Raw genomic sequence first — 101,176 nt, forward strand, 5'->3', positions numbered from 1 at the left:
TGACGGCTTCCTGACACAGGGGGCGAGATCCGGTGCCCCCCTGCTTGTTGACATAGTACATGGCAACCTGATTGTCTGTCTGAATTTGGATAATTTGGTGGGACAGCCGATCTCTGAAAGCCTTCAGAGCGTTCCAGATCGCTCGCAACTCCAGAAGATTGATCTGTAGATCGCTTTCTTGGAGGGACCACCTTCCTTGGGTGTGAAGCCCATCGACATGAGCTCCCCATCCCAGGAGAGACGCATCCGTGGTCAGCACTTTTTGAGGCTGAGGAATTTGGAAGGGACGTCCCAGAGTCAAATTGGAGCAAATCGTCCACCAATACAGGGATTCGAGAAAACTCGTGGACAGGTGGATCACGTCCTCTAGACCCCCGGCGGCCTGATACCACTGGGAGGCTAGGGTCCATTGAGCAGATCTCATGTGAAGGCGGGCCATGGGAGTCACATGAACTGTGGAAGCCATGTGGCCCAGCAATCTCAACATCTGCCGAGCTGTGATCTGCTGGGACGCTCGCACCCGCGAGACGAGGGACAACAAGTTGTTGGCCCTCGCCTCTGGGAGATAGGCGCGAGCCGTCCGAGAATCCAGCAGGGCTCCGATGAATTCGAGTTTCTGCACTGGGAGAAGATGGGACTTTGGGTAATTTATCACAAACCCCAGTAGCTCCAGGAGGCGAATAGTCATCTGCATGGACTGCAGGGCTCCTGCCTCGGATGTGTTCTTCACCAGCCAATCGTCGAGATATGGGAACACGTGCACCCCAGCCTGCGAAGCGCCGCTGCTACCACAGCTAGGCACTTTGTGAACACCCTGGGCGCAGAGGCGAGCCCAAAGGGTAGCACACAGTACTGGAAGTGGCGTGCGCCCAGCTGAAATCGCAGATACTGTCTGTGAGCTGGCAGTATCGGGATGTGTGTGTAGGCATCCTTCAAGTCCAGAGAGCATAGCCAATCGTTTTGTTGAATCATGGGGAGAAGGGTGCCCAGGGAAAGCATCCTGAACTTTTCTTTTACGAGATATTTGTTCAGGGCCCTTAGGTCTAGGATGGGACGCATCCCCCCTGTTTTCTTTTCCACAAGGAAGTACCTGGAATAGAACCCCAGCCCTTCTTGCCCGGATGGCACGGGCTCGACCGCATTGGCGCTGAGAAGGGCGGAGAGTTCCTCTGCAAGTACCTGCTTGTGCTGGAAGCTGTAGGACTGAGCTCCCGGTGGACAATTTGGAGGTTGAGAGGTCAAATTGAGGGTGTATCCTTGCCGGACTATTTGGAGAACCCACTGATCGGAGGTTATAAGAGGCCACCTTTGGTGAAAAGCTTTCAACCTCCCTCCGACAGGCAGGTCGCCCGGCACTGACACTTGGATGTCGGCTATGCTCTGCTGGAGCCAGTCAAAAGCTCGCCCCTTGCTTTTGCTGGGGAGCCGCGGGGCCTTGCTGATTCGCACGCTGCTGACGAGAGCGAGCGCGCTGGGGCTTAGCCTGGGCCGCAGGCTGTCGGGAAGGAGGATTGTACCTACGCTTGCCAGAAGTATAGGGAACAGTCTTCCTTCCCCCGAAAAATCGTCTACCTGTAGAGGTAGAAGCTGAAGGCTGCCGGCGGGCGAACTTGTCGAATGCGGTGTCCCGCTGGTGGAGAGACTCTACCACCTGCTCGACTTTTTCGCCAAAAATGTTATCCGCACGGCAAGGCAAGTCCGTAATCCGCTGCTGGACTCTATTCTCCAGGTCGGCGGCACGCAGCCATGAGAGCCTGCGCATCACCACACCTTGAGCAGCAGCCCTGGACGCAACATCAAAAGTGTCATAAACTCCTCTGGCCAGGAATTTTCTGCACGCCTTCAGCTGCCTGACCACCTCCTGAAAAGGCTTGGCTTGCTCAGGGGGAAGAGCATCAACCAAGCCCGCCAACTGCCGCACATTATTCCGCATGTGTATGCTCGTGTAGAGCTGGTAAGACTGGATCTTGGACACGAGCATAGAGGAATGGTAGGCCTTCCTCCCAAAGGAGTCTAAGGTTCTAGCGTCCTTGCCCGGGGGCGCCGAAGCATGTTCCCTAGAACTCTTAGCCTTCTTTAGGGCCAAATCCACAACTCCAGAGTCATGAGGCAACTGAGTGCGCATCAGCTCTGGGTCCCCATGGATCCGGTACTGGGACTCGATCTTCCTGGGAATGTGGGGGTTAGTTAATGGTTTGGTCCAGTTCGCAAGCAATGTCTTCTTCAGGACATGGTGCAAGGGAACAGTGGACGCTTCCTTAGGTGGAGAAGGATAGTCCAGGAGCTCAAACATTTCAGCCCTGGGCTCGTCCTCCACAACCACCGGGAAGGGGATGGCCGTAGACATCTCCCGGACAAAGGAGGCAAAAGACAGACTCTCGGGAGGAGAAAGCTGTCTCTCAGGAGAGGGAGTGGGATCAGACGGAAGACCCCCAGACTCCTCGTCAGAGAAATATCTGGGATCTTCCTCTTCCTCCCACGAGGCCTCACCCTCGGTGTCAGACACAAGTTCACGGACCTGTGTCTGCAACCTCGCCCTGCTCGACTCCGTGGAACCCCGTCCACGATGGGGGCGTCGAGAGGTAGACTCCCTCGCCCGCATCGGCGAAGCTCCCTCCGCCGACGTAGTCGGGGAGCCTTCCTGGGAGGTGGCCGCGGTCGGTACCGCACGCGGTACCGACGTCGGGGACCTCAACCTGGGCGATGGGCCAGCCGGCGCCACGCTCGACGGTACCGGTGGCGCAAGCACCGCCGGTACCGGAGGGGTAGGGCGCAACAGCTCTCCCAGAATCTCTGGGAGAACGGCCCGGAGGCTCTCGTTTAGAGCGGCTGCAGAGAAAGGCTGAGAGGTCGATGCAGGCGTCGACGTCAGTACCTGTTCCGGGCGTGGAGGCTGTTCCGGGCTGTCCAGAGCGGAGCGCATCGACACCTCCTGAACAGAGGGTGAGCGGTCCTCTCGGTGCCGATGCCTGCTGGGTGCCGAATCCCTCGGCGACCCAGAGCTCTCGGTGCCGACACGGGGAGGAGACCGGTGTCGATGCTTCTTCGATTTCTTCCGAAGCATGTCACCGGAGCTCCCCGGCACCGACGAGGAGGACGTCGAATCCACCCGTCGCTTCCTCGGGGCCGAGACTGAAGAAGGTCGATCTCGGGGGGGCTGTACCGCAGGAGCCCTCAGGGTAGGCGGAGACCCACCCGAGGGCTCACCGCCACCAGCAGGGGAATGGACAGCCCTCACCTGCACTCCACCCGATGCACCACCGTCCGACGACATCAGCAGACGAGGTCCTGGTACCACCGACGTCGATGCAGCTATCCGATGTCTCGGCGCCGATGCAGAGGCCCGATGCCTCGATGCACTCGATGCAGGGGCGGCCGAGGAAGATGGTCTGGACGCTGACGACGTCGATGCACTCGAAGATCCCGGTGCCGATGCCGACGAAGAGCCCGAGAACAACACGTTCCACTGGGCTAGTCTCGCTACCTGAGTCCGCCTTTGAAGCAGGGAACACAGACTGCAGTTCTGAGGGCGGTGCTCGGCCCCCAGACACTGAAGACACGACGAGTGTCGATCAGTGAGCGAGATAACCCGGGCGCACTGGGTGCACTTCTTGAAGCCGCTGGAAGGCTTCGATGTCATGGGCGGAAAAATCACGCCGGCGAAATCAAAAGCCGAAATGGCGAAATTTGAAGCACCAAATTTAGAGGGAGAAAAAATCTCGACCGAGGCCGAAAAAAGGCCTACCCCGACGACGAAAGAAAACTTACCGGGGCAAAAAAGCTGGAAGTACGGGGAGGATTTACACGAAACCCGGCGGGGGGTTTCCGGAGCACTTCCCGACTAGGACAAAGCTTTCCCGAAGGAAAAAAAACACGTTCAAACAAATTGGACGCGCGAGGTCGACTTTCCGGGGCTCGACACGGCGAAAACACGACCGTACCGAGTGCGGACAAAAGAAGACTGGCCGGCTCGAGCCGGTTTCGGGCGGGAAGACGGCCGCGCATGCGCGGTGCGCGCGGGCGCGCGAGGGCTAGCAAAGGACTTTGCTAGTGAAGTTTCCGATTGGAGGGGCTGCCGTGGACGTCACCCATCAGTGAGAACAAGCAGCCTGCTTGTCCTCGGAGAAAAGTTTTTATATAACAGCACTATTAGGCAGTCAAAGACCAACCCTATCAAAGGAAACTAATTTTTTTTTTGGCAAAATGTTTGCTAACATGAAAATTACATTTAAATAGGTAAAAAAAAAAAAGTAAGAAATGTCTCTCTCAGATAGTAAGATCAATGTTATGACAAAGATAAACACCCCAGCCCTGCACTGTCATTCTATACAAAGCACATGTATAAAACACACACACACATATACACACACAATCTTTCTCTGTATAAACAAACATCTTTCAACAAAACTCACTTACCTGGCTACTAATTTTAGAAAATGTGTGGACGTTAACAGTTTTAAAACTACACACGAAACTCTGTTAGCCATATTTTAAAATACAGGGCCTATTTAGATGCTCCATGTTACTGAAAAGGAAGCCCTAGTTAAGGACGGGCTACAGTGAGGTAGTGTGAAAATCGTTGCTAAAACAGATGCAGCTGTCCTGTTTAGTGAATTTTGTAGGTTGGCTTATAAGAAAACCAATGAACTTGTAAAATGAGAGTTTATTCAGGAAGATATCTGCTCCTAGCTGCGTATCAGGGATTATTGCCAGCCAATAAGTTTACTATAAGTTGCATATTCTCATCTTCATAACTGAAATCAGAGAAGGCTTTTCATCTTCTGAATCCAGGAAATAGTTTTGATCACAACTGCCTTCAGCTCAATTCAAAATTTCATATAGGAATTTTTCCTGTATATTAGAGCCCTGTCTGGGTCTGCAGTTACCCAGAAACTAAAGGAATGTAGAAATCAAAGCAAAAAGAAAGCTGTTCAGATTCTGTTAACTGCAACCTGAATCTAATGAAATAAAGAACTGATATATATAAAACATTTATATTTAATTGTTTACATTTTCAAAGTATATAATGACATCACAAATACTTCTTGATCAAAATATCATTAGCTTTACTTACAATATGATTCTACTACAACTATATAGTTCTGTTTCCTCAAAAAAGGAAGTTTTGCCCATTTCCATATCTTATAGTTCTTCTTTGTCGTCCTCCTCCTCCTCATCACTGATCACATATTTCTTGTGCTTTTTATTTGCTCTGTCCTCTTCTTCTAGTTTTCTCTTCCCTGAAAACTCGACCTCCTGAAATAAAGTTTACATAACAAAATAAAGGAAAATTCACTACTTGGACGAAGAAATACTTATAAACAATGATTCCTTAAGAGTCCTGACAAAAGCCACAATGAGGAATAGGAAGAATGTGGCTTCTTTCTGTGGACACAGCAGAGCTGCCAAATTCCCCAGTTCCAAGAGGAGACTTTAGAGCAGTCCTAGATTTCCAACAACCCTATCCCTGATATTTTTTGGGATCTGCAGCACCTATTTCAATGGATAGAATGAGGGACTACAAATACCGCACCGCTTTGAGATGAAAACTCAAAACCAGGACTGGCTAAAACATCACCATCTTAGAACTGGGAGACTTGGAAGCACTGTTAGAATGCAAACTGAGGTGTGGCTGCTGAGCTTTAAGACATCAGATGATGTGTCATGAATGGCCTAATTCTACATATATCACAAAAGAAGTACTTATATATAGTAGGGCAGTTGAGAAGGGGTTAGTCTGCTGAAGGGGTGATGCTTTGCAGGACACTATGACAGTTGCAGGGATAGTTTTTGGAGGTGGGGAGAGTTAGTGGGATCATGAGGCAGTTGCATGAGAACATTGGGTGTCGGACAGTGAGCAGGGAAGTGGAACATTTGTGGGGACTAGTTTTGGGGAGTGGTGGGCAGTGTGCAGGATGATGAGACAGTTGTAGGGGGTATAGTTTTTGAGTTAAAACAGCTTGTGGTATAGAGAGGAAGGGTAGGGGTAGTTTTTGAAAATATTTGTGAAGTGGTAAAGCAGTTGTTGCAGGGTAACTTCAGTGTGTGGTGCAGCTTGCAGGGGGTGGTTTATTTTTTGTGCATGAGGCAGTTTGTAGACTGGTGGGGCAGTTATGGGGGTATTTTTGGGTGTGAGGCATTCTGTGGGATGTTGCAGCAGTAATGGGGTAGATTTTGGGGAAGGGGAAGGAGCAATTTGAGGGTGATGCAACATTCCTGATGGTAGCTCTGGAGAAGGGGACAGTTTTCATGGTATGTGATACTTTATATGTATTTTCCAGATAGTGGTAAAGTTGGAAGGATCAGTTGTGGGGTTTTGGCCAAGTTTCAGCAGACAGTTTTTGGGGTGGGGTGGGGTGGTGCAGTCACAAAGGGGCATTTTATAGGGTGGGGAATTTTGTAGGGTGCTGGGACAGTTGGAAGCGGTAATTCTTGGGGTGTGGGGCAAGTTTCCAAGGGACTGGGGCAGTTCTGGGGAGGTGATTTATAGGGATGGGGCAGTTGCAATAGTAGGTTTTTGGAGGGGCAGTGCAGTGGCTGAGGTGGTGGGGCATTTGAACAGGGTAGTTTTGTGGATAGAGCAGTTTGCAGATTTGTAGGGAGTTGCAGAGAGTAGTTTTGGGGGATGAGACAGTTTGCAGGTTGGTGTGCCAGTTGGAGGGGAGGTATGGGGATAGGGCAGTCTGCAGAATGGTGGTGAAGCTTAAGAGAAGGTAGTTTGTGGGGGTGGACCAAGGTACACGTGGTGTGACAGTTGTGGAGAATAAGGCAGTCATGAGGTGGGTGGATAGCCTGGGAGGGTTTTGAAGCATATATAATTTCACCTTTTAAACTACTTTGTCCTGTTCTCTAACTGCTGCATTTCACTCTATCAAAGTGTCTATGGTAAAGAAAGTAGAATAAAAGTCTTTTTCAGTCTTTGCCACAGCAAGGAATACAAGTTCTAGGAATATGAAAACAAACCAGAAGTAAAAACTGTATGAAAAACAGGGAAAGGACTTCTTGTACTGCTCACAGAAATCACTTCAAGAATGAATTTTCATAGTCAAATACAGGAAGAAAAGCAAGTAAATTATGTCCACGGAAAAAATAACTAGGTAATGATAATGCTTTGTGATAAATGATAACAATATGAATGAGGAAATGCAAGGCTAGTTCCTTGTTGCCACTCATATATAGCTAAAATTCCAAAAGAAATGAAAGAGACCAGGTAGAAAGAAGTTCCTGTAAGTATGGCTTTCATATCTTATCTGGGTACACATTACACTATTCTAAGAACAGTGGTTCTCAATCTTTTTTCAGTCAGGACACACTTGATGAATGACGCGTGCATCTGTGACACACTGCATTCCTGATCATGGTCCTTTGGTCCAATACAGTATATCAGTTCTCATGTATTAAATATAAACATGCTCTGCATCCACAAAACCCAATCTCCCCCTCCCCCAACAGCAGGCGCAAATCATACACATTTTCTCCATGGAAGTTACCATTAAAAAAAAAATCTGATTCTCACTTCTCAGTAATAGCAAAAAATTCTCTCCACTACCAGGCACATTGTGAAAAAACAAAAAAGCATAAAACCTGAAAAAAAAATCCTACCTCAACATGCATGTAGCAAATCTACCATAGCACCAGAAGCCTTCAAAATAGGGACACAGTTCCTTTAATCATACGCCTTTGGAGAACAATCTTCAAAAATGACCTGACATGGGCCGTGTTTCGGCGCACAGCATCTGTGTCAGGGGTCACAAAGATTGCAGGAGCAATATTCGGCGATAGCTTCCATTACTCCTGTTGAGCAAATTCTATGTGCAGCCGACCTGCCCACAGCACTCAAACGGTCCTTCTAACCTTAATATCTAAATTCAAACTTGAAATAGCAAATGGATACAACATCATCCTCTTACAATTTGACTTATCCAGCGCTTTTGATATGGTTGACCATTCAATCCTTACCAAACTCTTGGACAAACTTGGGATCGGTGGAAACATTATCAACTGGATTAATAACTTCATTATTACCAGATCCTATCAAGTCAAAGGAGCTACAAATCTATCATCCCCATGTTCATCAGAATGTGGAGTACCACAGGGATCTCCACTCTCCCCGATACTTTTCAACCTTGTGCTGATCCCCTTGGCCAGAATACTAACCAAACATGGTCTAAATCCTTTCATTTATGCCGATGACATCACCATATATATCCCCTTTAAATTCAATCTATCTGAAATCCACGACAAAATCAATACTGCCATTACCACTCTAACCTCCTGGGCTAATGCTTTTAAAATGAAATTAAATAAAGAAAAATCGCAGTGCCTGGTTCTCTCTTCCCAATACTCCCCTTATCTCCCAACTACTCTCAACACCCCCGATGTCAAACTCCCCACATCTGACAACTTAAAGATACTGGGAGTAACGATAGACAGCCATTTATCTTTTGATAACCACGCTAAGCTCACCACGAAGAAAATGTTTAATATGATGTGGATATTGAAATGAGTGAAGCCTTATCTCCCACTCAACAGTTTCCGGAACCTGATATAGTCTACTGTTATTACCCACGCCGACTACTGCAACAGTGTCTTTTTTAGGATGCAAAACCCAAATACTGAAGAGACTCCAAACTGCCCAGAACACGGCTGCCAGACTTATTTTTGGCAAATCAAAATTCGAAAGTGCATCACCTCTTCGAGCAAAGCTTCACTGGCTCCCCATCAAAGAAAGAATAAATTTTAAGATCAACACAATGACCCACAAGATTATCCACGGCGAATCCCCTAGCTACATGAATGAATTGATCGACCTCCCTGCTAGAAACAGATCTATTTCTTCACAAACTTATCTTAACCTGCACCTTCCCAATTGTAGAGGAATTAAGTACAAGACCTACTACGCATCCAGTTTCTCCTTTTTGGGCAGCCAGCTTTGGAACGCTATACCCAGACCAATCCGATTAATAAACGACTTCTTGCCCTTTAGAAAAATGCTGAAAGCTCATCTCTTTAAGCAAGCCTACCCAAATGCCCCAACCTAATCTCACCAACTTCCACCCCCAATTCTGTTCTGACTTAAATACCAATCTCCCATCCTTCTCTTTCCATCTCTCCTTAATTTTATCCCTCCTTACCCTTTCTCCCAAATTACACTATCCTATCCACCCTCTTTTATCCTAGTCATATTTTATCTAGCTCAACTTATCATACACTACTAAGCCCAACTTTACGTTGTTTTACTACTGTTTTATTAAAATTCTATTAACTTTGTATTTCAAATTACTATGTAAGCCGCATTGAGCCTGCATTATGTGGGAAAGCGCGGGGTACAAATGTAATAATTAAAAAAAAAAAAAAAAAAGATGATGGGGGAGTGAGAGAGGACAGGGAACTGTGGCAGACCCACAAGGAGGGGGAAGAGAGAAGGGGAGAGACTGGACTGAGGGAGGAGGAGGAGGAGAAGAAAAGGTTTAACTTGTAGATCAGGTGAGGTCAGAGGCTGGGCATTTGGAGCCCTTAGTCGCTGGCACCCTGGGCACCTCACCTAGTCCAATGGTTAAACCGACCCTGACAAAACCTCTCCCTCTATTCCCTCAGCCTCCCTCATGTCCAAAACCTCACCCTTTTTCCCTCAGCCCTCACACATCCAACATTGCTCCCCTCTCCTTCCCTCAACTCCCCCACAAGTCCAACACTGCTCCCTCTCCTTCCTTAGGAGAGTTGAAGGAAGTCCAATATTGCTCTTTCCCTCAACCCCCACCCACAAGTACAATACTGTTCCCTCTTCACTCAACCCCCACCCCACCCCCAAAACACACACACACACACATCCAACACTGCTCCCTCTCCTTAACATAAGAGTAGCCATACCGGGTCAAACCAATGGTCCATCTAATCCAGGATTCTGTCACATGTACCTGGCAGAAACCCTTAGCAACATTCCATGCTACCAATCCCAGGGCAAGCAGTTGCTTCCCCATGTCTGTCTCAATAGCAGACTATGGACTTTTCCTCCAGGAATTTGTCCAAACCTATTTTAAACCCAGATACACTAACCGCTGTTACCATATCCTCAGACAAACAGTTCCAGAGCTTAACTATTCATTGAGTGAAAAAATATTTCCTCCTATTTGGATCAAGGGTTTCCTAACCACTAGAACTTATCAAGTGAAATCAAGCTCAAACATATCACCACCGTGGAAAGCAGAATGCGGAGTACCTCAAGGATCACCATTATCACCAATCCTTTTCAACCTAATCATGACCCCACTAGCCAAATCCTTATCCAACCAAGGCCTTAACCCTTTCATCTATGAGACGATGTCACAATATACATTCCTTACAAACGTGATCTGACAGAAATCACCAATGCAGTCAAGCTCAGCTTGAATATCATGGACTCATGGGCAAACACATTTCAACTAAAAAAACACAGAAAAAACACACAGTCTCAGCCTCTCATCCCAATACAATACGAACAAACCCACAAACATAAACACCCCAGATTATACCCTCCCTATCTCAGACAGCCTGAAAATTCTCGGTGTTACAATCGACCGTAACCTCACACTACAGAACCAAGTGAAATCTACAACAAAGAAAATGTTCCACTCCATGTGGAAACTCAAACGCATGAAACCATTCTTCCCAAGGGAAACATTTCGCAACTTGATACAATCAATGGTACTAAACCATTTAGACTACTGCAACGGAATTTATGCGGGATGCAAAGAACAAATTATAAAGAAACTTCAGACCGCTCAAAACACGGCAGCCAGACTTATATTTGGAAAAACGCGATTCAAAAGCGCCAAACCCCTCCGAGAAAAACTGCACTGGCTCCCAATTAAAGAATGTATTGCTTTCAAAATCTGCACCCTGGTTCATATCTACGGCGAAGCCCCGGGATACATGACAGATCTCATAGACCTAGCAACCAGAAACACAACAGGATCAACCTAAATCTCCACTACCCAAGCTGCAAAGGACTCAAATACAAATCAACCTATGCATCCAGCTTTCCCTACATAAGCACACAACTATGGAACGCATTACCAAAAGCCGTGAAAACAACTTATGATCACCTAAATTTCCGGAAATCATTAAAAACTAACCTGTTCAAAAAGACATTCCCTACCGACCCAACTTAAATGCCTGTACCCTGCAACACAACAAAACCAAAGCTCGTAATGGACATATAATAACTCTTCCTCTCTACAATTCCCTAATGTGTCTGTACACACAAACCTTATTCTACCACATTACTGTATTTGTTCATACAGGAATTGGCAAGCGCCTTTACGGTACTATGTAAGCCACATTGAGCCTGCAAATAGGTGGAAAAATGTGGGATACAAATGTAACAAATAAATAAATAAAATGTAACTTCCTCGAGTGCCATAGTACTTGTACTTTCGGAACAAGTAAAAAAAAAAATTTGATTTACTTCTACTCGTTCTACACCATTCAGGATTTTGTAGACCTTAATCATATCTTCCCTCATCTGTCTCTTTTCCAAGCTGAAGAGCCCTAGCCTCTTTAGCCTTTCTTCATGTGAGAGGAATTCCATCCCCTTTATCATTTTGGTTGCTCTTCTTTGAACCTTTTCAAATTCCATTATATCTTTTTTGAGATACGACGACCAGAACTGAACGCAATACTCAAGGTGCGGTCGCACCATGGAGTGATACAAAAGCATTCCTTTCCTAATAATTCCTATCATCCTGTTTGCTTTTTTGGCCGCCACTGCACAATGAACAGAAGATTTCAGCGTATTATCTACACCACCACCTAGATCTTTTTCTTGAGTGCTGACCCCCAAGGTGGAACCTAACATCAGGTAAATATGATTTGGATTATTCTTTCCAATGTGCACCACCTTGCATTTATCCACATTAAATTTCATCTACCATTTGGATGCCCAGTCTTCCAATTTCCTAAGGTCTTCCTGCAATATTTCAAAGTCCGTATGTGTTTTAACAACTTTGAATAATTTTGTATCATCTGCAAATTTAATCACCTCACTCGTTGTTCCAATTTCCATATCATTTATAAATACGTTAAACAGCACCGGTCCCAATACAGATCCCTGCGGCACTTTCACTCTCCTCCATTGAGAGAAATGGCCATTTAACCCTACCCTCTGTTTTCTGTCCAATAACCAATTCCTAATCCACACCAGAACCTTGCCTCCTATCCCATGACTCTAATTTTCTCAGGAGTCTCATGAGGAGCTTTATCAAAAGCTTTCTGAAAATCTAGATATACTTCTCAAGCCCAACACTGCTCCCTCTTCTTCCCTCAACCCCCCCCCCCTCCCCCCAAGTCCAACACTGCTCCCTCTTCTTCCCTCAACCCCCCCCCAAGTCCAACACTGATCCTTCTTCTTCCCTTACCCCCCCCCCCCAAATCAAACACTGCTCCCTCTCCTTCCTTTGCCCCCCCACCTCCCCCCCCAGTCTGACACTGCTTCCCTTTCCTCCCTCCAATTCCCCCAGTCCATCAAACCTGCTTTGTCTGTTGGCCTGTGCAGTGTTAACAGGCAACCTCAGCTGGCGCCAGATCCTTCCCTCTGCCATGTCCTACCCTTCTGACACAACTTCCTGTGTATGCAAGGGTGGGACACAGCAGAGGAAAGGGTCTGGTGCCGATCTAGGCAGCCTGTTAACACTGCACGGGCCAGCAGACAAAGCAGGTTTGACAGGTTGGGGGAGTCTGAGGAAGGGAGAAGAGGAAGAGGTGCTGGACTTGTGGGGGTGGGGTGGGGTTGAAGGAAGAAGAGGCGGGTCTGCACATGAGAAAGGGGAGAGAGAGATATGCTGCACACTTAAAAAAAAAAAAATCCCCGCTGTGTGTCCGCCTGTAACACATGGTTGAGAACTGCTGCTCTAGAAAAACCTGCATGAGGAATCTCAGGCAGATTCCTGCAGGATGAGACATTAGACAATGCTTCCTATTTGCCGATGCTCCTCACTTAAGTTAGCTATATATTCCATTGCAGCAACATGTCACAAAAGAATCCTCTAACAAAAATTTGTATACAGGAGCAGTTATTCATTAGAAAGTGTCTTATTTTAAGACTGCTTTCAGCTCACCTCTTCATCACTGTTGAGTTTCTTTGCTTTGAGCAACCGCTGTGTTCTGTCTTCATCAGAACCTTCATCGCTGTCCGAAGAATAGATTCTAGCCCGTTCATCTGTAAGAGAAGTGAGTATGGATAAGTGCACAGAAAGAAAGATATTTACAGCATAGTTTTGCCATTATATACTACCCTGTGAATGAGACATTAAAGCGAGGTCCTTTCTTCTGTGTGGGGCTGAAAAAAAACTCATGACGCTTTTTTAATAGGAGTTACAAAACTTCACAGAATGGGACAGAACACCAATAGAAAATCTACAACTCCAATTTAGCAGACAGACATAAGAACAGCCATACTGGGTCACCCATCCAGTCTAGTATCCTATTTTCAACAGTGGCCAATCCAGGTCACAAGTACCTGGCAGAATCCCAAGTAGACTAGGGGGGGCATGTCAAGATGGCGGATCAGGCTTGATGGTTCCCGGAGCGTGTCTGAATCCTTTCGCTTATTCCTCGACAGATTTTGCTGATTTTTTCGACTATGCCACATACAAAAAGAAAGGGCGTTGTAAAAAGCTTACTGCCGACAGCTTTAAGAACAACGCAATTGCAGACAACGCTGGACCGGTACGCCACGAGTACACCGTGCTTAACCAGCTTGAGCTTACCCGCAGTGGGGGAACGTGAAGGAGCATCAAACCCACAGGGAATGGAAACAACTTTGTCCTCGCCGGATGTGAATCCACCACCATGTCCTGCCGCAGCCTGGGAGTGTTTGGAAGTCCAGGAGCTTTCGGAATCCGTTGCTCCAGACTCTTTGTTCGGCGGTGACTCTCCCAGAATTGCGGGAAGTAACAACAAAGGGGAAAATGTTTCCCCCATGGCGACTACACTGGAATCTATTTGGGCTGCGATTCAAACTTTGACTTCTACAGTCACTCAGGCTGCTCAGGAGACGTCCTTAATCGTGAGTAAATTAGATTTATTAACAACAGCTTTCGACACGTTGAAACAAGAAACTGTGCTAAATAAAACGCAGGTTCAACAAGAAATAACTACTTTGACTACTAAAACGGACCTATTAATTAAGGATAAAATGATAACTCATCGGAAAATAGAGAACTTTGAGAACTACAATAGGCGTTTGAACCTCCGAATTCTCAATTTTCCTCGCTCATCAGAGGTGAACGCTATGGATTTATTTAAAAAATATCTGACTGAAAACCTGTCTCACCTACTCTAATACCTCCTATAAATAAAATATTTTACTTACCAACTTCTAAAAGGAGAGAAAATGGGAAAGCAGGTCTACAAGATTTATCAGCGTTTTTGGAAAGTTCTAATGATGGGATATTTGAAAAGCGAACCCTTCTTGTTTCATTAGTGTTCGAACAAGATTTAAATATGCTTAAAAAATTGTATTTCAAAAATCTTGCTAAACCATTTTATGGCGAAAAACTCTGGATGTTTCCAGATGTTGTGAAGGTTACTCAGGAGAGACGACGAGCCTTCTTGGCACTGAGGGACGAAGTTAAAGCTCTAGGTGGAAAATTTCTATTGGCATACCCTTGTAAATGCCAAATACGATATCTTGATAACAAATATGTTTTTCTTGAACCAGAACATTTGCGATCTTTTATAGATTTAAAAAAATTGAACAAATAGTTTTAGATCATGTAATTCACAGTATAATGGAAGCGATGTGTTCCAGGCCATATGCTTTAAAATTACTTTAAGATTAACTCCTCTTTTGTTTTCTTGCCCCCCTTTTTATAAGTTTGTGGTCTAAGAAAGAAAATTTATTGTTTTTCTTCTGAAGAAGATTCTTTAATTTTAATTTATTTTCTGTTTTTCCTTAACAATATGTAATGCTTGTGATTGATGTTAAAAATTTACAAATAAAGAATTAAAAAAAAAAAAAGAATCCCAAGTAGTAGCAAGATTTCATGCTACCAATCCCAGGGCAAGCAGTGGTTTCCCCATGTCTATCTCAATAGCTGACAATGGGCGTTTCCTCCAGGAATTGGCCAAACCTTTTTTTAAACCCAGATATGCTAACCGCTGTAAACACATCCTCTGCAACTCCAAAGCTTAACTATTTGTTGAGTGAAAAATACTTCCTCCTATTTGTTTTAAAAGTATTACCGTACAACTTCAATAAGTGCCCCCATTCTACACCACTCAGGAATTTGTAAAGCTCATCATATCCCCCCCATCAGCCATCTCTTTTCTAAGCTGAAGAGCCCTAATCTCTTCAGCCTTTCCTCATATGAAAGGAGTCCCATCCCTGTTATCATTTTGGTCACCCTTCTTTGAACCTTTTCTAATTCTGCTACATAGTTTTTGAGATACGGTGACCAGACTTGCGTGCAGTACTCAAAGAGGTCACACCATGGAGCGACACAGAGGCATTATAATATTCTTCATCTTATTTTTCATTCCTTTCCCAATAATTCCTAGCAACCTGTTTGCTTTTTTGGCTGCTGCTGCACACTAGGCTAAAGATTGCGGCATATTGTCTATGATGACACCTAGATCTTTTTCTTGGGTGCTGACTCCTAAGGTGGACCCTAGCATCAACTAACTAGGATTCAGATTATTCTTTCCAATGTACGTCACCTTACATTTTTCCACATTAAATTTCATCTGCCATTTGGAAGCCCAGAATTCCATTTCCTAAGGTCTTCCTGCAATTTTTCACACTCCACATGTTTTAACAACTTTGAATAGTTGTGTGTCCTCTGCAAATTTAATCATCTCACTCATCGTTCTGATTTACAGATCATTTATAAATACGTTAAATAGCAACGGTCCCAGTGCAGATCCCTGCGGCACTCCACTAGTCACCTTCCTCCACTGAGAAAAATGGCCATTTAATCCTATCCTCTGTTTTCTATCCGTTAACCAGTTCCTAATCCACAACAGAGCATTGTCTCCTATTCCATTGCTTTTTAATTTTCTCAGGAGTCTTTCATGAGGAACTTTGTCAAAACATTTCTGAAAATATAGATATACTACTTCAACTGGCTCCCCACATTCATAAAACACCTTTAAGTATGCACAGCAGAATTTGAATGCTTCCCCTTATTTGCTACACAAAAAAGAATATTCAAATTCTGCGGCCACCTCAGTAAAATCAACACAAACTCCTTCCACTACAAGGCACCCTGTAAAAGTAACACAAAACCCTGACACACATGTTCAACACATATGTAGCAACCTTGTCATGCCAAACCAACACTCACAATGAGAACGCAAACAGCTACAACCATGTCTATGAAAAGCATCAATGCAAACCCTACAACACCGATATATCTCCTATTGGTATATGCAGTTTTGAAACAACTACACACAGAAACCACAAGCTAGCAGAATACCTTACTTTGATCACATGCAAGACAAAGACAGACCCTCACCAAATACTGCATAAGTGATGAGAGACAGTAAAAAGCAAAACTGTGATCTTTAACAAGGGTTTGCCATATAAAGCAGGCTAAATCGCACACAAAAGTGGGTGACATAATACACCACCAATACAGAATGCCCCCAAGGTTCAGAAAAACATTTTCCCCAGAACTACTTGCTCAGGAGTTCCTTCAAGCTATTACAGCACTCAGAAGTCAGATTCAGAATTGGAAGCCAAGCCCCTTGATGTACCAGATGCTGGTGGAATGCTAGGAAGTGCTTCTCTTTGACCTAATGGTGGCTCAGCAGGATGCCAAGTGCCCCTATAGTCTGAATTTATTTAATATAACACTAAGAAGATAAAAATAGCCATACTGGGTCAGACCAATGGTCCACATAGCCTTGTATCCTGCTTCCAGAAGTGGCCAATCCTGAAAAGTACCTGGCAGAAACCCAATTAGCAGCAACATTCCATGCTACCAATCCTGGGGCAAACAGTGGCTCCCCTCATGTCTATCGCAACAACAGACTAACTTGTCCAAACCTTTTTTTAAACCCAGATACACTAACCACTGTTACTACATCATCCTACGAGTTCCACAGCTTATTCTTTGAGTGAAAAAATATTTCCTCCTATTTGTTTTAAAAATATTTCCATGTAATTTAATTGGGTGTCTCCTGGTCTTTGTACTTTTTGAAAGTGAAAAACATTCACTTTTACCTGTTCTAATTCAGGATTTTGTAGACCTCAATCATCTCTCCCCTCAGCCGACTTCTTCCAAGCTAAAGAGCCTTAACCTCTTTAGCCTTTCCTCATATGGGAGCAGTTCCATCCACTATCATTTTGGTCGCTCTTCTCTGAACCTTTTCTAATACAGATATATCTTTTTTGAGCTACAGCGACCAAAATATAGTATAGTGTTCCTCCTTCTTCAGCCACAGGAAAGGTGAAGGAATAGGGATCAATGCCCTAATTCAGCCTTGGTCACAACAAGAACTGCTCTATGTGCTCCCCTGCCATGGCTGCTGCTTGGTCAAGTGATCTGCCGGTGTCAATATGGTATTGCACCCTTGGTATGTGGATCTAATTGGACTGTAAAGGGGCTGCCTCTTCAGAACATTTATGCCACGGCCAGTGGCCCATGGAAAATCTGGATTCCTTCTGGCTTACAGCTTAGTCCTTGAAAGGAGCAAGCAAAGGCATAACAGCTATGCCCTTCTCGGTGGCAGCTATCCTTCTGAAGGCTTGACGGTCATAAAGGTAAGGGTAATTTATTTGATATACCGCCTTTCTGTGCCCCTAGTGGGCTCACAATCTAAGTTTTGTACCTAGGGCAATGGAAGGTTGATGACTTGCCAAGGGTCATAAGGACCTGCAGTGGAAACTGAACCTGGTTCCCCTGATTTTCAGCCCACTGCGCTAACCATTAGGTTCCCCAATCTGTCAACACCATCACCCACACCTGCTCAGTTTCTCAGGAAAACTGAGCGTGCACAGGTGTTGATGTGGAGAGCAGCATTTTCAGCAACACTGAGAAGAGGTCTTCACCTAGAGGGGTTTGGGATCCCAACTGACCCAGGTATGTTTTTTTAAGTTGAATAGGAAGGGGACGGATAGTGGGGGAGGGGGGTGTCCTGGTCCACAAAGACTTTCTCAACTGATTTGCTAGTCCATGAGCGCAAAAAGGTTGGGAAAAACACTGCTCTAGAGCAGCGCTTCTCAACACAGTGCTCAGGGCACACCATCGGGTTTTCAGGATATCCATCATCAAAATGCATGAGATAGATTAGCATGCACTGACTTCCTCCTCGATATGCAAATCTCTCTCATGCATATTCATGGTGGATATCCAGAAAACTTGATGGGACATGGTGTGCCCCAGGACTGGGTTGAGAAGTCTTACTCTAGAGTATTTCAATAGCAACAAAGCAAAGTATGACCCTTCATCAAGTTGAGGTTCTTCTCTGTAGGAATGGCATTTGCAGTCTCAGGGCTCCCCCTTGTGGCATTTACTTAAAATGCTAACTGTACTTTTAGGAAAAGGCAGCACACTTCTTTTGATACTACTCAATTTCACTAATGCTTGTACTGGCACAGTTTAGCTCTTTTCTAAGCAATCGGTCATAGTCAGTAGTTTTTAATTCCTTGGTCTATAATAAATAACCATTGTGTGTGGAGTACCTTAGCATTCTCTCTGCTTTTATTTAACTTGTTTTTGAGCCTACTAGCTTTACTGGTACAATCATTAGGTATCAGTGGCCATCTTTTCATTAACAATGTCCAGTCAAAAAGCATATACAGATCCACTTCATCCGGACCTCACCACCCTTAACAACTGTGTGGCTGCTGTGGCATCTTGGTTTCAGGGAAACTACTTAAAACTGAATTCTCTGAAATCCAAGGAAATGTGAGTAACAGGGCTCCTGATACTGCTCCAATTCTGTTGGGTCATGAACTTCCATTAGTTTCATTCCCCAACTTACGTTTGATTATTAAATATCTACAGTGGTCAAACCTAGCTTTGTAGCCCTACATCGCATTTGTGCCATTAGAGCCTTTCTACATAAGCTTGCGCTATTCACCCTTGTTCACTCTTGTGATAAGTTGATTTAATTACTGTAACTCACTTTATAATGGCCTCAACTCTCAGATGCCTCCAAATGGCCCAAAATATGGCCATTAATTAATCATGCAAATTTGATCATATTACCCTGTTACTGAAAGAGATCACTGATTATCAATCTGCCATATCAAATTTCAGCCGAAACCGAGTGGTGGATTTTGGCCATAGATTTGATTTCCTCTTTAGAAGGAATGGATCTAAGGAATCTTAGCGGAGATTGGGTGGCAACGTCGGTAATTGGGAAGCAAAACCGGTGCTGGGCAGACTTCTACGGTCTACTCCCTGATCATAACTGGATATGGATGGGCTGGAATGTAAATTTTAAGGGGCTTCGACGTTAGCTTCAGAAATTTTAGTACAAGAACAGTGCTGGGAAGACTTCTACGGTCTGTGCCCTGAGAATGGCAAGGACAAATCAAACTTGGGTATACATGTAAAGTATCACATTCCTTGTAAAATTAGTTTGTCTTGTTGGGCAGACTGGATAGACCGTTCAGGTCTTTATCTGCCTTCATTTACTATGTTGCTATGTTTCAGTTGGCCTCTAAGAGACTCTGAGCGGCATTTTCGAAAGAAACGTCCAAGTTGGGATTTGGACATCTTTGTAAAACGTCCAAATCCGGGGGCAGGGAATACCGTATTTTCAAAAAAAAAGATGGACGTCCATCTTTCGTTTCGAAAATACCAAGGATGTCCTTGGATTTGGACATCCTTAGACATGGACGTCTTTGACTTTAGGCAATTTTCGAAACCAAAGACGTCCATGTCAAAAGCGTCCAAATGCAAGCCATTTGGATGTGGGAGGAGCCAGCATTTGTAGCACACTGGTCCCCCTGACATGCCAGGATACCAACCGGGCACCCTAGGGGGCACTGCAGTGGACTTCATAAATTGCTCCCAGGTACATAGCTCCCTTACCGTGTGTGCTGAGCCCCCCAACCCCCCTCCCCAAAACCCACTACCCCCAACTGTACACCACTACCATAGCCCTTTCAGGTGAATGGGGGCACCTAGATGTGGGTACAATGGGTTTGTGGTGGGTTTTGGAGGGCTTGCTGTTTCCTCCACAAACATAACAGGTAGAGGGTGTATGGGCCTGGGTCCGCCTGTCTGAAGTGCACTGCACCCACTAAAACTGCTCTAGGGACCTGCAAGTGCTGTCATGAACCTGAGTATGACATCTGAGGCTGGCACAAAATGTTTTTTAAAGATCTTTTTGGGGGTGGGAGGGGGTTAGTGACCACTGGGAGAGTAACGGGAGGTCATTTCCGATTCCCTCTGGTGGTCATCTGGTCATTTCGGACACCTTTTTGTGCCTTATTCGTAAAAAAAACACGTCCAGGTGAAAACGTCCAAGTTTTACTTTAGGACATCCCTGCTTTTTTTTGATTTTTTTTTTCTATTATGGTTCAAAGACGTCCAAGTCTTAGGCACACCCAAGTCCCGCCTTCATCAGGCCCCCTTGAAATTTGGACGTCCTTGCGACGGACTGCAGTTGGGAGACATTCAAAATCGGGTTTCGATTATACCGATTTGGACATCTCTGTCCATGTTCCAATTTATGTCGAAAGATGGACATCCATCTCTTTTGAAAATGAGCCTATGTCTTAAATGCATTTTAATGTAACCATGGGGAAAAAACTTTTATACAAGCATTCTGGAAGTGTTTGAAGATAGAGGTGGGCCTCTATTATTCATTATCTTGAACATGTGACAGGCTGCAGAATTTCCAGAGCACCTTCATCTTATTAGATGGTACAGAATGCAGGTTGTCTGTGATTTTAATTAGATTCTAAACCAAACCTGATTGTTACGAACAGTTATAGCAAAGGTGCATGTTGCCAAAGTACAATTGGTAAACTCGGACTGTTCTGCTAGCAAACTTTCTGTCATCCATGTTATGGTAGTAATTAACAGTTGTTGGGGTTTTTTAGAACATTAAATTTTTATTGAAAGTTTATGAAAACATTACAAACTTCAAATGTTACACACCAACAAACAAATCGTGAACATGTTAGTATCTTCCAATTAAAGAAACTTATCCCAGCGAATCCTTCCCAACCCCACCCCCTTCTTCATTGCTGCTCTAAAGTCTGAGCACTCCGTGGTTTCTTCAGAGTACTCGTCTCCACCCAATTAAGTCTCCAAAATGTCTCCCCTAGTACCCAACTGACCCTTAACCCAACCCTCTTAAGTACCCCTCAATATCAGATCCAGATGCACCCATTCTTCTGCAGTGGAGTCATATCGCCCCAGTCTACGATCTGTTAATTTCTCCAGATCCCCCAAAAGTTTTATTTTCAAGAACCAGCTGGCTGGTGTTGGTCTCCTGTCTTGCTTCCAATGGGCCCTATGACACCTTTCGCTGCAGGAAAGCATAGTCTTTTGAGGCGGAGCTGTCATTTCGGGCCCCATCCAAGTAAACACCATTTAGGCTTGCAAAGAAACATAGTATCAAGGAATGAGGACAAACATGGCGTGACTCCCTACCAGAACCCCTGAAGCTGCCCACAAGCCCACCAGAAATGGAAAAAAGTACCTGTATCCGTGTCACACTTCCAACAAAGATCAGTGGACCCAAGGTACATAGCTCTTATCCTATCTGGTGTATAGTAACATCTGGTTAATACTTTAAATACATTTTCTTTAATCAGGACACGGAAGCTTTTTTTCACCTCCAAGCATACCGCCTTCCATTCATTCATACTCAGTTCACACCCCAGATCTTTTTCCCACAACCACATATAAGAATGCTTGGAGAAATCATTTCCCCGTATAAAACAGTATAAATGAGTAATTGTCCCCTTAAGCGTCCTCAATAAGGTCCATAAAATTTCTAAATGCTCAGTTTCATCTGGAACAACCCTCAGCCACCCCTGACTAAAGATGTAGTGCTTTACTTGTAAGTACAAGAATAGATATAGGGGGAGGGGTAACCCGTGATACTCCTGCAGTTCCTCAAAAGAGCCCATTTCCCCAACATCTAAGAAACCACGAAATTTAATATGACCACATTGGGCCCAGTCAACAAATACCGCTTGTCCCAGGCCTGCGGAAAAGCCTGGCTCCTGAGTGACATGCGCAAATGAGAAGGAAGCACGGGAGCCCCTCAAGTTAGTTTTAAAGAAGCTCCACAGGGAAAGTAGATTTGAGACAAATGGGTTGGATGACATCTGTTTGTAAGCCTGATTAGAATGAGAGGCCGAAAGGGCAGCTTCCAGGGAGTAATCCTTCACAAAATATTGTTCTAGGGGGTTCGTGGGCAACTTCCCCCCTGACTCCAACCAGATATAAGCTTTGAGCTGCCCAATAATACCACACTAAATTGGGCATTCCCCTTCCTCCCAGTTCCACCGGACCTGTAGGAGTATTTGCTGTGATCTCACCCACCCTGTGTGCACATGAGAGCACCCTTACAGACAAAATGGACGCTGCAACCTTTCACCTAGATGTCTGGCTACCCACTGTGCAGAAGGCAGCATTTCAGCTTGTAAGAGATTTACTGAAGCCTGCATCACCTCCAAGGTCACTCTGCATCGGGGGAGAATGCCTGTCCCAGGGAGAGAGCTTACGAGATAAGACGGACAAAGGAAGCTTCATACAGATGCTGGGAGTACATGGGGGAATTATTTCTGATTGGCTCCCAGAAAAGGGATTGATCTGAGAAGCGGGAAGAGAAGGGGACTAGTTCCTGAGAGAAGAGAGAAGAGGGAAGAACTAGGAAGAAGAACAGAAGAGGAGAACACTTGCATATCTGCAAGCACCTGATTTTACCTGAGAGACTTACTGATAATACCTGGCAAAGCTTTTCCCCAGGTTACAGCTGTCTACAGGATCTATACTGCGTCTGTATCATCTGTGGCTGATCAAGACAAGTGCATCACCTGAGCTTGTGGGACCTCGCTGAGACCTTCGGCTGAGGCATTGGAAGGAATCTGATCTGGAAACCGGGACGGTGAGATCATAGTTTACTTCCTTCAGGCTGGGTTAGGTAATTAGTCTGGGCTCGGACCCATCAGATGTGTGACGTCAGGATTTATGATCTCTAGTTGCTGTTAGCCTAGTATAAGATTTGTGTGGTAATCATTAGGATCTTGGTATTGTGTTATCTGTCATTACAGATTTAGCCAATAGGATAATCATAGTTATTCTCTATTTTTGGTATCATTGTGCATGCAATCAGGAATTGCTGATGCTATAAGCTGATAAGAGTTTTCTATATTTTTGTATATAACGCTGTATAAATAAACTAATATATTCCATTGGTCTGTCCGTTATTTTCCATGCAGCTAATGTTGGGCAGAGGCCACGCCCCCTAGACATAAGCGAGTACATAGGTAGGAAATTGGCCTCTTACAAAAACATATATATAATCCCCTACAAATTGGGGGCTCGTCCGGGATAGTTGGCAAAAAGGAATAGTAAGAGTTAAAACTGTTTCTGGCTTTTCAGAGAGCTGGCTTAACTCTGTTTCTTTTTGCACGAACTGCAGCTACCCTAGCTGACGGCAGACTTTTGTTTAGACAGCTGTGTTTTAGTGCTGTAATTGGTTGACAGATTTATTACTCTGAGCTCCAAAGAAACTCTGTAAGGAAGGAAAGCAGGGTGTGTTTAGTCTTTAAAATGGCGACCGGCATGGTTGGCACTTTGCCTGAAATTCTTCTGAGTGAACAGGAGAGGGGCGTGCTTAAAATACTACTGCCACTCTCTCAGAGCAAGTCTAAACCAACTCCTCCTACTGTAGAGTCTGTACGTGCTTTATTTGGTAGCAGGTCACCGAATAGCTCAGAAGCATATGCTACGGTTTTAAATACAATTATAAAAGAGAAACAGCATTTGTCACAATGGATGCTTTGTGAACTGGGCGTGTCTCTTTTGGCAGTCAAGGACTCTTTGATGAATGAGATAAGACAGATATCTGTACCGCTAACAGATCGCATAGCAGAGTTGCAGTTACATTTGTCCCAGACTAGAAAAACTGTCCAGGAGCGAGACAGTGAGTTAGCTGCATTACGAGTTGATTTAGACGCTGCCAAATCTGCTTTAGCAGGGACCAATGTAAGCCCCGCCCCACCTGACTCCTCTGAAGAGATTTGTACGGAGTGCCAGACACTGGATGATAAGTGTAAAACGTTGCAGTGTGACCTAACTGATTGTGAAGCACTCAATCACACATTAAAGCAAGAAATTGCCCAGTACCTCGAGTCTTTTGATGCGGTGCAAGAGAAATTTTCTCGGGTGACGGGTGCATTACACAACCAGATTGGGGAAACAGATAAGTTGCGGACATTAAATCGGGAGCTAAAACAGGTCTCAGAAGGTGTTCAGAGTGAGTTGCGTAGGGAGCTAGTGGCCACTCAAGAACAATCTATGTCTGTGTTTCAAGATTGGCACGCAGCCAAGCTAGAGTTGGCGGTGTTAAAAGAAAAGCAGGAGACAGTCTCACTACAATTAGAATGTACCGTGAAGGACAGAGATTCATTGTCTAAAGCATTAGATGAGTGCACTGTAAAGATTTCCACAATGCAGCAAGAGCTTACGCAAATGGCGCAGGAAGAAGTACCGTATACCTTAGAGTTCCCCGACAGTTTTGCTGTGGGTCACCCAAGCCCAGCTCCCGAAATGAACCGTTACGTGAGCCGGGAGGGACCCGAGTTAAACACACCCACTGGGGGCATGGCTCCGGCTCTTTCCCGCCCCTCTGTACAATTCAGCCCCATAGTGGCTGGTGAACGAAGCAGCAGACCCGAGACAGTGCCACACCCATTGGGGGCACGGGCCCAGGGACTGCCTGCTGAAATCATCAGCTCACTTGGTCAGGTGCCTAGCTCAGGGCCTCAGCCTTCGGCAGATCCACCCAGTTTTAGCAACGCACCTGCCCCGAGGTTCTCTACACCTGGTAGTGATCAGCGGCATGTCAAGCCGGAACCCCAGAAAGGAATGTCTATGGAGAGGCAGGCATATGTTATAAAGATGCTACGCACCGTAATAGCGCCTTTTAAAGAGTCTGCCTTGGTATCCATAGAAACCCATCTTAAGGCAGTGCATGAACTCCTGCAAACCATGCACGTCTCTTCTGAGAATGATATCAGAGCCCTCCTCAAATGGACCTTTAGTACCGAGTGCCATGAAGTTCTAGATTTGATCATGTCTGATAACCCTGATTTACGGTCAGTGGAGCAAGCCTTAGCGAAGCGCTACGGTCTCTTTGCCAACTCTCTTGAAGCTAAGCGTGCAGAATATACTATTAGTTGTAAGCCGGAGGAGAGTCCGCGGGAGTGGGCCCATCGCTTGAAGCGTGCATTTTACCAAGGGGGGGTCCCGCCTGATTCTAAAGATCTTGAATTTGGTGATTTCAGGGAACTTTTTATACAGGGTCTGCCTGATCCGATAAAGATTCCCTTGGCAGGAAAAAACGCAGAACCCTATTCCAGCCTTCTCAAGCAGGCTGAAGGAATTTTTGAAATCTGCCGCGCCAAGCCCATCGCAGAGACTCTGAAACCGGCGTCCAAGAGTCGCAACAGGGTGATACCACCCGCCGTTTGTGCGGTCACTTCCACGCTTTCTCTGGAAAACAAAGCGCCGAGACCAACTACGCCGCCGGGCTTTCAGGCCCTGCCGCGGGATGCAGCGCCCCCTATTGCACAGGAGGGACAGCAACACCCTAAAAAGAAGCGGTTTAATCAAAAGAAGTGGAATGCAGAGAAGATCCGCGCTATGCAAGCTCAGCTGGACCAATTGATGGCAAGATGTTCAATCGCGGAGTCTAGCAATGTACCTAAGACACCTCCATCTCATAAGAAGGTCAAATTCCAGAAGCAGAAGGACCAGTCTTCTAGACCGCCGACCCCTCCGGGGCTTAGTGTTAAATCTGTTGAGGTGGAACAGCCATCCTCTTCGGAGTAAGAACAAGCATGACTAGACGTGGCCACAAAACCTGTTACCGCAAGCGTCCCCACTGTCCACGTGGATGCGTTGTCGCCCATCAGTGAGGAGTCCCCCGTGAACCATGCTGCGTCTCAGCCCTCGAACCCGGAAGGGCCTCTTTCAAAAGACACATCCCAGGAAGTCAGGTATTTTCTAGGTAAGCTTATATCTAAAGGTTACAGATATACCGTGGAGTTGTTGATTCAACAAGTACTTTCCTGTGAAGGTCTCCTGGATACAGCCTCAGAGGTGACTTTGGTCACCCAGGGCCTGTTTCAGAAACTAGAGGCATCTCTAGGGGGGGGTCAGGATGTGCTACATGTCACACCGTGCGACTTGTCACTGGTGGCCTATGGCAATCAAAGTATTGGAACTGTGGGACAGGTTTGGCTATCTTTACAGCTTGGACAGATGACCGTCAGGCACCCAGCCATCATCACTACCAGTGAGGGTGAAGAATTTCTGATTGGAAATGACCTTTTGAAGAGATTTCGGCCTGTTTTGGATTATGACGAGGAAACGATCTGGTCTAAAGTCACTCGACCCCTTAAATATGTGCGAGGGAGATACTGGCGTACAGTCAGTGATGCCAACTCTGTGGAGCTACAGGACACTCCCCTGCGGACTGATCTCCGGTGTTCCGCGGATCCGCCCATGCGGGAGCCTCCTTTGACAGATGCACCAAAATGGGGTCAGAAGCATGAAGAGCTGGGGCAACAAGCGGACCAACTAGAGATTGTTTCACAGGACTCAGCCAAGACGGATGACTTAACAGATACTGTGTCTCCCGCATCACTTGAAATATCATCTCCTATCTCTGGTCCGGATTTTGCTCATCCTTGCAAGGTGACTGACATCACCCGGAAAGGTGATGAATTCACCATACCAGTTCAAGTGGCTAACACCCAATTGCTTCAAGCTACTTTACTGTTCACTAGTGATCTCTCCTACATCAGTGACTCTTTGTACAGCCAAATTCGTAAGTCTGTACAACTTCCCTTCAGCAGATGTTCCTCTACTTCGGTACAGGTACCGGGCCAAGGCTCCAAGCCGCTTGACGGAATATGTGGCCTTCCCTTGACTGTGGGAAAGAAGACATTCACTCACCACTTCTCTATTGTCCGGGGCTTGAGAGAACCCTTATGTTTGGGGTCAGATTGCCTTGCACGACTGGGAGTTTATGTGGACCTGGTGAATCTTGTCCTGTGGAGTAGAATGCAGAACAACCCAGTGGAACTTGAACCTACGGCTGTTTGCTTGAAGTCTGGACAGACCATTCCCCAGGTCTGTGAGGTAGTCTGTGACAAGGATGTAACCATTCCAGGAAGAGTTCGGGATTTTTCCCTCAAGCTTCGCCTCGCTCAAGGACAACGTCTGCTGGATGATGTAGTGTTCTTTAACCCACATGCCCACTTTCGAGACCTTGGATTGGCAATTGGTGTTCTGCCATGTTTGGAGGTCACCGGTACCACCTTATACCTGTTGGTCACCAATCCCCACATCACCTTCTTGGCCAATCTCGAAGGGCGGCCTTCCCATACAAAGATGGAAATTTCTGACTAGAGTCACATGAGTTCCATCCTCGGTACCGCTAAGGGAAGAGTTTGAAACAAGAACAAGAACCGTGGTAACAAGTTCATTTTAACTGCCGAGATCCAACCCCATCACAATAACCATTCATTCTTCCAAGTATTCAAGTCTCGGCGAAGCTGGTGGAGTAAGGGGGTATAATTCAATGCATATAATTTAGACAAATCCTTGGATATATGTATACCCAAATACCGAAAATGTATCCGTGTTCTGCGAAAGGCAAAGGACTGTAACAATCTCTCCTCCTCCGGGATAATGTCCATAAATTCAGATTTGTCATAATTAACTTTAAATCCCAACATTTTCCCAGAGCTATTTAGGTCCTGGATAAATATGAGCAGGGTCAACTGGAGTGCTCTCACATAGAACAGTATATCATTGGCAAACAAAGCTATCTTGTGCTCCATACTCCCTATCTGAACCCCTTTTATGTTAGGCAGAGATCAAACCCATTGTGCCAAGGGTTCAATAGACAATGCAAATAACAGAGGAGAAAGTGGGCATCCCTGTCTGGTCCCCCTTGTGATGGAGAATTGTGGAGAATACCCTCCATTAATCTTAATACGAGCTATAGGAGCTTCGTAGAGACACTGCAACCAACCTACAAACTTGGGGCCGAAACCCATGAATCACAACACGTCCCGTAAGTACGGCCACTTGACCCTGTCGAATGCCTTCTAAGTGTCCGTAGTCAGCAGGGCTAACGACTCCCCCTGCACCTGCGCCTCCCAAATTATATTAATAGTTCGCCTAATATTATCTGCCACCTGGCATCTGGGCACAAATCCAGATTGATTGGTATGGATAATCTGTGGGAGTACTCTACAATCCGCCATAATATTTGCCAAGATCTTTACATTAGCATTAAGTAAAGAGATTGGTCGATAGGAACCACATACTATGGGATCTTTCCCAGGTTTTAATATTACCGAGATCCCCAACCTCACACGTACTGGGCGGAAGGGAATGGCTTTCAAAACATGCATTACCCACCCTTCTCAAAAGAGGACCCAACTCAGTGACAAAACGCTTATAAAACTTTGCAGTGTATCCATCCACTCCCGGTGCCTTTCCCCCTTTGAGACCCTTAGCCACCCATATAATCTCTGCAAGAGCTATTGGGGTTTCTAGCCAATCCCAGTCAGCTACACTTAATCCCTTCAACCCATCTCTGGCCAAATATTCTTGAATCTTTGATTGCTGAACCCCCTCTTCTCTAGTATACAAATTGGCATAAAACTGTTCAAACTGTTCCGAATCTCCTTGTCTCAGTAGTAAAGGATGTCTCTAGGCCCCTTAATTTTAGCGATGGTATGCATAATCTGACTCTTTCTAAGATAACGAGTCAGCATTCTGCCCGCTTTGTTATTAAATTCATAAAACCTCTGTTGGACCAATCTTCTGTGAAATTCCATCTGATCCACCTGAAGCCGCCAAAATTCCGTTCTACAAGCTAGCAACTGTGATAAAATGACCAGGTCTCTCCCCTCTTGGTGCAGTGTCTCTAGGCGCACTAATTGCGTTTGAAGCTCTAATTCTTTAATACCTCACTCCCGCTTCCTTCTCACGCCCCACTTAATAAGATGGCCGCGTACCACTGCTTTGAGAGCATCCCAGAGAGTTCCATCTCAAACACTGCCTGTGTCATTCAGGTCCATATAATTTTTAATGACCCCTCGCACTTCCGCGCGTACCTCCGCATCTCCCAATACAGATTCATTTAATCTCCAAAAGGTATGTCGCCGCTCACCATTTAAGCCGAGAAACTGAGTCCAGACCGGGGCATGATCAGAAGCATGAATACTCTTAATATCAGTGTTCTGCATCTGACCCCACAAGGCACGAATACACCATATCATGTCTATTCTCATATAGGTCTGTTGTGCATGCGAGTAAAAGGAGTAGAAGTGTTGGCCCGCATGTTGAAATCTCCAGACAACCAGCAAATCAAAACACTTGACCAACTGCAATAATTTTTATGAACCATATCACTCCCCCCCTCCACCCTTAGAATGGTATGATGAAGGGCCTCCTGCAGAGAGTCAAACAAAGTCCCCCTGACCCACATTTGGAGCATACAAGTTAATAAAAGTTACTTGTTGTTCATAAAGGCATCCCTTAACTGCCAAGCATCTCCCCAAATCATCTATGAATACATTCTCTTTGATAAAAGATACACCTGTACATAAGTACTGCCATACTGGGACAGACTGAAGATCCATCAAGCTCAGCATCCTGTTTCTAACAGTGGCCAATCCAGGTCACAAGTACCTGGCAAGATCCCAAAAAAGCACAATACATTTTATGCTGCTTATCCTAGAAATAGGCAGTGAATTTTCCCCATGTCCACTTTAATAATGGTCTATGGACTTTTCCTTTAGGAAGCCATCCAAACCTTTTTTTAAACCCTGCTAAGCTAACTGCTTTTACTACATTCCCTGTCAACGAATTCCAGAGTTTAATTACACATTGAGTGAAGAAAAATTTCCTCCGATTCGTTTTAAATTTACTATTTTGTAGCTTCATCGCATGCCTCCTAGTCCTAGTATTTTTGGAAAGAATAAACAAGCGATTCACATCTACCCATTCCACTCCAGTAATTATTTTATAGACCTCTATCATATCTCCTCTCAGTCGTCTTTTCTCTAAGCTGAGCGCTAGCCACTTCAGTCTTTCCTATCCCCAGTCCCCCCGTTTTACCCCCCCCCCCCCCAAGGATCTGCATGTGTATAACACCTACTATATTTTCTATGGTGAAGCAACAGAACATCTTTTTTTTGTGTGCTTCCTGGAGCATGATAATATCCCATCGGAGATGCTTTAGCTCTCTAAAAATAATACTTCTCTTTCCTGGATCATTCAAACCATTAACATTCCATGAACCCACCCACAAACCAAACACACCTCCCTCCCATCCTCCTCATCCCAGTTCCCCTATTCAACTGACCATTACCCCCTCCGGCCAGGTAGCTCTCTGAGGAAGTGTGCCATCGCTGGAGTAGATCACACATGCTTGCATTATATACACTCACAGCCCCTAAACTAATGCAACTATATGTTTGCACTAATATCATCATTCATCTCTACCATTCCCTCAGTCCACTGTCACCCCATCCATACATTTAGTCAACTCAACACACCCACACAGTCTCCTGATATATCTCTCCCAAAATAACTGTGCATGTAGCCCACATGCCAGGCTTCCCTACGGAACCTCTCCGTAGCTACAAAGTGTAAAGCAAACCAAGACAGAGTTCAAATCAGGTTGCTGCACTCATCTCAGACTGTGTCACTAAAGCCTGGCGTCCCCTGCCCTAGCGGACTTTCTGCAAAGCGGATTACAGTGTAGCAGGGGACACCTGGACCGATACATCTGAACAACCCAGCTCCAACACAGCTCTCCTGGTCTCTACCATAGTTTGGACCCTGCGCATCTGAAAACCTACAGTAAATAGTAGTCCAAATGGGTGAAGTCACCGATATCTCAGTCCAGCCTGCTGCAAGTACTTAGTAACTTCGCGCAGATCCCTCTGATGCTGAAGTGTGGCCTTGGTTAAATCTTGAAACACTTTTACTTTACAGTTGTTCCAGGTAAGATCTCCCAGATTTCTAGCTTTTCTCCACACAGTCTCCTTCACAGAAAACATGCAATAATATCCCGAGGCAGGGACTCCCTCTGGGGCTCCAAACTTCTGTGGGCTCTATCCAATTTTATAGAAGCTGTCCCAGAGTCACCAGGGGTAGTCTCATCTGAAGCCAGGGGGAAGGCACAGATCTCTAACTACTTGGGCGCTATCTTTGAACTTGTCTTCCTCAGGTATTTCCTTAAAACATAAGCTACAGCGCCTTGATCTATTCTCAAGATCTTCGAATGCCAGCTGTAGATCAATCCTCGTCTTCCTTTCCATTTTAAGTTCCGCTCTCAGTGCCTGTAGATTTTTATTTATTTATGGCATTTGTATCCCACATTATCCCACCTCTTTGCAGGCTCAATGTGGCTTACAATTCGTCATGGATACTGGAAATAGCAATGAATATACATTTGGTTTGCAGAGGGTTTTGTGTTACATGGTGGTGAAATACATGAAGGTGTTAAAGCAGAAAGACATTATAAGACATTATGAGACAGTCTGGAAGTTTTAAAGATTATACAGTTACACATGTTAGAATATACAGAAGAGGACGAAGAGGGGGACAGAGAGCAGATCCAATGGAAACAGCGGGATATCAACAAACATACCCGCGAACACGGTCACAGATATAGCAAAGGTGAATGTTATTAATTTATCCTCTAGTCAATTGACAGATTCAGAGGTGGCTTTACTATCAAAAGGGCTATCGTTTGTTCCCTCACAGAAACATGATAAATTTCAAAGCAGAGTGGAATTAGAAAAATTCATTAGGAAATTGCAAATTAAACTGTTTTTTTCAGAACAGATAGGAAAAGAGGCTCCTGACCGCTCTAGAGTCAAACTAAAATCGACCTGGACTCCTCCTGGTCCACTGAATTTCAACTTTGAGTACTTTTAAACAAGTTGTGTTAAGAGATCTGAACGCTATGGAGGAGCGTCCGTTCACTTCCCATATTAATCTAACGATAGATGAAAGAAAAGCCCTTAAAACACTAGCCCAAAATCCGAATATAGTGATAAGGAGGGCAGATAAAGGGGGTGCAGTGGTCGTCCAGGACCGCATTGTTTATGACACGGAGGTGTTTAGACAATTAAACAATAGGACGGACTATATAGAACTACTTACCGACCCCACAGAAAGTTTAAAAAGAAAAATTCTAGAAGTGACAGGGGAAGCTTATGCTTCAAGTCTTATTACACAGAAGGAATTTCAATATTTGAATTTAAAAACTAATAAAATTCCCTCGTTATACACCTTACCAAAAATACATAAAACTTTAATAAATCCCCCGGGACGTCCGATAGTCTCGGGGAGGGGTTCTGTTCTAGAACCATTATCCACATATGTGGATACTTATTTAAGACCAATGGTTCAAGAGGGAAAGTCATACATAAGAGACTCCACACACTTTATGAATATTCTTGGAGAATGGTCTGGGCCCTTAACAAATGTATATTTGGTGACTCTTGATGTGGTCTCCCTTTATACTGTCATCCCACAGAAGGAAGCTTTAGCAGTGATTAACAGATTTTTGAGTCAATCCTCCGTGCATAACGAACAGTTAACATCTTTCGTCTTAGCATTAGCTTCCATTGCAATGGAATGTAATTATTTTTGCTATGGGAATAGGATTTTCCAACAGATATCCGGGGTAGCCATGGGGGCTACCATGGCTCCCTCGATAGCTAATTTATTTATGAGAGAATTTGAAGATCAATATGTATATGAATGTGCATTCAAAGATAAGATCAAAATTTGGATACGCTTTATTGATGACATTTTCCTATTGTGGTTGGGTAATCGGGAGACATTAGATCAGTTTCTGGCTTATTTAAACACTTGTCATGCCAATATTAAATTTACTATGAATGTAGATTATGATCAGATTACATTTCTAGATGTAAGGGTATACAAACAAATGGATCACTTTGAGACTTCAGTGTATAAAAAGAATACAGATAGAAATACACTGTTATACTACACTAGTTGTCATCCAAAACCTTTAAAGAATAATCTACCATTTGCTCAATTCTTAAGGTATCGGAGAATTTGCTCCAGTAAAAATGATTTTCGTCGTCAAGCGCGAAAATTACAAGAGAGCCTCCTCGAAAGAGGGTATCCCAAGAAAGTAGTTAAATCAGCCTATAGAAGAGCAAAATATATTGATAGACAGTTGCTATTGCAGCCAGCAGAAAGAGAAGAGGATCAGGATGGAACTGTATACACTTATGTTTTAAAACACACTTTGCAAGCGAATAATGTCTCCAACATTATTAGGAGACATTGGAACATCGTTCAAACCTTACCTCAATTTGCGAAATCTGCAGTGAGAATGGCTTATAGCAGAGGAAATAATTTAAAGGAGCTTTTATGCTCGTCAAGATCTAACTCTCAGAGTAATATGACTTTTAATGGACACAGAAAGTGTGGTGATTGTTTGATGTGTTCCATTATGGTTGAGACAAGAGAATTTGTCAATCCCACTACGGGACAAAGATATGCCCTATATACCAATACCACATGTAAATCCATGGGAGTCGTTTATTGTATTCAGTGCCCATGCAGCAAGATCTATGTTGGTCAGACCATTCGACAATTATATGTCCGTCTCATAGAACACAAAAGTGTTATTTCAACAAAGAAGACTACGTCCCCTTTGGCCATACATTGTAATGAATTTTCTCATAGCTTCAACATGCTCAGATGTCTAGTTTTACAACAAGTTGACTGGCGTTTACAGGGAGAAGAAGCCCGATTATGGCTGTTAAGAAAAGAACAGCCATGGATTTTTCGACTAAAATCAATGAATCCTGTGGGCTTGAATGGAAAGATTGAATGGATGCATTTTCTTTAATATATGAAAGAGATTTAGATTTTGATTTTCACTCACCAATGGGGGTATGTCCTTTTGCAGCCTGAAGAATTGTGATTGGACACTGATGACAGCGTGTGACGTCACAATTTGCATTTATAGGACTGCCATGTTCAAACACTCTTGCCCTTCATGCTACCGTCGGCATTTTTGAACGGATTGTAAGCAGAGTTAGAATTAAACAAACTGTTTTTGTAGAAAGTTTACAGGGATTTAAATCTTTTTCTCCTCCTTATGTACAGGATTTATGACCGAAGAATTGGGTGATTGCATGGCTGTGGTCCTGAAGCAGCGGAATGTGAAACGGGACCGTTGACCACAGTTAAATCACGGTCTGGGAGGAGAAAGCCTGCGGTCAGCCGAAGTTAAGTTAAAAAGTTTTACACAGTATACTCGGCAGAGCGGCTTTGTTATAGAGCATTTAGAAAAATAACTTTCAAAAAAATGTTTTAAAAAAAGAGGAGGTTTATAGAAACGCCCGTGATGATGAAGCTGTAGCCTTTACCCCATTTTTTATCTGTGGGAGGGGCTTGTTCTTGAAGCGATTTCCTCCTTTAATTGAAGAACTCTGACTTGCACTTTGATAACTGTGTTCTGTATTTATAAGTACAGAATATACAGTTACACATGTTGATCTTTGTGATATATCTTGTCGAAAAGATAGGTTTTCAATAGTTTGCGGAAATTGGTCAATTCATAGACCGTTTTCAGGTTACGTGGCAACGCGTTCCAGAGCTGCGTGCTCGTATAGGAAAAGGTAGATGCATGCATTGATTTGTATTTCAGACCCTTGCACTTGGGAGGATGAAGATTAAGGTATGTGCGAGAGGATTTTTTTGCGTTCCTGATAATCAACAAGGCCTTCCATCCTCTTTTCGGTTTGCACCAAGCGATTACCAATCTCCCTCACCTCGATTCGGAGCTCTGAGACAGCCGACTATATATATTTCCGAACCGCAGGCATTTCTACTTTTAACTCCGTAAACCAGTAAGACACATCGCGTTTGTTAAGATACCCTTCGCTCTCTATCAGCTCCGCATGGTTTGGATCCAAATCCGTGTTGACCTCCACCATCTTGTTGTGGAGTGTTGCAACTTTCTGCAGCGCGCCCGACCTACAAGCTCGCTTCTCTGCGGTATATTTGAATTTATCAAGCTTTTTCCGCGTGGCCATCGTGCACAAGGTGCCGGGTGGAAGTGGATAGGATAATCCACCTGCAACTTTGGGTGTATCTTGTTTCTTTTCCCACTCTGGCAGAGCTAAGAAATCAAGCTGCCACCTCTCAGCGCTGTGTCACTTCTTCCATAACTTAACAGTTTTGTTCTCCCATCTGGTGGATTGTTGACATGGTCACTCATTTTTCCGCATCCAGCTGTATACTCCCTTCTTTTCTGCTGTACTTCATCCTCTGCCTTTTTTTTTTGTTGTTGTTTTCACTCTTTCAATTGTATTATACTGTTTTGTTCCCAAAAGCACATTGCAACATTAGTTCTAAAATGCATAATATTGTCAACCATATAACTGCCACCTCCAGAAATATGTAATTAAAGACTGAAAATAATGTTAGGGGGTAAGGAGAACGGCAGTAGAATGCTTATCTGGAAGGCCAGACTGGTTGGGAAAAAATACATATAACAATCATGGGAAGCTGATATGTCGCTCTCTTTCTGGATTTGGCATAATACCTTTCAAGTGCTTATGATGTTGGAATTAAGAGGGACTAAACTTACTCTGTAAAGGAAAAAAAGACTTTTATCCCTACAGAGAAAATACATGCAAATGCTCTCTACTAGTACATAGAATTTGGTATTAAACACATTGTGAGGGTATAGTAAGTTTGATTTCCTGGGGAAGATGGAAGAGAGTAGGGAGAGGCTGTTTTATTAAACATGGTAGTTGGAAAGAAACTTAATTAGGAAGACATGAGGGACCATAAGAAACAAGGCCCTTATGTCCGACTTGTGATTGTAATACAAATAATAATGTGCTTTGAACCAGGGTGTATTGTTGTACATGTTGTATGGGCATTTGTTTTTCTCTTATCAATAAAAAAGATTTGCATTAAAAGTTAAAAAAAATATGAATCTTAAAAAAAATCTAACACTCTTTCCAGTCTTTAATTACACATTTCTGGATGTGGCAATTATATGGTTGACAATATTATGCACTTTAGAACTAATGTTGCAATGTGCTTTTGAGAACAAAATAGTATAACACAATTGAAAGAGTGAAAACAACAACAACAAAAAGGCAGAGGATGAAGTACAGTAGAAAAGAAGGGAGTATATAGCTAGATGTAGAAAGATGAGTGACTATTCTGCTCATTTTCAAAGCACTTAGCCTTCCAAAGTTCCACAGAAACCTATGGAACTTTGGAAGGCTAAGTGCTTTGAAAATATGCCTCTATGTCAAACAATCCAAAAGGTAGGAGGAAAAAAACTGTTAAGTTACTACTATAACTTGTATGACAAAATTCGATAACAGACAGAGTGAATGGTCCAAGTTCACCACTTCTACTTTGGCAACATGCACCTTTGCTATAACTGTTGGTAGAATCTAATTAAAATCCCAGACAACCTGCATTTTCCCTTTGAAAATTAGAAAATTATCTGCATAGCATCATTATCACCATATCAACTATATAGCTCATATAAAAAGCCCAGGCACTCTGTATCAACCATTGTTTTTGGAGGGGGGAGGGGGGAAGGGAGAGAATGTACTCAAGCAGGTTTTTTTCTTTCTCCAAACACATACACAAGAAACTATAATGCCCCCTTTCCCATGGCTAAAACGTATGCACGCTATGCTCTCATGTTTACCTGCATTTTTTGGGGGTGGGGGGGAGGAAGAGACATTTCAGTTAGATCATTTTACACCCTGCTAAATGCCTTTGAAAACAGCCATCCCTACTCAAAGCAGAGCCCATGCCACACTAAAATTTGCAGAACTTTAACTGGCTAAATAACACTAGATGTTAATATTAAACAGTACCTCTGGTGCCTCCTTTATATCTGTTCTTAATGGCTGCCAGACTGATGGCCTCCTCGCCTTCTTCCTCCTCGTCATATCTATCAGGTTCCAAGTAATTTGCACTCAGCCCACGCTGATGCTGCTTCTCCCTCATCCGACGTTGCTGAGACTCTCTGCGGATTGATGCTCTCAGCCTCTCTTCTTCTTTCTAAGACAGAAAAAACAGGTCAAGATGGGTATAAAAGAGAAGCTTCTAGGTCTCAAAAAAACAAGAGAAAAAAAATAAATGTTGCAATACCTTAATCATTTCTGTACGCTGGGATTCTGGGTCTCGACCAGCCATTGGCAGAATTCGAATCTTTTGAGTCTTTGAACACCTATCTGCAAGAGACAGCGTCATCTTCCTGTGTGTAGCACTGTCTGTAGAGTGAGGCCTGTCAAATACATATGAGTGATTATCTTTACAATGCAAGCCACCTTTCTGGAAATAGTTACAGCATGCAACAGAAAAGCCATTTGTTATTTATACTACAAAACCTGAACTGTATGGCGCTCATTTTTGAAGCAGAAGAGTATTTCAAAATGGCCAAAAGTCCTGCCAAAAATGTCCAAATCATGATTTTCAAAAGGCCCCGCGTTTTATTCAACTAGCAAGGAAAAATTTAGTTCTTATCTGTTAATTTCCTTCCCATTAGTCCTGATGGATCAATCCAGAGACTTGCAGGTTATGCCCATGTACCAGCTGGTGGAGACAGAGAGAATGCAAGAAAATAAGAGAAAACACACACTCTGAAGTATCAACACAGGCAACAACAAACAGCAGAGGTGGTCCAGTGAAGGAGAAGACAATCAAAGACTTGCCACATGTAATTTTATTATGCAATGGCTCGACTAAGTTTTGTCACAATGCCTTCATCAGAGAATGCCAGAGCTCTGTGCAGCAACCTCATTTCCAGCATTGTCGATACCAAAGCAGTGTAGACAGAATATCGAAATCTCCAGCCTCAAAAATGTTTGCTTCTTGCTCTCTCCTTTTTTTTTTTTTTACTTGCAATCAAACAAACTGTGCAGAACAAGGGGTAAGCCTCTCATAAGGCAGCTCCTTGTGACTCTGGGCAAGTCACTTAACCCTCCATTGCCCCAGGTACAAATAAGTACCTGTATACAATACGTAAGCCGCATTGAGCCTGCCATGAGTGGGAAAGCGCGGGGTACAAATGTAACAAAATTAATAAATAAATAACATCATTAAGTGTTGCCATACTGGGACAGACTGAAGGTCCATCAAGCCCAGTATCTTATTTCCAACCATGGCCAATTCAGGTCACAAGTACCAGGCAAGATCCCAGAACAGTAAAACAGATTTTATTTTCTGCTTATCCTAGAAATAAGCTGTAGATTTTCCAAAGCCCATTTTAATAATGCCACATTGAACTTGAATCTATTTCGGGCTAATGTGGGGTATAAATGTCATGAATAAATAAATAATGGTTTGTGAATTTTTCTTGTAGAAAGTTATCCAAACCTTTTTTAATCCCTGCTAACTTTTTTTTTTTTATTACCACATTCTCTGGCAACAAATTCCAGAGTTTAATTATTTATTTATAGTATTTATATCCCACAGTATTCCCACCCACAGGCAGGCTCAATGTGGCGTACAGCAGTTTCAAAAATGTACAATAATACAACAAGCATATAGGCAATGTCAGAAAGGGAAAGAGAAATAACTGAGGAGGGTAAGGGGAAAGAGTAAAGGCTGACAATGTGTCGCTTCGTTTGCCGGAGTTCAAAAGGATGGGATGCCAGGTGGGTTCGTAGTGTAAGCTCTACCAAAAAGGAAGGTCGTGAGACGCTTCTTGAAGGTCGGGTGATCAGGGGAGAGTTTCACCAATTGAGGCAGCCCATTCCACAGCTGAGTGCTGAGATAGGAGAAGGAGGATGCATAGGTGGTCTTGTACTTGAGGCCATAGACACCTGGGTAGTGGAGATTCAGGTACGAACGAGTTGACTTGTGGGAGTTCCTAGGCGGCAAGTTAATGAGGGTGTCCATATAAGCAGGGGCATCTCCATAGATGATTTTGTGCACCAATGTGCAAATTTTGAAAATAATTCTGTCTTGCACAGGAAGCCAGTGTAACTTCTCACACAGCGGTTTTGAGCTATCAAATCTCGATTTACCAAAGATGAGCCTAGCCTCAGTATTCTGGGCAGTTTGTTGCTTTTTTAGAAGCATGTCTGCACATCCTCCCTAGATGCCATTGCAATAGTCCAGACGGCTTATAACTAGAGACTGAACTAAGCTGCGGAATACTTCTCTAGGGAAATACGGCTGGATACGCTTAAGCTTCCAAAGAGAGAAGAACATTTGCTTAACTGTAGAGTTCACTTGCTGCTCTAGGGTCAAGGATCTATCAACTATGACGCCTAATATTTTTAGGGACTTCGAAATTGGCAGCACAAACTCAGGAGTGATTAATGCTGGGGACGCAAATTTATTATAGGGAGAGGAGAGAATCAGTTTGCTTTAAATGGACTTAGTAGCCTCATTGCATGCCCTCTAGTCCTAGTATTTTTAGAAAGAGTAAACAAACGATTAATGTCTACCCATTCCACTCCACTCAGGCCCAATGCACAAAGGCAGCAGTAAAATACGGGTGCCTTGGTAAAACTTACTAAGTCCCAAACAGCGACCAATGCACAACAGGGATTGCATGCAAATGAGATGCACGGATCCCCCTTTGTGCATCGGGCGCTGTTTGTGACTCAAAGCTGTCAAATGCTTTTGACAGCTTGCAGAAAACCACCTCCCAACCCTCCCCCTGCACCCCCCCCCTAGAAATAATTTCCTTGTGGTCCGGTTGACCGAGCACGCCTTCTGAACTCCCTAGGCAAAATCACCCTGGTGGTCCAATGAATCTGGTCCCCCCCCCCCCCCCCACTCCCCAGCAAAGATCTACCCTGGTGGTCTAGTGACTCCCCCCCCCCCCCCACCTTAAAAAGTTGGAGGAAGAAGCAACACCTCCTCCATCGGATCCCGCCGCTTCCGAAATGGCGGTGCCCAGCCCCTGCCCAGTGCATTCTGAGATGCACTGGGCGAGGCTAAGCATATAAGGAGTTTTTCTCCTTATATGGCACTTAGCCCGCCCAGTACATTCCAGAATGCACCAGGCAGGGGTTGGGTGCTGTCATTTTGGAAGCGGTGGAGCCTAAGGCAGGAGGAAGAAAGTGTTGCTCCTGTCCTCCTGCCTCCAATTTTTTAAGGTATGGGCAGGAAAAGAGAGGGTAGTCACTAGACCACTAGGGTGATTTTGTTGGGGGGTGGGAGCTGGGGGTCCACTGGACCACAATGGAATCGGGGGGGGGGGGGGGTGAAGTAGGTAAGCAGGCAGTCTTTGCAGCTGCCGTAAAATTTACTTGTTAAAGTTAGGTACTCTGTTGCTGTGCATCACCCGGAATGCTCATTAGAATACTAATGAACTCACTGTAATACATCTGCATGGGGTCCTCGGTGGCTGCTAACAGCACAAGTTAGAGCCATGGAAAACCTCTTTGTGCATTACTCGCTTAATAACATTTGCTTTAGACTGGCTACAACCAATCTAAAGCGAACATTCCCAGCAAGGTAAGCTTTGTGCTTTGGGCCCTCAGTACTTTATAGACCTCCTCCAAGCTGAAAATGCCTAGGGGCTAATTTTCAAAGCACTTACACTTACAAAGTTCCATAGGTTACTATGTAATTTTGTAAGTCTAAGAGCTTTGAAAATACGCCTCTATGTGACCTATTTTAAGCTTGTTACAAGATCCGGACCGGATCGTGTTACCCATATGTGAGAATTACAGGCCTACTTGTCCTTGGAGAATGATCATTTAACTCTACTCTGTTTTCTATCTTTTAACCAGTTCTTAATCCACAATAGGACAATTACCTCCTATCCCATGACTTTTCCAATTTCCCTCAGGAGTTTTTCGTGAAGTACTTTTTCAAATGCCTTTTGAAAATCCAGATACACAATAACAACCAGCTCACCTTTATTCATATGTCTATTCACCCCTTCAAAGAAATGTAGTAGCTCTGCTAGTTCATTTTTCAATTCTATTAGTACTCTAGGATAGATACCATCCAGTCCTGGCGATTTGCTACTCTTAAGGTTTACACAGATTTGTTTCAGTTTCTCCGACTCATCAGCATTGAATACCATTTCTGGCACTGGTATCTCTCCCACATCTTCCTCGGTGAAAACCGAAGCAAGTAATTCATTTAATCTCTCCGCTATGGCCTTGTCTTCCCTGAGTACCCCTTTTATACCTCAGTCATCTAGTGGTCCAACTGATTCTTTTAGGTATATTGATTCTAATATACCTAAAAAAAGGAAAAATTAGTTCTTACCTGCCAATTTGCTTTCCTTCAGTCCCTCCGGATCGGCCCAAGGATCTGACTGATGGGTTATGCACGCCTTCCAGCAAGTGGAGACTGAGAACTCTGACTCTAGTGAGCCAATAAGAGCCCTGGCCAGCTAGACCTAGATTCAGTATTAACTTAAAAAGCAGGAGAAGAAATAAAGAAAGAACCACATTCTGTGCAACCGGGAACTTGAGCAGCCACCAATCTAATAAGAATGTGCTTTTTGGTAAACTCTAACAACGTTACTGCACATTAGTTCGTTTATTGGGCAATTCACATTTGCTGTTTTGTTTTGTTTTTATGATAAAAAGATACTGTAAAAGCACAAAGCAGCTCCATCCCCAAATAAAACTCCAGCTCCACCACCACCAACAAACAAACAATTGCTCTTCAGCTCTATCAACAAGGAAACAGGTGGGATCTGGGCCGGTCTGGATGGACTAAAGCAAAGCAAATTAGAAGGTAAGAACTAATTTCTTCTTCCTTAGCATCCCTCCGGACCTGTCCAGAACCTTACTGATGGGAAATAACAAAGCAGTACTCTTAAGGGAGGGGACTCCAGCAGATCTGAAGTGAGAACCCTCGCACCAAAAATTGCTTCCTGACGACACTGAACCTCTAATCTGTAATGCTTAGAGAATGAATGCAAGGAAGACCAAGTCGCTGCCTTACAAATTTCCAAAGACAGCACCAAGAAGCACTCTGCCCGTGAAGTAGCTTACCCTCTAGTACAGTGGACTTTGACTCCATCTGGAACTCGCTTCCACGACAGAAGGTAAGCGGAAGCTATCATCTCTTTAAGTCACCTAGAGATGGTGGGCTTAGACGCCACTAACCCTTTATGGGAACTTCCAATGAGCAAGAACAGACGATCTGTATGTCGAAATTCCTCCGTAGTCTTCAGTTAGTGCTTAAGGACTCTCCTAATATCAAGATTCCACAATTTGCGCTGGTCTTCAGAGCCGAAGAACCTAAGACAGGCAAAATTACCAACTGAGACAAAAGAAAATGCGATAAGACCTTAGGAAGAAAGGAAGGAACAGGATGCAACACCAGTTGCTCTTTTGAAAACTCTCAAAATGGCGGCTTACAGGAAAACACCTGCAACTTCAACACTATCCTAGCCCAGGCAATGGCCACCAAAAATACTGTCTTGAGCGTCAAAAATCCTTAGGAGAACAAGATGCCAAAGGCTCAAATGGAGACCTACAACCTTTAGGAAATGCGAGATATCTGGATGAATAACCAAAGACTTGCCTTGCACGTGCCCCCCAAAGCAAGACAAGGTCACAATCTGTACTTTAAGAGAAGAGAGTGCCAAGCCTTTATCGAACCAGTGTTGTAAAAAACATCCAAGAGCTCTGCCATAGAAGCTCACAAGGGAGAAATGTCCCAATCATCATACCCAAGCCTCAAAAATCCGCCCAGTTCTAATTCAGAAACGTTGACCGACACAGTGACCGAAGCATCGTGGAAATTACCTTGGAGGAGTAACCTCTCTTTGTCAACCAGGTCTGGATGAAAAACGGGGCCCTGGACCAAAAGACCAGAAGTCCCCACAAACCAGAGCGGAGGGTTCACAAGAAGGCACATGAGATCTGTGTACCATGGCCTGTGGGGCCAGTCCAGAGCTATGAAGATCACTAGACCCCCCCCCCCCCCATGAGCCTCGATCCGTTGGATTAGACAACCCAGAAGTGGCTATGGAGGAAACACATAAAGAATGCCCGAAGGCCAAGGCTGTAGAACAGCATCTACTCCCTCCACTCCGAGATCTCTTCTGCAACTGAAGAAACGAAGAACCTTTGTGTTGAGATGTGTGGCCAATAGATCCATGATCAGGAGTCCTGGAACGCCCATAGACTGAGAGACAATTCTCCTGCATCCAGAAGGTGACGACTGAGAAAGTCTGCCTGAACGTTCTCCGTTCCTGCTACATGCCGAGAGGGTGGCTAGATGAAGCTCTGCCCATTCCATGAGCGTCACTGTTTCCTGCTGCAACTGGCGACTTCTTGTCCCCCCTTACCAATTGACATAATTTACTGCCGTTGCATTGTCTGATAGAATGCGCACAGACTCACCCTCCAGCAGTGAGCAAAACACTTCTACGGCCAACTGAATTGCCCTGGTTTCCAACAGGTTGACTGAGCAGGACACCTCCTGTGGAGACCAAAGTCCTTGTGCCAACTGCCCCAGGCTGTGAGCTCCCCAAGTCCTTGAGACTGGCATCCGTTGTCACTACCATCCAGTACAGTGGATCCAGAATCATCCCTTTGGTTAAACTGGTTGTTCGCAGCCACCAATGTAGTCTGCTGCGTGCCCGTGCCTGCGGAAGCAATCTCAACTGCAGAGAATCCATCTGCGGAGACCACCGGGACAAAAGGGATTATTGAAGAGACCTCAAAAGTGTGCCCCAGCCCAAGGCACTACTTCTATTGTCGCCACCACAGAGCCCAAAACCTGATGGTAATCCTGTGCACAAGGAATGGTTCTGAGCAGGAACGCCTGAATCTGAGACCATAACTTGAGAATCCTGTCCTGTCCTGAGGAAGAAATACTCAATCCTGGGCTGTATCAAAGGACACCCCCAAGTACTCAAGGGTCTGAGATGGCACCAGGCGACTCTTAAGGGAGTTGACCACCCAAACAAGGAACCGAAGGAACTGGACCACCCTACTACTACTACTACTACTATTTAGCATTTCTATAGCGCTACAAGGCATACGCAGCGCTGCACAAACATAGAAGAAAGACAGTCCCTGCTCAAAGAGCTTACACTCTAATAGACAAAAAATAAAGTAAGCAAATCAAATCAATTATTGTGTACAGGAAGGAGGAGGGTAGGTGGAGGCAGGTGGTTACAAGTGGTTACGAGTCAAAAGCAATGTTAAAGAGGTGGGCTTTCAGTCTAGATTTAAAGGTGGCCAAGGAAGGGGCAAGACGTAGGGGCTCAGGAAGTTTATTCCAGGCGTAGGGTGCAGCGAGATCTGTGACCTGCAAACTTTCCTCGGGTTAGCCAGCCATCCAAATAGGGATGAACTGTCCTTTCTGAGAGCCGCTGCCACTACCACCATGACTTTGATGAACATGCGAGGAGCTGTAGCTAATCCAAACGGAAGCGCTCAAAATTGAAAATGCTTGCCTAAAACCACAAAGCAAAGAAATCGCTGGTGCACAGGATGAATCGGAATGTGCAGATAGATCTCTGCCAAATCTAGTGTGGTCAAAAACTCTCCCGATCAGGTCTCTGTCAAATCTAGTGCAGTCAAAAACTCTTCCAATCTGACGGCCACTATCACCAAGCTAAGAGTTTCCATACGAAAACTGGTGATCTTGAGGGTCTGATTGACCGTCTTGAGATCCAAAATCAGGCAGAAGGACCCTTCCTTCTTAGGGACTACAAAGTAAATGGAATAACGGCCTTGCCTGATTTCCGAGGAGGGAACCGGACAAATAGCCTGTAGCTCGAGAAGCCTTGTTAAAGTGTCCTGAACTGCACCCGCCTTAAGGCAAGATCGGCAGGGAGAATCCAGAAAGGCATCTGGACTATGCCGAACAAATTCTAAGGTGTACCCATCACGAATAATCTCTAACACCAACTGATTGGAGGTAATGTGGGCCCACTTCCAATAGACGAGCTCACACAGGTATCAGAGGTTGGACCCAAACACCTTAATTGGGCAGGACAGGCTGATGACTAGAAAGAGGCCCCGGGTTCCCTGCCACCTCTCAGAGTCCCCTGAAAGGATTGCGTTCTCTGGAAAAACCTTGACCTCTGACTCTGAGTTCCTCTACCTATCCAAAACAGGAAGTCTCGGTCCTGACTCCGGTCGAAAAGCGAGTCATGGCCTGATGCTCGAGGCCGGTCCTCCAAAAAGCGAGGAACCTTAGTATCACCCAGACTGCGGACTAACTTGTCCATCTCGTCTCCAAACAAAAAGGAACCCCAGAAAGAGAATTTACTCAGCTTAAATTTAGAATCCGCATCTGCGGACCAGCCTCTTAGCCAATAATATCATCGCACAGCTACTCCTAAGGCCATGGACTTAGAAGACGCCCTCTGTAAATCGTACAAAGCATCCACTAAAAAGGTGGAACCCATCTCAATTCTAGCCACTTATCAAAGACAAATCATACGAAGCTCTATCCAAATACAAATCTACCTACGCAGTCAACCTCTCCTACATCAGCACACAACTGTGGAACGCTTTACCAAAAACCGTGAAAACCATGTATGATCACCTCCAATTCAGGAAAAGACTAAAAACTCACCTGTTTCAAAAGGCATATCCTCCCACCCCACCATAAAAACATGTACTTCGCGACACCACAACATTATAGTTCGTTATGATCACCAACAAATCCATCTGCTCCTGACTTCCATCATGAGGTCCCCACCACATGATCCTTATGTGGTTCCCACCACATAAGCCTCTTCCTACCACTTCTTAACCTTGTATTTGTAACTGTTTACTCCAGAATCTACTAACACCTCTCTGGCAACATGTAAGCCACATTGAGCCTGCGAATAGGTGGGAAAATGTGGGGTACAAATGTAACAAATAAATAAATATCCAAGACCCTTTCGGCCCACCTGAAGCAAGCCCTTGCCACCAATGAACCGCAGATGGCCACCTGAACCACTAAGGAACAGACATCAAAACTACTCTTTAAGACAGTCTCCATCTGGCAATCCTGAACATCCCGAATCGGGGCTGTACTTCCATCCACCGGGACAGTATTGAGCTTAGTCACAGCTGAGACTACCGCATCTACTACGGGAATTTTAAGAAGGGACTTGTCCGCATCCGGAACCGGATAAAGCCGCACCACAGACCGAGCCAGATGAAAAGGAGAATCTGGAACATCCCATTGGGTCTGAATGATGTCCCTAATATCCTGGTACGTAGGGAAAGTTTTACTTGGACGTCTAATGCCCTTCACAAAAAGATCCACCTTACGGCCCTCTATCGCCACGGGCTGCTCATCCTCAAAATGTAATATAGTTGCCACCAAAGAAATGAACTCCTCAAGTCATCCTTGTGAAAAATTCTAATACCCGAAGGATCTTCCCCTGGGAGTAGATTCCATACTCGGGTCTGTTGGAGACATGGGTCCTCCAAGAACTGCCCCTATCCTAATACATGTGCCTCCAGAGAGGGCATCTCTAGATCTGGATCAGAGGCTTGATCCTCCTCCAGATCCCAGGATCCCCAGGTCTCTTTGCAGGTGGAAGCCCCAACTGCCCGTCAGACGACTCTGGAAAGTTTTGGAGTTCGGAGACTGGGAGAGCCGGCGCTCGCTTCGACAGAATCCGCAACTTTTGAGGCAGACCGCAGTGTTGAGGGAGTTTCATTAAGCCCTCCCTCTTGCATAGCTCCTCCAAGACCAGGAATCAGTTACACGCCAACGGGGTCACAGCGTGTAGAAGCGTCCGAGGAGGGACAGGCTTCCCCTGTTGAGCGAGGAGGACCCGTTGCTGTGTCAACCCCGGGAAGACTACCATCAGAGGAGAGCCAGGTTTTTCAGCTTCCCTCTTCTTCTACCCAGGGCCCTGCTTCCAAAAGTAACGGAGACTTGGAGAGACCTGCTGTGGTAACATTGGAATTGTTATGGGATGTGATTCAGGGTTTGAATTCCACCCTTCTTCAGATATCTAATTCTTTCAAAGGAGAGACTGTGGAATTGAAACAATCATATCAAATCCTGCCCGACAAAACTGAAGATCAGGTGATTAGAACTGATTTATTGGAAGGGGAGGTTGTCCATTTACAGAGTTTTGCCTCAGCACCTATCAAGGACAGAGATGTGCAAGCTCGTAAGCTTGAGTATCTGGAAAATCAAGGAAGAAGGTGCAAAAGATCAACCTTGAGTTCACTACCAAGCCATCTCCTCTTTGGTAATTTCTAAAATAGACTACTGTAATTCCCTTTATGTTGGTCTACCCTTGCACTCCCTGAAGCATCTTCACATTATCCAATTGACAGCAGTTAAAATTATTCATCATGCACACCACTTCAACCATGTCACTTCTCTTCACTGCCTTGAACACTGGTTACCTGCCTCTTTCCGTATCTGCTTTAAGCTTCTTATGCTAGTTTTCAAAGGACGTCTCTCTCCTCTGCACCTGCCTACTTACATCAGATTCGGATTCCTTATTCCCCATCCCACCTCCTTTGCTCCGCATCTGATCACTACTTGTGTGTTCCTTCACCCACCGCTCCTCACCTTACAATCTCTTGAGACACTGCTTTCAGCTACCTGGGCCCAAAGCTTTGAAACTCTCTTCTCCCTCCCTTCATTTAAAGTCTTCCTTAAGACTCACCTTTTTGCCCTGGCTTTTGAATCCACCCCCCCCCCCCCCCCCTTAGGGCCTCCTCTCTTACTCTAGCTAGTATCTGTTTATCTGCATTGTACTAGAAAAGTTTTCTGTAAACCACTTAGTTGCCTGTTTGGATCTATTTTGTGGTATATCAAACCCAAATAAATTAAATATATATATATATTTTTAAATGCCTTATGCATCAGCAACACAAACTCTGGAGAAATGGAGAATCAAACTCCTCAGTTTCCACCCCCAACAAACCAGCCAGCCCCGTGTCCCAGGACATAGCAGCAGTACCAGACCCAGCACTCTGCCGAGTTCCTGATGGTGGGTTGGCAGTTAAAGAATGCGTCGGGACATCAAAAATTGCGACCGCAGCAGAGTGGGTTGAAGAAAGCATTGAGGAGCCCACCAAACCTTCCCCCGATGTCCCCACAGCAGCTCCCAGGATAACCTGCATCATGAAGTAAGGCAGCTGAGGGCTCCGAGCGGAGGCATGAGAACAAGAAAGCACAGAAGACACCCGAAGCTGCTCTTTGGCTCCCACACCAGAAGCAGCACTTGGCCGACTTGGCAGGGGCAACCATTAAAGAAATAAGAATATACTCACAGCACCACAGAAATGTTGGCAGAGCATAAGCAAAGTACCTTCACTGCTAAACCAGACAGCTGGCTCCTTGAAACAGCTGCCGCTGTTCAGTTGTCCTATGCTGTTGTCTTTTCCCCCAATAAATAAAAGGGTAGGAGCTGAACTAAAGGGAATCAAAGGGGGAGAAGGGATGTACCTGGTGCCTCCAGGTATACCCCTGAGCCCTAAGAAGGGACTGCTGAAACCCAAAGCTCCACTGGGTCTGTGTGTCAGATCAGGAGCCACAATCAATCTAGCGCTAGATTTAAAGAATAATGAAAATGAGGCTGATGCATATTACCCTACATGGCAGAGCTCTGGTGTTCTCTCTATTTCCAGCTATTGGTAGATGGGCATAACCCACAAGTCTCTGGATTTATCTGAGGAACACTATGGAAGGGGGTGTGTTGCAGACATGTTCAGGGCGAAACTAGAGAGAGCCCAAACTGTGGACACCCAACAGCGATAACTAAATGGGAAGAAACGTCCAAGTCAAAAAAGAAGGGCATCCTATGTTAGATCTGTTTCCATCATGATTGAGTGGCTTACCACTGAAGGGATTAAGGCATGACCCCTTCTTAATCTCTCAGTGGTTACTGCTCCACCTACCTCACCTCTGAAAGTGACACTAGAAAGGGAAACTAGGCTCCCTGACAACATCAGGTATTATGGGCATTCTGAACACAGCAGTAAGCAGGTCTGAAGGGTAGCCTAGTGGCAGTGGACTGTAAACTAGGAGTCCCAGGTTCAAATCCCATGTCAATTCTTTTTTTACCTTTAAATTGTGAGCCCTCCAGAAACAGAGACATACCTACCATACCTAAATATTAAAGACACCTCAAGCCTAAGAGCTTTTGAGGTGATGCATATTCAGGTACAGTATGTATTTCCCTGTTTCTGGAGGGCTCACCACTTAAAACTAACAGAATAGCAGAGAAATATGAACCTGGATGACCTGGATTGAAGTTTGCTGCACTGACCACTAGGTTGCTCTTTTGCTCTGCAGGGATACCTGTGTGGCCATTTTCATACAAATGCTGCCAGACATCCTTGTCTCTGGTTTTTTGGTGTTCATAATTTGGACATTTTATTTTAGAAAACGGCTGTTCATTTTGAACATACTCACATATTTTTTTAACAGGAAACCCCAACATTTTTCCTATTCGAAAATGGCTGTGAGATGGACCTTTTTTTTTGGACGTTAAGAGTGGGATATCCTTCTGACTTGGGACGTTCTTTTGAAAATGCCCCTCCACATGTACTAAGGGATAGATGACAATTAAATGGTGGGACCAAAGCATTCCTAAGATCTCAGACTGCAAAATCAAAATCTCACAACAAAGCAGAAATGAATCTCCAACACTGCCAAAGAAGTTTGCAAATGCTTCACCTCCAGCCTACTCTATACATTTAACACAATCAACTACCTGCAGTTTTATGACCATATTTTGATCCAACTTTCACTCTGAATCGCTCTGGTCAGCTGTCAGAATGCACTGCAATGGTGATGCAGTGTAAGCTGTGATAGGACACTGAAAAAAATACTAGTGTACAGGTTACTTTCTTCTGTAGGCATTCGGGTCGGAAGGATAACACCCTTCCTTTTGTTTTCTCTCTAAATGCTAGTACTTCTTGTTCATTGGCATCTCTCTGTTAACACCTAATTTGAACTGCAAGACTATTTTACATTAACATTTGTTATTGTGCCAACTGCAAGGTTTTGGAACTGATGGAATAAAAATGGTCCAAAAACAAATACCTACATATGTATCCCCATAGGGAGAGAGAAGAGAGCAAATCCATGACAGATACTTGCTGCCCACTAATGAAGAAATATTATTCCTCATTAATTAAATTCAAGAACGTAAAAAAAAAAAAAACAACCTAGAAAGGTCATACATGAACTATGAAACATTTAAACAAACTCTGAAATGTGCTTTCAGTTAATTTCAGTGGGATTCATCAGTGTTGTAAAACTACAGGGTAGAGAGAGAAAAATATGTTAAAGCGTGATAACTTGCTAAAATATAGGGCAACCAAAACTTTTTTTTCCAGTTTTGGCTGAATCCGAATCTGCAGTTGAATTTGCTGCATCAAAAAAGATACTGGCACAGTCCCTACTGAACAAAAACAGGTCCCATTCTGCCACCCCCCCCCCAAACAAAAACTACCCCCACCCCAACACTCACCAGGCCTACCTTACAAACCCTGGTGGACTAGTGGTCTCATTGGGACAGAAGCGATCCCCACTGACTTTGAAACCTGCACAGGCAGGAGTGATCTATCTCAAAATGGTTGCCAGGACCTCCTGCAGCAGCCTCGTGAGGCTGCCATGGGAAGTCATGGCAGCCATTTTGACTACGAAATCAGCATAGGCAGGAGCAACTGGGGCAGGGGGAGGGAGAAATTTTTGTTCCGGAGGGGCTGGAGCGCGGCAAGAGTGGAACCTGTTTTTATTCAGGGGAGGGGAGTTTCAGCACTGGCATTTTCGGCAGAAACTGAAACAAGGAAAAATTTTTAATTTGGGCCAGTTTTGGCACTGAAGTCAAAACTCAGTCAGCCTCTATTGCTAAGTTTGGCAAAAGATGATTTGCAGTACATTATGTGCACAGTTTCATGACACCACCTTCTCAAATTCATTCAGAATGCTGAAGTATTGTCCTTATGCCAACGCTGGCTCCCTATGCTTACCTGAAAGTTAGCTTGGTCTTGAACACAGCTTGGCCCTGTAGACCAGTTCCCTGTCTGATGAACAAATGGTTGTGGTCCCCTTGTAATGGTGCTTTGTACACATCAAAGACTTCATTGCCCAAATGTAATGACATGCTTCAAAGATAAACATTTATGTGTCATTAAATGCCCTGCTATCTTTGCAGAAAAATCAAAATATTAATACAAAACAAGTGTCAAATTATCAGCCTTCCAAGTAAAAACCAAGTTATTAATTCTTTTTGATTTTATCAAGGTAGAGATAAATGATCATATGTGAAAGAAAGTGAATTAACCATTCCTTGTTATTCAGTATTCCTGCCTTAATATTCATCGTCAGATCTTTATGACATTAAAGGACATTTATCACTGTTTAACATTTTGGAATGCACATCAGCCATTATCTACTGTAAGCCAGAAACATATGGGCATCTGTATTTTGTGTTACAATTACACAGGAAGTCACCATCTTTCCCCCTAGAAAACAAAACTGGGCATATACAATATTCAAGTACTATGGAGCTAAGCAATTTTCAGGAGTTCCGATTTCAAGCTGGTCTAAACCAAGGCTGGAATTTCCCAAGAAAAGAACATAAGGACTGCCAGATTGGGTGAGACCAGAGGTCCATCTAACCCACTATCTTCTTTCCAACAGTGTCAATCTAGGTCATAAGTACCTGGCAGGATCCCAAAAAGCTAGATTCATGCTGTTTACCCCAGGAATAAGAAGTGGCTTTCCTCAGATCTACCTGAGGAATAGAATTTTGTGGATTACATGAAAATACACTCCACCAGATAAGTTTCTTGGGGTATGCCCATCTATCCTATGGAGCTGTGAACTATGATACAATGTTATGAGATTAAGTACAAAGGACACTTCTAAGTTTAGTAACCTTTGTTTACAGAGTGTGGGATAGCTTTTTCAATAGTGATTTTTTTCTCTTCATTTTGCCTAAAGAAATTAAGAAAGAGGGTAGTTGAGGCTCACTTGTTTAAAGTCAACTTTAATGTAGTCGTGCCCTCTTTCTTAATTTCTTTAGGCAAAAATATTTTTGTTAGATTGCATACGTTATGTTACACCAGGACTTCTATTCCACCTTTACCTCTACAGTTCAGGATCGATCATATCCTAAGAGACCAGATCAAAATATCCAGGAATTATAATACAAACAAAATGAAACACAAATATAAAAGCAAATAAAAATAAACACAGGTCATAAGCCTGTCAGTCCTGTTAGAGTCTGAAGATACAAGGCCAACATCATAGAACAAGAAAGCTTTCAGCTATTTTCTGAATACTAGATAACGACAGCAATTTCTCAATGATAACAGGTAGAGAGTTCCAGAGTGTGGCCATCTGATAATGTAACAAAGAAGAAAAATGTTTGATTTTAATTTAGTTGTATCTGGAAAAAGCAAAAGAAATTGATTTTGGGTGTTGTTTTAAGGAGTTGGGACTGTTTAGGTGGTTATGAGGATAGTTACAGGGGGTAACTTTTTTTTTTTTTTTTTTTGAGTGGGACAGGTTGAAGATGGTGAGGCAGTTGTAGGGGTGTATTTTTGGTGGGGTCTCTTTTGGAGGGTGGGAACAGTAGAAAACAGGGGAGAGGCAGTTTGAAAGCAAGACTTTCCAAACTGCTATGTTTCAAATCGGGACCAATGTCTCCAAATGAGTTAGTTTTGCACATACCATGACAGCAAGGAACCTCACTCCTAAGCCACAGCACGTGGAGTATGATTCTCAAGTCTCTCAACTTCACTACTAATGCTCACTGTAGTACTTGCATCATGCCAAAGAAAGCTTACTTCTGGAACTTACAAGATGCTTCTCTGAATATAAGTTTCTATACTGGAGAAGATAGACCTGTTTCTCCCACAGAAATGCATTAGCCATTATTTTGAAGGGCTTATTTTTCTAGAACCTCCTGTCCAATCTGGCCCATTTTTAAACTCAAAGTGTCTTTTTAACGCTTCACCCATCCAATTCCATTTAATTTTTTCAGAATTAATTTTGCCTCCTGACAAATAGACAGACATTTCTTGGCCCCTTTGGTACAATTCTTTCCAACTTTTGTCAGGTTGGAAACAAAAAGCAGCTCCGATTGCTTCATCATTGATAAAAGTGTCAACTAACCTTCCATCAGACCATTTAACTATGCGTGCATTGCTTTCTCTAATTTCATTTCCCTCTTCATCCCGCCGCGTTCTCCATCTTATGGTGTTTTCAACCTGCATGAACAGACAATGGTTACATCTGCACCCATAACAAATACAACCAAGACATGCTGCTCTGCATACACAGCACCTTTGTGCTTTGTACTTTCCGATAGACAGTTTTTCTTTAAAACCTATCAGCACATTCCTAAAATTTGTTGCCCGACGATGTGGAAACTGCTGGTATAATAGGGTTTAAAGAAAAGGTTTGGATACATTCCTGGAGGTAAAATCCAAAGACTGTATTAAGCAGATATGGGGGTGAACAGCATAGAATCTTACTACTTTTTGGGATCCCACCAGGTACTTGTGACCTGGATTGGCCTCTATCGATAAAAGGATATAGGGCTTGATGGACCTTTGGTCTAATCCAGTATGGCAATTCTTATTTTCATACATCTTTTATATTTTAGTTAGCATAAATTTAATAGCCTTTGCTCTGACGGGAAAAGGAGCAGTGTGTTCTAAGAGATTTGGATTAATGTGCGAGGACTCTTCATTTTCTGTCAGCAGCCTTCAGATATGCCTGTAATATCTTTTACCTCTATGTATTACTAAGAACTCACAAGGAGAAATTAGGTCTTACCTGATAATTTTCTTTCCATTAGTCCTTTGCAGTATTCCAGAACCTGTGGGATAGTTATGTCCATCAACCAGCAAGTGGAGATAGAGAACTGAAAACTGAGATGACCCATCTCTCTCTTGGCATCCACTCCAGCTCCTCAGTATTTTTATCTCCACCTGCTGACAGATGGACACAACTATCCCATAGGTTCTGGAATAGTGGGAAGCTACGTAATGGAAATGGAATTACATTTTTTTTTCCTCTAAATAATTTGGCTGAATCTGGTTGGAAAAGTAACATCTCACAGACTCAGTGATAATTATTATTTTAATTTCATCTTCCAGTAAGTTCTATATTTTTCAGTTCATTGTGTTAAAACAAAATATTTAGAATTTAAGAACTCATCTTTGAATATGAAACTGAATTGCAACTTAGCTATCTGTATAGTCATGCAATGGAAATGAATGCATGCAATTCCAGATTCACTGTCAGGGCCATTCAATGTTTTGTTTTGGTTTTTTTGAAGTGGGGGGTGGGGGGGGGGGGGGTTGTACCAAAGTCAGTTCTTAAGAACAGCACTGAATTGACAAAGCTGGGAAACAAAATGTCCTATTAACTTATAAATCAGCTTCAGCATGCTAGAACACACTGCCCTGCTTCAAAACATTCTCTGCCATGGCTGAGAGTCCAAGCGCCATCACCATACTCATTTAGCAATTGGTCTCTGTCAATTCAAGTACCAGTCATGAATATAGCTTTTGTGATAACTGAATGACACTGTTAAACCAACTTCATACAGCCTGAATAATTTCCAGCTTCTAACAATGCAAAAGACCAAGCAATCTGGAGGTGAAAAACTAAGGGCTCATTTAATATTGGACACTCAATCATTCACTCTAGTCCCTAAGAAAGACTTACGTTAACAAAAAACTTGAAAATATTAAATGGTCATCTCCTAACCCCTGGAACACAGATCATGTCAAGTAACAAGTTAAGATAAATAACCTCAAAACAGTAAGCCAAGGGCAAAGCAAGTTAAGGATACCTTTAATTTTAACCTAGTTCTACCTTCTTCATCAAGCATCTCTTCATCTTCAAATTCATCCTCGTAGTACTGAGGATCAAAAGGCCTGAAACGAAGTACAAAATCATGTGTCTTTCCAACTGCTTCCATACAGTAATTCAAAGTTCTGTGAAACAGTATAAATTAGACTGCTATGTCATATAGTCCTGGAACTGTGCTTCAGATTTGGCTTGAGCATTACCTTGGCTCCACACTCAGAAAATTAGGTAATTTCACAAAATAGAGATCATTTCCCAAGTCTGTATTCACTTTAGGGATTTCCACTTCTATCCTGGTTTCTGGAACAGGTTCTTCCTCTGGCTGGTCCTGATCCATGGCATCCTCGTTATCCTGAAGGACCAAGCACAAAAAAATAACTGACAAACATTATAGAAACACAGAAACATCACAGATAAATAATGATTATGATGAGTAACTTGACTATGGGCACTTAAAAGGCTTACACAGATCCTCACCTGCATGACTCACTGTACAGTACTGGGATTTTAGAAGCATGTTGAGGCAGTAACTCCTCTCAAGTAGAAGGTATGTTCCAATTCTCATAAAGGACATCCCACCATGGGAAACAAAGGAAAAAAAAACTGGCCCCAATTCAAATGGGAGCTGAGAAAATAACTACTAGGCCTCAATCTGCTTTCTCTTCTCCTCCTACTCACCCCTACCTGTGGACACTAATTTTCATGTGAATTATACAACCTGTCTTAGCTGATGTTCTGTTAAGAAAATGCATTCCCTACAAATCATCTCCCTCACCACAGTACAGGAAATTATAGTTATGTACACTACCTAGAACCATGGATACTGCGCTTAATAAATAGTTCTAATAAACATGTCTGAGAAGGAGAGGTTCCTGGTTTACAATCCTGAAACACACTTCCAAGCACCTACTGACCTATGGACCCAAACTCAGTAATGATAAAGATTTCAGCAACAAATCTGTGGAACAGGGGATGTGATGATGGTTTAGGTCGTATTCACTGGAAATAAGAGGCTGGGGATGTTGCAGTGATAATATTTACAAGCCCTAAGAGAGATGCAGCAACCTTAGTCATCACAAACTAGTGAAAATTATGAGGGAAATTCAGGGTGCAGGGGTACAAGGCTCACAAGTGAACTGTAGTCTGTGATTCCCTACCAAAAATTTTCATTTAATTATGCAGATGGGAAAGAAAGAAATAAAAGTGATAAGGGGAGGTGGAACATTGGTAGATGAAACCCTTAGGTAGCAAAAAAATGGAAGCTCATGGCACTACAGACCTAGTTGGGGCAGGTTCTGACTGAGCTAAAAGCCTAAAAAAAATTGAGTCAGCAGCTTCTGGTTAAAAAGCAAAATATTGAACAGAGAGCACGGTTCATATTCTAGGAGCGACTATACCCTGGGTGGAGAAAGGTCTTTTTCCACAGGTAAAGGAGGTAGGAATCAACGATACTACATGATCCAATCATGCTCTGGTGTGGATTCAATTAATTGTGGATGAGGAGGATAGAGGGAGGTGATTTTGGCGAATCGATGACAGTCTTTTAGAGGAAGAAGCTATTGTCACACAATTAAAAGACAATAAGGAGAATTTGAGATGAATGACAATGGGGAGGTCCCACCACTGATGCTATTGGATGGCTTTAAAGCTATTATACAGGATCATTTAATCATGTTTGGGGGGGGGCAGGATGGTCAAGAAAAAAAAGCAAAAACTAGAGAAATGTATACTGCAATGAAGAGAGAGATATGGCAGCCCCATCATAAAATACTCAGATTCAATCAGATGGGGAAAGGGCTAAGCTGAAGGCTCTATTCATACAAGAAATAAGTTTTCAGCAAATTCTAACAGAACAGGTCATTTTAACAAGAGACTAAGGCTTATAGGTTACTTGCTTCTAAACTGAAAAAAATAAAGGATGCAGCCCAGGTTTGCTCTATGAGGACCAGAAGGAGAAGGTCTACTATGACTTACAAACTAAGCGCTTCTTTAACTTTTATAAAAACCTGAATAGAGTTAAAGCAAAAGAAGATATTGAGAGTATCTCAAATCTGTAACTTTGAGGCCAACAAAGGATGATTCAGAACAGCTGGAGAGAATGATTGAGGCGGAGATTTGGGATTCTATTCAATCTTTCAAATTTGGTAAATCACCTGGCTGTGATTAGCTGTCAGCCAAGTTTTACAAAATCTTTGGAGAGCTCCTAGGGGGCCCCTAGAAAAGATTTTACTTATTTATATTTTATTTATATACACTGCCTGCAAACCCAAAAGCTATTGAAGCAGTGTACATTCAGGTACAGTAGGTATTTTTCTGTCCCTGGATGGTTCACAATCTAGGTTTGTACCTGAGGCAATGGAAGGTTAAGTGACTTGACCAAAATCACAAGGAACTGCAATGGGATTTGAACAGGGCTCCCCTGAATAGCTTTCAGAGGACAAAACTTCCTTCCTGACAAGTCAGAAAAACTAAATGAAATCTCTGTAAACCTGGAGGATGTAATGGGTCAATTTGACAAATTGAAGAGTAGCAAGTCTCCTGGACCAGATGGTATCCATCCCAGAGTACGGATAGAATTGAAAAATGAATTTGCGGAACTATTGTTAGTAATATGTAATTTATCTTTAAAATCGACCGGAAGATTTGAGGGTGGCCAATGTAACGCCGATTTTTTAAAAAGGTTCCAGAGGAGATCTGGGAAATTATAGACCAGTGAGCCTGACATCGGTGCCGGGCAAAACGGTAGCGACTATTATAAAGAACAAAATTACAGAGTATATTCAAAAGCATGGATTAATGAGACAAGGCCAACATGGATTTAGTGAAGGGAAATCTTGCCTCACCAATCTATTACATTTCTTTGAAGGGGTGAACAAACATATGGATAAAGGTGAGCCGGTTTATATTGTGTATCTGGATTTTCAAAAAGCGTTTGACAAAGTACCTCATGAAAGACTCCAGAGGAAATTGGAGAGTCAAGGGATAGGAGGTAGTGCCCTATTGTGGATTAAAAACTGGTTAAAAAGATAGAAAACAGAGAGTAGGGTTAAATGGTCAGGATTCTCAATGGAGAAGGGTAGATAGTGGGGTTCCCCAGGGGTCTATGCTGGGATTGCTGCTTTTTAACATATTTATAAATGATCTAGATATGAGAGTAGTGAGGTAATTAAATTTGCTGATGACACAAAGTTATTCAAAATTGTTAAATCACGATGAGGAAGTGACGTCACCACTGCTGATGGCAGCTTAGCTCGATAGCTCCCGATCCACGAGGCCACAAAAAGCAATAAAAAGCGGCCATCGGGTGTTTTGAACCGCGAATAGCACGTTCCCACGGACTTTGACAACCACCCGACATGAGCAAAGCACAATCCTCGCGAATGAAAGAACCGGAGAAGCCTGCAGGCGGCGGCTCCAGTCGGGCCTCAAAGCGCCACGAGGTAATGGCGCCGGGCTCACCATCCGATTCCGATTCGGCGCTCTCGTTGGCAGAATCGCGCAAGCCACCGGCAAAAAAGGGAGTCTCGGCTGAACTTCGGCAGATCTTAACCGGCATCCAAGAAAACATTCAAAAATCAAAAGATGAAATACTGGAAAGAATGGAGGTTCTAAGCTCTGATTTAAAAGAACTGGGGGGAAGAGTGGAGGATGTGGAAGTGAGACTGGAAGAGCATGCCGAATCCCTGGTTTCACACGAGGCAAAACTACAAGAAATTGACCGTAAAACCCAGGAACTAACCTACAAAATTGACGACATTGAAAACCGGGGCAGGAGAAATAATCTCCGCTTTCGAGGAGTTCCTGAGGGAGGAGATACGGAGGACGTTTCTCGAATTGTGCATACCTTATGTGCCACACTGCGGGGCGACGAGGAGGCCGATGCAGCGTCCATTGAGTTGGATAGAGCACATAGAGCCCTGGGCCCGCGACAAGATAATAAAGTGCGAGACATCATTGTTCGGTTCCATAAGTTTGAAGTTAAGGAGCAGATTCTGAGTTGTGCTCGAAAAACACAGAACTTGGAATTCGGCGGAGCAAAGGTCTCTGTATATCAAGACTTGTCCCAGTTCACTTTGCAGCAGAGAAGGTTGTTGAAGCCCGCGCTGGACGTCCTCATAAAGGAACGCATTGCATATAGATGGGGCTTCCCCTTTTCGGTGATCTTTACAATCAAAGGGGCTAAGCATAGAGCCTGCTCACTGCCAGAAGCCTGGGCGTCCCTGTATGCGGCGGGGCTGGTGAACTCGGGCACACCTCCGGGAGCGGTGGCACCTGCTACTAAAGCGAGACTGCAAAAGTGGCAACGGATCCCCGAACCCAATAAAAAGAGCAACTCGAAGAGGCGGGTGGCAGCAGAGGGAACCTGAACTTTGATGAAGTAACTTATTTGGGGTTCGTAGTGAATGACCTTGCAAACAAGAGGGTGAGAGGGACAAGAGGTGACATGGTGTGGTATAAATGACTGTTGCTACTAAGTTTAAAAAGTTTTTTTTTCTTTCTCTCCTCTCTCTTTTGCTTCTAAATGTTCAGTGGAGGTCCTAATTTGGGGATACGGATGTATATCGGTTTACCTGAAGGGGAGAACTTAAACTAGGGGGGACCTTAAGGTGTGAAGGAGAAAAATGTGATGTGTCGGGTGGGTAACGTATACAGAGGCATGAAGCATTGGGAAACAAATGGGTTTGTAAGAGAGCGGTTCAAAATGGAAATGTTTAAATGGTCTGGGGACCTGATGGTAATTGGGAAGTGGCTGATGGGATGGGAGGGGAGAGGTGGGGTGCCTGGCATGTTGTGGGTTATTTTCTCTTCCTTTTTTTTCCCATTTAGGGGACTTGTTTCCCTGACTGGTGTATGGATGTGGGGGGGGAGGGGGGGAGGTCCGGACTTGCATAAAGTGAGAGTTGAAGAACATAGAAGCAATCAAGAGGCCATGTTGGAGGGTCCGTCTGGTTTTAGATGTCAGCCATGAGTGCAGATATAAAGGTTTTATCATATAATGTAAAAGGCTTGAACATGCCTCAAAAGCGGCAAAAACTATTTAAAGAGCTCCAGCATTTGAAGCCTCATATAGTGCTGTTGCAGGAGACGCACCTCCGCCAGCGGGATGAGAGACTCCTAAACCAGCCACAATACTCTAAGGGGTTTTTTGCCTCATCTGTGGATGGCTCTAGGAAAAGGGGTGTGGCGGTTTTGATTCATAAACAGGTACCTGCCCAAATAATTAAAATTAAACGGGACCCAGGGGGGCGTTTTTTGTTTTTGCACATAAACATAGACCAAGTGGACATAACTTTAGCTTCAATATATGCACCTAATGATCACCAAGGGGCATTTTACACTAAGGTGAAGAATCTTTTGGCCACATTCGCCCGGGGCTCTCTGATTCTGGGGGGTGATTTTAATGGGGTCATGGACCCGGTATTAGATCGGTCTGGAACTGCCCAGTCTGTGGGGAACAGGGACTCTTTGGCCTTAGGATCGCTGGCCCTTTCTTTGGGAACCCTGGACGTGTGGAGGCTTAATTATCCACGTGTGAGGGACTATACCTACTTCTCTTCAGTACATACGTCTTACTCCCGTATTGACTATATCTTCCTTGACGTAACGCTCTCAGAGCGGGGCCCGAGGGCAGGCATTGGGAATGTGACGATTTCAGATCATGCACCTGTCTGGGTGACGTTACCCTCTATTAAGGTGGAGGTTAAAGATCAGAGATGGGCACTGAATGCTAGTGTGTTGCTAGAGGGGGAGGTGGTGGAAGGCTACAGGAGGGTGTTGAAAGAATACTTGGAACTGAACAAAGAATCGGGACCCTCCCTTAGTATTGTGTGGGATACAATGAAGGCGGTGTCCAGGGGCTACTTTTTAAAGTTAGCTAGCCAACGTGCAAGGATACGTAGGAAACAATTGGCACAATGTCTGGAAAAGATTCGGGCGCTAGAGGCGGGACATAAGGCAAGTGGGTCACAGGCCACCCTGGAGGAACTGCGTAATCAGCGACTTCAGTTAGACTCTATTTACTCAGACCACCTATGCCAGCTTCAATCTAAATTGTCGGCCCGGGCATATGAATTTACTAATAAAGCAGGCAGACTCTTGGCCATACGTTTGCGCAAGCAAAAGGTGTCACGGGCGGTCACACATATCCGGGGGAAGCGGGGGGATATTCTGAACACATCGGAGGCCATACGGCGGCGTTTTGCTGAATTTTATCAGGAGTTGTACGCCAGGGAGATTAACCCGTCTGTGGAAGCCATTACAGAATACTTAGCTGAGAGTGACCTTGCCTCTTTGACAGCTCAACAAAGAGCAACTTTGGAGGAACCTGTCTCCCCGGTTGAAATTCAGAGAGCAATTCAGCATTTGCCATCCTGTAAATCCCCGGGGTTGGATGGCCTCCCGAACGAATTTTATAAGAAATTTGCCCCCGAGTTAGCACCACTATTAGCCGAGTTGTTTAACCAAATTGGAAAGGGGGAGTCGCTTCCCCCCTCTATGCTGGAGGCATGGATAGCTGTGCTACCTAAGCCTAATAAAGACCATGTGGAATGTGGATCGTATCGCCCTATCTCAGTCTTGAATGCTGATGCCAAAATATTAGCTAAGGTGTTGGCTAATAGGTTGGGGCCTCTACTCCCAGCAATAATACATCCTGATCAGGTGGGCTTTGTTTCACACAGAAAGGCAACAGACAATACGCGGAGAGTACTCGACATCATGTATTTAGCTAAAAAACTAGATAGGCCTCTGTGTCTCCTGAGTCTGGACGCTGAAAAAGCTTTCGATAGGGTGCATTGGCCCTACATGTATAAAGTGTTGGAGACATTTGGGATAGGGCCGCAGTTTCGAGGGTGGATACAAGCGTTTTATAGCTCACCCAAAGCTTGTATTAGAGTGAATGGAGGTAACTCTGATATGTTTGCTCTACATAGGGGCACCAGGCAGGGGTGCCCTCTCTCTCCGCTGTTGTTCGCCATGGTAATGGAACCTTTTGCTTCAAGGGTTCGAGCTAACCCAGGGTTCACTGGCATAACCATAGGGGGGAGAGAGCATAAGCTGTCCTTATTCGCAGATGATGTGCTGTTGTTTGTCCCTAGACCACTAACTACCTTCCCTGAGCTCTTGAGAGACATTGAAGAGTATTCTGCAGTTTCAGGGTTTAAAGTAAACATGTCAAAAACGGAAGCCTTAAATGTGACTCTCCCTGCAGGAATTGTGGATGAAGCCAAATCTCTGTATGCTTTTAGGTGGGCCCCTCAGAGTCTTCGGTACCTGGGAGTGAATATCACTGCTCAACTTTCGGAGCTCTTCACTGCAAATTATAAGGGTCTTTCCCGGGTACTTGCTGAGGATATGGAGAGCTGGGGAGATATTGGACTTTCCTGGTTTGGACGTATAGCCGCCATTAAGATGAATATCCTGCCGCGCCTGCTGTATCTGTTCCAGGCCCTCCCAATAGAGATGCCCCGCAAATTTTTAGCTGCACTGCAAGACCGTATTGTGCGGTTCATTTGGGCGGGTAAACGCCCTAGGCTGGCCAGAGCTTTTCTGTATCAGGAGAAAAACAGGGGAGGACTTGGGGTCCCCAACTTGGCTCGGTACCATCGGGCAGTGCAGGCACGTGCGGCGGTGGAATGGTATCAGGATTACCCAGATAGGCAGTGGGTGCATATAGAGCAGTCTACAGTGGGTGCACGGCCCTTGAAAGCGCTTATGTGGATGCCGAGCACTCTTAGGTCTCTGGGGGAGGGTTTGTGTCCTTCTGTATATGTCACCTTTGCCAACTGGGATGGTCTGTTTCCAAAACGTCAATGTACACTGTCTCGTCTGTCCTCGATAGCACATAATCCTTTGTTTTACCCGGGAACTGAAATAGGACCATTTACAAGGTGGTACGAGGGGGGTTTGCAGACATGGGGTCAATTATTTGAAGGGGAGTCCCTTATGCCATACCAGAGGGCCCGTGAACAGTTCCCGGTAGTGGGGTCTGACGAATATGCATATCTCCAATTGACACATTTCCTTAAGACTCGGGCAGTTCAGGAGGTGATACAGAGGGAGCACTCAACTTTAGAAAAAATTTGTGAGGGACAGATCATGGCAGGTGGGTTGATATCCCGACTGCACCACACTCTCAATCAGTCTATACCCAGTCATACCATACATAGGAAGAGCTGGCAGAGAGAGCTGGGTATAGAAATAGAGGAGGTGGCATGGGAGAGAATGGAGCGGGCTGCGGCGGGGGTGTCGTCTCATGTACCTTTCAAAGAAAATGCTATCAAAGTTCTGTTTAGGTGGTATATGTCACCGGAACGCCTTCAGCGCATTTACCCTGCTCTGTCGGGCTTGTGCTGGAGGGGTTGTGGTATCAAGGGAACCATGGGTCATATCTGGTGGCATTGCAGGAAGATTAGAGCCTTTTGGAAAATGGTCCGAAGTAGGCTGCAGATTTGGCTGGGTCGGATGATTCCCTGGCATCCAACCATTTTCCTTTTTTCGGCAAAAGTGGTGGGACTTTCTCCCACCCAACAGGCTCTTTTGCGCTATGCCACGTGTGCAGCTAGAATTGTAATAGCAGCCACTTGGAAACTACCAGTGGTCCCATCACTGGATAGATGGCTCCGAAAGATGGGGTATGTTTGCGAGATGGAGCGGCTCATGGCTGAAAGACGAAGCCTAACGCCTAAGTGGCGCTCAATATGGGATGCTTACCTCCGCTATACTCATAAATGAAGTAGGCAGGAGAATTAAAGATGCAAGTCCGGAATGGGAGGGAGGGGGGAATGAGGGGGGAAGGGGCTTGGGACCTGTTATCCTTTGAGAAAAGTTTCATAAAACTTGAAGTCAATATGGCATCGCTGTTCAGGTCTATCAGTTTTTTAGTAGCCGGGACCGGGAATATGGACTTAGCACTGCGTTGTTAACTGCATAATGTATTTTCCACTATGTTCTCACTGATTTCTGTTCAGTAGTATGTATCAGGACTCGAGGATTATCTTGTTATACTTTATTGGATTGCGATATTGTCTATTAATAAAGACTTCATACAAATTTAAAAAAAAAAATTGTTAAATCACAAGAGGATTGTGAAAAATTACAAGAGGACCTTAAGAGATTGGGAGTCTAAATGGCAGATGATGTTTAATGTGAGCAAGTGCAAAGTGATCCATGTGGGAAAGAGGAACTCAAATTATAGCTAGGTAATGCAAGGTTTCACATTAGGAGTCACCGACCAAAAAAGGGATCTAGGCATCGTCGATGATACGTTGAAATCCTCTGCTCAGTGTGCTGCGGCGGCTAAGAAAGCAAATAGAATGTTAGGTATTATTAGGAAAGGAATGGAAAACAAAAACGAGGATGTTATAATGTCTTTCTATCGCTCCAAAGTGCGACTGCACCTCGAATATTGTATTCAATTCTGATCGCCGCATCTTAAAAAAAGATATAGTGGATTTAGAAAAGGTACAGATAAGGGTGACGAAAATGATAAAGGGGATGGGACGACTTCCCTATGAGGAAAGGCTGAAGTGGCTAGGGCTCTTCAGCATGGAGAAAAGACAGCTATGGGGAGATATGATAGAGGCCTATAAAATAATGAGTGGAGTGGAACGGGTAGATGTGAATCGTTTGTTTACTCTTTCCAAAAATACTAGGACTAGTGGGCATGCGATGAAGCTACAAAGTAGTAAATTTAAAACGAATCAGAGAAAATCTTTCTTCACTCAACTTGTAATTAAACTCTGGAATTCGTTGCCAGAGAATGTGGTAAAGGCGGTTAGCTTAGCGGGGTTTAAAAAAGGTTTAGACGGCTTCCTAAAGGAAAAGTCCATAGACCATTATTAAAATGACTTATTTCTGGGATAAGCAGCATAAAATGTATTGAACGTTTTTGGGATCTTGCCAGGTATTTGTGATCTGGAATGGCTACTGTTGGAAACAGGATGCTGGGCTTGATGGACCTTTGATCTGTCCCAGTGTGGCAATACTTATGTACTTAACTAATAGCAAATGGTTATCAGTAACCATAGGATTTCTGTTACAGTGTTGCTGAATATCACTGTTCACACAGTCAACAGGAAAATGCTGGACTGGGAAGGTAAAATTATGTATCATACCTGATAATTTTCTTTCCATTAATCATAGCTGATCAATCCATAGACTGGTGGGTTGTGTCCATCTACCAGCAGGTGGAGATAGAGAGCAATCCTTTTGCCTCCCTATATGTGGTCATGTGCTGCCGGAAACTCCTCAGTATGTCGATATCCAAGCTCCATCCGCAGGACTCAGCACTTAGAGAATTACACCCACAAAGGGACACTCTGCCCAGCTCACCACCGCCGAAACGGGGGAGGGGAATTAACCCAGCTCATCCCCACACAAGTGGGGGAGGGGAATCCGTCCAGCTCATCCCCGCAGAGTGGGGGAGGGACACCACACCCACCGATGCGGGGGGATCTGGCTTATCCTGCAACCGCAACCGCGGGAGAAGCTGACTGACCCTAACACCGCCGAAGCGGGAGGGGTACAAAGCTGCCCTACTGCCGCACGAAGCGGGAGGGAGCGCTGGCAGAATTTATGTCTCAATCCAGCCCCGTAAAACGGAGGGGAGAGGAATGCAGCAGCTCACTGTAACACAAATTCGTCTCAACTCTTGAAGAATCCATTGAAAAACTTGAACACGAAGTCCTCCTGAACAGGAACTGAAGACTAAACTTGAACCTGAAATGCAACCAGAATATAAACAATACAGATATCTGGGAGGGGCTATGATTAATGGAAAGAAAATTATCAGGTATGATACATAATTTTACCTTCCATATCATCATGCTGATCAATCCATAGACTGGTGGGATGTACCGAAGCAGTACTCACCCAGGGCGGGACATTGAAATCCCTGACCACAACACTGAAGCTCCAAACCGGGCCTCCGCCCGAGCAGCCACAGCCAAGCGGTAATGCCTGGAGAAGGTATGGGCCGATGCCCAAGTTGCCGCCTTGCAAATCTCTTCCAAGGAGACGAACCCGGCCTCTGCCATCGAGGCCACCTGAGCTCTAGTGGAGTGAGCCTTCAGCTGGATAGGCGGCATCTTCCCCGCGGCCACATAAGCCGCTGCAATGGCTTCCTTGACCCATCTTGCCACTGTAGGCTTAGAAGCCTGCAGACCCTTACGAGGACCTGCAAACAGGACAAACAGATGATCCGATTTCCGGAAATCATTGGTCACTTCCAAGTATCTGATGATGACTCGTCTCACATCCAGATATTTGAGAGCAGAGTATTCCTCTGGGTAGTCCTCCCTACGAAAGGAAGGGAGACAGAGCTGCTGATTCACATGGAAGCAAGAAACAATCTTGGGCAGGAAGGAAGGCACTGTGCGAATAGTCACTCCTGCCTCAGTGAACTGCTGAAAAGGCTCTCGACATGAGAGTGCCTGGAGCTCGGAAACTCTTCTGGCTGAAGTGATAGCCACCAAAAAGACTGCTTTCAACGTCAGGTCTTTCAGAGATGCCCTAGACAAGGGTTCAAAAGGCGGCTTCTGCAAGGCTCTTAGCACCAGGTTGAGATTCCACGCAGGCACCACTGAGTGCAGAGGAGGGCGCAGGTGATTAACTCCCTTGAGAAAGCGCACCACATCTGGCTGCGAAGCCAGGGAAGCACCCTTCAGGCGGCCCCTGAAGCAAGCCAGAGCCGCTACCTGGACTTTAAGGGAACTGAGCGACAGGCCTTTCTCCAGACCTTCTTGCAGGCATGCCAACACTGAAGAAATTGGAGCAGTGAAGGGAGAAAGTGAGCCTGCTTCACACCACGCTGCAAAGGTACGCCAAACCCTGGCGTAAGCAGTAGAAGTAGAGCGCTTCCTCGCTCTCAGCATAGTGGCGATGACCTTGTCTGAGAAGCCCTTCTTTCTCAGACACTGCCGCTCAATAGCCAGGCCGTAAGACCAAAGGGGGAGGGATCCTCCATCACCACGGGACCCTGATGTAACAGGCCCTGCTCCACTGGCAGCCGCAGAGGATCGTCGACTGAGAGCCTGATCAAGTCCGCATACCAGGGACGTCTGGGCCAGTCCGGACCCACCAGGATTATCCGGCCCGGATGCTTTGCCACCCGGTCTAGCACCCTGCCCAACATGGGCCAGGGCGGGAACACATAGAGAAGCTCTTGTGTCGGCCACTGTTGGAGAAAAGAGCATCTACTCCCAGGGATCGAGGGTCCCGTCCTCTGCTGAAAAAGCGCGGCACTTGGCAATTGGCCGATGACGCCATCAGATCTAGACTCGGCTGGCCCCAGCGCTTCGTGATGTCCAAGAACGCCTGAGCAGATAGCTGCCACTCTCCGGGCTCCAAGATATGGCGACTGAGAAAGTCCGCCTTGACATTCATGACTCCGGCAATGTGGGCCGCTGACAGCTGTTCCAGGTTCGCTTCCGCCCACTGGCATAAATTCATGGCCTCCTTGGCTAGAGGGGCGCTCTTGGTACCTCCCTGGCGGTTGACATAGGCCACAGCCGTGGCATTGTCCGACAGGACCCGTACTGGCTTCAACGCCAGTACCGGGATGAACTCCAAAAGCGCCAACCGAATGGCTCTGAGTTCCAGGAGGTTGATAGACCACTTTGCCTCTGCAGGAGACCAGAGCCCCTGCGCTGTCCTTCCCAAGCAGTGGGCTCCCCAACCCGACAAAGAGGCGTCTGTCGTGACGACAATCCACTCTGGGGTCACCAGAGGCATTCCTGCAGACAACTTGTCTGTCTGCATCCACCAGCTCAGCGCCTTGCGCACTGCTGGGTCCAAAGGAAGGCGCACAGCATAATCCTCCGACATCGGAGTCCAGCGCTGCAGCAGAGAGAGTTGTAGTGGTCTCATATGAGCCCTGGCCCAGGGCACTACTTCCATCGTGGACGTCATAGCCCAACAGCTGCACATAGTCCCAAGCCCGAAGAGGAGAGGCTACTAGGAACTGGTCCACCTGAGCCTGAAGTTTGACAATCCGATTGTCTGGCAGGAACACTCTGCCCACTTGGGTGTCGAATCGAACTCCCAGATACTCCAGGGACTGAGTCGGGCGCAGCTGGCTCTTCTCCCAGTTGATGATCCACCCCAGGGAGCTCAAAAGAGCAACCACCCGGTCCACAGCTTTGCCGCACTCTGCATAAGAGGGGGCTCGGATCAACCAGTCGTCCAGATAAGGATGGACTTGTACTCCTTCCTTTCGCAGGAAGGCCGCGATGACCACCATTACTTTGGAGAAGGTCCGCGGAGCAGTAGCCAACCCGAAAGGGAGGGCTCTGAACTGGAAGTGTCGGCCCAGGACTGCAAAACGCAGAAAGCGTTGAGGAGGAGGCCAGATGGGAATATGCAGGTACGCTTCCTTGATGTCCAAGGAAGCCAAGAACTCTCCTGCCTTCACTGCCGCTATAACAGAGCGGAGAGTCTCCATGCGAAAGTGCCGCACTTTCAAGGCCCGATTGACCCCTTTGAGGTCGAGGATAGGCCGTACAGAACCTCCTTCTTTGGTACCACAAAGTAAATGGAGTAACGTCCCTTGCCAATCTGATTTTCTGGCACCGGAACGACCGCACCCAGGCGTATCAGGTTGTCCAAGGTCTGCTGCACTGCCACAGCTTTGACCGGAGACTTGCAGGGAGAGAGTACAAACCCGTCTCTTAAGGGTCGGCAGAACTCTAACTTGTAGCCGTCTCTGATGACTTCCAGCACCCAAGCGTCTGAAGTTACTCTGGTCCACTCGCCCAAAAACGAGGACAGGCGTCCTCCAATCTGCACTGGGCCATGGACCAGGACCCCGTCATTGGGTACGAGACCCTGGGGGAGGACCGGAGGGCGTACCTCCGGGACGGCGGTCTCTGCGAAAGGAATGCTGCCTGGGGGAGAAGTTCCTTTTGAAGGAAGAGGGGGCAGAGGAGCCCGACTTGCCCGGGCGGTACCGACGGGCTTCCTGAAACCGTCCTCTGGAGATACCGGGGCGAGCACTAGCCCGAGCCCTGACCTCTGGTAACCTCTTGCCCTTAGATGTGCCGAGATCGGTCACGATTTTGTCCAGCTCGACCCCAAAGAGCAGCTTGCCTTTAAAAAGCAACTTAGCCAGGCGGGACTTAGAGGCGTGGTCCGCAGACCAATGTTTCAGCCAAAGCCAGCGCCGCGCAGAGACTGTCTGAGCCATGCCTTTAGCCGAGGCTCTCAAGACATCATACAGTAAGTCTGCCAAATAAGCCAAGCCCGATTCCAGGGCCGGCCAGTCAGCCCTCAAGGAAGGATCCGAGGGGGAAGCCCGCTGCACCATCGTCAGGCACGCCCTGGCCACATAGGAGCCGCAAACTGAGGCCTGCAAACTTAAGGCAGCCGCCTCGAAGGACGACCTTAAAGCCGCTTCCAATCTTCTGTCTTGGGCGTCCTTTAGTGCCGTGCCACCTTCCACTGGCAACGCCGTTTTCTTAGTCACCGCAGTGATTAAAGAATCCACGGTAGGCCAAATAAAGGCCTCACGTTCACTTTCAGGCAAAGGATAGAGGCGGGACATAGCCCTAGCCACTTTGAGGCTCGCTTCCGGGACATCCCACTGAGCCAAAATTAAGGTGTGCATGGCATCATGCACGTGGAAGGTTCTAGGCGGGCGCTTCGTCCCCAGCATAATGGCAGAGCCAACAAGGGCTGAGGGAGAGACGTCCTCTGGCGAGGAAATCTTCAAAATGCTCATGGCCTGCAGTAACAGGTTGGGCAAATCCTCTGAGCGAAAGATCCGCGCTGCAGAGGGGTCATCCGCTCCATCCGAGCGGGAATCCGTCTCCTCCAAGGAATCCCCAAAGGACCGTTGGGAGAACTCAGATACGCTGCCCTCATCTACATCAGAGGAAACAGCGTCCTCTAAGGCCTGGGAATCCACCCGAGGGCGTTTACTTCCGGGGGCCTCAACCCCGTTATCGGACAAGGGAGAAGGGGCAGCGTTTTGCATAAGGAAGGCCTGATGCAGCAGCAAAATAAACTCGGGGGAGAAACCCCCCAGACTGTGAATTTCAGCAGCCTGGGCCACAGCCCTAGACGCACCCTCAACCGGCGCTCGCAAGAGCGGGGGAGCAACATGCTGCGCATCCAAGATGGCGTCCGGTGCGACACTCCGCGAAGGAGCCGCGCGGGAAGAACGGCGCTTAACTTTAGCCGCTTTTTTGCCGTCGCCCAAATCAAGGGCGGCCATGGCATGAACGTCTCCCAGCTCAAGGGCGGCCCAAGAAGAAGCCGTCCGAGCAGAGTGGCCGGCCAAGATGGCGGAGGCGAGCAGCGGGGGATGGGCGTTTATGGCGGGAAAAACCGCCGCGCCGGAGGAAGACCCGGGACACTGACCGGCCTCCAAACTGACACCCACCAAGGGCGAATCAGACTTTAAAACCCCCGCATCCCCGCTAGAAGCGCACACGCGGTCCGGGGAGCGATTCTTCGCGCCCTCGCCCTCCGACGCCATAGGCCACGTGGAGATCAATCGGGGAACCTCCTGCCCGCTATAAAAAGGTAAAAATTACCTGCTTCTCGCTCCGAGCTGTCACGACCTGGTGTCCCAGTGAGTAGCTGCAATAAACGTTTAAATAAATGTCGAAATTGCAAGTTTACAGTCAAAAGGACCTGATACTACTTCCCTTTGGAAAGGAGCTGTTTCTTTTTAAATATGCGGGCCAGCAGAGGAATGTGGGTGCTTCTATACCCTTCTCTGCCTGGAATAGATTTCCTGAGCCGGTACATCAAGCTCCATCTCTGGACGTCTTCAAAGCTAGGCTAAAAGCCCACCTTTTTGATGCTGCTTTTAACTCCTAACCCTTACTCACTTGTTCAGTACCCATGTTTTATCATTCCTACCTTAGTAATTCCCTTATCTCTTATTTGTCCTGTTTGTCTATCATAATTAGACTGTAAGCTCTGTCGAGTAGGGATTGTCTCTACACATCCAATGTACAGTGCTGCGTACATCTAGTAGCATTATAGAAATGTTGAGTAGTAGTAGTAATGTACTATGCATCTTTATTGAAGTGGGGGCAAAGTATATACAATATTCTATTTAGAACTGGGAGGTAAATGGGGGTGAAAAAATGGAAATTATGCATAACATGTTGTCCTGTTAAAATATATGATATTCAGTTGCCTGTTACAATGTATTGTTTTACATCCTTTGCGAATAAAGATATTTAAAAATAATTCTATTTATTTCACATTTCTAGCCTGCCTATTAACTAGGTGGATTAAAATAAAATCCATATAATGTGTTTTCCCTCCTCCAGCCTAACCCTGCTCATCTTTCTGCACAGGTAAAAAAAAAAAATATATATATATATATACACACTGTGATTTTTACCTGCACTGAGGGGGAGAGGAAAGGGTGTGGTTTTAAAATACTGTTTTTACGTAGGAAAACATTAATTTCCCCAAATTAACTCTTACTTCAGGGCTACCCAAGTGCAAATTGAAGTGGCAGGATTCAGAGCTCTTTTTACTTACAAGAGGTTGGCCTGGTGTCGGCGGCTTATCCTCCCCATCACTCCCCGATGAGATATCATCTGCATCTCCAAACAGATCTGCAGCATCCTTATGGTCTTAAAGGGTAAACAAAAATTTAAAGTTTAAATTTCTTATGACTGCAACTTCTGATAGAGATTAAATCCAAGCAAAATAAAGGAACAACCACCACAAATCCATGATCAATTAGTCATGTGGCATTACAATATCTACTTACAAAACTGGCAGTTAATTTAAATGAATCTATACTCCTCTCCTATGAATTCTTGAACTGACCCTCAAATAAACAAATTATTTTTAGTTAGGGTGAGGTCATGGTGAAAGATGTGATGTATCAGTCTGGATTTTCTTGCCCACCCCACCAGTAGGGACCTCCTCTCCTCTCCTATTATAGACTAATTAGATATTTTCAGTTTTCTTGTCCTTGGAAATGACCGACTTCATACTTGTAATTATGGTTCACCACATTTGTGTCAAACTTTGATTTGTAATAATTTCTAAATGCATAAAAATAAACCCCACACAAGAATAGAATAGAAATGGTTCATCAATAAACTAGAAAGCATATAGAAGGTGCCACATCAATTAAAATTGTATTACTCATGTACTTAAAGGATCTCCCACTTTTTTTTTTAAATTTAAAAATTCAGATGAAGTCAGCACAGGTGTCTATATCACCACTTTATAAAAACAGGAGAGCCTGGCCTGCTCAGTGACAAAAACCCCCACTGCAATACCAAAAATCCATTAAAAAATACACCTCCCAGGTTCAAGAGGGGCTCGATAGTGAAGAACCAATGACCTCTTCTGGAATGCAATTATCTCTGCATCATTCCCACAAATTAGATTAGCGGTGATACAGTCACTGCCCAACATGGTGTGGCTGAGCTACGGAACAGATCATGTTTGCCAGTTTGGGGCAAGAGGCTGTACCTAACATTTTAGAAACTTAAGGAGTCTCTTACAAAGGTGCAGTAGTGCTTCTAGCATGCGCTAAATGCTGGAGACACGCATAGGAATATATATTTAGCGCATGCTTATTTTCAGCGTGTGCTAAAAAACAATAGTGTTCCTTTATAAAAAATCCGTTTAGCCAAAAAGCATCTTTTTATGAATGCACTTTTACTTAACTCTGTTATTAGCTATTTGTTTGTTAGGTGTGGTTATATTATTGAAAATGATTTTATCGTGACCGATTTATGCATTGATATTGGATTTGCATTGTTTTTCCTTTGTAATTTGCTTTGGAGCTTATCTAGCACACATCAGTAACTCCAGCTATAAGATGGAATAAACAAAGTTTTAAGAAAGGTATTATAAAAATGGCATTTTCGATGTCTCCTAATACTGAAAATACAGTTGTATCTCTTCAAAATGGAGAAATTAGACTTTACCTGTTAATTTGTTTTCCTTTAGTCCCTCCAGACTGGCCTAGATGGATGGGTTATGTCAGGGGTGTGCTGGTAAATTTTTAACAACAGGCTCTTTCTCCGGACATAGCCAGCTTTGCAGTTGGAAGGGCCAGGGGTGGCCGGGGGGGGGGGGGGGGGGGGGGGGGGGTTGGGGGAGCCTCCCTCCCTTTGTGCAGGCACGCTAGACATACCTTTGCTGGCAGCCAATAAATGGACTGCCACCACTCCCAATGTCTTGCTCTGAGCAGCATGCTGGAACTTCTCTCACATGCTCGAGAAGTCCCAGCCTGCTGTCCAGAGCTGGAAACAAGGAGCGGGGAGCAGCAGTAGTCTATTTAATTGGCTGGCAGGGCTCAGCATCCCCACCAGCAAAGTAAAAGATAATTCAGCAGGGGGCCCAAGCCCACATTTTGGAAGCCAGTTGTTAAAGTAGCCATGGAGGGCCCTACTTTAACAACCAGCTCCCAAACTTCTTAAAATCTTAACAACCGGCTCTTGCGAGCCTGTGAGAGCCTGCTCCAGCACACCACTGGGTTATGTACTCCTACCAGCAGGTGGGTGGAGACTGAGAACTACACAATTCAGGTGGAGCCTATAAGTTAGCTGTGCAGTCCCTCCCAGAGTCAGTATGAATGTAACAAGCAGAAAAAACAAACAGATTAAGAACCAACAAATCTCTCCTAACCCAATTGCTTAAAAATTTTTTTTTTTTAAACACGCAATGTGCAGGAACACTGCGTTGCAAAGGAAGCAGATGTCTCAAATAGCAAGAGTGGTCACAGAGAACCCACTGCCGAAAACAACTCTACAACGCTCTTTGTGATGCAATATGTCACTTATATACTGCTAACTCCCACCACATGGTGGTTTAAAGCAGTTAACAAAAATTAAAACCTTATAAAAAGCAGATTAAGCTTAACATTTTCTAAACAGATATGTTTTAACATCTTTCCGAAAACAGCTATAATAGGAAAAGACAGCATGTAAAATTCCAGGTAATGAAAGCTAAAACTCTACTGCTTAAAAACCAAAAGAATTTTCTAAACTTTTCTTGTACTCAATTCCCACAAAAGAAGGAAAATGTAGGAGAAAAGGATCTCTAGACATTGAAGACCTCTTGAAAAGAGGAAAAGCAAATCAAATTTAACAAGGAAGCTAGCAATCATCAATTGAACATCTTAAATATAAAACAAGTTTAAAATAAATTTGAGCATGTACAGGGAGCCAATGTAGAGAAATCAAAGCTGGAGTTATCCTATCAAACTTTTTCAAATGAAAAATAAGTTTAGCAGCCGTATTTTGGAGGATCTGAAGCCTGGTATGCAATTTAACTGTAACAGTTAAATTATTATAGTAGTCTAGATGGGATAATGCAAATGCTTGGACCAGAATTGACAAAATGCTTTTATCAAAACGACGAACATTACAAACAATGTCTTAATAGTGTAGTAGTTCACTTGAGGCTCAAAAGATAATGTAGAGTCCAATATGAAACCCAACACCTTAGATATTCGCTCGACCTTTAAAGAAAAGTCCTTAGAAATCATAAGTGTGTCTGGAATGGAAGTAGTAACAGTATCTATCCAAAGTAATTTGGTCTTATCCTTGTTTAATTTAAATCCATGAATTGAACTATATAACGTTCAATCCTGGAAATACAAGAAACAATATTGGACATTGTAGTAGGATAACCATCAACCATAGGAACCAATACCAACATGTCATCTGCATATGAATAAAACTTTACTTTCAGAGACGAAAAGCCTGAGTAAAAACAAGCCATATAGATATTAAACAAGAGGAGCGATAGTGGTGAGCCCTGTGGAACTCCAAAGCTGGAGTCCAAGAAGGCTTCATTCATCTTCACTATATAAAATCTATTAAATTAAAATTCTGAAAACCAAGATAAAACATTATCGAAAAATTATTTCTTACCTGATAATTTTCTTTCCTTTAGTCTCAGCAGAAGAATCTAGAGACTTGTGGGTTTTAAGCATCTACCAGCAAATGGAGATAGAGAGCGCTGAACTGAACTATTATAGGTTGGAATGATCCTTGGTCAGTCAGTATTTCTCATAACAAAGCAGAAGACAATTATAACATTTCTCCTTCCCCACAGGTAAAAGTGATAAAGTTAACCAATTACAAAAGTCCATCTAAAATATAAAAATGCAGATCCACACATCGGATATGTTGCCCATCTGTGGTAATCTATCTTTTAAGCCGGGGATGAATAATAGGACATTTCATGTCTGGGGGCACTTGGGTATCAGTCGTCTGGAACATCTGTTAAATGAGCAAGGGAGGCTGTTAAATCTGGGAGCTTTAGGTATTGGTTATGATATGAACAACATTTTTGCCTATCAACAAATAGCACACTATGTGTGGTCCTTAGATTTGGAGGCTTTGAGAGACAGGCATTGTCATCGGATGAGACAATTTTTGGACCGAGAGGGCACGGATCGACATTCAGTCTCGAAGTTGTATAAGATATTGGGGAAATTGCCACTTAAGAAGGACAGAGAGTTAATTAGAATGAGGTGGGCTAAAGACTTAGCCAGGCCGGGGCTATCCTTGGATTTTGATACACTGATTTCTCGGATTCCAGAGATGACTGGTAACGCGGGCCTCCGTGAATGTCAATACCGAATTCTTCATAGAGCGTATCTCACAAAAACTCAGCTTTTTCAGATAGGAGCGGTGGAAAACCCGTTGTGTGAAAAGTGTGGGAGATTGCCAGGCTCTCTGTTCCACTGTTTGTGGGAATGCTTTCAGGTACAGCGTTTTTGGATTGCTGTTTTGAAGTATCTGTCATCTTTGCTGGGCTCTAGGATTGTATGTTGTCCGATGGGTGTACTGCTGGATAGACACGAGGTTTTTGTCTTGAGCACATCTGGGAGACACCTGGTCCGTAAGGCTTGTTTGGTTGGCAAGAGGTTGCTACTCTGTCAATGGATGGGCAATACTCTCCCGGACTTCTGGCACTGGAGAAATAGATTTCATGAGCTGATGCTTTGTGAATGCCGGGGAGTAAGAGGCTCCTCTAGGAGGAGAAAGACTTTCTTGGACATTTGGGGCCCATACATTCAGTCGCTGCATACAAGAGGTAGAAGTCTGGTATTAAATTCCCTGTGACTTTGTCGGCAGAGGGCATGGGTTATAGATAGGCTGGTTCTGGAAGATACCTTAGGGGGGGGGTTGGCAGGGGAGGAAGGAAGAGGGGGTAGGTATAGTATTGGGGGGGCAATTTATGGGAGTGGGACAGATAGTGGCACCATATGGATGCAATGTGATTCTCCTGCTATGTGGGTGTTAATTGGTTGGCTGGCAGAGCTATAGTATTGCAGAGCAATGAAATAAAACACCAAGACTACAGAATGTCACCGGTAGTTCATATTTTATTTTTACATTTTGTTGCATAATGTTCAGGTTGTTATTTGATACATTTCAAAGTTAATATGCAGATTTATTGATAATAGTTCTGTACAGCGCTTTAGCATATATATGTCACTGTTACTTAATATAGTAAAACGGAAAGGGGGGGGAGGGGAGAAATACGAAGAAAAGTTGATGATAGCAGTTTAACTGTATTAGTACAGGTTTGAAATGTTTCTTACCAAAGTATACCGATTGACTTGGAATTGTTTTATATCTGCATTCATCAATAAAAAAATTATTAAACAAAAAAAAAATGCAACAAGTTCCAACAGAAAGAACTGATAGGAACCATAAGAAAAACGGTGGGCCTCTGGATTCATCTGCTGCAACTAAAGAGAAGAAAATGATCAAGTAAGGTAATTTTTCTGTTCCTTAGCATCAGGAGCAGATGAATCCAGAGACTTGTAGTAAAGCAGTCCTGAAATATGGTGGAAACCTGAAGCTCCCGCAGATGGCATAGATACTCCAAAAATGCATCCGACCAGGCAAAGACATCCAAACATTAGTGTCTGGAGAAGATATGCAAGGAAGACCATGTTGCCACCCTACATATTTCCTCCAGGGAGAACAGACGGGCTTTCGCCCAGGAAGTCATGACAGATAGGGTAGAAGGTGCCCAGAATCCGGTGGGAAGTGATTTACTCACTAGTAAACATGCAGACACGATAGCTTCCTTGACCTAGTGAGCTGGAATGGATTTGGAAGCCGCATTACTTTTCTGAGGTCTCGAGCAAAGCACGAACAGATGATCTGACCAACAGAACCCATTGGTCACTTCTAAATAGTATAGGAGTACATGGTGAATGTCAAGCAAGTGGAAAGAAACAAAAGTTGATCGAGATGAAAGGCAGAAACCACCTTAGGAAGAAAAGACAGGATTGTGCGTCCCATCACCCCTTCAGAAGAAATCCGGAGGATCTTGACAGGACAAAGTCTAGAGTTCCGAAACCCTGCTTGGATCCAGACCTGGATCTCTGATTAAAACAAGGCTGCCCCAGACGATAGCACATGGTATCTCTAACACAAGGGCGAGCCTGACTCGACCGGAAAGAATGTCTCGACATTTCTTCAAGAAGACATTAAGTCTGAGTCACCCAGATCTTTCACCAACTTCGCTAAATTCTCACCAAACAACAGTCTGCCTTAAAAAGGGGCTTAACCAGCCACTGTTTGAAGCTGTATCTGCTGCCCAGTGGCACAACCACAGCAAATGACAGGCTGTGACCGCCAAAGACATCTGCTTGGTCGACGCCCAAATCAAGTCATACAAGGAATCTGCCAAATATGCCACCCCATCTCCACCTCTGGCAATTCAGGAGGAGGTTAAGTGTCAGACTTCTAGAAGGAATCTAAAATCTGTTTCACCCAGCTAAGGCACGCCTAGCAGCATACAAACTGCAGATAGCCATCTGCACAGAGAAAGAAATTCTGAACTGGCAGAGGAAGGCTGCGCCGAATCCACCAGCTGAGGCTGAGTTTGGCTTGGAGGGTTCAAAAGAGATGGAGACAAACAGCTGAGAAGAAACCTCTGAAGTGGCCTGATGTGGAATGTGGCCCATGGAAGAATGTCCAAGATAGAGGCCATTGTGCCCAGAACTTGAACATATTCCCAGACCCCAGGACCTGGTAGGGAAAGTAGAACCTGACTTGGGTGTGAATCTTTTGCTGATGAGCAACAGGAAGAAATGTCTTCCTTAAGTCTATGTCAAATATCACTCCCACATACGCCAAGATTTGTGTTGGAAACAATCGACTCTTGGTGAAATTGAATAAATTAAACTCTGGAATTCGTTGCCAGAGAATGTGCTTAGCGGAATTTTAAAAAGGTTTGGACGGCTTCCTAAAGGAAAAGTCCATAGACCGCTATTAAATGGACTTGGGGAAAATCCACTATTTCTGGGATAAGCAGTATAAAATGTTTTGTACATTTTGGGGATCTTGCCGGGTATCTGTGACCTGGATTGGCCACTGTTGGAAAAAGGATGCTGGCTGGCATGGCTGCGCACTGGAGCTAATTAGTGTGGCTGAGAGCCAGAGCTAGATGGTGTAGTAGAATATGGCTGTTTGTACCATTGTACACTATTGATGGCAAGCTGCAGTGGGACTTGAACCAGCAACCTCTAGATCTCTGTGCTCACTGTAAGCTGGTTGCTTTAACCATTAAGCTATTCCTCTACACTGAAGTAGCGCAGTAATAATCTCTCGCTGTCCAATACAATGAAAAGGTGCAAATGTGAAATAGAAGCATTTAGAGACACCGACATACAACTAGTGATGCTGCTGATACAGTGCTGGATGGAGCTAGTATGTTATAGTTTTGGCCAGAGCCAGTGTGCAATACTAGAAAGCACAGCTGCTATGGAAAACCAATACAGCTAACCTTTAGCACTGTCACGTATTGTTTGCTGTTCCAGTCATGCCATGAACTGCTTGTCAAACCAAGCAATATGGGAGAATGAAACAAAATATGCCCCATTTGAAACAGAGCTGAGTTTCACAACTTCTAATATGATGCACAAACCAGCCTTGAACCTGTGACTTTCAGTCTGAAAACCAGCCACCTTCCAGAATAAAACTATTTTGCTGTAAACACTTTACCTGGAGAAAATGCCACCATGGCAGTGCTGAGATTCCATGGTTACCATGGAGAACAAAAGAGACATGGAAAGAATGAACTAGCCTAAGAAAATAACTAAATATGTAACATTTCTCACAGAAACATGAAGCCAACAGCTCTAAGCCTGACTCTAAACTAAACTCCTTTGTAAAGATGCTGAAAAAAGAAATACCTGTACTGCCAATATAAATAGAATTCTGGTAACAAAAAAAGCTCCACAAAGAAGTGAGGAAACCTTTCAGGGTGCTTAAGTAACTGCCATATGAGAAAACACTGAGGGGACTCAAAGCTCTTTAAATGAAAGGCATCTAAGAATATGAGAACACTAAATAGGCCCTTTCAGAGGACCTAACACATCTACTATAATAAAACGCACCCTGAACGTTCTGAGGACAAAGGTTCTGAACTCACAGCACAACGATAAAGGGTTCGTAACTTCATGGTGGTGAAGCCATCCCACTACGACTCTGTGCCTTGCCCTCACGTAAAACGTAATGATGTCAAAAAAACCCTTTAATAGTCTGCTCTGAGTTCAGAAACTTTGCAACAAGAACATTCAGGGAGCGTATGAAAATAGTAGAACTCAACCACACACACACTCACTCTCTCATCTAGCAGCTGTTCCTGCCCCCCCCCCCCCAGACACACACACTTACTCACTCTCATTTGGCCACACTTCCTCAACGCCCACACCCACAAAAAACACACACTCTCTCATCTGGCAGCGCTTCCTGGAATCCCTGCCCCCCCCCCCCCCCCCCCCCCCCCCACATACACTCACTCACTCATCTGGCAACCCCCCCCCCCCTCCAACACACACACACACACTCACTCTCTCATCTGGCAGTGCTTCCTGAACCCCACCACACACACACTCACTCACTCTCATGTGGAAACGCACAATTAACCCACCCTCACACACACACTCACTCACTCAACTGCCAGCGCTTCCAGTGTCTCACTTATGCACTTGCACACACTCCCATTCTCACATACACTCTCTCACAGACACACTCACACCCAGACTCTCTCTCTCTCAAACACACACACTCTCACTTTCACTCTCTCTCTCACACACACTCACTCTCACATACACTCTCCCAAACATACACACTCAGAGGACAACCTTGCTAGCGCCCGTTTCATTTGTGTCAGAAACGGGCCTTTTTTACTAGTAAGTACATAAGTATTGCCATACTGGGACAGACCAAAGGTCAATCAAGCCCAGCATCCTGTTTGCAACAGTGGCCAATCAAGGTCACAAATACCTGGCAAGATCCCAAAAAAGTACAAAACATTTTATACAGCTTATCCTAGAAATAGTGGATTTTCCCCCAAGTCCAATTTAATCATGGTCTATGGACTTTTCCTTTAGGAAGCCATCCAAACCTTTTTTTAAACCCTGCTAACTGCTTTTACCACATTCTCCGGCAACAAATTCCTGTTCTCCATCTATACCGATCTGCTCTCCTCCCTTTAAACCCTGCTAACTGCTTTTACCACATTCTCTGGCAACAAATTCCTGTTCTCCATCTATACCGATCTGCTCTCCTCCCGAGTGGACCTGCACCCCATCACTGGGAGGCCCGAGAAGGAGCCCCCTGACAAGCAGGGGGTCCAGCCGGACGCTTCTTGTTGTGAAAGAAAGAACGCTGCCCAAAACGAGGACGCTGAAAGGCTGCGTTGTACCGCCCCGGGCGATACCATCGCGTCTCTCTGAAACGTGACCTCGAGGTTCCCTGCCTGGAAGTAGACTTGGGTCTATCCTCCGGAAGACGCTGAGATTTGGAATCCCACAAATCTTTAACAATCTTTTCTAGGTCTTCCCCAAAAAGCAATTTCCCTCGGAAAGGCAATTTAATGAGCCGTTGCTTAGAGGCCATATTTGCGATCCAATGACGGAGCCACAGAAGACGCCGAGAGGAAACGGTCAAGGCCATGAGTTTGGCCGAAGCACGGACCAAATCATACAAGGCATCCACCAAGTACGCTAGCCCAATATCCATCAGCGACATCTGAGGAGTTCATGGCATATCAGACTCTGAAATCGAATCCATGACAGAATGTAGCCAACTGAGACAAGCTCTAACCGCATAAGAACTACAAACAGAAGCTTGCCACCTCAAAGGCACATTTTAAAGAGGTTTCTAGCCGTCTGTCTTGCATATCCTTAAGTGCCACACTACCTTCCACTGGAAGAGTAGTCTTCTTAGTGACTGCCGTCACCAGGGCATCCACCCTAGGTAGAGCAAACTGCTTTAAACAGTCTGCTGAAACCGGATACAGCCTGGCCATAGCCCTGGCTACTTTCAGTCCCCCATCCGGAACCGCCCACTGGGCCGAAATCAACTCTTCAATAGCTTAATGTACCGGAAAGGCCTTAGAAGGTCGTCTGGTACTAGCCATCTTGGAGTTGACAGCCTGAGAAGCCACAACCTCAGGGTCCTCTATATTCAAGGCTTCCAGCGCCTGAGAGACAAAGGAGGACAACTCCTCCTTATGGAAAATCCTCACGGCAGAAGAGTCCTCCGGTTGGTCAGTGAGGACACCATCCTCTACCCCCGTCTGCTCAGAGAGAGCCACCACAGAGGAAGCTGCAGGCGACTCTATGCAGGACCCCTCCTCAGACCCCAAAGAAAGCCTAGGCTTTTTAAGGGAGGAGAAATCCTCTGGGGAAAAACCCAAAATATCTTGGTTACCCCCAGACCCCCTGAGAGGATCAAAGGCCAAAGCTGTTGCAGCAGCGTGTGTGTGTGGGGGGGGGGGGGGGGGGGGGGCAAGGCCCTTTTCAACTAAAAAGCCTGATGGAGTAGCAAAATAAACTCTGGTGAAAACCCCTCCCCCGCAATGGAGGAGGTCGCAGCCATGGCACCTGCACCACCGCCCGCAGTGCCTGACGGGCCCCCCCCCCCCCCCCAACTCCCCTACCAGCGGAGAAGCTTTGCCCAAAACCGCTACCGGACCCGGCTCTGCGACAATCGCAAAATGGCGCGAGAATTGCCAGGCTCCGGCCAGGAAAGCACGCTCTCAGGGGGGGGGGGGCACCACTCCGTTGAGTCCCGCCAAATCAGCACACCCCGTGCTGCAAAGGCCAGCCGCTGCCATCGCCCACCCCCGAACAGGAACTCAACAGGACTTACCCCGGACCAGGAAAGCGCGGGAACTGACAGCTGAGACGAAGAAAAAAACTCTCTGACTCCACTTTGAGGCAGGCTCAGACAAGCAGGCAACCGAAAACAGGACTCGGACAGCAGTAACACAATCCTGCTCTCAGCACAAACACACTTCCTTGTGCTTCTCTGTTTCTCTTTTAAATAAATTCTATGGTTCTCTTTTTTTTTTTTTTTTAAGTGAGGAGGCAGAAACAAACAGGGAAGGAAAGGAACAGCAAAAGCCTGTTCAGAAGGAATTTGAAATGCAGCAGGGACCCAGCAACTGCGTATGCTGCCAAAGGGGACACCACCAGTCCGCCACCCCCGGCTCAAACTGGCCACCGGCCCAGGAGCACCCTCAGAGGCCTTGGGCCCAGGAGCTGGAGAAAAAGCCTGCCACCACCTGCTGAGATAGAGACATACTAACTGAGGAAGGAGCTGGCCATCTGGCATCACTGCCTTTAGTTTGTTTATCTCTATCTCAACCTGCTGGTAGGCGGACTTAACCCACTAGTTCCTGGATTCATCTGCTGCAAGTGACAAGGAAATCTCTGTTCCACTTTGTTTTTCTTTTCTTTTTATTATTTTTTAACAGGAACTAGAGCCAAACAAGGCACCCCCAAACTCAACTGAAACCCAGATATAAACTGGGCCAGGCGAAAAACCCCAAAGGCACACAGAACAAAGATGAGCCTCACCTCCCAAGCACAAGACAGCACCAGGGGCCAAGGCACAAATAGGACCTCCAGAAACAAAAAGGAACTCCTCAGGGCCTAGGAACCAGGAGGTGTGGGGAGGGACCCGGTCATCCAGGTTGGACACCCCCAGGGCACAATGTGACCCCCAGGGGCCACAGCCCCAACCAGCAGCCAAGGAGCCCCAGGAGAGAAGCAGAGAAATTAGGAGCCAGAATGAATTACAAACTTTGCTGACCTCAGTTACATTATTGTTGTTTTTTCCCCTAGGACTAGGAATTCCCAGGCCTACCAGACCAGTCAGGACTGCACAGGCTCGCACCTCTACCACCTGCTGGGAGACTGAGAAATAATGACTCTGGGAGGGACTACACAGCTAATTTATAGGCTCCACCAGAATTCTGTAGTTCTCAGTCTCTACCCACCTGCTGGTAGGAGTGCATAACCCATCAATCTAGGCCTGTCTGGAAGGACACTAAGGAAACACAGGGTTTGAAAACTTCTTCTGGTACTTACTCGCCAAGGCAAAGTGTACTTACCATATATTCCTGCCCCCCCCCCCCCCCAATAATTATTTTCTGAGGGTAGGGAGTGAAAAGGAGAAGATGGGGTAGGAGTTAATTCATAGAGCATTTCTTCCCTAACAAATGCACCATTTCACATACTCCTCTTTCCTTTCCCTCACCCCTTCCCAGCCATCTCATTCTCTTCTATTCTTTCCCTCCCCTATCTGCTGCAGCCTTTGTTTTGTCTTTCCATGCCTTGATAGGTCATCAAAGATGTAGTCACCTCCTCCCAGGACCCCAAAGTCAAAGAAAAATCCACTCAACAGGCAAACAATGTATTTTTCAGCCCTTGAAAATACATTTTTCACCTTTCTAATTCTGCAAGTTGGAACACCACCTTGTAACATAAAATGCTACCTTTCTGTCGTTCTCCATCACTCTCCATATCCGAATCTGAAGCAACTGTTTTCTTATGTCGCTGGCGTACAATTTCTTCATCGCTATCACTGTCTCTGGCAAATGCTGTCAAAATGAAGAGAAGAATCAAATAAAGGAACCCAAACCCCTTTAAATTATCAAATTCTAAATTCATGCACTCCATAATGACTAAAGAGCCCGCACAAGATGCTGCACATTTTAAGAGGAAACTTTAAAGATTTGCTATAAAGAGAAAATCTAATGAAATTCCAAGGGGGCAGAAAAATGTAATATCAGAAAATATTTCTTCAAAGCGTGAAGGAGGCATGGCAGACTGATAGAATGGCCTCCCACTGCTCACGGTGAAGGCCACAAAATAATTTAAAAAAAAAAAAAAACCCAGAGATCAGGACAGAGAAATCTCAGTTGTAAAAGTGAACACAAAATTCAACTAGCATTTACGCCACTTATAAAAGGGAGCATCAAGTAGACTTTATCTGATGCCACATTCCCTATTTTTAGGTTTCTAAAATTAAAAGCTTTCATTACAACTTATGTAAACAACTATACAGTTAGTGATGATGCCTCCTGCTTTTAAATGCATTAAAAACTACATGAATCTACATTACTATTGCAATCCTATCAATATGTGATGACCAAAAAGCCAAAGTAAACAGGATAAAATTCTTCTAAGCAATTTTTATCTACATGGTTTAAAAATAGTACCCATTTCTTTCACTTTGATAATAACTGACTATTTTGTGCAAATCTCTTAAGTGTTTTGGCAACCATTCTACAGGATTCTAAGAATGTCTACTGTAGATGATGGTGCTGGAATACAATGGGCAAAATAAACACAGTTTTACTATCAATCCTAAACTACATCCATTGTCTGTTTTTTTGTTAAGTAGGATTTAACAAACTGCAGTCCAAGATTGCAATTAAAAAAAGAAAACCTTGAGGAAAAATAGATCCAAAAATGAAAGCCAAAAATGACAAAAATAATGGCCTCACCTGATTTATGTTCCTGTCCATCCTCCTCATCCGAGTTCTGAGGCTTCTCCTCATCCGAGTTCCGAGGCTTCTCCTCATCTTCCTCATCTGAGTTCTGGGCCTTCTCCTCCTCATCTGAGTTCTGGAGCTTCTGTTCCTCCTCTTCATCCGAGTTCTGGAGCTTCTGTTCCTCCTCCTCCTCGTCTGAGTTTTGGAGCTTCTGTTCCTCCTCCTCCTCGTCCGAGTTTTGGAGCTTCTGTTCCTCCTCCTCGTCCGAGTTCTGGAGCTTCTGCTCCTCTTCCTCCTCCTCCTCGTCCGAGTTCTGGAGCTTCTGCTCCTCCTCCTCCTCGTCCGAATTCTGGAACTTCTGCTCCTCCTCCTCCTCGTCCGAATTCTGGAACTTCTGCTCCTCCTCCTCGTCTGAGTTATGGTGCTTATGCTCCTCCTCCTCATCTGAGATCTGGAGCTCCTGCTCCTCTTCCTCCGAATTCTGGGGCTTTTCTTCCTCCTCTTCTGAATTCTGGGGCTTCTCCTCATCTGACTGATCACTCTTGTCCTCTCTGTCCCATTTTTCATCCTCAGAATGTGCATCTTTTTCAGACTCCTCAACCTCTGAGTGATGGCTACTATGATCTGACTGATGGCTACTATGATCTGACCTATGTCCTCCATCTTCTTCAATGTCATCATCATCATGATGAGCTTCTGAACCACTTTGCTGCTCCATATCTGACTGGTCGTTATCTTCATGATCAGAATGTGGAGAACCTTCAGACTGTACATCTGATTTTTCTGATCTGTTGTCACTACCACTATGGTGGGAGCCTCCCTCATCCTCACTGTCATCTCCAAAAAGTTCCTTATTGCTGGGCTTTATTGTTTCTCTGTCTTCATTTTCACCTTCTCTCTCACTTTCACTTCCAGAAGGGTTGCTACCTGACCTGACGTTTCCTTGGTCAGAGTCAGAACCAGATCCAGAGTCAGAATCTGTAAAGTAAGGATTTAATCCAGTTAGTGCATTCGTTCAACAATGTATGAAGTATCTGTTTTTATAAGGTTAAACCTTCACACAACCCTTTTACAAAAGTCCAGATAATTCCATTAAGTTTTCACTGAAGACTCTGATCTAAATAGCTTATGAAACACCATCAGAGATTCTTTTTTTTTTTTACAGTAGTCAGTAAGCTAAATAAAAACAACATACATGGCATAACATGATGTGTGTGCTAGCCCTGCACTCTGAATGATGTCCTGAAAATCTGACTCTGTCCTACCTCATATATGCTGCAGAATATTTTCAAACTTAGAAAGTAGTAACAAACTATACATGGACAGATAAAAGGACAATAAATATGGTAAAACTGGGGGAGCCATCAGAAATAACCAATAGCTGTTAAACTAAAATGTATTAATAAAGTAACCTTTGATAATAGTGTGTCTGTAATGTCCTACTATTCAGTTGTTTAATTAACTGCCTGATATGTTTTGGCAATAAATGCCTGTGTCAGGGGCACAACCAAGGACAACTGTCACATCTACAAATATATAACATAGATAAACTCATATCCTATATAATAATTTGCACCTCCAACGTTCCATTGCTGTCTGGCTGCCTGGGTTCGTATCATCAAATGATGTCAGCCAGCCTCCAGCGTTCCGTTCCTCCTCACTGCCCCACCCTCGCGTCAAAACGTTATTACGTCAGAGGGTGGGACAGTGAGAGGGAAGGGAACGCTGGAGGTAGAACTGACATTAGGGGTTGTTATGAAAACAGACAGGCAGACAGCGATGGAACCCTGAGGTACAATTTAGGCAGCAGGGTGGCAGGAAGCGGGCGAACGCAGTAAGCAATGGCGCGAGAATGAGAGGCAAAGGACAACAGCCTACATCACTACATTCCACCTCACTGTCCCACACTTGCAAAAAGACAATAAGACGTCAGAGGGTGGAACAGTGAGAGGGAAGGGAAAGCTAGAGGCAGACAGAACCGCGAGGTATCCAGCGGACGACACAGCACATAAATTTATATATAACAGAAAAAAAAAACAGGATAATATCTAAAAAAGAAAAGGATACAAAACACACAGAGTGGAATCACTGTCACACACTCTCTCGCTCTCTCTCACACGGAGTCTGTCTGTGTCCCTCTCTCACAACACACACACACACACTCTCACACACACACACACACACACTCACACACACACTCACACACACACACACACACTCTCTCACACACTCTCTCACACACACACACACTCTCACACACACACACACTCTCACACACACACACACTCTCACACACACAGACACACACACTCTCACACACACACACACACACACACTCTCACACACACACACTCTCACACACACACACACACTCTCTCACACACACTCTCTCACACACACACACACTCTCACACACACACACACTCTCACACACACACACACTCTCTCACACACACACACACACACTCACACACACACTCTCACACACACACTCTCTCACACACACACACACTCTCACACACACACTCTCACACACTCACACACACACACACTCTCACACACACACACACTCTCACACACACACACACACACTCTCACACACACACACACACACTCTCACACATACACTCTCTCACACACTCACACACACACTCTCTCACACACTCACACACACACTCTCACACACTCACACACACACACACTCTCACACACACACACACTCACACACACACACACACTCTCACACACACAGACACACACACTCTCACACACACACACACACACACACACTCTCACACACACACACTCTCACACACACACACACACTCTCTCACACACACTCTCTCACACACACACACACTCTCACACACACACACACTCTCACACACACACACACACACTCACACACACACTCTCACACACACTCTCACACACACACTCTCTCACACACACACACTCTCACACACACACACACTCTCACACACACACTCTCTCACACACACACACTCTCACACACACACTCACACACACACACACACACTCTCACACACACACTCACACACACACTCTCTCACACACAGGTGAACTGCAGGATATGGATGGCATGGGAGGCAAGGGGAGGGGAGAACATAGGAGAATTGGTGCACATCATAATAAAAAGGGGAGTTTCTTTCAGTGAAATTGGGAGCTCATCTGTGAATAACGTACGTACTGCGCAGAGAACTTGTTCCTGGTTTAAAAAGCTCCTGGCTTTCACTGTTAACAGGCCCTCCCAGTTGATAAGAGCCTGGATAATGTAAGGACCAGTGATGATTGTATGTATAGTGTACTATTGCTTCTTTTCCTGGTCTAAGAACTCTTCGCATTACTTAAATGTAGAGACCAGTGATGTAATGATGTATTTTAGATGGTCATGTGCACCGTAAGAGTGGAAAACCAAGCTTTCAAGGAGGAAATGCATGCACAGAACATCAACGCCTACTGAAAGACTGTTCTGCGCATGTGCTCAGCGCTTTTCCTACTGATCTGCTTACAGATTTTCTGTGCATCTCATTTGCATGCCATTTCCTTTGAGCATCAGTCACTGTTTCAAAATCGCTAAGTTCAACTGTGGATATAAATATGCACGGTGTTTAATGGCAACTTTTGTGCATTGAATGTCTGTACTGATTGTGGAGAATTGGTACAAGGTACTGCTGTGGCGGTACTATACCCCTATTAACACTTTTGAAAAGGGGATGTGGGCATCAAGGGACATATGGTCATGTGTGGTAGTTTTGCCCAGTTCTATAAACCTATTGGCAGCAGGTGTTCGATATGTTCTCCTAGATGCTACAGAAAGAAAATATGCTACGGAAGTGGCATTGTTAAATAGGAGAGTGGGAAGATACCTTATTACAGCTGGGTGGTGCTGGAGAGCCACTGGAAGCAATGTCTACCACTGGACCTGACCCAGGGGTGCACTGAAGGAACCACTGCGCATCAACTGTTTCAGTTTTGCATGTATATTGTTTTGTTTTACTCAAACTTTAGTTAAAAATAAAGATAAGAAACCATTCAGTATGACATACAGTGGGGGAAATAAGTATTTGATCCCTTGCTGATTTTGTAAGTTTGCCCACTGACAAAGACATGAGCAGCCCATAATTGAAGGGTAGGTTATTGGTAACAGTGAGAGATAGCACATCACAAATTAAATCCGGAAAATCACATTGTGGAAAGTATATGAATTTATTTGCATTCTGCAGAGGGAAATAAGTATTTGATCCCCCACCAACCAGTAAGAGATCTGGCCCCTACAGACCAGGTAGATGCTCCAAATCAACTCGTTACCTGCATGACAGACAGCTGTCGGCAATGGTCACCTGTATGAAAGACACCTGTCCACAGACTCAGTGAATCAGTCAGACTCTAACCTCTACAAAATGGCCAAGAGCAAGGAGCTGTCTAAGGATGTCAGGGACAAGATCATACACCTGCACAAGGCTGGAATGGGCTACAAAACCATCAGTAAGACGCTGGGCAAGAAGGAGACAACTGTTGGTGCCATAGTAAGAAAATGGAAGAAGTACAAAATGACTGTCAATCGACAAAGATCTGGGGCTCCACGCAAAATCTCACCTCGTGGGGTATCCTTGATCATGAGGAAGGTTAGAAATCAGCCTACAACTACAAGGGGGGAACTTGTCAATGATCTCAAGGCAGCTGGGACCACTGTCACCACGAAAACCATTGGTAACACATTACGACATAACGGATTGCAATCCTGCAGTGCCCGCAAGGTCCCCCTGCTCCGGAAGGCACATGTGACGGCCCGTCTGAAGTTTGCCAGTGAACACCTGGATGATGCCGAGAGTGATTGGGAGAAGGTGCTGTGGTCAGATGAGACAAAAATTGAGCTCTTTGGCATGAACTCAACTCGCCGTGTTTGGAGGAAGAGAAATGCTGCCTATGACCCAAAGAACACCGTCCCCACTGTCAAGCATGGAGGCGGAAATGTTATGTTTTGGGGGTGTTTCTCTGCTAAGGGCACAGGACTACTTCACCGCATCAATGGGAGAATGGATGGGGCCATGTACCGTACAATTCTGAGTGACAACCTCCTTCCCTCCGCCAGGGCCTTAAAAATGGGTCGTGGCTGGGTCTTCCAGCACGACAATGACCCAAAACATACAGCCAAGGCAACAAAGGAGTGGCTCAGGAAGAAGCACATTAGGGTCATGGAGTGGCCTAGCCAGTCACCAGACCTTAATCCCATTGAAAACTTATGGAGGGAGCTGAAGCTGCGAGTTGCCAAGCGACAGCCCAGAACTCTTAATGATTTAGAGATGATCTGCAAAGAGGAGTGGACCAAAATTCCTCCTGACATGTGTGCAAACCTCATCATCAACTACAGAAGACGTCTGACCGCTGTGCTTGCCAACAAGGGTTTTGCCACCAAGTATTAGGTCTTGTTTGCCAGAGGGATCAAATACTTATTTCCCTCTGCAGAATGCAAATAAATTCATATACTTTCCACAATGTGATTTTCCGGATTTAATTTGTGATGTGCTATCTCTCACTGTTACCAATAACCTACCCTTCAATTATGGGCTGCTCATGTCTTTGTCAGTGGGCAAACTTACAAAATCAGCAAGGGATCAAATACTTATTTCCCCCACTGTATATACAGTAAAAAAGGAGAAATCAAGAGGGGAGGATTTTTCATATCACTGTAGAAGAACTGGAAAAGGTACAAAGAAGGGCTACCAAAATGATTAAGGGGAAGGCATATGAAAAAAAGGCAAAGAGGTTAGGGCTCTTCAGCATGGAGAAAAGATGGCTGAGTGGAGATCTGATACAGGTCTTTAAAACCCAGCATGGAATGGGTAAACGTGAACCAATTGATTACACTTTCAAAATGAGCAAAGACTAGGTCATCACACTCCATGAAATTATATTTAAAACAAATAGGAGGTAAAAGCAGTTAACGTTATCTTGGTTTACAAAAGGTTTTGAAAAATTCCTGCAGGAAAGTCCATAAACTGTTATTAGGGTAGATTTGGGGAAAGACACTGTTTATCCCTAAGCTTAAGTAACATGGGAATCTTGCTACTTTTTGGGATCCTGCCAGGTGCTTGTGACCTGGACTGGCCTCTGTTGGAAACAGGGTACAGAGCTATGTTTAGTCAAGCTTGATATACTGCCATTACTTCAAGCGAGTTCAAAGCAGTTTACAATTAAAAAATTTTGAAAACGTAATAAAAACATTGCCAATAATAGGAAAGAAAATAAAATAAATTAAAAAAAAAACAAAAAAAAAAAAAAACAAATCTAATTTAAACATTAACATTAAAATAACCTAAAATAAAAATAGAGATGCAAACCTTCTGAACCCATCTCAGGAGACCTCAGCATCAATCCAACAGTTTAGGATTCAAAAGGCAACTGAAAAAAATGAGTTTTCAATTTCATTTTAAAATTGGTCAAAGATAATTTGTTCCGAATCTGCGGGAGGAGCCCATTCCATAGTTTTGGTGACAAAAAGAAAAAGCGGATGATTTAGTGAACTCCAAATAAGCATATTTAGGTGAAGGCAGAGTAAAGCGGTTAGAGTCTAAAAGTCATAAACAAGCAGGAGGATAAGAGATAACATTTGGCAAGTAAGATGGTTCTCCAGCAGAAAGAACTTTATGGGTTAACTAGTAAAAAAGGCCCGTTTCCGAAACCAATGAAACGGGCGCTAGCATGTGGCTTTTGTGTGTGTGTGTGTATGTGTGTATGTGTCACAGAGTTATTTTGTGTGTGTGTGTGTGTGTGTGTGTGTGTGTCAGGGTGGGGGGGGGGGTGTGCAGGTTGTTGATGTGTGTCTTTTTTTTTTGTTTGTTTTTTTGCTTGGGGGGTTGGGGGATGTGCTGTGCTGGCAAAGTGGGATAGATTGGTGTGTGTCTTTGAGGGTGTGTTTCTGTTGTATTGTGTGTGTGTGGTTTTGTCTGTCAAGGAGGTTTGTGGAGGGGGGTCTTTCTGTTGGTGAAATGTAAATGTGGTTGTAGGGGGGTCAGCCTTTGCTGAGTGGTGGATTGTTTTTTCCGGGGGTTTTTTTTGTGTTGTGCTGAGGCAGCAGTGTTGTTTTAGATGGGCGGAAGGTAGAGGAGCACGTTCTTGGTCTGTCAGTATTTTTTGGCCGTTTCAAGGCTGCTGTAGGGGAACGCTGGAAGAGAAATGTGCTGTGGTAAGCAGCACCGTCTTTTTCCATTGGGCTGGGGTTCTGGGCATCCTGGAGGTGGGAGACGGCTTGCCTGAGGACGGGGATGGTTGTTTTAAGTTGGCGGAAGGGAGAGGAGCACGGTCTCGGGCCATCGGGGGGTGATCCGGTATGTTCCGTCCATTTCAGGCCGGCTGCAGGGGAATGCTGGAACATTTATGCGCTGCGGGAAACAGCGCCATCTTTTTCCGGGTGCTCAGGGAATCCCCGAGGTGGAAGACAGCTTGCCTGAGGCTGGGGATGGTTGGGCACGGCCGCTTCGGCAAAAGGGGAAGAGGAAGGGGGTGGGGAGTTACCTGCAGCCACGTGAGAAACCGGGTATTCTTTGTTTGTTTTGTATTATTAGTTTGCATTTCTGTTGAAGAAAGAGTGGATGCCTTTCGAATGATGGAGGTGGTGCGTCGGTGTGCGGTTGTTTCGTTAGTTTGGCAGCCAGTCTCCAGCGATTCCTAGGCCGGGAAGGAGTAGGGAAACCTACTCCTCCCCCTTCCTTGGTCGCTGTTTGCTGCTGGCTGGGTCGCGGGTAATCCTTCTAGCTGGGCCGCAGCTTGTCCTGTTCGCCCACGTCCCAGATGGTGAGGGGCACGCTGTTCTCCGGCTCCACGTCAAGCGAACCCAAATATAGTCTGTGCTATAGGCCCTCCGGCACTCTTCAGTACCGGCATTAGGCATTTAAAAATCCCCCCCCCCCCCCCCCCCCCGGGTCTATTTTTGCACATACCCACAGCAGGAATATTCTTCTCTTGTTCAAGCGGTGGTTCTGTGCTCTCCGTGCTGCACAGATAATGAGCCGTTCTGCTGGTGAATGCTCCTCCCTTATTGCCACGTAGTTTCCTCTGATAGGTCCGTCTTACGTCGCCTAGCGTTGCCAGGGAACGGTTTTGTGATGGTCCTTTGTGTTTCAGAACGTTGAGGGTGTTTTTTCTGATTGGTCCGTCATGCGAGGGCGGGGCAGAAAGACATGGTCAGTGTTGTGGCTTCACCACCATGAACTGAGGAACCCTTCAGGGAGTGACTGAGTGACTTCAGAACATTGTCTTCAGAACATTGAGGGTGAGTTTTATTATAGTAGATAAGAGAATCTTATACTGGACGCAAAAAGTTAATGGAAGCCAATGGAGTTTAACAAGAGGAATAACAGGATGAAAATGACTAGCCCTAAGAAGCATTCTAGCGGCAGCAGTTTGAAGCATTTGTAAATGCCTGAACTAAAATGTAGGTAACCCAGCATAAACAGTGTTACAATAATCTAGCCATGATTAAACAAAAGCATGAAGAGGGGTATGAAAAGAAACAAAACCCAGATAATAGCTCATAGACTGAATCCAACTTAACCGGAAAAAAACATTTTTTTTTACAACTTGAGAAATTTGTTTATCAAAAGAGAGCTTTGAATTTATAATAACCCCAAGATACTGAAAAGAAAAAAAACCGGAAAAAAAAAGATCCCAGAGAAAAAAAGGAAAAGTAGGAGGTGTAAACGAACTAGATATCCAATAAGCTATTATATCTGAAAGGTTGAGAACCAATTTATGATACCTAACCACTGAGAAAGAATGACTAGCATCTCTTGGAGAGGAGTCAAATTAGGTGAGAGTGGAGAAGTTCAGTATACAATCAGAATATCATCTGCATAAAAAACAACAAAAACATTGCAATCTTGTAATAAAGCCAAAGACTGAGAAAAATGTTAAATAATAAAGAGGATAGGACAGAGCCCTGAGGGACTCCACAATGAAGAGGAATACCAAAAGAACAAATGCCCTGATTGGAGACAGAGTAAACACGATTAGACAGAAATTAAGTAAATCAATCAAGAAATAGACCAGACAACCCAACAGATTGGAGATGAGAGAGAAGTGAATGGTCAATGAGATGAAATGCGACCAATAAATCTAACAAAATAAGAGCAATTTCACCTCTCACAAGTATTGAATGGAATTCACTAAGTAATGTAGTAATAGCTGCTTCTGTACTATGAGTACAAAAACCAGTCTGTCTCAGATGCAAAGCATGGACTTTTTCAGTAAAGGAGCAAAGTTGATCAAAGACAATTTTTTTTTGCAATCTTAGCAGCAATGTAAAGATTTGAAACAGGTCGATAGTTAAGATCTAAAGGATCACCAGAAGTGTTCTTAAGAACCGGCTTGATTACAGCTTTCTTCCTTTGTGTTGGGACTACACCTGTAGAAAAACTAATACATATCATGTGAAGAAGAATTGGGCTTAACCCATGACGAGCGATTTAAAGCCAACATGATCTAAAATGGAGGTAGTCGATTTGATATGCTGAATCATTTTACCAAAAGCAGTAAGAGATGGTACAGAGAAAGTATTCTAGGAAACCGAACCTGTCAACGAACTAGAAACCGTCGAATCTGTGGGTAAACGCATGCAAGAATTATTAGAATCCTTACTCTTAAGGTTTGAAATTTTATCACAGAAATGGATAGCCAAGGAGTCCACTGAAGGTGAAAGGGAAGTCTGAAATAAATCAGAACCAGTAAGATCAGAGAAAGTTCTAAACAAAGTTTTAGAACGGTTGTTCAAGGTACTAATCACATTGGAGTAAAAGGTTTTCTTAGCCTTCTTAAACTCATAATTAAACCGATTAGCTAACCTAGTGAATTCAATATGAAGAAATTCACTCTTTGTTCTTTATCCGCCAACGTTCAGCTCTACATAATTGTTGTTTTAATAAAGTGAGACCACTATGATACCACAGACTATTTTTGATGGAAGTGAAAAATCTGCAGGAGGGGCCCAATCATGATGTCTACACTGGGCAGCAAGGGAAGAGTCCCAGCTCGAGACCCTCTCATCTAATGATAGATCTAAAAAAAATGAGGTAAACAAGTAAACAACAGTTTACAAGCAATGGGATCTTGTGAAATTAAGATCTAGAATACGCCAATATGTTTTGTGTCAGTAAATTTTTATTAGAAACAGAAAACATTAAAAAGACATCGGTGACAGGAAATGATCAGTCCAAGGTAAAGAAGCTGTTTGAATAAACAAGAAAAAAAAACATAGGAGTATCTTGTCCAAGAATAAGATCTAATGTATGCCCTGCAATATGGGTTGCTCCAGAGACTAAAGGAATAAGGTGAATGTCACAAAAGTAAAGATAAAAAGTTATAAGATTAGAAGAATGAACATCAAAATGCAATCTTCCACAATAAGAAGATAGGAAAACAGAGTTGAAATATCAGCCAAAGTTTGAATAAAGCTATCCCAGGCCTGGGGGAAGGGATATGAAGGAAGATAACAGACTAACAAAGTTAGAGAATAAGGGGCAGTTACTTTAATTAACAATTCAAAATAGAGATAATCAGAAGAAGAGAGTTCAGAAACTGAAAAAGAAGGAAGACAAACTGTCACCCTTGGTCTGACTCAGTACCATAATTGCTTGTTGACCCTTATTTCTAGGCAGCCTTAATGTTACAAACTCAGAAGCCAATGCAGAAAACTTCCCACCTGGTTACTGCAAGTTTAACATAGTTTTATCATGGGATAGCAATGCAGAAAGGGTTTCACAGCAGGTGTTAACTCATGTGGACTGCAGACATCATTAAAATGCATGGTAATGTGGCCATCTGCTATCCAACAGCCATGCAAGAAAAAACGTTTTTTCTAGCATGTTATGCGCAGGCAACATTGTGCCAGGTGCTAAGTCCAATGCAATGTAGCAAGATAGGCCAGTTTACTCCTGCCTTGAGGGGTTAGGGGGTGCCATTACACACCAGAGAACTTTGTTCTACAGTCACGGGCAGGTGGGTCAAGGCAGGGGAAGGGAGGGAGTCCACTAGACCACCAGGTACCTTTATGCTTTACTGTTGAGAGATGGGGGGGGGGGGGGGTTAAGATCTGGTCCAGTTGGGGAGAGGGAGAGAAACCGCTTGACTATCAACAGCTGTTGGGATGCCAGAAGTTTGCTTGTTTTTTGTTATTCAGTATTACCCTTCCTGTCAGTGCCTGAGCCAACCACTACTCAGGCACACTGAAAGGACAGGTGACATTTAGTAACAAGCTGCGGATTACTGTCATGACTTTAACGCAACAGTAATTTGCATGTTCATTGATTACAGCATGCTGTGATTTTTTTTCTTTTGCAGTAATTTTGCGATAGCAAGGGCTCTACCATGAGGCTTTCTGCTTGGGTCCCTTAATAAGTACAGTTTAATTTTTGTTACTCCTGCAGCTGCCCAGTGGCAAAATCCTTCCCCTGGGTGAAGTTTATTATTCCAGAATTAATACAGAAATAGATGTTAATATGTAAAAATAAAAGGAAACTTAATATATGGTGATACTTTTTTTATTGGACTAAGCACTTTGACTTTTCGTAGTTAACCCCTCCCACTTCAGGTCAGAATAGAATAAGCAAAAGATTGCAATAGTATAATGTAAATGTGAATCATTCCACTGATAGTCTGAAGGGGAAAGAGGTGACAGTGAGAGAAAGATGAGTGATCACTGATCAGATGTCAAAACAATAGAATTATATGGTTTATAATGCCTTAGAAATCCAAATCCTTTTCCGTGAGTTTCAAAGTATCTGCTCATTTTAACTTCAAAGGTCTTATGTTGGTATGTTAATTTAAGGTTCCCTTTTAGTATCCTTGTCATTTATTCTAAAAGTCATAGTTTCTTTTTTAAGTCCAAGAATTTTATTGGTTTTAGAAAAAGACAAGCAATTTATCAATCAATAACATCAAGTAATAACATCAACTGTAACACAGAATTCAAACAACAGAGAGAGAAAGAGAAAAAAAAAACATTTAAACAAATTACCTAAAATTATAAGATTTCAGATAATTATCCACGAGACCAAGTTTTAGCAGTAAAACATGTCTCACCCGTTTTGTCTGCAACAGAGGTTTCAAATTTATGAATCTGTAAAATTGAATGCCACCAAAAAGTAGGATTGAGATTAGAATTATCTTTCCAATGCATAAGAAACAGTTTTAGCGTAGCAACCACTAAAATATTCAGTAATTTTTGTTGGGAAACATCCAATTGATTCTGGAATAGCACAGAACCTAACATAATAATTGAAGGAGTAATTGGACCCTGTACAGGAAGAATGTTTGAAATATAAGACCACACCTGACACCAAAATTCATAAATTATTCTACAATCAAAAATCATATGAAGCAAAGTACCAGTGTGCAAGCCACAGGACCAACATTTGTTGATATTCGAGAGACCAGCTACCGCCAATTTATGAGGAGTCCAAATCACCCTATGACGAAATAAATATAATGACTGTACGTAGCTGGCTGAAGCTATAGGCCTGCTCACTTTAGACCAGAGATAAGACCACTGATTGGGTGATATCTGAACTTGAAGATCGTTTTCCCAAACTGAACATAGGCTTAGTTTGCTGCTTAAACATTTTTGTATACAAAATTAGTAAAATTGTGATACAACATGGCCTAACAAATTTTAGAGAGGAAATCATGTATAGGAGGGGACTTTACACTTAGGTTAGAGAGATCTCTGTTCTGCGTTAAGCCATGTTTAATCTGGAGCCACTTAAAAGTATTGGCTGACTGGTAAAGAAACGACAGAACAGAGATCCTCAAAGGGAACCACTGAACTACCAGAATACACATGAGCAAATGTCCTTATCCCCTTTTTTGCCCAAATTTCCTAAAATATAGGATGCTTATTAATTTTGATTAAAGGATTGCCCCATAAGGTGGAATGAAGGGAACAAGAGCTTGAAAATTCCATATAATTATCAAGTTCATGTAAGCAAGAGAAAGAGGAAAGAATTATATTATTATTTTTCAATCGTTCTGGAATAGATAAAGGCAAGAGATGGGGACTTAAAGAAGAGCCCCACACCAGTTGCTCCATTGCTAACCACACCGGTTGATAATGTAGAGGTTTTATCAACCAGTATGATGCCTGACCTAAAGTGAATGCTTTGTGGTAAACCTAAAAAAATCAGCAAAAAGGACACCCGCTTTTCCTTTGGTGTTTTTAAGAGATTTCAGAGCAATCCTAGGAGGCTTATAAAAGTCATAGTTCCATTCAAACCAAAAAGTTTGCATAAGTCCCAACTAATTCAGAATGCTGCAGTATGATTTATAGGATGTGATGTAATCATATTGCTTTCCTCTTCCTACAAAACTGTAATGACTTCCAGTACCCTAGAGGGCCAAATCTGAACCTCTATGTTTGATTTTCAAGACCCTCTGACAAAATGTACCAGAATACTTAAAGAATAAGTTAGCCCTCTACACACCTTTGAAGTCCCCAACACTATCTTTGCCCTCATCAAAAGAAATTACACTATGTGATATCCGCCAACAAGTCTTCTCAGGAGTAGCCCCCACACTCTGGAACTCATTCCCAGAGGGGCTACGTTTAACTGAAGACTCTCTCTCATTCAGGAAGCAGGTGCAAGCCTGGTTCTTCTCTCACATATGGAAATTGACTATCCCCTCAGCATCTGGACTAGCTTGCCAGACACCTTATAAATAAGACCAATTCAACATACCTTATTCAGTTGTACATATAATTTGCCTTCAGTGTATCCACCTGTTTATGGCAACAACTTTGTTCTAAAAAACAACAAGAACGGAAGATGTACAGAAAGACCAAACTAAAATCACAGGTGTAAAAAAGCCAAATTCCTTTATTCCTTTTTTACACCTGTGATTTTAGTTTGGTCTTTCTGTACATCTTCCGTTCTTGTTGTTTTTTTGGTGTTTTTTACGGGAGATTTGGACTCTCTTTGTCGTTGTTGAACAACTTTGTTCTACCCATCTTTCTAGCTGTCTATATGTATCAAAAGCAGTTGCTCCTTAACCCCCCCCCCCCCCCAGCTGCCTATTAAGATGGAATGGAGGAGTAGCCTAGTGCTTTGGTGAACTGGGTTCGATTCCCACTGTAACTCCTTGCGACTCTAGGCAAGTCACTCAACCCTCCGCTGCCCCAGACATAAAATAAGGAGTGGAGTGAAGGAGTGGTTAGGGTGGTGGACTTTGGTCCTGGGGAACTGAGGAACTGAGTTTGATTCCCGGCACAGGCAGCTCCTTGTGACTCTGGGCAAGTCACTTAACCCTCCATTGCCCCATGTAAGCCACACTGAGCCTGCCATGAGTGGGAAAGCGCGGGGTACAAATGTAACAAAAAAAACAAAAAATAAAAAATATGTAAACCGCTTTGATTGTTAGGCGGTATCGGTATATCATGTCCCATTCCCTTTCATTGGTTTGCATTGACATTTTGCGCATCATATTTATTATTTGAATGCTAAAAGCCAGCTCTGTGGGTGAAGTGGGTGCTGAGCACCCCCAATACTGAACAAGGTCCTTCATTTGTGTGCAATGAGGGGTAATTTCTATTGTGCTTGGCACCCCCACTCATTTTGAAATGTTGGCACTTATGGCTCTAATACGTGTCTTACAGCAGTGCTTCCCAAACTTCGTTTGGTGTCACAAAATGAGCAAGCTCTACAAAGACACATAATGATGACATGGCTCAGTGGAGTCGCAGATGTTCTTTAAGAAGTACAAGCAGCACCGATTGTATTTATGCATATATATTTCTTCACTCTATTATTATTATGCTGTTAAAATTATAAGTTTTATGTCAAGCTGTACGTCACCTTGGTTGAATCACTTCATAAAAGTGGTTAATAAATGTGATGTGATGTGGCATGATTCTTATAGCCCACCAACTCCCAATGGTTGGTTCAAAGCAGGTTACAAAAATAAAGCAAAAGAAGCACATTAACAATAATATTTTAGAAAAAAATAAGTCTTCAGATTTTTATGAAAATTCAAATATGGTGTGGTCCTCAGTGAAGCCGGTAATGAATCCCAAAATTTAACAGCCTACTATGAAAAGGAAAATTCTAGTGATTTCTTGTAACTGAAGTGCTTCCCCAAAGAGATAGCACCTTGGGTAGCTTTATGCTATCCAGTCTTGGTAAAGGCAGGAATCATTTCAGAGAGATACAACTGACCTGACTTGTCCATCCACACCCGGTATTATCCTTCTTCATATTTTCTGCACTAAATACTGGACAATATATTAGAGCAGGGCCATGGGTAGGCTCACTTAATGGTCAATGTTTTTTGCGGGCAACTGTGGATTCTGTGATATATGTTGGCACAACTTTAATGTAGCTGTGCTCTCCAATCGGCGATACTGTGAACTGAAAAACCAAAGACTTACAAGAGACTATAAAGTTTTGTCTTTAGAAACTTGTCAAAAAATGTAATACATTAGTCCAATAGAAAGTACCAACTTATCTTCCTTTCTCTTGTTTTGTTTCTATTTATCCGTTTAAAGCGGCACTAACACGACAACCACATTACTTTATCTGGACTGTCCAGCCACTAACATTAGGAAAGCAGGTGGCGGGAATATCCAGAGTAATTTATAACTAACAAAGTATCTCACTTTACTAGGCGCCTGACTCCCATTACTGAGAGTCAACCGAGCAGTGTGCGCGTGTCACCGGGGCGATTGAGAATATCATCCCAGTGGAAGCGTGGAACCTTCTAACCGGCGGCGGACGCATCCAGCAGTCTGAAGAGCAGCCAGCCTACAAAACAAGTTTACCTTTCTGATCATTGTCGCTATCCGCATCGCTCCCGAACAAATCCTTCATGTCAGCCATTGTGCCCCCAATAAACTCCACCCCTCCGTCATCACAATACAGTAAACGAGCCGGAAAGCAAATTGCAACTCACGTACGCGAGCTTAACGCAAAGACGTTGCTCATCATCAGCTGAGCTCGTACACCTGAGCATGCGTGGCAGACCAATGGGAGGTCATCAAACCTCCTTGCACCAGACCAAGGAGGATTGAGTGAGAACACAGGAGCCGGCATAATGTCAAATAGTTGACGCCACTTAGTACATAAGTACATAAGTAGTGCCATACTGGGAAAGACCAAAGGTCCATCTAGCCCAGCATCCTGTCACCGACAGTGGCCAATCCAGGTCAAGGGCACCTGGCACGCTCCCCAAACTTAGGTAAATCTAGGTTTCCCCTCCCGTACGCAACCGTCGTTCTGCGCACACTCAAAACAAAACCTACCAGCTGCTGCATCCACGTTGTCTTTCTTCATTGTTGGTAGCATTTTTATTTAATCTCACTTGTACTTTCAAACATGCCAGCTTGTGCAGCATACGGATGTACACAGAGG

The 101,176-nt window shown here is 44.5% G+C and overlaps 1 protein-coding gene across 2 annotated transcripts; it reads right to left on the reverse strand.

Moving 5' to 3' along the window:
* Nucleotides 1-5,010: 5,010 nt before the first annotated feature.
* Nucleotides 5,011-100,691, reverse strand: LEO1 (LEO1 homolog, Paf1/RNA polymerase II complex component). 2 transcript variants are annotated; one of them, XM_030189372.1, is made up of 13 exons: nt 100,588-100,691; nt 85,258-85,739; nt 84,774-85,098; nt 83,760-83,864; nt 71,505-71,599; nt 55,208-55,356; nt 54,988-55,072; nt 53,298-53,392; nt 51,146-51,280; nt 37,398-37,533; nt 37,121-37,307; nt 13,095-13,195; nt 5,011-5,256 (listed from the first exon to the last, which is right to left on the reverse strand). In XM_030189372.1, the coding sequence occupies exons 1-13, from the start codon at nt 100,643-100,645 to the stop codon at nt 5,143-5,145; spliced, it is 2,067 nt and encodes a 688-aa protein (XP_030045232.1). In that variant the 5' UTR covers nt 100,646-100,691; the 3' UTR covers nt 5,011-5,142. The 2 variants fall into 2 exon arrangements, with proteins under 2 accessions (XP_030045232.1, XP_030045227.1); XM_030189367.1 differs by having other exon boundaries at nt 84,774-85,739.
* Between the last annotated feature and the right edge of the window lie 485 nt (nt 100,692-101,176).

This window comes from Microcaecilia unicolor, chromosome 1, assembly GCF_901765095.1.
Source record: "Microcaecilia unicolor chromosome 1, aMicUni1.1, whole genome shotgun sequence".
Classification (NCBI taxonomy): domain Eukaryota; kingdom Metazoa; phylum Chordata; class Amphibia; order Gymnophiona; family Siphonopidae; genus Microcaecilia; species Microcaecilia unicolor.

Excerpts from the sequence above, each read along its gene's own strand:
- LEO1 (XM_030189367.1), bottom strand. The coding sequence starts at position 100,645 with ATGGCTGACATGAAGGATTTGTTCGGGAGCGATGCGGATAGCGACAAT. Across the intron at positions 83,865-84,773 it reads TGGACAGGAACATAAATCAG|CATTTGCCAGAGACAGTGAT; the intron begins GTGAGGCCATTA and ends TCATTTTGACAG. Across the intron at positions 51,281-53,297 it reads GTTAAATGGTCTGATGGAAG|CATGTCATTACATTTGGGCA; the intron begins GTTAGTTGACAC and ends TTATCTTTGAAG.